We start from the raw sequence: 144,179 nt of genomic DNA on the forward strand, positions 1-144,179 counted from the left end.
CTTAGCATCCTAAATAACAACGGGCTTGGGCTCTTCCTTAAAGTAACTATACAGTGAAATGCCTTTCACTAACTACAAAATGGCACCAGCTCCTAAATTCTTGTGTCCTGCATTTGCTGCGTGCCGCACCTGAACTGTTCTCAGCTACTGCAATGGAAGTAAATAGCGTGATTGCTACAGTAGCCAAGGGCTTTATCAATCATAGGCATCATAAAAAGCCTTCCCCTCTGCCCTCATCCCCCACAGCCAGGAATACACAGGTATGTTGCACAACTCATCTTAAAGCATGCTGATAATTTGCACTTTTGTCTGTCAGAATTAGACCCTATTAAAGATTACTCGTGCCCCAGAAAGTGCCACCTTCCCTTTCCCCAACCCCACCCCCTGAGGAGAATTAACATCCCATTTTCACTTATCAGTGCCGTGATGCTAATCCTGACATTGCTGCTGGTCCTATGAAAGCTGGTCAGACTTCCCAGTCTTTGGGAAGAGTAAGTAAAAGCACTCTTCTAAGTCAGATGAGGTTCTTCCTTCTCATCTCACTTTTAATTAAAATTGCTCCCATCTTTTTTTTGTGAGGGCTGTGAATCCAGTTGGGGATCTGGTGAGTTGATCTCTGACAATATCAAATGTTGTCAGAACTCTTAATCAAAGGCAGCCCATGAAAGCACCCCGGGGAGTACTTTATTCTCTGTGTTTAAAAGGACATGAAAGTACAATAGTTCTCTTTATATGGGTACAAAGGAGCCAATTGATCTTGTCAGTTTAATAAATAATACAATTGCTTCCACCAGACACTGTTAATAGACTCTTGTCTGGACTAATGTTGTACAGAATTGTACAAGTACAGAAATGCTATCTACCTCCATCTACCCTGGATTAACCACCTTCCTCTTTATCTCCTAGAGGCAAAGCTTCCAGCGGTAGTCCCTGAAGGGCATCCATTCCTCTGATCTTCATCTTTTTCTTTATTTTAATGTGTGTTCTTGGAAAAGACAAACTAATTTCCTGATGCATCTGTTGTCTGGCTGGTTCCTAGCATTTTTACAGATTTAAAGAAGCTCGAGAATGTAAAGCAGGCAGCGGGTTTGGGGTGTTTCTTTTGTTTATTTTTTTATCATTTACTGTCTATGTGGTTTCAAGATGCAAAGATGCAAAATTTGTATTGTGCTTTTCAAACATTACAAAGGCACAGGGAAGTTCGGATGCAGCTTCTTCCCTGGACCACTATGAATGCAAGGACCAGACATCAGCAACATTGATATAAGGCTTTAGTTTAAGAAACCCACAGCTCAGGGGTTTGAGATGCCTCTGATTTGGTGCCAACATAACCAGATCAGGCCCTTCTGTGGATTCCCTCACTCAGCTTTTTAAGTGGGATCTGAGTTTTTGCCTTATCAGCACTGCTTTTCAGGTGAGCATTAGATGGGATACAGACACATCAGTGTTCACTGAGGAAGTGCTGTAACATTAGCACAGGAAGATTTAAAAATTTTTATTATCTTGGCTTTGGTTTGTTCTCCTTTTACTTTTTTCTTGCTATAACACAAAGTGGTTCTGAGTTTTGCAGCTGAGGTATGTGGTAAACAGGCAGGAAGAGAACATATTTGTCATTGGGAATTGGTTTCTAGGGTTCTGAGGACCACAATGTTATGCTTTGAAAACAGTTAATTTTACAGCAGTTACGGATTTTACTTTTTTGCATCTTTCTATCTATGTATCTACCTAAATGTGTGTTTACATATGTATGGATTTTTATATATATATAAAAACCATAAAAATATAGGTATGGTTTCTCTGCATATATATGTACAGGCATATGTATAAATCTGGTTTGTGCTGTCATAGTCCCCACAGGTTCTTCCTCAGATGATGAGAGGTTGGACATACCTCTCTAAGTGCTGCTGAGCTCTCCAGCTCTGCCTGACAAAGGAGACATTGTGGTGAGTAAAGAGCTGGCTGATCCCCTTCCATGTGTTTGCAAGAAAAATACCTTTGATCCGAATGCTGGAATCAGATATTTAATTGTTAATAGCACTTTGTTTATCTATAGTAACCTGAATGAAAAATGCAATGACCAATGAGTAAAAAGACCTGTTGTTGACAAATTATTTAGATTCCCTATACCTTGTTTTTATGTGCTGTAAAAGGTAGGAAGTAACAGTGCCAGAACTGAAAGGGGCATTTGCAGGATAAATGCATAATTTATATTGAGCGGCTCAGGTATTTCAGGTACTGGGATAATACATTGATTTTTTATCTATAGCAGAGACCTATTCTGGCTCAATGATGAGGCCCTAAAGCATCCGAAATCAACAGACTTGGGATTCTTTTAGATTGCTGGGGAAAGCAATTTCTGATCAAGTCTGTGCTTACATATATATTGCTTTCGAATTGTTGTTGCATTGCTGACAAATACTCACACTGCTGCCCTTCTACTTGAAGATGAAAAATGCTTTTTATTTTAAATTCAAAAAGTAAATGAAATCCAGACTCCTTAACTGGTTTTAGATATAATTTCAGAAATAAAAATGAGTCCTTTAAATAATAAATTGCTAGTGCGGGAAATCAGTTTTCTTCACTCCTCCTTCCCTCCTGCATCCATTTTGAATTGAGAGTAGTGTGTTTGAAGGGTGAGACCCCAAAAAGCTTCTAAAGTCACAATTGGCATTTGAAAGGCTGCTCTGTGCTCTTCGAGTGCTATTGATGCTTTGAGTTGAGGCATGAAAGACCTAGAACTCTGATCTCTGGTTTTGGCAAGTCAAGTCATTCAATTCAATTTCACAACTGTGCAGCTGTGAAGCTTTACCATTTTTGATGTTTGAAAAGGTAGAGATTATTTCTGTTCTCTGTGATTTGTGAGCAATCATTGCTTCTGTTAGAAAACCCAGGAAGAAACCTGTCTGTCTGATGTGCACGGACTGTTACTGATACCTGTGCTAAGACCTGAGTAGATATTAGATATCTGGCTGCATCTCTGAGATCAAAACCTCCTCTGATGCTCTGCTGCCCTTTGAACAGCACTTAATTGGCCATGATACCATATTTTAGGACCTGGGACTGAGCTTTGCCTCCTCAGGTCACTGAGTGAATCCAGTTTAGGTCTGTAGGAAACCAGACAATGTTCTCAGCCCCCTTTCCAGGGGAGAGAGGGCTGCATTGCTATGCTCACTGCTTTGGTTCTCTTACCTGCAGAGAGTTGTTGTGGAGATGTGAGTTTGCAGTACCTGCTCGCTCTTATGGGCGCTTTCTGTAGGTTGACAGAAGCACTTAGGTTGGACTGTTTGGTGGGGACACCCCAGGTGTCCTCTGCAGAGATTTCAGGCGTGTCTGGCCAGCCTTTATCTTACGAGGCTTATGCCAAACTCTTCAAACACAATTTCCTGGGGAGGAGAGAATAGCTTACAAGTGATGGGTACTGCCTGGGCGTGACGATGGGGTCCAGGGTGGATTGACTAAGGTAGCCTTGGCGGCTGCTCCTCACCCACCTCCTCCTGCAGTGGAAGGGAACAATTACTTAGCAGCCTTTTTCCAACAAGCCTTGTGCTGGTACTGTCGTGGAAGCCCCAGTTGCGCTGATAAAGAGGCACAGACTGGTCACTGGCACAGCCTCTGCTGGCACTGGTGCCAACCAGGCTAGGATTGGCTCCAGTCTGGAGCCTAATTGCCTCCCAAATTTAGCCCTGAGCTCAGTGTTCAGTCTCTTGCTAACGCAGAGGACTCGCCTCCTGTCCAGCTTGGTTGATAAGCAGGAGTGATGTGTGGCTGGCAGTCCACCCCAGCGGCTGAGTGCAGTGCCCTTCATTTCCAGCACTGTAAAACTAACCCAGTCATTGTTATTTGGGGTCTTCTCCCCTGGGGAATTTTGGGACACATTATTTTCATTAGAAATAGAGACCATTTGACTTAACTGCCTGCCGAAATGTATGGGGAATTGGAGGGCTGGGATGTGAATGCAGGCTTTCTTCTGCAGTCGGAGCAGGCTATTCTGGAGACTGTTCCCCCTCTACTAACAGATACAGCATTACAGGTATGTCTGTGTTGGGCTGCCATGCAGCACACATCTCACTGCAATGACAGCAAAGCTGAACTCTTTGCTTCACCAAGAGAGACGTGCAGACTTTGCTCATGGGAGAAGGCAAAGCATTGGCACTGATTGTTTCCTCTCTCTAGAAGAGGAAAAGTACCTCACATCGTAGAGATGGGCACACCAGCTATTCTGTGCAGGAAAAAGTGTATCTGCAAGCTAACTGCTTGGTGGACTGCCTGCTTCTAACCAAAGTACTGTGTTGCGCGTTCTTACTGAGTGGTTCTTTGTGACTCATGACAAGGATGCTGTGCTGAGGGTATTTATTGACTCTAAGGTGCAAAAAACTGCTTAGGTCGTTCATAGATAGATCTGAGCTACAGGTCTTTTCTGTGATGATTTCACAGCTTGAACAGATGTTGGATGGATGTGTGGCAGGGAAGCAGGATTGTCGAAGAAACCTGAACTGACAGTGGATATCAGGACATTGACACTACTCTGCACACAACAGTTGTGAGGAGAAAGAGGAGGAGGAAGGTGGAATATGGGTAGACGGAAGGAAGAAAGCAAAGTCACGGTGCGGGATGTCACTTTGGAGTGGAGGATTCTGCTAAGGCTTGATTCAGCGGGATGCCGGACACCTGCTGTTTGCAGCCAAGTCTAAAGATACTAAAGATATCAGTGCCTTGGAAAATTAAATTCTTTGATTCCAATCGCTTTAGCTAGCAAGCATGTTGTTTTATCTAATGCTTGTCTCTGTCTGTTTTAGGCTCTGGTGCCTGCTGAGAAAAGGTATGCATAATGAAATGATTAAATCATGCGTTTTCGAATAATCAAAGTCATGCTGTTTCAGCTATGCAGAAATCCTGTTCCTCTTATGAGACAGCTGGCCAGATTCAGAATTTCTTTAGGATTTTATATTCTTCGAAGGACTCCAAATAAAGAAAGAGCCTGGTTAAGTCCAGTTCTGCTCTCCTGCAAGCCTAGGGCCAGATATGATCACATTCATATTCTTCCTGTGTCACTGCAGACAGAAAATAACTTTGCAGTCTGATTTTGTGCTCTAAAGAAAATCATTCACACTGTGACAGCACTTCAAAATATTTCAATCCTTATTCTGTATATGCTGCTGGCTGTGACTGCAGTGCAGAAAAAAAATGCTTCACTGAATCAGTAGTTATGGGAAGGGGTAAAGTTTCCAAATCACTCCTTTCCATCTTGATTTTGTAACTGATCTCTTGTACCTGCTGTACCTCCAGTTTGAGACATTTAGCCTGTAACTCTGCACTACTCCAGGCTTTGGCATCCCTGACACGCTTAATTGCACAACACTGCTTAAATATTTTTCATGGTAAAATCAGATGGTACTACATATGCTGCTATATAGAGAAGCATCTCCTGACTGTGAGAAATCTCCCTAGGGAAATGTACCCTGGAGGAGGCAGTGAAGGGAATGAATCAGAAACACTTTTGTCGTCAGAGTCCAGAGACTCCTACCTATCCACCAAGGTAAGGTTTCTTCTTAAAAAGATGCTATCAAAGCTGATTGACCTAAAATGAAATCTTGTGTGCTTTTTTGACTGATGGGCATGTATATATTCCCATGTTCTGCTGTTTGGGGTCACTCTTAGGAGCATGTGAGAAACCAGCTGAAAACAAACAGGAAGAATTTATCAAAGAGGACTCTGACCTCCCAAGGTCATGGCAGTGACAGTGAACTGATGGAGTTTAATAGGCTTATTTTAATGAAGGGACTGTATTTACAGCGGAGGTGGCACAGCGGATGCAAGAGAGCTGCACCATGAGACACTCTGCTAGATTGATTTTTGTAGATCCTAAACAGAGCCTCAGGGAGAAGAGCAGCAAACAAGTCCCTCTCTCCCTCTTAGTGCCACATTCAGAAAACTGAGTAACGATTGCAGTCTATCAAAGAAGACAGGGAAATTTAATTGAATAGCAAAATATCAGATCTATATTTAAAACAGAGGAATTATCTTTCTGGGCCAAGCAGAAGAGTGTAATTTTGACAAAAGGAGTTATAAGAACTCATATCTGCCTTGCCATAATGGAAACTCTCACCACCAGTCTCATTTTTATTATAGAAACGTTGCTCCAAGAGGCTTCAGATCTATTTGTGTGTTTCTCCATCTCAAAACTGAAACATTTCAGACCAAATGACATTTGCAAGTTCAGAGAGCCACAATTTTTTATGCAGTGAAAGGGCTGGAGTGCCTATGGCTGCACTGCTGAGATGCCACCCTTGTCCTGCAGATCAAATGTGGAAAACAATGTGGCGATAAGACAGATGGCATTATTCCAGCAGAAAGCATTAATCAGGGACACTGAAAATGGTAAACCTGAGTAGCTATAAGCAGACAGCAGATGGAGATGGAAGAAAAGGAAATAATAAAACTCTTCAATAAGACAGAGACAGCTTAGATGACTGTTTTCATTTGCATTCATCTTATAAACTGGATCTGCTAGTTTTACTCTAGATATGGATTTCTCAGATGACAATGTTAAAAAAAAAAGAAAAAAGCAACAAAAAAACCCCAAATAAAAACCCCCAGCTTAGCAGCAGTGCAGAACAAACACAGCATTCAAAAAGCAAAACGCAACTTCTTCTTTCCAGATGAGCAAAGTTGGATGGTTATGCTGGTTGCCTTCAGCTTTAAAATTCTGTGGCAGAGCAGAGCTCGATGCCATTCTCTTTTGCTCTGCCAGGTGTGGCTCTTTGAGACAGGACGTGATGATGCTGTGGAAAAATCCACCTTGACAGAAGAGCTTGACAGCTATTCACAGACCTCTCATGTGGAGCATAAACCTTTTCCCAACTATGAGTTAATGTCATCAGTGCTGACATTAGACATCTTCCTTGCAGAGTTCTACCTCATTCTCTTGACTGCTTTACCTCTTACTTGAACCTAACGCTATAACCAACAGCCAAGAGGGAGAGAAAGACTGTGTGGGGTTTAGAGTCTTCAATGCAATCTATTTGAAAAATGTCTATTACTAAAAGGTTTAAAGCCTTTAGCAGTCAAGAGCAGAACGACTTTGTGTAAATAACAAATTATACCAGTCCATATTGATTTTTCTTCTTTGAACAATTCCCAGATCAAATGTGCTCTTTCAAGTCAAAAGGTGATATATCTAGCTGCAGCCATTTCAATCTCTGAAAAGCTAAAACCCAAGTTTTTCTTTCTCTGCTCCATCATTGATGTAAACGAAAGCATTACATCGAAGACACACCTTACCATTTTGTTTCTGATCCATAAAGCTTACTTTTTAAATAAGGAAAAACCTTCCCAACTTCAGAAACCGGACATAACTATGAAGAGCAAATGCACATTAAAGGCATACTTGTGCGCGGCATTTATCTTTCCAAGCATCCGAAGTGCTCTGATGCATCGTGCCCCCTGCTCCCACTCTGACCTACAGGGGACAGAGTGCATGGAGTCTGTATTCTTTTCACCAAATTGCTCTGCTAGAATCAGACAGTAGCAGACTTACGCATACAGCATTGATGAGAAACGCAGACCACAGTGCAGCAAGAGATAAATCCACCCAAGCCCTTGGGATTAGATGAGCCCACTGTCAAATTGGTACCTCCGTTCTTTATGCACTGTTGGGCACTGAGATTTAATTCCCTTTCCTCCTCCTCAAGGCCTGCTGAGGAGACTCTGTCCCACTGCAAACTTGCAGTAGCGTTGCCTCAAGTAACATTGTGCTGCCAAGACAATGGATTTTGGGAAACTAATTAATTTGACATTTATTCATGAGTGCACTCTGCGTGGATTCTTAACATATTTTTCACTTACAATGACAACAAAATTGGCATTTCAAAATACAAAAAAGATATCAAATACCAAAGGGCCATCCTATCGAAGGAGAGGAAATCAAGTTGGTTTGACTCCAGAAATCAAAACTGAATACTTTGAATATTTCTTTCTGTACAACTGATATAATATATTTTTTTTATTTTTTTAGAAAAACACCCTCATACTTCAATGTCCAGCAGACCGCACCCCCTCAAACAATTCAATATCTTGACGTTGACTTTCCTTCTTGGACTTCCCTGAGGAAACAAACTTATCAACAAAGGGGTGATGGTGATCAGACCTGGACTAACAAAGCTCTAGTAAGGTGCAACATGTTGTCTTAAGCTGTGTCAGAGCCCAGCCTACTTTTTTTACCTGCCATTAGCTTCAAGCCCCTGTACTGAAGCAGTGGCATAGAGCTCTGTGATTCCCAGGCTGCCGTTAACAGCAGGTTTGTTGATCAGCTGCAAATGTCCAAGATCCCAGAGTAGAGTCACCCAGAAAAACTTCAATAGGAAGGAAATTCATTTTGAGCAATTCCTCTGTAAGAAGTACAGCTTAACAGCACTGTGTGCTTTTCTTGTGTGTGGCACAGGCCCTTCTGTGCCCCCAGGGTTCCTTCCAGTCATCTTCTGTTCCAGATCTCCCAGCCTTTCTGCATCTGCATCTCTCCTTTGATCTCCCTCCTTCTCAGTAGGCACCGGGAGGTTTGCATCCATTTTTTTTTCCTCAATTTTTGTCAATATGAGAGTTGCCCTTGTTACCAGGTTAGAGCTGAATACCAGACGTCCTGTGTCTGCAGGAAAAAGGGAGTTGCGTGGTTATTTCCTCTGTCTCCATTAAGTGAGTTGTGCCCTTCATATTTAAACAGAGCACTTGATCTTTCTTAGGCAACTTATCTCTCTCATTCTTTTCCCTTATAATCTCCCACAGCAAGGTCCCAAAATTACCTAATAAACATGGATGTTATGACATCCTCCCACAGTAACTCTAAATACCTTACAGGAAACATCAACTAATAAACGATATAATTACTGCAAAGATGAAAACCACCTCTCCTGCAAACATACAGTGAGTTGCTCTTCATCTTGTTACACAAATTATTTTTTTCTTGGGTGCTTTTTTTTGTCTTGCTTTGCTTTTCAAGCCCTTCTCTTGCCTTGTGATCATGTGCAAGAAATGTATATCTCCAGGCATAGAAATATAAAGTGCAGTCATCCTGAGCTGCCACAGGAATGCAGGTCCACCCAGTTAATTTTTTCCTATTGTAATGTGCGGAGTGGCCCCACAGACACACTCATAGACACACCTTTTCTTTTTTTGTACTGCTAATTATTTTAAGCTACTCTCCAGGTTGGTGGCATAGCTTATTACAGGGGAAAATTGGCAGTTTCTCTCCTTCTGTGGTGACTAGTAAGTTATGTGAAAAGCTTTTTGGCTTGATTTGTTCTGACTTCTGCCACGTCTTGCTGATCTATCTATTATGCTCAAAAATAAGGCAAATTAAACCCAGCAGTTAAACCAGCCAGACAGAAGGGCATGCACCCCTACCAAAAAGGTATTTTTGAAACAAAAAGACATACTTTAAGCCAGTAAACGGTATCTTTTTGCTTTGAACTAAGGACAGCACTGTACAATTATCGTTGACGCTGTTGTCACGGGCGCATCGTGTTACCACTCCGCTCTGCTTTGTTGTTACATTCAGTCAAAGCAGTGGAACACAAAGGAGAAGGCTGCTCTGTCAAGAGCTCCAAGGATGGGATCGCTGAATGCTGTATTTTAATAATCTGCCTTGTTCGCATGAGCTGAGCCAGCCGCAGCCAAAGCAGGGAGCGGTTGTTGGCCAACCAAAACACAGCTGTTGTAGCTCATTTTGAAGTCTACCAGCCTTTCTACTGTCCCTTTTCAGAGATTAAGCTTAAATTTCTGTGAGCAAGGCTTATGTCACCTTATTCAAGAACAGTTTCACTGACAGCTTTGAGTTTTTTCCTCTTTGCCTCATCTTTGTGGTTTTGGAAGGCAAACAGCTTTAATAGAAATGTACCCAAGCGAAAAGCAAAACTGTATAAAACCTGTGTGGCTCTGCCGCACGGCCAGCAGGCAGCTCCCAGCCATGCAAGCGGCCAGGGAATTCGCAAGCTTTTGGAGAGAAATGCAAGCTGATATTGTGGTATGTTATCGAAGCCAGGTAAACTCAACCATTGGGTGTGATTGGAGCCAAGCGGCACATGCTCAGAACAAAAGCTGTGTTTTAATCTGACTTTTATTTCCAGCTTTTTAGCTTTCTCTGAAACTCAAGTGACATTAAAGTGTAGGAGAGGGGGCAGTTGTTTAATCTGTATGGATCAAAATTTCATAAAATACTGAATGGCAGCAAAACGAAGACGCTGAGTCGCACCAACCTGCCTGCCTGCCTCTTTCTGAGGTCTCATCTGCCTTATGCAAAAGCCAAATCAGTGTTATAAGTAACTCCTCTCCACTGCCAAGAAATTCATTTCATTGGTTTATCCAGAAGGGCTTTGGTACCACAGACAGTCTCTGGTGTGTGGGTTACGTTTCAGGCCTGCTTTTAGCAAACAGCTGATCCAAGAGAAGCTGAATGACTGTCTTCAGGTCTGTGATTATTGCAAAAGCCTAGATTTGAGCTTTTTTTACTGCCTGTGTGTCACAGCACTTTTCTAGTGACCACTGGTTGCTGCTTTAGTTGAATAAGTTTCCCAGATTAACCAGGAAAAGAAGAAGCCCTCCACCCTTGGTTCTTTTTCATTTTATAATTATCTGCTGTTTCTCTAGAGCTGCTCTTTTATCCTTATGTTTTGCTCTTGCCTGGATGTGCCCAGTGCCTCGCAATTAAAAGGAAGCGGCTCTATACAGTTCACAATCTAAGATCACATGCTGCAAACCCTTGCTCATTAGAGCAATCCCACCGGAGCGAATAAGGCTGTTTCACATCAGATCTGCTTGCTTAGTGAAGTTCAGTAGGCTCTGACCTTCAGTAACGTATTTTAAAACATCAGCAAAATATTCTCTGACTCACTGCTAATAGTATAATTGCTAATGGGATGAAACTCTAAAAAATAGGTCCAAATATGTTTATGTAACAATCAGAAAACTTTCATTCCCAAAGGCAAGGAACAGTTATACTTTCAACATCACTTATGTTTTGGCCTGGAGGTGTCCTATGTGCTGTGCCAAAAAGTAATAATTAAAGGGACATGGTCAACATAAACCTAAATTTATTGAAACTCCTTATTTGTGCTACTTGGCAACGCACTAGGGGGTTCAAAGTGAAAAGTTTTTTTAAAATAAGTTTGTTTTGCACCACTTAGGCTCTTTGTTCTTTTCACAGTGCTCCGTTTTAGTATAGAAATCTGGGGGTTTTTTTCCTGGTTTCACTTCTAGTTTGTGTTCGATTACTCAGTGTTTCTCTGCTGTATGTGTTCTGAATTTAAAAGACATCTGCTTCACTTCAGCTGTATCCCCCACTGTCAGTCTTTGCTTCCTCCTGCTATATGCATGCTAAAATATTGTTGGCATGAATATGCAAGTAAAATAAATGCAAAGCCAGCATCAGAGATAATTGCTGATCCTTTTAAAATGTCCAATCCTCTCATGAGGTCTTTGATGCTGAGGCTGTTAAGCAAAGCAGACTAAGATTTGAATGCTCTCTTTTCAAGCAACAAGAGCAAGCATCTGCAATTACTTTATGAAAACAACCACTGGTGAGAATTACAAATCAATACATGCAATGTGCTTGGTATATTTTATTTTAATGAAAACCTGATTCACGCTGCATTTGGAGTTTCTCAGCTGCCTTGTTAGATCCCTGGCATCAAGGCGTGGTGACAAAGGAGTGTGCCACCTCCTCCACGGCTGGGATCACGTGGCAGATGCTGTAAGTGACCCTGGAAATTTTGCTGGTTTATTTTTTTGGTCTTTTCCCTGAATGGGTGGTGTTGCAAGTAAATCACTAGAAATCAAAACTGACTTGGTAGCCAAGCGTTTGAGAGTAAAATTGCAAGAGATCTGCATTTAAACTGAAAGAAGAAAAGTATAAAAATGCCTAATGCTGAGTCCACAGGCAGACGTGACCCTCTCGCCGGTGCCAGACCGGGCCAGACAGAGGTTGAGCTGTGTTAGCATGCAGACTGTACCAAGCAGACATGCCTCGTCCAGATGTTGGCACCCTTCCATGCTGAGAGAACCTTTGATGGAGAATGGGGGAGTTGACTCCAACCCCTGTATTTGTGTGTGGAGGGCTGTGACCCGCAGTGTCGGGCGCAGTGCCACACTCACGCAGCCTGATGGCTCCTAGCCTGGAGCTGGCTTGCGTCTGGCCAGCTACAAACTCAGCTGGAAGAATTTATATCCATCTGCACCCATGGCCGGTTACTGCGTAGGGTGCAGTTTGAGGTTAGAGCTAAAACAATCCTTTTTCTAGGAACAATGCCCTGGGCAAGGCCTGTCTGATCCAGAAGATTTGATGTTCTAAAGAAAATCAAGAAACACAAAACTTAACCTTCTTTACTTCAAAGCCATGCCCTTTCCTCACTTATAGGGGTTATAACAAAAAGATCTTGCGATCTTACATGGTCCATCACAGCCTGAAGGCAGTGTGATAGCCTGCTCGCTTAGTGAATCCTTCAGAGCAGGGGAGGAAGAGCCAAAAAGCAAAATGCTAAGAGAAACTGTAGGGTCAGCTTGAATAATGGATATACTTGAGAAAACCATGGCCCGCTCGTAAGGATTGCTCAAGCTGAAATGGAGGATCTACACACCAAACTGGTTTCTCCCAGGGAGCCGTCCCTTTCTCTGCAGTGGCAGAAGGAAGCAGATTGCCAAAATAAGGTCACTGCACACTTCCTAAGGTTCAAAAGAGCATCGTGAAATAAATAATAGAAATATTTACATTGTTTAAATATTCAGTAGGGTCAAAAGCCAACAGAAAGTGCTCTGCAAGAGCCAGGCTGGTCCACCTGACGTGGCTGGCAGTCATCAGCAGGCTTTGTAATCAGCAGATTAATGACCTCCAGAGAAATGTCTCCATGCTGACAATTTACTTCTGACTGATTTCAGCTATACATCTTCTGACGCAGTTCCTCTTCGCTTGGTGTGAACCACCAGCCAGCGTGCATCAGACAGGATGCTGAGAGCAACTCGCTATCATCATGGCACTGATGAGCAGGCAGCTGGGAGAGGCTCCCGGCCGAGTGGCACTGCTGGAGGGGTAAATGCTCCTTTTCCCAAGGGCTGGGTGCTTTTCTAGAACTGTGTTGCTCCTCTTTGGATGTTTTTTCTTTTAATCTCTTTCAGCCTTGGTTTGCAATTCTTCAGGGCAACTAGTTTGCTGATTTTTTTTTCTTCCAGGACTCGGTAATTGCTTGGCTTCTTTCCAGATGATTCCCCCCATGCACAAAGAGAGAAGTGTGCTTTTCAGTATTAGAGCTTTTATATATATCCCTTTCCTTAAATTAGATGAAGAGGGGTTTGTCTGCACTGCGTTTTGGAGAGGTGATGGGAGAAGACTGCAATGCCCAGGTTCAAGGATGGATTCAGATAAAATTACAGGCACGCGCAGGGGATGTTTTTGGAAGTATGTGGTGCCTTTGTAGATCTGAGCAGACTTGGCAGCTTAGTGTGGCATCAGTACAGCTGCTGGGGGCTCAGTCCTTCCAGCCGCACACAGGCGCTCTGCGGGAAAGGCTCCCGCTGTTTGGAGGCAGCTGGGGGGGATCCGAGAGCACACTCTGCACTTGGCTGTTCTCTAAAGAGCAGCATAACCTCTCTGCACATAGAGGTTTTCTTTGTGCTAGAAATGGCATTGTTCCCTATGTCAGTCAGCAACGTCCTGAGCAGGTTTGGACATAAATACCCTGATATCATAGCCTGAGCTTGAGCTGCACCGCACCCGTATTCCTGCTGCAGTGGGCATCCTTGCGAAAGCACAGCTTTTGGGGTTAGAGCATTCCTGGCTGGGGGGGAAAGCTCGGTGCATCTCTGCAAAAATGTTCCTGCTCTCATGGTGAAGGTATGCTCCCCAGGAAGAATGCCTCATTTTCCTGAAATTCAGCCAGGTTTTCTGCAACGTTTCATTTCTAGTGTCAAAATGCATATCCAAGCAGGCTGGACTGTGCGCAAAGAGAGAGAACAAAACCACTGTGAGGGCTTGTTTGGATTGAATTGTAGGTGTGCACAAGGGAGAACCTGCTAAAATGATAACAACCTAGGGTATGTACCCATGCTCATATTTTGCCGTACTGATAATGTAATATTTCTCGGGGCAAGTTAAAGCAAAGTGACAGTTTTACCCTTTACTCTGGAAGTGAACTTAAAGTGAACTTACACTCCAAGATATGTAAGTGAAAGAAGAACTTGAACAGAACAAAAAAATTGAATTAGTATTCAAAGGTATCTTGCAGTAGATAAGTTGGCAGGAGTCTAGCTGATTTAACATTAACACACAGAAAGCATAAAAGGCTGTAAGTTAACCAGGAGATATCATTAATTTACATCTCCTTTTACCTATGGAAAATTATTTTCCTTGCATTCTCCTATTTTCTGACCTCTTTGAATATAATCAAATGTAACTCAGCTTTTCCATGCAGTGAAACCTTTTAATCCTGCCTGCATGTGAAACACTTCAGACCAAAGTGTGGCACTTCATTGTAAATTAAATTAACTCTTCTGTATACTCCTGAACTACGAGAGACCCTTGATAACTAAAAGAAATCTGCAAATAAAGAGAATTTAGTAGATGGCTGAATGTTTTCCATTCACCTCAGAGACACGGAGATCAGTGTTACCCCCACACGCCTGTGTCAGTACCTGTGTAGGTTCAGCCAGATGCCTGATTTGACTTCTCTGTAATGCTCTTTCTCTCCTTTTCCTTCAGAGCAAAACCTGCCATGTCTGAAAACATCCTGGAGACAGTGACTGCAGCTTGCCTGGCTGCTCCCGGCAGTCCCACATCTCTTCCCATCCTCACCCTTTCCCGGCAATTTTGCAGGTCAGTGAAATAGCCAGAAACCCCTGCAGCTCCATGACACTCACGCGGGACAGGTGTTCCATACAAGCCAAGAGCAGGTTGCTTTTGATGGCAGCGTGCAAGCTTGCAGCACAGGGGTTTCCCCGTGGGTTTCGTTTCGGAGGGATCCTCTGTCACAACATTGGATGCTTTCTGGAGCATGGGTTTGAAATCGGCTTCCTGCAACCTGTGACTGCTGCTGCCCTAACAGGACGAAGAGCAGATGGGGGTCACCTGTCAACACCAGCACCCTCAAAAAAGTGATATCTGCTGATCTTCAGAGACTGACCTGCGCTGCACCACTAGCCTTAAAGAGGTGAGAAAGGGAGACTGGCTTCATAATAAACCTGCATGTCCCACAGAGAAAGTTCTCTAAAGGGAGATTAAGAGGGACCATAGATTAATTTTTTGGACTGAGCTGCTAGGAATCAAGTTACCTCGATCCTCTGTTTTGCTCTGCCACTGACTGGTTCTTCCACCACAGGCGAGTCATTTCACCTTGATACAATGATACAGTGAGAACATGCCTCCACCAGAAAAGCCTCTCATGCCTTTCTGGTAATGGCTCTGTTTACTTTCTGCTTTGCCTGTGTTCAGTGGTTGTAGAGTTATGGCTTTCATATTTGGAAGAGGTTAAAGTGGAAATCCATGTTACAAGAACCAAAAGTAGAGGTACCCAACAGAGGGTATAAAATAGTAATGAATGTGTAATTGATTAAGAGTGAGTTAAATAGAAAGGAACCTGTGATAGGGCACAGAGCTCCATGTTCTCCCCTCATCAGCACACAGAAGCTTTTATGGGACTCCTAACAAAGCCTTCAAGATTCATTGAACGCTTGGCTGCCATAAAGAGCCATAAATGCGTTGTGTTCCCCACTTGTCTGGCAACACAGTCTCTTCTGAATCAAGTATTTTTACAGTGGCATCATCAAAACCCTTTTTGGGCTCACCGTGGAGCACTGAGTACTCCCATTCCGAAGCAGCAGCATGCAGGGAAACTGCTGACACCCCTGGGCCAGTGGGCTTTCCTCCTGCCTGTGCTGGCTTTGGCTTTTGCTGCATGTGTGAGCACATCTCTGCCTTCACAGCTACCTCCCTTTTGGTTTTACATAAGGGCTCATGCAACATGGTAAATTGGGAACAGAGCTGGTCAGTGAGTGTGGCTTTGGGAAACTGCTGTTACTTTAATGAGATGCTTGGAGGGACTCTCTTTTGCACATCTTTTTTATGTGCTTGAATACAAATCTGGTCCCAAAGAGTAACACCCTGCAAACATCCAACCCAGAGAGTCTTCAGGGTTCTCCATGTTTGAAGTTACTTTGACAATTCACCTGTCTTGCTTAGGTAATAGCTATAATCTTTTCATAGTATCAAGTTGAAGAATTTAAATTCAAACCCCAGGATGTTATTATTCTACTCTCTTTTTACACAACTGTCAATCCAACTTGTAGGCTGGTGCACCCACTATGTGCTCTTTCTGCGCACCACTGCTTTCCATCATCTCTTTCTCTAACCATAGTCCCCTACACAACTCTGCCTAAATATTCATACAAACTATATCCACGTCTTCATCCTAAAGTTTCTATTGCAGAGAAGTCACATTACCTGTCTACTGACCCAGCAGCGTTCCCTGATGTTTCCACTCCTGGCCCCTGTGTTGGAATGGGTAATAAAAATGCTGCTCATTTCATCTTTATTATGCTTTTCAAAAAGGCTTGGAAAATTAGATGCTGTCTATCTAAGGGGGGCCTCAAAATTCATAGGCTCAGTTAACTGCATGGATTAGAAACCACCTGGAGGGCTTTTTTTTGATCTGTGAAAATTTAAATTCAGCAACCAGTGTTTCCTCTGCAAGAGAGGGTGAAATTACCACTTCTCGACTCCAAGGAAAAAGCTGTTTCCCCTGACTTCCTTACAATGTTTTAGGTGTTAGTGATTAACAGCATTAGCCTTTATTTCTGTCTTTGTCACCACAATACCAGATTTTGTGCATATGATAAGCGATGCAGGTACACCATCTATGGTTAAAATAGATTAGCAATTCTGCGACAATAATTCAATTCATCTGCTTATAGTTTTGCCAAATTGCAACTATTTGGGTTGAAACTTCCCAACCAAAGTGCGTCTGCTTCATGCTGATTTGCTTTAAATTTCAGCAAAAACATTTGAGCTAATCTATGACCAAGACTAAGGAGATGTATTATTGAATGTTGTTCTTACTACTAAGTGGGTTATGTTAGAGGTGTTTCTTCTTTTTGTAAAAGATATTCTACAACCCACATGCATTGGACTTGAAATGTCACGTCTTGGATGTGCTTTCTGGTGGTAGCCTGGGTTGTCCTGACAGCTCGTATGAAACAAATGGAAAATTCACAGCCTGCTTCATTGCCTCGTGTTATGGCCTGTCTCCAGGATAACTTGTTTTCCCTGCTCCTGTTCTCTCTCCCACCACTCAAGCCAAGTAGATCGCTGCTGTCCTCTCTCTCCCTCTCTTCACCAAACCCAAGTGGGGCCTCAGTTCGTCTTTCTTCCGATGTGGCAGGCTGAATCCTTGCAATTCTGTCCTTGGCTCATGAACTGGGGGATAGTGATAAGAGAGTATTTCATGTGGGCAGATGTACCTTTTTGACCTCCCTGAAGTTGGCAAATGGATTGGTTTTTGTTGATTATAGGAGTCTGGACAATCACATTTTGGACATTTCCCAGCTGTTAGAGCCCCTCTGGAGACAGTCATCAGAGTCACTGAGAGGTGACATTGCCTTTTCCACTTTCTCAGTATCTTCCTGGCTGCAAGGCTCATGCTCGTTTCAGAATACCGTTCTGGCACCTGTCTACCCAGGTGAGTGGGGGCATCCTGGGAACTGAGATAATTCAGTTGCTTATTTGGTACCAAGTCCTGCATTGTCAGAAATAGCACCTTCTACATCTGGAGAGTAGAAGACACTGATCTCCTTGGAAATGCCCATTCTAATTGGGTTTTTTCAGGTTTCTTTAGACTGATGTTTGATTTTGCAGCCAATATTCTTTGAAGGGAGGTGGGTGGAACGGCTTTTTGGACAAGGAGAAAAACAGATCTCTGAAGCTATGCAAGGAAAGATTTCCCCCCTGTTTTGCACTTAATATGATTTCGAATTGGCAAGAAAGGCTTGGTACAGAAGAACAGAGGTATTCACATCTGTCACTGCAGCTAAAGGGGAGCTCTCTCTGAGCGCAGTCCAGAAAATAAGATGCATTTGCTTTCATTGCCATTCGATCTTTCACCAAAGTACTGTTTTTAAAGCATTTGGTTCCCCAGCAGGATTTCCCACTCTGGTTTCCATGAGATTAATAGTTTCAAGAGCTGGAGTGGATGGAAAGATTTGTTGGCTACATCCAGTCCATATAGAAATAATATTACTCTGTGTGGTCAAAACTGATATTTTTTGTACTGCCGTGTGTTTCTGTACAGTTTAATATTTCACTCAGCTGTTGCATATTCTTACTTTAGTCAACCATTATTTAACACATTAAGGAAGCACTTGAAGTGGTTTCATGATGTTATTGATTGATAACTTTTCCTTTATAGTCTTCTCATAGTTATTTATTAAGTTTCACTGTCACATTCACAAATGTCAACACGCAGTTGCAGATCAGACTTCTCTGAACTCAGGACAGGCACCTGAGACACTGCATTCAAAACAAGGAGATTTTGCTTTGTGTCATTCATTGCCATTCCTAGCCTAGGTCACAAAGGGTGAGATTTATGATTAGGTTTCTCTCTACTGTGCATTTTTCCTGACTGATTGCAGAAGATATTTCAGAGATTTCAGCTGTGAATGGTTTTCTTTTCTTGGCTTCTACACAGTCCAATTAAGATTTCATTTGAAAATGTTAACTAGGAAAGGATATTCTTTCTTCAGCTAAAGCTGTAGCAACCCCACAACTATAAATTCCTGTATAGACAAACAGTGGCTCATGAGATCCATGGAATCACGCCCACTTTCTCAAGCACTGGAAATCTTGAGAGGAGGTCCAGGAAAGGCAGCATTAGCCTCGACTGCATGCTTGGCTTGCTTAGCACCATGGGTCTCTGTTGGGCTCTGCAGGAATAGTTTGGCTGGCTACAAACCAACTATCAGAGGAAATATAGCTAGGAGAGGAGAATAGGAGAGGACAGTAAAGCCATAGACACTGCACTGTAGTGTGGATGAGAGTTAAATGTCAGAATAATACGGCTTTATTACATTTTTTCCCCAATTCCTATACTTTTCCTTGCATGGAGCCAGAGTTTCTATTCGGGGCCAGCTACTTTTCTAGATAATGTATAATCATGATTCCTTCTCATTGATTATCTTACTGCTCACTTATGGTTGCTTTGCCAGGCAGCACAAAGCTTTTCCACACGGTCTGTGTGGACCATTAAAAAGTGACATGAGCTTTGTGCTTTCCGCCCAGGGAATCTGATCCCCCTTCAGCGCGGGACTGATGCACAGCAGCAGCCACCGGGTCTCACCAGCTTGGTGGTGCAAAGGGGAGCTCTGAACGGGGAGCCTCAGCCTGCACACATCATGGAAGCTTGGATGCAGTAGTGTAGTGATTTATATTTCCTTCAGAGCATATCCTTCTCTGCCACCTCTGCAATTTAAACAGCAGGTTTTTATTTCCTCACTAGTTATTAGGTATTCCTAGTCTTGATTTGGTGAAACCAGGAGGTTGGGAGGTGGCTTTACTCCCTCATCCCACATTTGGGAGATACCTCTGAAGGACTGGAGGACTGCAGTATGGAATTGTTGGGCAGGGGCATTTCAGGGCATAAGCCACAGAGAAGCTGACTGAAGCATTTGTTCAAGCTTCTCCGCTCTGTTAGCTCCAGAATGCCAAACAGAAGTAAAACAGAGCAAGCTTCAGTGCAGTTCTCATTGCTTCAGGTTTTAAACACCATAACATACACTTGAACTATTTTGTACTGTCCAGCTGGGTTTTTCTGAACATACTTCCATTAAAAGAAGTAATCATCTTTTGTTTAAATTAATTTCTGAAACCTGAAAACCAATTTGGTTTTAAAACTTCCCAGTTCACTGAATTGAACCTTTGCGCAGCGGCAAGCTCAGTTTCTGCTGTAACCTGCTGCTGCTGCTTTTAGCTGCAGCTTTGACCACAGAAAAAACAGCCAGGGGAAAAAAAAAAAAAACCCTACTATTTGCTTAATTTTTTTTTAGGTTTGTGGGTTTTTTTTTTTTTCAGTGACACTGGCTGCACTGTTAGCTTGAAAAAAGGTTTGAGGAAGGCATCTGACACCGCTTTCTCCCTCAGCTGAGAGAGGCATTTGAATTCACTGTGGCTTTGCTGAAATCACAGTATTGCTGAGAACATCTGTAGAGAAGAATTAGCTTTATGTCTCCTCCCCCCCATCACTGACAGAGAAGGTCAGGCTCATGGGTGTTTCTATGGATTTTTTTAGCTATACTGAAAAGGGTAGAACCTGTCTCATTGTAACCAGCTGGAAATACAGCAACTGCTTGGAAAGTACAGGAGTTAGCTACCATCAATATATAGATTTGATAACAGTCAGACTGCTTAACAGTTTCAGCAGTGCTAACATTACAAACCAAGTAGTCTGAGAGGAAGTCTGGCCATGCCCTGAGCAGTGCAGAGCATCAGTAACTCAGCCAATCAGACTATTTGTGCTTAAATGGGACATCACCCCGTAGGTCATACTGGTACCTGCTCCAGGGTCATTCGTGCTAGGGAGACAGGCATATTCTAACTGGACTACAACTAAAAGCACTTGGAAATGAAAACTGGGAAACACAGTCTTGAGTTTCTGGGCACACACACCACAGAAACTCATGAATCATCACTCCATGGTTAACATCTGCAAGAGGAGGCTACGGCATTACCTGCAAACCTTTGATCTAAGTTGTCTGGGCTGCAGTCTGCATGGCAACTTGGGCTGTTTCTCCTGAATTAATTGCGGTAGTAATAAGAGCTCCAGCTGCAAATCCAATACTCTGTCCCCTTCTGTCTACGATGAGCTGGGCAAACACTGGACCAGAGTCCTAGTTTGAAAGATTTCTTTATAAAAGAGAGGAGCCAGCCAGCTGGGCTTTGTCTGTAGTGGCTCAGAGACTTGGAATGTGTTTTCACCATTCCATAATAAGCTGATTTGGTAACTTTCCAGGACTAAACTTCTTGCAAAAGACACCTCTGGATAGAGTTTCTGGAGGAGGCAGACACCATGCCTCCTCAATATGCCTCCTAGACGTTGTGGGTAGGTGGCTGTCTCATTTTAGCAGTGCTGGTGTTTACTAATGCAGACGTAATTCAATTAGGGCACCCAGAGGATTGGAGAAAAGCCTTTATTATTTTTAGTCTAAATAAAAATAGTATCTCAGGCTTTCTAGAATAGTGAAAACATAGTGTCAGGGATGATTGCTGGACGGGGAATATTTGTATGCCTTTTCAGCCAAGGTTTCCAAGAAATAGAAGCTATTTAGATTGCATTTGACCAGCCCTGTCATGTCTAGGCATATGTAATTAGTTCTCTATGCTTAAATTTGCAGTAAAAAACCTGGGTTTGACTTTGTGGCAGTACATGCAGGGTACAGCCTCACAAATATTATTCAAATGATGATGATTATTTTAATCATAGCCCCTTCAATAAACAAGATACTCAGACTCTGTTTTCAGTCACAGGGAGCATTTCAGCAGTACCAAGGGGATTTAGGAACCTAAAGACTTATCTAAACATGGTCAGTGAAGTCACTACCTAAGTCACAGAGGTTTCTTTGAAAACATTGCTGTGTACTGCTGTCTTCTTTCGTTCTCCTCTTCCTCAGAGCCAGGCTGCTTCGTCATAGGGAGTTTCAGTAATGTCAGTATAGCTGGATGGTCTGTTTACGCTGTTAGAATATGGGGTGCTGAGGGGAGTAGGGACAGACTACCCCAAGGTTCCCTGATGCAAAACAGACAAGAATATACAGCGCCTCTGTCCCTGCTTTTAACACGAGGATTTAAGGAGAAAGGGAAGCTTCTCAGCATACTCATTCTGTGGTCAAGGAGACTTTTATAGCACTGCTCTGACCACTGATGGCAATTTATGCTGTTATATACAGTATGCTGGGGTTTTTTTCCCCTTCCCTTTGTATTTGGAGCCACTTCAGATGGATGTGTGCATAATAGCAGCAAAGTGAACACCTCAGGGAAGAGAGTTCTCTCTAGCACGCAATGCCCTGCCAGGTTCAGAATCTGCTTCATTTGGCCATGAGCACTTCTCCCCACAATACACCCCCTCACTCTCCTCTCAGGGACCAATTTGCCTTTCTTAGATCTAGAGAGTTGGAGAAGGAAACACCTGGGATCACAATCTTGTGCTCATTGCTGCTATGGTAAGAAAGGGGACTTTCCAGATGAGGTACCCGAACTGGGGTCTCTCTCTCGTACTATATCTCTTGGCTGCTGGCTGGTTGGGTATAGAAGGTCATAAGAGCAGATCATTTGGTGCTGGCATCCTGGTCATGAACAAGTCAATGTAAATAGATCAAAGTCCAGGAAATAAGACTTCTCACAGAAATTTCTGAGCAGTCTTTGCTACCTGCTCTGCTCCTAAGGTACGAGGCTTGTCTATTGAGTTACATGCTTCCAAGCAAATAAAGCCCAGTTGAGGATAATCTGGTTTATACCTTTTGTGAAGGTATAAAAGCACGCCATTAACAAATTTCTTTCTATCAAATGTACGTATTGACTTCCTGGACATAGTCCCTCAGCCAGGATAAAAATGAGTACAGTCTCTGAGCAAATGCTTACAGCAGCTGAAGAGCTGACCTTTTCATTACAGGCTTCAAACTAACAGTTCTGGGCTTGCAAATATGTCAGCAAAGGCTCTGCCTGTATGGGCAAACATTCCCTTCCTCTGAGTTTCACCTGCTTCAGCCAAATGGTTTAAAGAGCACTGTGGTCAAATATCCCTGAAATATAGAGATAGCTCCTGATGGCATCTCCAGGCCCTGGTTTCCCCATTTAGGAATCTTTTGAATGCAAACTGTGCCCAGGCTCCAAGGAGAGAATTTCTTCTTCTGACATGTTGGAACTGTGGTAGGAGGGTCAGCATGTGATGTGGGTCTTATGCTCATCCCACCTGCCCCTTCTGAGGCTGTCCAATGGCACCACATAGCCAGAGAGGGTCTAGTGCAACTCTCTGCAGCAGCTCTCTGCAGAGACAACTCTAATCCTGACACTGAGCTAAGCCGGACCCTAACCCTAAGCTTAACCCTTAACTGTAAAGGCTCCCCACAGAGAGTTGTCCCTGTAGAAAGTTGTCCCTGTGGAAATTTGGTCATACAGAGTTGTCCCTTCACACCCTAGAGAGGGATGTCCCAGTCCTGGTGTGGATCTAGCCATCACGAGAAAGGCCTTGATTTCTTTGAGGAAGACTGCTCGTGACTTGTTTTTAATCCCAAAGTCAGGCAGTAGGGCAGAGCTCGTAATCCCCCAGGGATTTAAATAGTGTTGTGCTGCCCTGTGAAGTGATGCATCAAGGCACAGGATGTAGTTATGCTTTTTCATCTGTTCAAAAAATTACAGCCTTGGGCCCTTGAGAGCCCATCCTGCCCTAAGGGATTTAAATATATGAGTATTTATATTTTTTTTTCCCCGCAGCAAGATTTGGTGTTATTTGTTGGGATTTGCAGCACAAGGTAAGAATGAGGAAGGAGACAGTTTTGCTAAATAGCGAATATTCAGTGGCCAGTAATCCAAAGGAATCTGCAAGAGAAGTCAGTTTGTGTCCTATGAAAAGTCTGGCAATATACCTGCTGTGAGTTAGGTGTTTGTGAGCCAGGTAAATCCCTGTGGGTGCTATTTCAAGAGTTTTTTACCCTTCCCTTCAGAGCGCTCATGATGTTGCAGACACAGTTCTTCTTTGGAGGAGGCAACATCTAAAGGAATGAGAGTGAGAAATTCCTGCCTCCAGAGGGAAACACTTTTTTTTTTTTTCTTGCAAGACCTATTAGCCCTTGAAATGCTCAGGCCCCTCTTTCCCAGCCACCATAATCAGACTGTAATAAAAGAGCACCAAGTATATGAGTCCCTGCTCTGTACAAAACCTTGCTCATCAGAGATCACAGTAGAAAAATTACTTTTCTCCATCTCCTCCCTCTGAATTGTGTTTCCTTGCAATGCAGGAGAATCTATGTATTGAGTCGTCTGCTGTGTGCTGACATATGATGGGCAGGACCAAAGTGGTAGCTTGCTCCAGGGCTTTGCAGGGTTCCCTTGAGCAGAAAAGTCATTAGCTGGTTCCCACCTCAGCTGTGGAACAACATTACAGCATCTCCTTCTCTTTGTATGACCCCACATGTAGCTGTTACAGGGGTGGCAGATGCTGCTGACCAGTTGCGACTGATGCTTTGGGCAGCAAGGAGAGAGGCTGCGGCTTTCTGCTGTGAATGTGCAAGAGACAGCAGAGCACGCAGCACACACCAGCTGCAGGAGTCTCACACTCCTAGTGGGAGGCTTGACAGGTTTGCTGCCTTTGCTGTCGGAAGCAACTGCCACTCCCAAAGCTGTGCTAAGATCAAGGGCAATTGGCTTTCCAGTGTGTATCTGTAAATCACATCCCTTCCTCATGCGAGCCTCTAAATCAGACATCAGCAGAGAACAAGCTCACAGCTGGTAACAGGATATAAGCTAATGAGACATAAATGCCTGGTACAAAAGGCAAGCGTATTCCCTAGTTGCCACTGCTGAATAAAATGGTTGATGGGAGTTTCCATCATACCAACAGCATTTCCAGTAGATGCAGGCATTACAGGAAGAGAGTAGTCCTCAGAGCCTGTAATTTGGTTTGCTCTCATCACCACTGGTGCTTTTAAAAGAAAACAGCTTCTGCTTGCTTTTTTTTTTTAATTTTTATTATTATTTTTTAAATTGTGCCCGAAAGAAAGTTGAAGGATGATCTCTTGGAATTTATTTTGACAGAGGCCAGCGTTAGATGATGAGAAGTGAGAGCCCAGTTTATAGTTTCTTTGTCTCTGGGAAGATTTCCCAGGAGATAATTGCAAAAGAATCTCTGGCAAGTGATTAGCGTATTGTTTGGGAACAGAAAGGTCGGCAAGCTATGGAATTAGCCAGGTTGCAATATTAACTACTCAGGACCAGATGCTATTTTAACTCTCCTAACCCTCAGAATCTTTTTTTTTCTGACAAGGCATGTGAAGCTGCTTAACTTTAGGCAGTGTATGCTGTCATACCCAGTGAATCAGTGGGACTCCCCAGGGTGTGGAGTGTCTTTGGGATCAGCTGCTTATTCCCTGTCCTGTTCCCCTGAAACCAAGGAGATTTCTCAAGGCATTAGTGCTACATTATATGAACAAGTGGCAAAATCTAGTCATGGATTTAAGAGACCCACCAAGTGTCTTGTTTTATTATATGTACTTCTAACTCTCCAGTTACCTCTCCAGAGATAGGTCATGTAAATTCTACCTTTTATCCAACCTGTTTCTCTTGTATACTGGGCCTGCAAAATAGTTACTTCAGCACTAAATGGAGAAAAGTCCACCCCAGCGTGATTCTCTGGTGCTTTGAACTACAGGTGGTGTAAATCTGTGCAAAGTGGGCATGAACACTAGTGTTTTGATGAGACAATATTTGAAAACCCACATTCTGCATGTGAAAAAGGACTATAGGAGATGGTGGGAAATCCATGCAAACAGATATTCCATCTTGGTGATATTGGCAGAATTTATCTTCCCTGATTGGTGCAAAAATGTGACAGAACATGGTTCCCTGCTTGTCGTTCAGGGAAAAAATGTATTGGCTCCCAGTTATGACAAGGATGGTCAATAATGACAAGGTGGTGGGAAAACCTTTTGAGGGTTTGTAGAGCTGGAGGGGGTTGCTTGGCAGGGTCACAAAGTGTCCATCTCTGGGAAAGTTTCAGAACAATTGCATCTAGGTGTGCTCAAGCAGGGGATGAGCTGGGGCTCTGCAAGGTCCCCCTCAGCTGATACATTACAGTGATGCCACACAATTTAAAAACAAAGCATTAAGTCTTAGGACACATTGGTAGTCGTAGACATCCTGGAGGCAGGGTGATGTCTAATGCCGTGCTTAGAAATCAGAGAGGAGATTACCCACAGTCATTTCTGTAAGTAGCCCCCCAGATGTTTGTTTCTGAAGAAAGGCTGTACTGCATTACTGTAATTCCATACATATCTGCCTAAGCCTTTGTTAGCTTGGTAAAACCTGTGGGCTCTGGCAGCAAACACGGTGTGCACTGGGGCCCGGCCACCAGCAGATGGAAGTGTCACCAGCATGTGGCCAAGGTAAACTATTTCCGCAGCATTCAGGCTCTAGAATTAAATAACTGGGTGCAAAAGCAAAATATCCCCTAGAAAGGCTCCTTTTCACAGTAGCTGGAAAACCACGACTGTGGGATGCACTCAACAGATTCCTCAGTTTCCACCTAAAACTAGCTGATGCTTTATTTTCATTCAACATGGTCATTGGACCAAAGCTTGGGGTTAATCTCACGCAGTGGCTCCAAGGTCCTGGGAAACAGCAAGGCATTTGTGAGAAACCTGCTGGGAAGACAGTAACGAGCACCGCTAATGAGCAGGGAGGGAATCGAGCATGCACTGCACCAAAGGCACAGCATCTTTCTGCTGACAAAAAGCATTCCCACTTCACCTATGAGTCAGATGCAGTTCTAGGCCTCAGCAGTAACAAATAAATTTCCTCCACAAAGTGTTATTAGTACCTTTTGACCACTATTCTTGGTTATCAAAATAGTCTTTACACTCATAAAGCTCCAGCCATGGTCTGAACGCCACCGCGCAATGCACTGTGCAGTCAGGGAACAGAGTGACCCTTCCACTGGGAGTTCACAGCCTGGCAGGGAAGGAGCCTGTCTCTACTGAATACTCATTTCTTAGTTCTTTCAATTAACCCGGCAAAAGCGGTTGGCTACGAGAACAAGGCTCAGTGGTCACCCACAGAAAACTGCCACGCTCACTTCCTATGTGCTGCTTCATGCCTCAGTTATTCTCCAGTCACTAGCGGGGCTTCGGGAGGGAGACACTGGCTTCTTCAGTGCAGACTGAATCTGATAATTACCTCAGGAATAGGCTTGGGATAATAATTTGATACTCTGAGAGCTTAGGCTTAGCTCTCTGCCCTTCTATGCTTCTGGGGTGACCGCTCAGATAAGCACCAGCCACTGTTGTCTGCCTCACGGGCTGGGGTTGCTTTTTCTTTTCTGTATGGTGGGGCTTCAGGGGAAGGGGGATGGTACAAGTCATCAGCATGTGGGACCAGAGAGGTTTCTTAGGCACACAGAAACAGGCAGCAGCAAAACCCCGACCTCAGAACAGCTGGTGTACTTGCCACCCAACAGGTCTTGCCATAACGTACCTTTTTCCCCCTTGAAAATGTGGTTTTCCTTCTAAAAGGGGGGTTTTAGCATCGGCGCTGATCATATTTGCAGCTGAGTCCCAGGAGTATTCCTAATGTATCTTCATGATGTGCTTCCTCTTACCTCACCTAGCCCTGCAGATCACAGCACGTTCACCTCAGACTGTTGGAGGACCAGCCTTGCATATCTGATGTGATCACAGATGGCCTCAGCCCTGCCCTCCGGGTATGAAATACAGACAGCAGTCAGCAGGACTCAACAGGTCAGTGTCTGAGTTTCACATGGGATGTTTTATTATATTTTCTTTTAAACAGATGCTCAACTATGGGTGAAGTTTTGTCACTTGGCACCGTTCTTTTTCTTCTGCTGAATCTGGGGAAGTTGAGTTAAAGGAATGATTATTTCCCTTCCTCTGAGAGCCTTTGTCCAGATTTTCTGATGCTTCAATATTGGGAAATGCAAGTAGTAAAAACTCACCTACTGTCTGAGTGCACCCTCCAGCCCCTGAAAAGCTACTTACTGGAAGGGGCTCCCGCTGCACAGGTTGGATATTACTTCAGTCTTTGAACCTCGCTCTGTTCCCTTGAGATGTGTAAGGGCAGCAGTGCCAGATGTCTCTTTTGCTGTAGCAGACACCCAGAGAACTGCTCTGGTCTCCTCTAATGCTGACAAAATCCCTATGTCTTTACTCTCCTTTGAGGCTGTTGAACCTGATTCTGAAGCCTCTTCAGAAAAAAAAATAATTAAAGGGAGGTCTTAATTTTTAGTGTGTCCCCATTATAAGAGAAATGCCTGTAAGCAGATACCAAAACATACTCACCCAGAACACTCCCTCCTCCCCTCCTGGACTCAGCCATCCCCTTTTTCCCTGGGGTCTCTCAGCCCATCTGTGCAAGTGAGGCAGATCCTAGCTCTTTGCACTCTTGCCAAGGGGGCCAACATTGCTTACATCACTTGCAACAAAGAGTGACCTGCATCTGCAGGGCCATTCCCAGGCAGCAGCCGTCAACTCTCCCCTTGCGCCGTCCGTCTTACTCCCCAGTGGCAGGGGGTACAGTCCCTCCCTGCAGATATCAGACCGGCACAGGGCTCAGGAGCTGAGGCTGTCTGCCCAGCACAGTACTGCAGACACTGGCGTGTCCTTGCAAAGAGGTATAGCCATGTCAGGGTCTCAGTTCTTGTCTCATATCTGTTGCTCCCCTCTAGACCATCTGACAGCGACTTTAAAGACCTGTAATTTCAATGTCATTGCTCAACTTGACCTGCAAGATGCTGCTCAGGTTCTTATTTCATTCCAGCTTCCTTCATTGCAATGAATTCCTCCTCCCGCTTTACTCTGCCCTAAATGAGGGCAGAATGAAGCCCAGCATATGCACACACACAGGCTTTCTTTGCCACTCTCAGTGGCTCCTCCTTGTCCTCTTTTTCTTAAAGCTAAGTGTTTTGGGATGAAGAGAGAAGCAGTGATTGACTGTTGTCAGTGGGGAACCAGCTCTCAGCCTGGCTTTCTCATTCCGCAAGTGGGCTTTGAGTAGATCTTATGTGTTTTACAGAGATGGGTCAACAGCATCACCGCTGTTTCAAAACTGGGGCAACAGAAGTTGAGAGCTTGTTTTGCCTGCAGCTCGCTTGCCTGGAGGTTAGAGGATGCCGTAAGAGAGCTTGGCACTCTTGCTTTCCAAAAACAGGCTTACATTAGTAGAAAATTACATTTTGCTTCTCTAAGGCTTGTAATGACAGGACTATGGGCAATGGGTATAAACTGGAGAGGGGCAGATTTAGACTAGACATAAGGAGGAATTTCTTCACCATGAGGGTGGTGAGGCACTGGCACGGGTTGCCCAGGGAGATTGTGGCTGCCCCATCCCTGGAGGGGTTCAAGGCCAGGTTGGATGGCCTTTGGACAGCCTGATCCAGTGGGATGTCCCTGCCCATCGCAGGTGGGGTGGAACTAGATGATCTTTAAGGTCCCTTCCAACACAAACTATTCCGTGATTCTGTGATAGAATTAGAAGCATTACTGCTTTCAGCTAAAGTCTGCAGGGCAGGAGTTAGCCAGAAAACTTAAAACAAAAAAAAAAGGGAACGGAAGGGAAGGGAAGGGAAGGGAAGGGAAGGGAAGGGAAGGGAAGGGAAGGGAAGGGAAGGGAAGGGAAGGGAAGGGAAGGGAAGGGAAGGGAAGGGAAGGGAAGGGAAGGGAAGGGAAGGGAAGGGAAGGGAAGGGAAGGGAAGGGAAGGGAAGGGAAGGGAAGGGAAGGGGAAAGAGAAGAGAGAAGGATTGGAAGGGGAAAGAGAAGAGAGAAGGATTGGAAGGGGAAAGAGAAGAGAGAAGGAAGGGAAGGGGAAAGAGAAGAGAAGAGAAGAGAAGAGAAGAGAAGAGAAGAGAAGAGAAGAGAAGAGAAGAGAAGAGAAGAGAAGAGAAGAGAAGAGAAGAGATCTATTTTAAGACCACGAAACTTTACGATGCTGAGCAAATACCGACCGCGCTGAGAAAAGTCATCGGCACCCTCCGCGCCAGCCCCTCTCTCCTCCCCCGCAGGAGTTCCCGGGCTCGCGGCGGGGCAGGAGGATCCCCAGCCCGGGGGCGCCGGGGGGGGCCGGGCTGCCGCTCGCGGTCACTTCCTGCCGGCGGGGCGACACGGCCCCGGCCGCGGGGCGAGGATGCGGCGGAGCCGGGGGCCGCGGCTGGCGCTGGCCGCCTGCCTCGCCTCCCTCCTGCTGGGCGTCTTCTACTTCCAGAGCGGCCTCAACACAGGTGGGTCCCCTTCGCCGCTCCCCCGAGGGCTGCGCCGCGCGGGGGTCGTCCCGCCCGGGACCATTGAACTTGGCTCTGGTGTTTGCTGACCGAGCGCCGCCGCTGCACCGTGAAATTCACGTTTCATTGTGCTCTTTAAATCCGGCTGCGGTCCCGAGCTGGGAAAGGAGGGTGAGAAATCCTCTGCGGCCCCTGCGGAGCTGGGATGGGGTCGGAGAAAAGCAGAGGGGCTGCTCTGCTCCACAAATGCCCGTTTCTCACCCACCGTCGCTGAAATGCCTGGAGAATCCCGAGGGGTTCCGGGCGGCCCGGGGGACTCGTGCAGTGGGTGAATTATCTCCCTCGCTGGGAAACAGTTCGAAATGAAAATACAAAGAGTTTTGTCCTGTTTTGTTGTTTCTTTCCCTGACTGCTTTCTGCTCTTTTAGGGGAATTGGCTTCTCTTTCCTAAGAGTCGTTCTCGGGTGATCCCTGTAAGTTTTAACAATGTACTGATGTTTTCTGATTACAGCGGCGATCCATCAATGGGGCCTTAAAAGTTACGCCTTAAAATTTAGAAGACTGATTTGACTGAAATGTTAGTGGAATTTTATCAGCGGGGACTAAAATGAAATGCAATTTCTCCTTTTATAGGGGCTATTCCATCACTTTAATGTCTTTTTTCCCTGAAAATACAGAAAGGCTTAACTGGTAGGCTGACTAAGATTGAAAAGGAGTTAAGTTTCAGCAAGCGTTTGTTATTTCTAGAAGAGCGTATGAAGTTTATCCAATGTATTCAGTAATCCCTGAAGACCACAATCAGTATTGTATTCCTTGGGAACTATTTTTTTTTAAAGAAATGGTATATACATCTTATTTTAATATTGGAACTGTTCTTTCAAAAGCGCGGCACTGAATTGGCTGTAATCTCCAGGGCTTCTAACAGAGAGAGGATTGCTTTTTACATTGGATTCGCTTTCTAGTATTTGACTGGAAAATGTGGCTCTTTTCAGGACTCTGATTTTCAGAAGGACACTTCTGCGTGTCTGAGTCAGCAGAACTTTTTGTGCTTGCTTGACTTTAATCCCTTGCATGATCTCAACACAGTTTCACGCAGAGTTCCCATCAGGTCAGAGCAAACCAGGTGACCGTAGTGCTGATGGCATCTCCTGAGGAGTTTTGCAGCACTTGGGGTCTTGAACACTCCCTTGAGAGGCACCGGCCAGCTGAGGCTTTGGGAAATGCAACACCCTTAATAGGCTGCAAATCTGTTTCCTTCATATGCGGCCAGTGTGATTTCTGCAAGGTCCTGTAGATGGGTGGAGGTCTGGGGTAGGGATCTGCTGGTGGAACCAGTGGTGTCTCACTCAGAGGACGCCCATTCGCAAGGGTGGTGGACACCCTGTGCAGATTTGTTACAGTTCACAAAAAGAGGTGGATTAAAGGGATATTCATGTTCCCTAAATTCTGGTTATTTTCTAGCCACCTAGTTGATTCCCTGGGTCCAACCTGCATTTTTGTGCCACTTCTTTCCTTCTTTATTTTTCAGTTTACAGTTTTTTTCTTTCCTGTTTAGCTCTGTGAAAAACTCACACTAGCAGAGGAAAGGTCATTACCATATGCAGAAAACAAGCAAGCTAAAAATTGCTTCTTTTTTTTTTATCCCAAGGGAAAGCAAACTGAGGCCAATTACTTGAATTTTAGAAGTTACAAGTTGCAAAAATAAGTAAACAATTTGCAGACAAAGATGTCATCTTTAAAGTGATGGTTGCCTGGAGGTTATTTGGACTTCTAGTTGTCTGGTGTCATTTGGTTTCTATATGATAATGAAGAAAAATGCTAGAAAAAGCAGCAGTGCTATGATTTTCCCCAGGAGCAGTCAGATCTTTTCTCCATCTTTAGCAGGATTCAGCAGGTTGCCTTTCCTGGGCCACTGACAGTGCATTATGTGCAACACATCAAATTAATTCTTGCTAACAGCGCATAGAAATTGAACCATTCTGTGACAGGGACAAGGAATCCGATGTGGAAAGAAAGAAGGTGTAACAAGAAACCTTTAAGTTTGAGAGTGCTAAGGGCACACTCGTCGCGGGAAGCAGGAATTAACTCCTCCGTTCGCATTTCCCACTTCTAACTCCATAGGGGCAGTTGTGTGCTGGAGCGGTTTCCTCCATGGCTGTGCTGAAATAAGGTTTTCTTGTTCTTCCCTAGGAACACCCACACACCAGCATGTGCTGAAATAACTCTGCTTCTAAATGCCACTGAGTTGGTTATTTTGGTGCTGGTCTGAATTTGTTTCTGCTGAAATCCGTGGCAGAATTCCCTGTTGTACCTCCTGGAGGCAGAAGTGGTCTCGGATATGTTTGCCAACCTCACTGTCTCTCAGGAAAGGTGGGACAAGTCTCAGTGGTCCCCAGGGAGAGCATCCACATGTGGGTTTGTGTGCCTGAGCATGAGCTGACTTCATATCCCTGGTGGTTTTGTTGGCTTTCCTTGCCGCTGGCTGTACCAGTGAGCAGGCACAGGGGCTGAAGTCGCTGTTCTTGCCTGGCCGTGGGGTTCGGCCGCACCCGTGGACTGTCTCCTGCTCACTTCAAGTTGGTAATGAGCTTTCTGTCCTGTTGGCCTTCAGCTGTCTCACTCCAGGCTCACAGACACATGGCCAAGGGCAGAATGTCTGCATTGCAGGAAGGTGCTAAAGTGGTGCTGAGCACACTGTCAGGTGGAGTTTACAAAGACTACCTGAGTGGGTAACTTACGAGGTTTGGCTGGAGCAGTCATGTTCCAGCATCTCCAGCCCTCCTGCATCTGGACTGGTGATGTGGGCAGGTGTGCTCAGCTCCTGGGCAGAACTGGGAATGGCATGGTCCATCGGGGGGGCTTGGCTATACTGATGTCAACCCACAGCCATCCAGGAGACACTGCCTGGACTCGGCATGTTTGTCATCCATCTTCTGAGCTTATCTTCCTCTGCTCTTTCTTCCAGGAATGCCACCTCGTTAGTAGTGGCTATGCTGACTTCTGCACACTGTACATTTTCTGTATAGAGAAGGTGGGAATAAGCAGTGGGTCTCTCGGACCGTTGTTTCATCTAACTCCAGTCATAGTGTGTCTAAACCGGCACAGTGGTAAATGCTGGAGGCTGCTGATCCTTGCCTGCATCACAGCTTTGGTCACTGCTGTTCTTAGGGGAACTGCACTGATTTTAGCAAGAACGGAGGAGCTGAGGATGACAATGCTAGTACAGATGTGGAGTAGAGAGAAGGGAGAGCATCTGAAGGAGGCAGAGAGAGGTGAGTGGCAGGAGGTAAGGTCCTGTGTTCATCTATGCCTGTGGTTTCTGCAGACTTTAATTAAAAGTTCTGTGAGGTCACTCCAATTAGTAGGTCTTTTAGGGAAACCATGAGTAGGCAAATTGTACTGACATCTAGAGAGCTGGCAGTTTTCAGGCTGCTAGTGAGGGACCAGAGGGACGTGTGCACAAACTTGCAGTCTCTTGAGCGGTTAATAAGCCACTCTTCTGTCCCACAAAATCTTGTTTCCTAATGAGTGGTGAGTGGGTACTATACAAAGCATTTTACATAACCTTCCTCCTCCCAAGGCTTCCATCTCTGAACATGTTTTTTGAGAAAAAGTCCCCTTGCAGTCCAGCAGACAATCCCAGAAGTGTCTGGAGGAAGAGGCACCTTTGGGAGCCTGAGGCCAGGAGGGAGGCTGAGATCATTTAGTCTGATCCTTAGAGACTCTTGAGTAAAAGCCAAACTATACTGTTCTTGCCCCATCCTTCCTGTATCAAGTCCAGTGGCTTGTGTGTGCTGGAGGTGACTGGGAGGGGACAAAGGCAGACCTTGCAGAGACAGCCAGCAGGACAGAGAATGCTCTGCTTCCTGTTGTTTCTGGTTTATTCCAGCATTGAATCACCTTCTCCAATAAGAAAACAGAACAAAACCTCAGTCTCAAAATGCTGCTTTATTTCTGCTCCAATTCTGTCTGACTGTAGCATCCAGATGTTGCTTCTTAACATCTTTTTAGCGGTGCTTACTTAATGCTGGCTTCTGCACTCCCCATGCTCTTTCATGACCTGCTATCAGCATGAGTTGTTGGACTTCCACAGGGCTTTTTAGGTTAGTCGTTCTCAGCCTTCAATCTGACTCTTTCACGGTGAGAAACACCAAAACTCTTAGTAGCACCAAGATTGTGTTACTGGTCCAGAAAAGTTTGTGAGCAGGGAAGGAGCAAGATCCCTCTCTCCATCCTTATCTGCTTCTGCATCAATCAGTTGGATCTCCTCTGGGCACTGATAGAGCAAAGCCTCTTCCAGCCACTCCTGGAGTGGAGATACTACTTCACCAGCCTAAGGGAGGAGGATTGGGGTGTTAAAGGAGGATGGGCAGCAATGCCAGAAGCCACACCAGTACACGCAGTACATATCACAGGCAGGAAACTGCCTCGTCGTTTTGGTGTGGCTAACAGCCCTCTGATATGCCAAGGTGGATTGGGAAGATACTCGCTGCCACCACTCTCTGCCAACTTCAGGGTAGTTTCTGTTGCCCAGCCCAGCATCTGTCAGTGCCAACAGGTCCTGGAGAAGCTCTTTATTCTGATCATTGCAAATTTGGCTTTTCAAGTTGTCTGAGCTGCACATCCAAAGTTGCTCTTGTGAGCTCTTGGTTAACTCCATGCTTGTGCGTAAAGATTTGCCCCCTCGGGGGGGGCAAATTATTAGACCTCAATTCCTTCCTAATGTTTAAAGGTATTTTCAGGCTGAAATTCAGGTGCTGCCTTGGGATGTGAATGCGGTTCGTACAGCAAAGGCTTTCTGAGACTGGGTCGTGTCTGCAGCTGGCTGACACATGTCCTCAGCATTCCAGATAACGAAGGGTACGCTGCCTCTGCCCTGCATAATGCTGCAAGTACAGACAAGGATGTGAAATCTAAGACACCCTCTGAGATGCTGTTGGTTTTTCTGTTTTGTTTTCTTTGCCTTTGTCATGGGGCAGTTTTTTCTGGCTCAGATTCCCGGTCTCAGCATTGTGAAGCCCAGGAGGCAACTGCTGCCCTTCAAGGATTCCAGCACGCAAAAGAAGTACTCAAAGAACAGTGACATTTGTCAACAAAGGTGTTGGGCAACTTGGGCTGGAAATCCCTAAATCTGCCATGTTTGAAGAAGATGTGAAATGCTGTAGCCATGGCCTCTCATTGTATTTTCTACCATGGTCCAGTGCTGAGAGCAGGGCTGTAATGAAGCCCATCTGCTCCTAAGGGCCAAGCTTTTAATGAGGAATGCTTCCTCTAGTGCTTTTTGGCTTTCTACTGTTTCCTGAGAATCTCTGATACATGCAGGAGGTTTGGAAGGGGGAAGGAGGGAGCTTAGTATGCCAGGAGTTAGCTCCATGCCTGCAGGAGAGCTTTGTGTCTGGGTGGCTCTGCCTGGTGGATCCAGACTTAGTTTCCCCCACATCCCTCTGGCATCCCAACCCAGCTGTTTCTCTCTGGTAGCACATTGCACCTGCACTTTCTGCTTTGTCCCCACTCCCCAAACCCCAACACTCCTATTTATCCTGCAAAAAGAACTCCACAAAAATGCCTTCTGGGTGCAGTAAGACTTTTGCCTGTGTTAGTGCGGGAAGGGCTTTCTGGCGATTATCGATAAGGTGAGATGAGCACTCATGCGGTGGCCAGGGCACTCCTGGGGTGCCGGGGTTTATATAGCATGCTGGATTTTCTTTCTTGGTCTTTGCTTCCTGCAAGCATCCGAATGGAGAGCACGACAAACCCTCCATCTTAGTCCCAGTGCAAACACAGCTGTCTTTCCCAGTACTTGCTGTCAGAAGCCAAGAAACTACAAAGGCATTAGGTGCTTAACTCCCATTACTCCCCCTGGAGCTGGGTACCCAAAGAAGAGCTTAACTCCCCAAATACCTCAGTGAGGCCAAGGGTGAGATGTTTCACATTGAGGCTTTGAGGCACAGCTGGGCAAATGCCCAAAACTTTCCTTGTTAAAGGCAGTTAAAGACTATAGTGGTCTGAGAGGGAGAGACCATCTCAGTGAGTAGCTCTGGTGGCCTGGAAGGCCTGGGATGAACATCGCATTGCTTAGGTCCTCCCTTTCTGCGCGGCTTGCACTGATGCTGAGAACAGAGATAAATGGAGCTACCCTAAGAGCTGGGTGTATTTTTTTCCCCATAATAAAATCATCCATGAGTGGAGGGAAAGCCTGCTGTCAGAGGAGAGTTAAACCCCATATTCCCAGCCTCCACTGTCCAGTTCACACCAGTTCTCCCATACCTGAACCTGCATTTGCGGAGCTTGCATTGCTGTGAACCAGGACACTGTCTCTGTCTCCTGTCTCAATCTGCAGCTTTGGGACAGGCCTATATTCAACTACAAGCCCTCTATGATTCTTCACTGTTTCACTTGCGTCTTTTAATTTTTCCCTTCCTCAAACCCAACTGCTTCCTTTTTAGTAAAGCCCTTCTAGCAGGGCTGGATGGTGGGACATAACTGCTAAATGCACCCTACACACACTACTGTCCTGTGCAGCTGTCCCCATTCCCTGATGCTCATCTCCATCCAAGGTGCCGGGATCCTTGCTTCGTTGCTGGATGTCAAGGTTTATTCTGACCAGAATTTCTCCGCTGCAGCTTGAACTCGCTCTGTTCTCCATTTCCCAGTTGGCTGTGGCTTCCACTGGGAAGCTAAAATCAGTCTAAGTCAAAACCCTGCATGGGCAAAGGTGGGAAGAAAGAGTTGCTCCATATCCCCGGGAGCTGCATGACCAGTGCTCAGCTGAACTCCTCTTTCTGTTTGTCCTTCACAGGAAATCACCTTGTACAGAAGGTAGCACCAGGATGAGTGGTTTGATTTTGTTTCTCTTATAGTTGTAGTGAGCTAGAGAGCAAAGCTGATGCTTTGTTTATTGTGTTGGAAGGGGAGCGTGGTGCTCTGAGGGAGCACGCGACATGCATGAGAACAGGGAAAGGAAGGGGAGCCAAAGGACACAGTGTGAGAAGTGGCTTTGTGCAACTTGAGTCCTGTGTAGAAGTGATGTCCAAGATTCCCCAGTGCCGACTGCACTGCAAGCCTCATCCTGTCAGCCAGTGCAGTGTGCTGGCTGTTCAGCAAACGGGGGCTGCAATGGCACTAGTCAGGCACTGAGACAACTACAGACATAGCAGGAGGCAGCACAGTTGGTTCCACCAGTGCATGTTGCCCTCTCCATGGAGCCATGCAAGCCGAGGAGACTTTGTAGCCTGATGAACTTGCAGCAGCTAATATCCTTGACTGCGACCTCACCATTTAAGAGCCTCCAGATTTCTGTTATCCTCTCGCTGCAGTGAATCTGACAGAGTACCGTATTGTCCTGAAGTGCACTTTCAAGGGATGCTGTTAAACCTACAGTCTGAGCCCCTCAGACAGGACAGCGATTGCAGAAAGCAAACACACCACACTGCGTGTTGCACACACACTCCCCTGCAGTTGGCAAATACATCTCAGTGTCAGCCCCAGCTATGGCTGTGACTCGCCCAGGGCAGCTGCCTAAAACATTGCCTTTTGGTATGAAAAGTTTGTGAATGGCTGTGGAAGAGCATTGCGTGGGATCCGGACCCCAGTCATGCCATCGGAGATCTGTCTTGAAGCTGGTGTTGTCCTGCTGACCCACCCAGCCTGGCAGAACCTGTGGATGTGGACACATCTTTATGCTGGCTCACTGGTGGACAGGTTAGTGTGAGGGAAGCTGAAGTCTTCCTGAGCATTCCTTCTGAATGCTCTTGAGCAGGTTTTGTTTTTTCCAGGCCCTTTGCAGCAGCCCTTACAGGACTAGCTAGAATGAATATGCTTTCTGAAGATCCCTGCCTAGTAACCCTTTCTAGCTCCCACCTTTTGAAGGCTCAGAGGCAAAGATCTGTTGAAGCCTGAATTTTGTTTTCTGTATAGATCTTCCTTGTCTTGGAGAAAGAATTTGAAATCTGTTGAACTTGTGCAAATTCATTCCCTTTACCTTGCTTGGATGACAGCTGAGCAGGTTTAGCTTTGGAGCGTAGAGGTGTCCAGCTTTGAGCCAGCCACTGGGGAATTCCTGCAGCCTGGCAGAGGAATAAGCTGTCTTTCAGTTCCACTGTCTCTTCAATGCCTCAAGCGACAGATCAGCAAGTTCCTGGCCTTGGTAGGTGCTGGAACCTTTACCCATGGAATGTTTGCATGGAGGGCATGTACCATTGAATGGTTTGACCTGCACAGCAGAGCACAGGGCATGTTGTGACCATGGGTACCTTCCCATGCCGTGTCACCTCTGTGGTATGGAGAGATGCTGAGGCTACAAGTCCTGGCTTCTTGTCACAACTGTGTTCACAGATTATTCTTCAGTTTGTAAATGCCACTTGATTAATAGCCCTCCATCTCCTGACTGCTCTCCCAACCCTTCCAGAAGGCGCAGTGACAGCGGGTTTGAGCTGTCCCCTAGAGTGGTCTCTCTGAGATCACTGCTCTGCCTGTGGATTTGCAACTTCACTGCTAATGTGAAACTTGATCTAAGCCTGCTCTCTGCCCAGATGTTGCTTCACTTCTCTGTGCTATTAATTACTGACCTTGCAGGAAGACCAGTAATGTTGACATGAGGTTCAAAGGTGATGTTTGGAGCTGCTGGGTGTGGGTGTCTCTGGGGCTGCCTCCCCTGTTCCACAGGGCTTCCTTCAAGGCACAGACTTGGGAAATTAGCACAGACTAGTTGGAGGTCAGAAGCTCTTCAGCAATTCCCCATCCCCATTCTTACTATAATACCCTGTAAGCAGGCACCTCTGGGGAGTGTCTCTGCATGGTCGTGTTTCTCCATGGCGCGGGGAAGGCGACAAGTTCAGTCCTGCACACATCTGCAGGGCCAGGCCGTTCCTTTTGGCAAGAGTGCAGGGGTAGCATATCCACAGTTGGGTCTTTTCCAAGTTTACTTCTGGCAGTATTAGAGAGATTAATTTCCCCTTAGCAGGCACAGGCACAGACAGTGAGGTTGAAACAACACTGATGACGCTGGTAGAGTTCTTCAGTTGCCCATGGATGGCTGCTGCTGTGTGGGTGTAGACGCAAGACTCCTGATTCCCTTCTTGAGGTCCCCATTAGACCTTGCTCATACCCTGTTGAAACGAAAGATAAGTCTTCAGAGTGTGTGCGAACAGCCATTTTCGGGGCTTAACCAGCAAGAGGGGTACAAATCCACCAACTACTCGGACAAGTTTCTACCAGCGATGCTGCATTTGTTGTGTATCCGTACTGCAGAGACACTGGAGATGTTTGCATCCTCTGTTAAAAATGCTGGCTGGGGTGACTGGGCTCTTCAGTGGCCTCATGTGATGCCCACTACTAAATGCAGCAACAGTGGTCACAAGGAGCTATGCAATGAGAAGTTATGTTCTGGAATTGGTTCTCCCTGGCCTCCAGCAGGCTGTAACTAGCTCCCGTCCTCCTCTGCAAACTCATGCATCTCTTCAATGCTTTGTAAAGCTTCTTGCTCTGTGACAGTGAGTTTCGCAGGTTAATGACCTGCTGTCATGTAAACAGTTAGGGGACAGCCTCGGCTGCCTCCATGGAGAGCAGAGGGGTGGGAGCTGGGAAGCAAAGCTGGGGAAGGAGTGGCTGTGTGTGAGGTGGTGGATTGGGAAGGGTTTGCTGAGTGTGCACTTCTTCCAAGATCTGCTTGTTGAGACTTTCATCAATTCCAGATGCATGGAACTGACAAGATGGCTTGAAACATATTCAGCAGGCAAATCCTCGAGCCATATGACATTAGAGGGACTTCATTTTTTCTCATGTGTGTGTAGGTAGCCTATGTGCAGAGTGTGCAAACGGCATCTGCCTGAACCAGACCTGATTGCAGGCAGGTTTTGAGCAAGTCCAACATGGTCCCCAGGCATCCTGGCCTGCTGTGGCCTCAGCAGCTGAGCAGAAGGCAGCAGGCTGGTGCAGATGGGCTCTTGGCTTGGTAGATCCATGCTCCTCTCTGAGTCTGAGAGCTTTCTGTGGCTGTGGCTTGCCTGAGCCTGCCCTGGAGATGGGAGCCTGCAGGGATATAGACACCACTGCAGTATGCAGGTGTGCAGGGGAGAAATGGGTCTCTGGTGCAGCCTTGACAGTTGAAAATCAGCCCCTGTGCTTCCCAGCAGGGATCTCTGCCTTGGCAGTGCCAGCACAAGCCCTTCTGCTGCAATTCCTGTCGATCAGCAGACTGGAAAGGAGGGGTTTATTGACAGGGAGTGGAAATGCTGGCAGTTCAGGCTTACATTATACATGCAGGCAGCCAGCCGGGGCCAGGAGAGCAACAGACGTAATGGGGAAGAGAAATTGCTCTTGGAAAGCTTCTAGCTTGGCTTGTAGGAGGAATTAACCATTTAAAACCAGAAGATTGTATGGTAGTTATGCACAGGTATTTTATTTGCTCACATAGGCCATATTCCTGCTGGATATCGATAATTTTCTATTTCCTATAAAGATCTCAGTTGCAGTCATTGTGACAGCAGACAACTAGACACATTGCCCCAGAGAAATGCATCCCTCAGATGCCTGTGATCCTTTTGCTAAACCTTTCTGACGTCTTCCTCATGCTGGTACTAGGTGACCAGAGCCTCCTACCACCCAGGGAACATGTAGATTTAAGTGGAACCACTGAATGGGACAGAGAGTCCAGACCAGCTGCCGTTGGCTCTGGTCCTGCTCTGCTCTGATCCCCAGAGATGATGCTGTAGTATTTGACAGGTTGCTTAAAACTGCTGGATTCTTTTTTGCCTTCTCTGTATGATTTATTGTGAACTAATCCTATAGGTGTAACCCTTTTCCTTTACTTGTTTAGTTTCCCTGGTTGATCCTTGACTCAAGTTGATTAAATTGGAATAAGAAAGCCTTCACTGAAAAACAGACCCTGAGCCATCCTCATCTCTGGGGAGGAAGGAGCCACACAGACAAGGGCCAGCTGTGCCCACGCAGTGCCGAGTATGGATAGTGACACTGTGATGGTCTAAGAGGTGCGATGGGTGAGAAATGAAAAAAAAATTATGTTCAGACACATAAAGGCGAAGAAAGCTTTTTGAGAAAGCAGGAGTCAAGAGAGGAAAGAGTTTTCATGAGACTTTATAGAAAACTAAGGGCTTTCATATGTAATTTCATATGTAATTTTAATATCTGCCTAATGGCAGTGGTAATAACTTAGTCCTAAGTAAACCTCCCATGATCTTGAATATCAAGAATAATGCTCCAGTGGTTTTAAAGCATCTACAGCAGCCAGATCTCTGAATCATAGTTGCTTCTGGAACTGCCAGTCCCTGTACGGGCTTGGGTATGGCCAGTGCTCCCTAAACAGGAGACATCTAGCTGAAACCTGGGCAGACCAGGGATTTCAGGTTTCAGGAGTCTTTTCCAGGCAATTGTTAAAGGCTAGTCAGTCTCCCGTTAGGAGGGAAGGCGGGGGGTAAGGCAAAAAAAAAAATCTAGGAAGGCAATTATTCTCCTGCCCAGTGTGTGTGACACGCAATAGAAATTTGCAATGGGTGTGGATATTCAGACCAAGTCTCCCCTCAGGAGTTTAGTATTCTTTTTGTAGCAGCTTAAAAAAATACATACATCTGACAACACCCCCTCAAATCTCCCAACCACCTTTGAGGCTGCTGTCTGAGCAAACAAAATACTGCAAGCATATGGAAAATGTAGTTGGTTGCAAACACATTCATGTGAAAGCATCTCTTAGCTCCCATGTTAACTGCAGAGTGTTGAGTTTGCACTGCAAATCTGAAGCTCTGTGGACTGGTTTTGTCATCCAGGCATGAGAAGCAAAACATACACTCGAGCCCATTGTCTCTTGACACACAAGTTCTCCAGCAGCCTGCTGGGAAGTGCCCCTCCAAAGGGCACTGGCAGGGGGCTGTATGCAGGGTCACGCTAGCTTTGCTGTGCCCGGGACCACTTGCACACCTTGGATGGTGAGGAGTCAGCACCAGTTCCTGTTAAATCTGTAAGAGGATTCATAGAAGCAGACAATTTAAATTACATTGTCAGCAGCACTTGCCCTGGGTTTTGTTTTTTTTTTGAGTGCTTTCAGCAGAAACCCTTCTCTTTTAGTGATTTGGAGAAAAACTCAAATAGCTCTGAACACTGGACCACTGCCCTCGTCCCTTCCCATGGCCCGTGTGGCATTGAATGGGGCACACAGGCTGTGGTGCGGCAGTGGTTGGTCTCACCCAGCATTGTGTCTCCAGCCATGGTCTGTGCCAAAGGCACAGCAGAACCCAAAATGTGGAAATGAAGAAGCTGCTTATAGGAGGGGTATTTTCTGAATCCTTTCAGTGGAAGTTGGGAGTGATCGTGTGATATTGGTCTTATTGTCACATTTCTGAGCCAGCTTTGTGTGTCACCTGTCAGAAAGCCCCGTTCAGGTGTGTTTCTTAGTCAGATCTTGGTCAGGACTTATTTGAGCTAGAAGAGAAGATATTGTCAGTGACAATGGGGACAGTCATCAGGAGATTGCAGTTTGGAAGGGGGTCAGGTCATCTGCAAGGCTGCTGTCTTTGTCTCACCAGCCTTTCAGGAGACGGCTGCCGTTGTTCCTTGGCACAGTGGCGTTGCCTGCCCTACAAAGGTTACCACAGCGTTTAGGAGACTGGGCTGAGGCATTTTCCTATGAAAGTCAATGTGTCTGTGTTGAGCTGGATCCAAATGGAGAAACTTGAAATTTGGTGGCACTTAATGCTGGTGGCACTTTATGCTGGAAGCTGAATGAATGCCCCAAAAACTGCTGTCTGCGGTTTTATTGCATTCAGCATAAGTCATCAAACATGGAAATGTTTATGGGTAGGTGACAGTCATGAACAAGGGGCTTTGCAGCTTCGTACCAAGGAAGCAGGGAGCATCCATCTGCCTTTCACCAGCAGACTGGAAAATGCGTAAGTACATTTAATACACTTAGGGCTCCTGGACTGTCCTTACACTTGTCTGCCCTCATGTTTCTGTGTGTGAGGGTCCTGTGCTGGGAGCAATTATACACTTTGTGGATAGTATAAGTGCCCAAATATCAGACAGACAGGTGATGCAGCTCTGCTGCTGCTCTGTCCCCTGATGCTGGATGCCAGAGGCATTCCTGTTCTGTGAGCCCCAGGCAAAGCAAGTGACTGCATACAGACGTCAGGGATCTCATGCACAGGTGAAGGCAGGTGTGCTTGGATTTCTGGTCCTGCTTCAGTTCCCTGAGGCCATGCATTTCCACCCCCAGATATTCATCACAACCACTGCTGCTTCTGGCAGGCTCATCCATTCCCTGTCTGGCTGAGAGCAGGATGTGTTCTCACCCCTCTCTGTGCACAGAGAATAGCTTAGGACCATCATCCACACCCTAAATTAACATGTTCTGAAGGCATCACACCTCGTTATCCCTCTCTTGCCCGTGGACCACTGCCTTCCAGCCAGCAGGGCACATCCCAAGAAGAGTGATTGATTTTTTCCTTTTGAAGACAGTGCAGTCTGTTGAATTATCCCATGTAAAACAGTGATTCATTGTCCCCTCTTCAGAGTGTGTTTCTTGGCTACAGTGAGACTGTCATTAGTGCCAGGGAGCCTGGCTGCCGTTACCATCCAGTTGCGCCACACAGCCCTGTGGCTTTGGAGAAGCTGCAAGGTGGTGATTGCTGCAGACAAAGGTATTCCGTTTCAGGGGGTAACACCTTCTTTATTCTTCCCAGAGGAAGTCGTCTTGGACATCTTACTCATGCACACCTTGTGGTGGTGAGGTCATTGGGATTCCCAATGCATTCAGATCTCTGTGTGTGTAGGAGCTGTGTGGTTTGGGGCTGGAAATGCTGCAAAAGGGTTTGTCCCAGGGCATAGTAACTGTGGAGTGCGTGCATTTGGTGGAAGGAGGTTTGAAAATGCTCCTTGCCCTCTTGTCTAGGAGGTTCATACAGCTAAGCCACCTCAGAAGTAGGAAACGTCACCTCAGGTGACTGCCTGTCGTACCTCTTCTGAGGAATGTGGCTAGGAAGGAGGTACTAGGGGTGCTTCATCAGCAGACACATGGACTGAAAATGGGTGCTGGGGACGAGGTGCCCCATCACCCTTCAATAACCATCCGTGGCTGCTTGGAGCTGGCCTTAAGTAGCTTCCTAGTTATATGGGGAGTCATGTGAAGAGAAGGAGGAGCTTTCCAGGAAAGGAAGGTCTATGTGATAGGAGCTGGTAGGGTCCCTCCATTGGCTCCGCAGGAATGAAGCATGTTTTAGCCAGGTACTGGAGAAGAGGAAGAAGTGGGCCATTGTGCAGCCTTCACCCCTCCTCTGCCCTCTTCCCTTATCTTGCCCTGAAATAGTACTTTATCATGGCAGCTAAAATATCACTTCTAGGTGAACCAGGTGCCTGTGGTACTACAAAACCACCTTCTCCCATATGCAAACTTGTGTGGGTTCATCCATCCGAGCTGATGGGAGAGAAGATTTACTATTTGCTGCTGCAGCTCATCATGCCTGTTGTACGTGGGCTATTCTCTGTGTAAACCTCTTCACGTGCACGTCCCATCTCGCCCTGCTCAGGCTTGCCTCTGAGCTGATTTTATTTGTGGTTTTTCCCTTAGCTTTGTGGGTAGTCTCCTTGCCACGCATCTCTGTTTAGCCCTCTGCAGTTTCTAAGTGCTGGGAGGTGAGGGGAGGCGAGGGGGGGTTAATTATTTGGTTTGGCTGTTTCAAAAGGGCTATGGGGGATGGTAGAAAATGTGTAGCAGTGGAATAAAAAAAAGCCTGAGCTAAGCTTTCAAGCATCCCCATGCTGCTGGGACTGGGTTCTGTCTGATCTAGCCAAGTTCAAGTCACTTGCTTCGTTTAGTTTCTGCTGAATGAAACATCTTTAAGTCAGGACCATATGAACCATCAAATGGAGTATTCTCCCTTCTCATGGGGAGCAGTCCTGGCAGGCTGGGCTGCTGGTAATCAGGTATCTCTGGGCATGATCCTCTACTTGGCTGATTTAGCAAGGCCTCTGAAAATAGACTCCACACCACCTCTGCCTCAGCAGAGAGAGATGCAGCCATCCAGCCTTTACTGAGGCTTGGCCTGCAGGGCAGAGGGTGGGCTGTCAGGAACAGGCTGGGTTATATATTAACAGCTTGTTGTCACCAAGGGGAATATCAGAAGTGGACAGTGATAGGTCTGCCTGTGACCATGCTGCATGGGGGTCACTCGCTGCTCGCCTGCTAATAGGAACGAATGATCAGCTGTGTCTGTTCTGAGCCTCCACAAGAGGATGTTGTCACAAGGCAGAACAGATTGAACAAGCCATAACTGGGCAGAAAAACCCCATGCATAGAGAAGTAAATCTGGGAAGGGCCACAGGGGCATTTCCCAAGCTACAGAGGATGTGGGTCTGGAACAAGAAATGTATGTTTGTATTGTAAATATTAGAGCTACAGAGTTAATGCCAGCCTCCCATCACTCCTCATGCTCGCCATTTACTGGCATAGCCCCAGGATGAACAAAAGAGGTCAAATACAGCGTTCACTCCAAAGGAATCTGTTAACCACCACGTGAAAGCTGTGTGAGGTGAGCTTAGCTGGGGCTATGTCTGGTTGATTCCTGAGCTTTCCACTTTTCTGTAATGCAACTGCTTGGGGAGCAGTGCTGAGCATGGGAGAGGCTTGGGGAAAGTCAGGAAACATCTCTTCTGGTTGTTCTGCATAAGGCTGGTTACTTTTTGCCATTGTTTGTGCCTGTCTAAATATTACTGTTCACCTTGAAATGCTCCATCTCCTCAAGGTGCTTAGTCCCATGTCTGCTCTGCCTCTAAGTGTACCTGCAAGAATGGGGCATGGATGCTGCCCACCATCTCTGAGCATGTCCAAGGGGCTCAATGTCCTCTTGCTGGAGCGTAAACAAAGTGTAGAGATACCCATCAGTTGTCAGAGGGGACACACCTCAGCTCTGGAAATGTAGGAAAAAACTTGGTTTGCTGCCTGGTGATAGAGCTTCTTCCAAATCCACTCAGAGCCGGTGGCTCCCGCAGGCCCTCAGCAGAGGTCCAGAGGGTGCCAGGCAAGTGTGAAATGCCTCAGGCATCCTTCCCCTGGTTTTCTCGCCCGCTCCCTGCATGCTCAGAAAAGTTACACTGCAGAACAAGCACTTAGTTGAGGTCTTTATATGCATATGTTCTGTTCTTGTTTCACTTTTGTGAATGGCACCTGTCATGTCCTGCAGATTCAGGGATTGATGTTCTTAGCTGTGACTCTTGGCTCTCCCCTAGCAAGAGGTATGACCACCTTTGCACTGCCACTCTCTTCCAACTTCAGCCAAGTCTCTGGTGTTTGTCATCCACCGTAGAATTCCCTTACTATGGCCTCGAGTCCTGTGCCTCACATCCAAAGTACTTGGGATGTTCCCTTTTTCCTTGTGAGCTGTGGGAATAAACATTTCCCCAGTAGTATTGCAAGACAGTGATAAGCCGGGTCACGTCTAACCCCTTGGAGGCAGCTGCTGGTGTGACCCAGCAGTGTGACCGGGGACAAGGGCTGCTGTCTGTTTACTATCTTTAAGAACAGCAAATCAAGCAGGCGCTGCTGGCTGAGCAGACAGCAAGGTGCTGTGGGGCCCATCTTGCTGCGCTCTTGCATTGTCATCACTCTCTCCTTACATGGTCTCACACAGCAGATGTGTTGTCCCTTTTCCTCCTCAAATTCCCACTGCATGTGAGGGATCTTCAGCCGTGGCAGAGAAGACGCTCAAGCAGCCTTGAGTTTTTTGGGGCAATCTAGCAAGCCACCAAGCTGGTTGTGAGTGTAAACACCTGGATAAATCGCAGCTAGTTACAACTCCTCTTTCTCATTTCACTTGCAGCTCCCTGGTGGAGGTGGTTTAGTCTGGACTCACCAAGCTGAAGGATGCATTTAAGCAAATCAAGCACGTGTCTCTCTTCGATTTATTTTCCTTTCTTCTCTAGCCTTATAATTCAGCCTCTGCCATCTATATCCCTGGCTTTTTAGATGCAGTAAAAATGAGCCATCACAGGAATCTAAGTAGATTGGATTGCCTCTTTGCTGAAGCCAGAAATTTATATTCCCAAATCAAAACCAGAAAGAATAAAAATAGGAATAGGTTTTGGTTTTAATTCCAAGAGGTACTCCCTTAGCTGTAAAGATGCGTGAACACCAGAATCAGCACACTTTTTCACAGCTGAATGCAGCATGCAAGAAAGCAAACGGTCACTTATTTGGTCATTTTCTCCATCTAAGAGAGGTCACTACCTTCAGCAGTGTTAAGTCAGTGAATCTGAAGTTTACTGTAGGATTTTGGTGTTTAGGTTATCACATCACCTTTGTTTTAAAAAGTATCTATCTCAAAAAAAACCCAGACCTAGCAACCTTTGTGCTTAGGTAGAAATGAAGAAAATGTGTTCTCAACTAGTAAAAGCATAAAAGCCAGAGCTTCCTGGACTTAAACTAGTTTCTTGAGACTGACTCTGTTTGACCCAATAGCTCTGATCCTCCCAACCAGGGCTGCTCTTCATGCGAACCACTGGCCTCTGCGCAGGAATTCAACTGCTGCTTCCCTGTGGGATTTCTTGACTTCTGTGCCCTGGACCCATCCTCACATAGTCAGTGTCCAGCTGCCATCCAGGCTGCGTATCCCAAGCTTTGCTATCAAACTGAATGGGAAAACTGAGCTCAGACTGCAGGAACTGTCTGGATTTATCACTGCTGCTGTCAAACTGTTTTATTTTTTTTTCCCCCTCTCTCTGGCTTTTTTTTTTTTTTCCCTCTTGGATTTTAAAATTGAAAATTGGACAGATTTAGCAAGCCAGTGGCTGCAGCTAAGGTTTGGCTTTGAATAACACAGTCTCAATACTTCTTTTAAATTAGATGGCAAGATCCTTCTCGATGTCTCTTGGGTGCAGTTATTTTAATAGCAAGGAGCCTTCATGAAGCAGGGCTGTGTTTCTGCAGTCAGGGACGAGTGAGCTATCACTGCTATGACTGACGCATTCACTCATCACCCGTGACAGGTGCTGGAGAGGAGTCAGCAAAGTCAGGAGAAGTTCATTGCTGTGCCCACAAAGAGATTCAGGTCCTAATTTCTGGCCCTTCCAGTACTGACTCAAAGCAAGTGCTGACCCCTTTACACTATAGAGCTCCAGTTGCTGTTTCCTGTTTTGATAAAAAGGGGTAAAATTGTTCTTATTCGTTTCCCACTGTAAACTCTTCTTTCTCCTATGAATGCAGTTCAGTGGCACGTGCCAGGCAGTCAATTAGTGTCACTGATACCTTTTCCTATGTTCAGACCCAGAATCCATCACAAACATGATGGATTCACCCTGCACCTCCCCGAAGTTTAGAGCTTTTCTTCTGGTCTGAGAGAGAGCATCACCTTCCAAGAGGGGCTGCCCTCAGTCTTCCTACAGCACAAACAGGCACCTATCCCACTCACCCGTTAGGAGTCACAGGCTGTAATTAACACTCAGACTGATCATTTTGGGTGGCCAGGCACCACAATTATTTTTCCTCTTTTTCTAGGTTTTGTGCAGACACAACAGGAAGCGATGCTGGGGCTGTGAGACAGCAATGGGGAGACAGTGCTGGGGTCAGGAGTAGCTCCTTGGGGTCTCTGGGATGCATCTCTTCGCTTCCCTTGACTGGAGAGCATTGAATTTCCGGGTTTGAGTCCTCTCTAGTGTTTCACATTGGAGGTTATGCATGGAGTTTTTGTCTCCTTGTGAGTCCAGTCCAGTCTGGAAAATGCCTGAAAGCTCCTTTCTCCAGCCCAAAAGGAGTTGGGATTCCTCCTGCAGTACCTCAGCCAGACTCCCACTGATTTGGGGGTTTCTCAGCCTTTGGCACCTTAGCAAGTGGACGTGAAGACATCCTGTACGTGAAACACCTCTTGTCCTTCTGTGCTGGCCTGTTCCTATGGGACAATCACATCCTGGCTCAGCTCATACACACATCCAGCCCTTGCAGCTTCCCATGGGACAGCAAGTCCTGGGTTCACCTGGTTGCTTCATAGCTCTTCTCGGCAGCTCCAGATCTGCCTTGGTCCCAGAAGAGCAGAGCTGTCAGTGCTGTAGGTGAAGGTCACTCCTGCCATGGCTAATGGTATTCATGTTTTTTTTGCTGCTATGACAGACATCTCACCTGATATGCTTCAGGACTTCATTTGTGGTTTTTTTACGACTGTCACACTGGAAGCTGATAGCCAGAACTAATGCATCCAGGACCTTCTGCCACTTACAGCAGCAAAGTAGCAGGAATTGCTCAATTCCAACATTGTGAAATTAAATTCTATTGCATTTCCACTGCCCTGGTCCAGGATAAAGCTTTAGTTTCCTTTCGGTGTTTCAGCCTCTCTCTTCCATGGCAGCGTTTCTTAATGCTTTGTCTGTCATCTGTATCTTTCTATTTTTATTTCTTTCTATTTTGATGTCAATTAATTCCTGAAGTAAAGCCAGTCTTAGAGATATTTTCCAGTTGCTTGTGTCCCTTGCAGTTCACCTTTTAAACTCATCTTCTCTGTTTGAAGTACTTATTTCCTGTGGTATGTCGTGTCTCATGCATTATGTATATCTAGGTGAAGATCTACCACATGTACTTGATCTACAGAGACAGCTAATTTTATTCACAGATGAGGTTGCGTGAGTATAAGTTGTGCTTAGTGAAAGCCACGTTGATTTTATTCCTCTACCCAGTTGCACCTACAGCTTTTAATTGTTTTCTTTCCTTCAGACTGTTTTTGAAAGCCTTGGTAATGCTGATGTCAGCCTAGCAGGCTTGACGCTGCCTGAATCCTGTCTCCTAGCCAAACTCTTCAACTCAGGCGCTGGATTTGCTGTTGCGGTTGCAGAGAACCTCCCTCCGTAATTAAGAGTCTCTGCAGCCAAACCAGCAAATTCTTTCACTGGTGCTTCCAGAAGTCTGGAATGGGCATGATCCAGTTTTTCCCTCAAGACACACATGTCTGGCTGTCTTCGCAATCAGCTAGTACACCTAACTATTCGCAGCTTTAAAATCTATTCCGTTTTCCAAAGAGAGCTGGCAGGTCACTGAAAGCCCAGATCCTGCTGCGGTATTGATGTCACACTGCTGCAAGAGAATAGCTTCGGTTTTGATGGGATAGCACTAAAATCTGGGCTGTGGTTGGAAAGGAGGGAGGGAGCGTGTTGCCTTTTTAAGCTGCAAAGGAAACACTGAAAGCACAGGAGGCTCCAAAATGTGCCTGAGCTCCGTTTCAGGCTCATCTCATTCAGTGATTTCTGGTCAACGTTACTGCCGTAGCATGGGGTTTTCAGTTCCTTCCTCTGCATCACTCCTCTTCCCTTGCCTCATACTTCGAAGATACAAAAGACAAATGTGATATTTCGTTCTATCTCAGTGAAAACCATTTTAGATTGGATCATGGACATACACTGTCTCAATACTTGTTATCCAAATGTTGATCCAGCGGTTGCCAAGGGCTGAAGTTTTCTCCTCATTAGAAACTTGATATTCCTTGGCTAAGTGACATCCCTGCTGTCGGATGCAATTGTGGCAATGCCAAATTTCCAAGGATTACCATTGCATGTGGTGGAATCTGGGAGCCTCAGTAACAAGCAATAAAGCCAGGAGGAAAGTCAGGATGCAAAGATCTTGGCAGCTCCCCAATGATGGAAGATCCTGCTGTACTCAGTGCCGTGGTGCCAAAATGCAGCATGAACCATTAATTTACTCTGATGATACTCTGTCCTGAACACTGTCATGCATCTCAGTATTCACTGCCTTTCCCAAACTTCTTGGAATCCAAGGAGCATCCCAGGGCTGGGTAAGCCAAAGAGTGGTACAGGGGATGGGGAAATTGCCTCATTCTCAGGATGAACAGGTGGAAGAAGGAGGATATGTAAACGCCATTGTCTATCTGCCCCTTTCCTCCCTCCTCCTCCTCACAGTCCAGGCTGCATCTCATATCTGATGGAAAAATCAGGCACAAATCAAGACTCGAGCCTTTCACCAGCTCCCTCTGCACATTTGATTTTTCTCTCCAGCTGTGCAGCTCAGCCAGCTGTGCAGCCCTGTGAGCTTGACCTTCGAAGGTGGGCCATTGCCTGTTTGGGGTAGGCAGTGCAGACGAGGACGGGATGGGTACAGCAATTAGGAGACAGGATGGGGAGAGACCCCAGGATGGGAGCACGCTGTGGGGTTGCATGATGGGATGGCTGGAATGGAGCAGCTGGAGAAGAGGGGTTTGTGTTCAAAGGACAGCTGAACTGTGTTCATAGAGCTGCGCAATGAGGATCTGGTGATGGGAGCAGGACTACAAGGGGATTGCATCAGCAGAGATGTTGGAGGTGCTGGGACTGATGGATGGTGAATGGGGCATGGCCACTGCTTGGGTCATGGAGTAAAGTGGTCTGAGGGAGGTTGGACTGGATTAAATCACTACCTACAGCCTCCCGCTGGTTCAGACAGGACGCAACAGCCCTGACGTGTCTGCTGCTGTGACAGCCAGTGTTGCTCTGCCTGGTGATCCCAGATGTTTTGGAGATGCTTTGGGCACAGGCAGCCAGGATTTGTCTCCTCTGAGCACAACCTACCAGCTGCAGGCATTTTCAGCTGTGCTGACCTGTAGAGGACAGGCACTTTGATCCCACCAGTATGTGTATTGGTTACTGCCCTCTGCACGCACCACTGCTGGCTTGGTGCTGTGCTGAGCTGTGTGTGGTTGCAGCTGATGCATCTTCCCCTCTGCTGCAGGATTTAACACTGTCTTCAAAAGCCATTGTCATGGCCCAGAGAGGAGTTCATTTGCTTTTCTGCTTGGGACGTTGTGTGTAGTGCGAGCAGACAGTTTCTGAGGGGGGAGATTTCCTGTAGCTGGAGCCTTGCAACGCCCTGCCGTCGGGCCAGAGGCTTGCTCTGAAGGGTTTGGCGAGCACCCTGGGCTGGGGATGGTGTCATTGCTTTGGAGAGCAAAGCTGTCAGTATGTGGTGAACGTGGAGCGCTGGTGTATCCTCCTGCCAGCTCAGCACTCCCAGGCTCCTCCAGCCGCACGGGAGCAGCCTGGCAGCTTCTTTTCCTCTTTATTTTCTTCCCCTTTTTTTTCTTTCTGGAATTCTGTACAGTGTGAGCGTAGCAGGGCTCCGAGGGGGCTTACTGCTATCCGGAGAAGACGCCTTGTTCTCTGCCAGATCTTGCTCTGGTGAAAGACTGGAGGAAATCCATTTTCCAGCATTTCTGCTGGGACTGTTAGCAAGAGAGAGGCAAAGCGCAGCAGTTCCTGGCCAGGGTTGATCCCCTGCCTCAGCAGCTCCGAAAGGCGCAGCTCCAAGTCGTCAAAGCGTGGATCCAACCTGCCTGACCTCTATTCACTCTCCACTTTATTGCAGATTCGCTTTTTCTTCACCTTAAAGAACCTCCTACCAAGCCAGCCTGTTCCTCCCGGGCTGTGACCTGACCCTGCACAAGACGCTGAAGCCTTTGCCTGGGACGGCATTTCCATGCACCCCTGTGGAGTGCTGGCATGAGTAATTTGCATTTCTAGAAGCTTCAGGGCAGCCTGAACCACCTGGGGTTTGCTTATGTCCCTCATAAGAAAGGTTCTGTTTGATGCACGTGTTAATCTCAAAAACAAACATCTCCACATTGCTTTTACTAAATATAGGAGAAGCATGGGGTGCTTACAGACAGTCCACAGCGGGGTCATGCTCTCAACTCAAACAGGAGTTTATCAGCCGTAGCAGGACAGGGACTCGAGTTTAATGCTCCCTGCTTGCAGATTCAAGCTGCAGTGAGTCAAGTTTTCAAGGTCGATCTCATTCCCTGTCATTTGCAGAGGGCTGAGCCTGAAATGTGAAACGGGGCTCCTCTGGGATGAGCATCTCAGCCTAGTACTGTGTAACACTGGCTCTTCTGCTTATCTCTCGTTAGCACAGATGCCGTTTCACCCTCCTGTGGGGTAACTGATACAGGAAATTGAGGAAGAACCATACCTTCTCATTGAGTCACATCTTGATCAATCTAGTGCTGCAGGAAGTCTAATTTCCAACGAATGCACAAGCAAACATGCACTGCTGATGAAATCTTGTGAGGTCAGACGGCAGTCACTTCCCCCTAATTACATCTCTAAGAATGAATAATGTTTAGCTTAGACCCTCGTGACTTTGTGCTTTTGAGCAGTTTTCATTTAAGCAAAATATAAGCACATGAAAATGAAGATGAGATTTGGATTTTTTCCTTCTGGTTTTTTTGGTTTAAAAGATGCCGTCTGGGGTTTGTATAACAAGTTTGGTTTTGTTTGGTGATGGTCAGTGAACGAAAAGATCCAGACCCCTAAACTTTTATGCAAAAAGCCTCTGTGTTAGAAACCTGCACATCGCCAGAAATAGTCCCTCTGAGATTTTAGAAGGTTCTTGTAGGACCAGGAATCTGGAAGACTGGAAGAAGCTCTCAAGCCATGATCATCTAACAATGTGTCCTATCATCCCCTTCCAAAAAAAATCCTCTTTAATTTTAAAACTCACAGTGCGGTTTCTTCTATGGAAGCCAACACCAGGGCTGTAAAACCTGATGGTTAGAAAACCTTTCCGTATGAGAATTGTTGTGGCATCCTCTGCCAATGGAGAGCATCAGATACAAGAAGCAGAGGCAGGGAGAGAGGTGGGACAGCTGCTCAGCAGTGTTACTGCAAGCAAGAGCCTTCTCCCTTGTCATGGCTGGCTCTGTGCATTAGGTTTAGGATATCCACGTGGTTCTGCCCACGCTGTGCTGGAAACAAGTCTCTGGGGCTGAGGGGATGGCAGCTGAAGTGGATGCTTTGTAGCATAGGAAGTAGTTGCATCCCTACATAATTTCTAAGCATGAGAACTTGAGCATCTGTCATCAACTGGGTGTCCAGCACCGCATTTGTGGCATGCCAGATAAGACCTCAGGTTTGGTGCTGCAGCACCAATCATCCAGCGTCAAACCAGCCAATCTGCATGGCAGAGAAGGGCTGACAACTGCTTGGGTGGGTGTCTTTAGCTTCAAAAGCCCAGGAAGATGTTTAGACGGGAAAGAAAAAAAAGGAAAAAAAATAGTGAGTAAGAACTTAAAATGACTTATCACAATCAGACAAAGTGTCTGACCAGTTTGTCTATTACTGACCAGGTCTCTGAGCCTGGAAATGCAAACTCTGAGCCCACTGGGGATCAGCATAGAACTGTTGGTGTTGGATTTGTCCCTTATCTCTTCCAACCACAGATGCTGTCTCACCCCACAGCGATGCTGGTTGGAGTCCTGTCACCTCCTGGGTCATTCCCCTAGTAATACAGCCTGCACACACTGGCATTTCCCAAATGCACATGGATCAAAGTATTCACAGTTGCTTTTGAAATTTTGACAAGCCACTGTCTTTTCTTTGGTTAAAGGTTTGATCAGGACCTTTTGAACTCTAACTGTAGGTTTTGTTAAAACATAAGGGTGGGGGACAAGAATTGCTTGAGCATCTTCTCCCAGAGCCAAACAGATTTGTCTCTTCTTGAGGGACGTTGCCTCATCCCAACTTGGTCATCTCCAGAGCAGGTGACACAAACAGCACACACCCAACGTTTCTGATTTTTCTCACTCCTTTTCTAGCCACAGAAGATGGGGTTATGAGATCCACCTGGCAAGGGAAGGCCGGTCGCAGCCCACTCCAAGCCCTGTATGAGAGTGACCAGGTAAGGGGACAGTCTGGGCAGGCAAACGCTCCCCTTCAGGTGGGTTCAGTGGGACCCTCCCCGCACAAGGCTTTGCTACAGACAAAGCCATGGGCACTGCTTGAGGCAGGGAGCGCTCACCCTCGCCTACCTCCAGTGCATGCGGCCCAACCAGCATCAGTGATGTGGCATCAGAGAAAGGTGTCCCACTTGCCTTTAGCAGCTGAGAGGCCCTGGGGGGGGTGTGAGCGAAGCTGCAAAAGGTGTGTTTGTTTCCTTGTACTGTGTCTTCTCATGGGCGAGCAGTTCGCCCCCGCCACCCCCCCCCCCCCCCCCCCCCCCCCCCCGTGCAGTCACACTTGTCTTTGCAGAGAGATTCTCGCCCACAACTTCCCTGTAGGAAACCACCTTCCAATTGGTGCAAGAGGCTGGGCCATGGTCACGCGACCCAGCTGCCAAATGTGCCCTGCATTTCGCCACATCCACAAGGCAGTCATCTTCTGCAGCTTCCAAGAAGCAGAGGGCAGAGCTGGTGGTCCTTGCTACCATCCCCACTACCTCTCCACTGCCTGTCGGCAGTGCTCACTGCAGCGAGAACCAGATCTCCTTTCCCTATATGACACTCTGTGTTACTGTCTAGGTTGACGCTTTAATGTCTATAAGCAGTGAAATTACACTTGCTCTGGGAAAAATGGCAGATGTGAACTTCCTTGACCACAATGCCAACAAACCATAAGGCTGCTGGCATGTAGTGGTGTTATTTCCTTAAAAGTGCTACATAATTTCTCTGGCTTTTAAAGAAAAGGAAATGAAGGGAGCAATTTTGCTCTGAAGTAACTGCAAGACAAGCACTTATTCCAGTGGGTGGCTGTTGAACAGTAGTCACATTTATTTGTTGCCATGCCTGCAGACAGTGTCTGTCTGTCTGTCTCTCTGCTGTAATAGTTTTGAATTATGCAAGTGCAGGGAAAAACACCTGAAAAACCCACATTTTTAAAATGCCTCTTTATTTTTTTAAGCACTTGCAAAAAAGTGTTTCCAATTTAAAAAGGTGATCAGGAGTCTCCAAACAAAACCCAGCAAGAGAAATTCCTACTGAAAGGTTTGGCTCTGTCGCAAGGAGGTGAGGATGTCTCTTCAGCTATGATTATCACCTCTATGGGTGCTGTATCTTCTTCACAATGTCAAAAATCATCTCTTGGAGGCAGTTAGTGTCTGTTGACCTGCATTTCCTCCATCTGAGCATTTTCCCTTGTCATCTCTCTCTTGGAAGGAGCAGGGACTGTACACTTTCTCCTGTCTCATCTCAGGTTACTGTCCCTACAGGGTCATGGAGAAAGTGGTCACTAAGTTGACCTGGACAAGGTTATTGATTTTGTGGAAATGAGATCCAAAGTAGTCTGAGTGTGGTTCATCCCTTGCCTGAGGAGCTTTTTGCCCAAATGTTTGTGCCTCTCTGAAGGTGACAGGTCTACTGGATCATCTAAGGGATAGGCAGTTTGTCTCAGGGTCCCAACTCCTGGCAAGAGCTTTACAAAGCCCCATCTCCACAACACTGCTTCTCTCAGGCTCTAACGCCTCCCAAAGCCCCGTATGGACCCCCAGAGGAGAGGTGAGGATGTACCTGAAGCTTGGCAAACGGTCTTCTTTGGCATGCACAAGTGATGACAGCTGTCAGCAACAAGGATGCAGGGACCAAGCAGGTGGCCTGCCCCTGCCCTTCATCTTGAGGTTGCCACATCTCTGCAGGTGGCAGAGACATTTGCCCTGGCACCCTATGATGCCAGCAGGACTGTCTACAAAATGCCATATAGGAAGCCACCGTTGTCTTGCGACATGAGAGTCATTGCTTTGCATTAAAGCAACAGCTCTGTGTTGTCAGAGCCACCCCGGGTTAGCAAACCGGCGGTGAAGCCGTTAGCAGTCGTGGCCTGGATGAGGCTGTTGGAGATTCCCAGCAGTGACATCCAGGCTGAATGCAAAACCTCTCAAACCTCATGAGTGAAATGGGAAGGGAGTGGGCAGGAGGAGGAGGGGTACTTCCCCTTCTGAGTTCCTGGAAATAATTTCTTTCCCAAGATGTTTTAATGACATCTGGGGATTTCTGATAAAAGCCATGACAGGAAAGGTCGTGTCCCCATATGTGGGAATTTCAGCTGGGGTAGGTGTTGGGGGACTCTGGGCTCCAGGGAAGCTAATTCAGAAGCTGCCAGGCCTTAATACAAAGATCGAAAGGGATAAAGAAAGGGCCATATATGGACTCCTTGTCCCTGTGGACAAAGGAGACTGTGCCCAGAACTGAGACATATGGTTGATGTGTGTAGAGAAAGTTTTATCAGGAGAAGAAACCCAAAGCCCCCAGAAAAGCCCACCCCACCACCTCCAGTAGCACCTTGCTCCTCTCCATCATACCCTGCCACCCCACCTTGCCTTCAGCTCCCTCACTGCTCCTCAGCATTAAAGACCATTTTCCTCGGCCCATGCCATTTTCTTCATACGTGCCCACACCCACGTGCCACACTTCTGCTTCTTGCCCTGCAGTGCTTGCAGCGAGCCTGTGGGTGTAGGTGTCAGTGTGACACCAGTGGAGCCCCGTTGCACCCCAGAGGTGTGTGGAGCCCTGCACCAGCAAAGGGAGCCTCTTGGCTGTTTGCCCCATGACTGGTGTAAGGGAGAGCTTTAGCCCATTTAGGTTGGAGGTGCCATTACAAATGTTTGGTTGTTGACCCTCTCTGTGCCACGTTTCCATCCACCCCCTTGACTTGTCTTCTGAACCAGCTCCTCAACATGTTTTATTCTGTCTTTTGCCCCCAACATGTCTGAGGATTAAATGTACCAAAGAAAGCTGAGTTCAAAGTCAATGCTGGCCCCAGAAATCTCACATGGGTGACTGCCAAACTCAGGAAAGGGGAGGGAATGGAGACAGTTGTGGGCCAGGTGTGTGTGTAGTCCATGATCAGCTTGGGCAAGCTAGTGACCATCTCTTTTTCTTTTCTCTCCCCAGTTTGAGCAGTCATCACTGCAGGCAGTTCACCAGCAGAGACGGGAGCTGTTGAGCAACATCTGCAACCGTTACACCCGCAAGCGACGTCTCCTGCGGTCTGATGACTTGCGGCACTTGGTGGTGGATGACACTCATGGGCTACTCTACTGCTATGTGCCCAAAGTGGCCTGCACTAACTGGAAGCGGGTGATGATGGTCCTGACAGGGCAAGGCAAGTACCGGGACCCACTGGAAATCCCTGCCAATGAGGCCCATGTCTCATCCAACCTGCGCACACTCTCCGAGTACAGCGTCCCCGAGATCAACCACCGCCTGCGCAGCTACCTCAAGTTTATCTTCGTGCGGGAGCCCTTCGAACGCCTGGTCTCGGCGTACCGCAACAAGTTCACCCGCAGCTACAACACGGCCTTCCACAAGCGCTACGGGACCAAGATCATCCGGCGGCACCGGCAGGAGCCCAGTGACAGAGCATTGGAGCGTGGGGACGATGTGCGTTTTGAGGAGTTTGTCTACTACCTGCTGGATCCACGGACACAGCGGGAGGAGCCCTTCAACGAGCACTGGGAGCGGGTGCACTCCCTCTGCCACCCCTGCATCGTCCACTACGACGTGGTGGGCAAGTATGAGACCTTGGCCGAAGATGCCAACTATATCCTCCAGCTGGTTGGGGCTGACACGAGCGTCAAGTTCCCATCTTCATCCAAGACCAGTAGGACGACAGATGATATGACAGCCCAGTTCTTCCAGGACATTAGCCCCTTCTACCAAAGGAGACTCTTTAATTTATACAAAATGGACTACTTGCTTTTCAATTACTCCATCCCCTCGTACCTCCGCATCCGATGAGGTAGGGGCTGGGAGGAGAGGCAAAGGAGAGCTGGGTAACTCTCCATCTTGCCACAATTCCTCTCCTCCCACCCTGTGCTCATCTCTTGATTGATCTTTCCCTGTGCCCTTCCCATTACAGTGTGCTCCACATCCTGATGCCTCGTTAATGCATGGTTTGGATGGAGGACTTCTCTCAAAACACTGAGGCTGGAGCTTTTCCTTCCCTTTCCCTCCCACCCTTCAACATCTACGGGGGATGGTGTTGGGACCGGACAGTGCTGGGTGGGAGGGTTTGCCTTGGCTGGGGACTTTCTTTTAACTAAGAGACTTCTCTGTAGATCTAAGTCTTGGGAAGGCTCCTTTTTTTGGGCAGGATCCCTTAAGGTCTTTCTCCTCCTTACTGGGCTGTTTGGGGGCAGACATGGCGTCTCAGGGCGGGGCATGGTGCGGTGTGTCAGAGACTTGCATAGAACCAGAAATAAAGCAATAATTTAATGTCAATTTTTCCTTATGTTTAAAATTGCTGTCACCTTTTCTTTTTGCCTTGTTCTCCTCTGTACTCCCCCAGCTTCCCACACCATCCCCCCCTTGCTGGGGAAGGCAGTGGTGTTTTAGTATGACCATGCATTTTTCCATGACAAAGCCTGGAATGCTTTTTTTTTGTTTCTCGTCTTCCATGTGCTCTTGTTTGGGATGCAAAATATGCCAAAGAGAGAGGGGAGCAGGTTTGCAGCAGGTCTGAGCTGACGGAGACACAGTGCTTTCTCCTGAACTACAACATCAGAGCGCTCAGTGCCCATGTCTGCATGTCTCTGGATTTCTGGTCAGATCCAGTGAATCCAGGCTCCACACCTCCTGTTTTTTAAGAGCAGGTGATAGCTGTTTTGCAAAGCTATATGTACAGCACAGGTGCAGGTGTCTGCTGAGATAAATCACATTGTCCACAGTGTCCTGCCCATGGCCTCGCTGGACTGGTGGGACCCAGCTGGCCGTGCTGGCTTCTCATCCCTTGTCACCGTGTGCTGCTCCCAGGCACGGCTGCTGCCTCCCACATGGGGTGGCCGTATGGCACTAGGGGAGGGAGAAAGGTGCTGAGGCAGGTCTGAGTTATAAAGTGCTTCAGGGAGCACTGATGGGATGTGGGAGATCGCTGTGGTAACAAAAAGTGATGCTGCACTGGGAAGGCTGGAGAAGAACAGTGTGTCTGTGTGTGTGTCTGTGTGGATGCAATTGTTGAGTGTATGAGAGAAAATTGAGAATAAAAATGGGGACAGAGACACCTAGAGGATATTTTTCCTTTGCCTGGCTGGCTTTGGACACTTCATTCCTTGAAGAAGAAATGGGGAGAAGGAGGTGAAACACAAAAGAAAATGACAAACGCAGTTCTAAGATTTTAAATGAAAAACAATTCAAGGAGCTGTGTTTCTGTCTTTTCTCTTTTCTGTTTGGCTTTGGTTTTCTCGCTGCCTTTGTAAATAAACACGCCAGTAATAGAATTTGCTGTAGAGTGTATCTGCTGGCTTGGATGTGAGCACTTACTTATTAGGACAATACAATGGAAGGTTCTATAAACCCCAGTGCTCTCAGACTCTTTTAAAAAATAATTTTTTCATTTAACAACTTTCAGCTGTTGTATCTTAACCTTTTTGCTCTCTGCCTCTGATCAGCACCTATGATGTGCTGACGCTACCTCCTTGGTTGCTGCATTTGGACACTGGGTTTAGCAAAGCAATGAAAAAGAGAAAAGTAAATAAAATTGCTAGTGATCCTGGCATTATGACTTACATTCCAAATCTGAACTCCCAGCACAAAACCAGATTATGTGATGCAACAAATTTCATCTGCAGTGTTCAGGCTTGGAGTGCATTCCTCTTGCTTTCTCAGGAGTCTCGTGTTCCCTGCTTAGCACTCCCTCTGCGTGGAAAAAAAAGATTGTTCAAGTCACCACAAGATCTTTCATTGCTTTTGGTCATGAATCATAATTTGGTGTCAGAGTCAGCGTCACAAAGGGATGGATTTTTTTGGATGGATTTCTTTTTCTTTCTTTTTCCTAAATATTGTTCCCTGCAGGTGGTTCTGAAGAGCTGGTGGCACAGTGAGTGGCAAGGACGCAGACCCTCTCCCCTTTGTGCTCTCTGGGTGTGTTCAAGCAATACATGGCTGGTTCGGAGCCTCTTTGGAGTGAAAGCGAGGGAGCAGCACACACTGGACTTTGTCTTTTAGCCAGCTGGTTTCTAAACTCCCTGGCAAGTGATGGTGGCAATTTGGAGGTGGTCTCAGTTGCCATAGCTATTTGGTCGGTGGCCTGTCCCCATCCCCATCACACCTTACCCAGTGCCCCAAACAACAGCAAAGCCACACGACTACGGGGCGAATGCAGCCCTCCAGCCCCAGCCATGGTCTCCTAAGGGCTGTGTTCTGCTGGGAGCTGGTCTGTATCCGGGCATCTTTTGGGTCACGTAGGACCTTTGGAAACACTCACCTTTGAGCTTTGGCTGAAAAAAAAACCAAAAACCCAAACCCAACCACCAGCCACAATCCAACCCATTTAGGTCATATCCTTGGCTTTCCCCCTACCTAAATAATTCTTTCCAAAAACATGTCCGTGCAAACAGAAAATAGCCACTTTGTGTGTTTGAAGCAACTGCCTTCAGCCTGGGCTGGAGCTTTCCGAGGCTGGAAAGGCTTTGCCTGTGCCAAAGCCCAGCAGCAGCCCCAGCAGCCCCAAAAAACGCTACAAGGCTGGAGCAAAACGGAGTTATGAGGACACCGTGTGACTGGTGATTCCAACTACAGGCATTTTAATTTCTTGAGGGTGCTGGGAACATTTTCTCTGAGAGGCTACTGGTTGGGGTTTGGGTTATTTGAGGTTCTTTTTTAGCTGATTCACTGCATCCGTTTTTCTTGCCAGGTGAGAAAACATCAAGGTAATCTAGGCCAACTCTGAAGTGTAATTGGATTTGGTTTTCTCCTCTACATGGGACTGGGAATGTAGTAGTGTCTGATATGCAACAAGGGATTGAAAAGCAAGGAGATTCCTGGGGATTGCTCCCAAGGAGGATGGAGCAATCTTATCCCCTTGGCCTTTCCCAAGCATCCTGCTGAGCAGGGAGTGTTTCCAAGAGGAAGATGTTGACCTGGTGATGAAGGACATGAATGCACTGCTAGGATCCCAAATGGAACCAAAACACAGCCCTGTTTCTTAGTGGTATTGGGGCTTTGGTGGAGCTGCCCTGCGGGGCCACGCACCATGTACTGTGCTGCATTTTGGCCAAGGTTCAATGACAAGTGGAGGTGAAGACTCTTCTTGAGCAGCCCTGTGACCAACAAGGTGAGAACAAGACCAACCATCCCACCAGGAATGAGCACAGCTGCTGTGACCTGGTGAAAGAGCAAAGGGATAATCCCAACAATTTACCTGGAATGTATTTTGTGCTATGGAGCCCCATCTCCATTGCCCCATATGAAGCTGTTGAGTTTCTTCTTCCAGTAGAACAAAAAAAAATCCAACTTGGTATTTCCGCAGGGAAATGAACCTGCAGGGCTGGTGCCCAGAGGTAAGTGTGGTCATCAACTGAGCTCCCACACCCCTGGCATGCCAGGAGCAGCTGGGCGGGGGGGACAAGGAGGGGACCTCCCGCAGCAAAGCCAAGGATGCTGGTGGCTGCCAAAGGAGACGGGTGAGAGCACTGGGGTGTTCCCACTGCACCAAGTGCACCGATCGATCCTACCAAACGGAGCAGAGGCACCCAAGCAAGCGTGGCTGCAATTAGATGCCTACCCCATAACCGAGCAACTCATCTGCTGGGGTGCACGGACCAGGCAGCACCTTTCTCTGCACGGGCTGGAGTCCTCGGTGCCACTTCAGCAGCAATGGGTTGGGGCTGGAGGACCACAGTGCCTGAGGGAGAGCCACCCCAGGCAGCGCTGCCAAGGTCACCCTGGGTCAGCAACAGGAACCCAAAGACAGAAAAATCCAAGTAAAAAACGACAATCGCATACAGCTCAGCTTCAAGGAACGAATAACCTTGCAAACTCTATTTAAACCCTCCTTGCCTATTAGAAATAAATCATTAAAGAAACAAACTATGGCTGTTTCCACATGAAGTAGCATTCAGACTTCTGAGCTGCAGAGTGTCTGTGTCGTGCAGCCAATATCGGGCAAGTACACCATGGGTGCACTCAGTGAGGGGTTTAGGGGCCGGCTCCTGCCCTGCCAGCCCCAGCCGAACTGCAGACCATGTCCCCCAGCCCCTTGGAGGCTGCTGGTATCATGGGGGTCCCATCCTGTTCTCAGGTTCCGAGGCTTGAGGAAAAGAGTGAGTGAGATTGGCCCTGGGGTTCAGTGCAAGGCGTGGGAACTGCCATGGAGCTATCGGAACAGCAGGGGGGCAAAAAGCAAATAGGAACTCATTTTATATGAGCATGTGTGCACACATATACAGTGTAAATAACGATTATATTCTCATGTATGAAATAAGTATTGCAAGTAATTGAAATATTTATAGGTAATAATGTATGTATTATGTGTGATATATGTGTATAATTCATATATTGCAAGAATAATTAAACAGCATTTTTATTATATTTATTTTACTATATTTTCATATCATATGTTTAATAGAGTGATTATATTTGTATATGATTGATTGCAGTAGTTAATAGCCATCTGGTCTATGTAGGTCTGCATATGCATGGGTGTGTACATCATCGTATTTATATAAACACATGCACACATCACCATTCAAGAGGCAGTACCTTCTCTTCCTGCAACACTGAGCCTTGCCACAGTCCAATGTGGCTTAGCAGCTAATAGTAACCTGTCCCCTTCCTCTAAATGCCACTAGCAGCCTTCGGAGCGTAGTGTGCCTGTGCTGTGAGTATTTCATGCTATGAAGCCACCAGCCCCATCTCTGGTTGCCCATGTGAAACTGTTGACTTTCTCCTTCCAGCAGAGCAAAACCAAGTTTCAGCAATAGGGATGTTTCCTTCCAGAGCTTGCTGTGCACCACAGATTGGGTTGTTTAGCATTCGGAGGATTAAATAGACCTTTGTTGAAAAGGGGGAAAAAAAATGTGCCTTCAAGTATGTCTTGGAAGCAGTGTTGCACATGAAGGAGGCTTTTCAGACTTGCTTGTGTTTGCTGGCTGGCGCTTCACTTGTCCCTGCTAAGAATGTTGCATCTTGCACAAAGTAGAGTTTCTGGAAAAGTACTGTATTAGGACAGAGGCAGTGAGTAGAAGCTGGATGGGGAGGAAAATAAATACTCTAACTATCCCTGAAGACAAAGCCCTGCTCTCACCTCCATGGCTGGTGACAGCCCCTTCTTTGATTGCAAAGAGAAACCCTTCTCCAATTAGGAATGAAGGAGCCTCTGACTGACCTTCCTCCCTGATGCAGCTGGGATCTGCCGGAGGTCCCAGCAGCCACCCAACATGCAGCTCCTCAACACATGGGCCCCATGGTGGTGCAGGGCAGGCGCCCACCCTCTCCCAGCCTCCCATGTCCTTCCTTGATGCCATCCCATAGCACTGATGTGAACCTGAGATTTCATTTATTTGGGGACAACTAGTGGCTGACCTCAAGAGCGAGTCTAAACCTTGCTGCTAATACAGTATGAAGGAAAACCAAGGAAGATTAACCCCCCTAAATTTTACATCTTCTCACTGCATCCTCCTACAGCCTGGATCAGCTGGCTGGTGGCTGCACAGGGCTTGGAGGAGTCTCATTCTTCTGCCGACAATCTGTATTTGCTCTACTTCCCCCAAGAAATTAGAATGAGGTAAAGATGGAAGGCCTTTGACTAGAATCTTGTAGCATTTGATGGGTTTCTCAGTCCAGGTCAAGCACTGAGCAATGAGCAGGTCAGCAGCCAAGAACTAAAGAGGAGCACCAACAGAGCTCTCTTCTGCCACCTCCTCTTTTTTATGAGGAAGTTGCTTATCTGGGAGCTGTGAGGAATAAATACAAATAAAAGTCACTATCAGCTCAAACAGAGGAGCTGGCACCTGTGGCAGGATGGCTACAAACCAGTGAAAAGCTGGGCACAGTAACGACACCGACACAGCAGCAGAAGCCAGGCCCCTTGCTGGTATGGAGTTTCCTGCTGGGTTAGATTAAAGATAGAAATCACGGTGAAATGTCCGCACCCCATCTGGGCTCTGCTACCCACAGAAGTTTGCTCTGAAGCTATGTGAATTTTGTGAAGGAAAAGGGAGGAAAGAAGCCCCTTCCCCAAATCTCCTCCCCAACAAAATCACTCCAATGCAACACGACAGGGAGCATAAAACCACACAGAGCTTGGCTGTGATGTGCTGAAAGCGCTTGAAAGCTGAGGATCCTGCAGGCATTTAAGCACCAAATCTCTGCTTTTAAGGGGAGGGCAGGGGGACAACGGCTCGGTGCCACTGAGGCAGCTGGTGCCAGGGGGAGGGAGCAGCTCTGCCCGCTCACTGGAAGGGCTGTGGGCACTTTCTTGGAGGAGCAGGTTCAGATGGAGATGAAACACTGATCCAAGCTATGCTGCAGGGTTACATGTAACCTTTGTAAGCAAAGGCCCTTTCTTATTTGCACAGGGAAAGAAAGAAAAGGAAGAAAGAGTAAACAGGCTGAACAGCCAAATAATTAGCCTTTCACTGCCCTTAAAAAAAAAAGAAAAGGAAAAAAAATCCCCTTTTATTGAAACCATTTCCTTTTGTTATATCATTTCTCTTGAGACTGGAAGCAATTTCAGTCTTAAGCGTGTTCCCTGCACTAAGTGCATGGGCATGAGGCTGACGCTTGGCTGTCCACCAAGGGGTACCCTTTATAATCTACCCACGTTAGCCCCCCACCTCCTGCAAGGGGGGAACCCCCAGCCCAGCAAGGTGCAGCATAGGTCACTCTGACCCAGCTGAGCCCCACAAGTAGGACACAGATGGCATCCATTACGTGTTCCCATCCGTGTCCTCTGTCAACAGTGACAACCAGAACAAGCCAAGCTCTGCCCAGAAATCCCCTGATGAAGGCATGCACCAGTGCCAGGGCTTTGTTGGAATCATATGGCTGAGGAGCAGCTGTCTGTTGGGCACTGGGAATTCATACTGGAGGACAGCGACTGTGGTCCCTGGCAGTCTGCACCAGCTATCAGCTTCAGTCTCGGGCTTTTGAGGGACTGGAGGGGAACAAGGGCAAATCCGTGCTATTAATAGAAGGAGTTCAACACGTCTGGGACCCTGCAGAGCGCTGCATTGTCCTCAGCAGCTTGGCTTTGAGGACCACCCTTGCCTTAGGACTAAGCTTACCTGATTTACGTCAGCAGCAAAAGCATCAGGGTCTGGAGAGGACCTCTCCAAGGCACTGGGAACATGCAGCAAGAGGAGAAAAGGTGGTGTTGAGGCAGAAGGAGTTATTTGCCAGGACTGCTAAAGTCAGTGCCAAACTGGAGCTAATAAAGGTTTACAAAATAAAATGCTAAGCTCAAGTTATTAAAATACTTACGTACGTATCTCCTAATGCAGCCACCTCAAACTGGGACCAGCAATCAGACGCTTTGCTTTCCCCACGAGCCCCCACAGCTGCTGCTGCTGCAATTATCACACGTGGGTGCTTGGGGTCAACAGCAGCGCAGCCGAGCGGAGCTAACAGCACACAGGCTGCAGCGAGAGATAAAGCAGCGAGGCCCAAGACGGGGGAAAGCATGTGCCTCGCATGCTGAAATCTCCCCCACCATGAAGCTGGTGTGCACAACACCCTCCAGCTCAGCCAGCATGGGGGAATTTATCCATCATAACAAAAAAGGAAGAGGAGGCTTGGAGAGGGGGAAAGAAACAGCTTGTATTTTTTTCTGGGAGTGCTTTTCTTCATGAGTGTCAGCTCAGAGCTTTTGGTATTAGGAACCTTCAGCCTCGTGTTGATTTCATGCAGGGACCTTAGCTTTGCAGCCGTTCTGGTAGACTGGAACAGCACCAGGAGCAAAGAAACACCCAAGGCCAGTAGGCACCCAACACATCTCCAATATAAGTGTTTACCAGGCATCTGTCTGCCAGCAGTCTGGGGACCTGACCTCTCCCTTTCCCTCCTCCAACACATACAAATGCAGATAATTATTAAAGTCAAGGCCCAGTGGCATTTTTCAGAAGTTTAATCCACATCCTCAACTCCTGACTCTTGGGCACCTTATTATCTGGCAGATCCTACTGCTTCTTCGATTTCACTGAGAATTTGCTGCTTTCAGCCCCACAAGCCTCCCTGACATGTTCCTGGTAGGATGAGATAGCCACCCTGATTGCAAGGACCTAAGGAGTCATTTGCCGAATCCTTACCCAGCCCAACATGGTCTTTATGTGCGTACACAGATTCTGGACTCATCATTAAGCAACTGTTAGTGAGTGGATGGCAGCTGTGGGAGAGGGAATGGCTTTAATTCTAACATGAAGCATGTGGGTTGCAAAAGGCTGCTCTTGGCTTGGATTTTCCTGAAACTCTATTAAAATTATGTTGTCCAGCCCTTAAAGGATGAGAAAGAAGCAAGCAAGAAGTTCTACCTGACAAGTTTGAACTAGAAACAGGTAGAGCCATGGCAAGAAGAAACAAGCCCCAAACCCACAGCATTACCTTTTTTTTAACCACTTTATTTGTGTGTGTGTTTCTATAAACATTTTAACTACTGGACGTTTCATAAACCGTAAAAACAAACCCTCCTACCCCCAAAATGCAATCAATCCAGCTTGTCGGTCAGACAACAATGACGTTGCCAGGGCAGGTAGGTGGTATCCCTAGATAACCTTCCAGTTGGCGCAAGCCAGCGATGAGCTCACTGCATCAGATCCTGAGCATCTGAGAGATGAAAAGGAGACAAGTTGAAAGACCTAGTCGCTCTCCTCCTCCGAGGACATGACGGGAGAGAAAAGTGGGGCGAATAAAGAATTGCCCTTGATGGGAAATGGAGAGGTTGCAACATCCACTTGCGGGATTGGATGCAGTGACTTCATCAGGCTTTGGAGCAGCGTCTCAGGCTGTCTTGGTGCTAGGGGCTTAAACAGATCAAAATCCTCATTCATTACAAATGGCCCAAATGCTCCCTAATACCTTGTTTGCTGGGCGCAGCTGTGAGCAGTGGGTACTGCTTAAAACCAGCTTGCTCGCTTGCAAGGGCACAAGTTTGTGGGTGCTGATTCGTCGGGGTGGGCAAGCCCAGCTGTAAGGCACAACGGGGAGGAGGGATGAGTTGATGGGGGCGGCAGGGGAGTCCCAATCCAGCCAGGTGACCCAGAGCTCATTGCCAAGTACCCTGTTGTCCCAGAGGAAAGCACCGTGTCGCACAAGTGATGTGGAGCAGCTTATGGTCTCTCAGTTCCCCAGGTTCATGTCTGCACCATGGACAAACCAAACTAGGCGGAAACAGATGGCAAGGAACCCGGTGCCCAGGAGATCTCCCAAGGCAGTGAGGTAGGGGATGGAGAAATTATCTGGATCCAGTGCCTTCCTCCACATCAGGCGCACAATTAGGTCAGCCACGTAGAGCAGGATCCCCACCTGAGGAGAGGCAAGACAGGCCCTGACGTGAGGCAGCAAGAAGGTAACGCACCGTCTCCCTCAGCTCACAGACAAAATGCCATGGCCACGCCAAGGCACCAGATCTAACAGGGATCACCGAGAGTTAACACCTTCCCCAGAGAACCGAAACAGCGAGATGGAGCTGCACTAGGGTAGGTATGGCTGGCTCTTGCCATTGGGCGCTGCGCTGCCTGGCAGCACCCGTGATGCCACAGCCCCATGCTGACAGCCACAACGGTGGGGACTATGCTTGAACTGCTCATCAGCATCACAGGGCCCCATATGGGAGTCTGGCCACACCAAAAGATTCTCCCAAAGGTACAGTTCCCACTTCCTGTGCCATGAATGAGAGCGCTCCACCAGAAACTGGGCTGCTGTGAACATGTAGGCAACTCCAAAGGGCAAGTTTAGCCAGATTTTTAATTCTTCATCCTTCTTTTCACCATGAGAAATTCAAATTGCATCTACTTTGTTTTTCCCCAAAGTCTCAGTGTATAACTGGAGTTTGAGGCAGTTTTTACATCAAAGTTATCCCAAGCAGCACTGATATGTTAAAAAAAGAAAATAATTTCTTTTTTTTTATCTCAACAGTTTTAAAATCTTTGTTGTGATTTCTTTTAATTCCTATTTCATTCCTGATTCTGATAAACAGATGGAGGGAAAAAAATACTTTGGTTAAAGATTAAAGACTGTCTAGTTAATTGAATTAAGAAGGGAGAGAGAATTTGCACCCCACATCTGGTGGTCCCTCCATGGGAGACTGCAGCACAACAGGAACCAAAGCCAGAGGCAGCATTTCTAAAGGTGAAAACTGCAAGCTGGGTGAGGGAAGAGAGGAGAGGAGAGTTGGGGGAAGCAAATTAATCAACAGAATCACAGCAACTAAAGCTGGATGGAAACTCTAGAGTTTTATATAGACCATTCTTCTGCCTCAATACGCGATCAAATGTGCCCACATCTTTCCTGATGGTCATTTGTTTAACCTGTGCTAAACAACCCTCAAAGATGGAGACACCAGACTTTAAGAAATCGTTCCCATGGCTCTTTTCTTTTTTTCTGTTCTTTTTTTTCCCAAGGTCTAACATAAATCTGCTTTTTTCCATTTGAAACCCATGATTTCATGTTTCATCCCTAGTGACCACAGAGAAAATGTTATTCTGTCCCTCCCTACAGAAGCTGGGTAGCTTAAAGGCTGTTAACCAGATTTTCTCAAGCCTCTCCTCTCTGGACTCACTAACCCCAGTCCATTCAATCATTCCTCCGAGGTCATGTTTTCTGGCCTCTGATCTTTCTCTTTGGGCTTCCTACAGCTGACCTGAACTTTTCCCTCTCATTTTTTCTGTCTGTCTTTATGGAGGGAAAGAAAGAACCAGGCTGAACATATTCTCCTCTACTGGCTTCCATGGGAATTTTTCAGGGTCAATGGCGTTGCTGGGATTCTGCTCTTTACATTGTCATTTATTCTGCGTATTTTCATGCTTGGCTCTGGTTGAGGAGTTACCTCGATGCATAAAGAGAAGAATAAATATTTTCCTTTACAACTCTGGCTGTGCTGCTGGGCTTAGGGTTGTGCAAAGGTCGAGAGAAAACAATTGTTTACACATGCAAGGAATTCACCCACAGACACAAGGCTGCTTGTAAGGCAAAGCAAGAAATCAGCTACCTCACCCTGCAAAGTAATGAATCACATTTAAAAGGGCAAGTAAAGTCAGAGCCTCTGTGAGTTCAAGCAAGAGCCGTATGCATTTCTGAGTGAGTTTACGAGGCAGGCGAACCAACAAATGGAACAGGCAGAATAAACTGGATGAACTACCCAGTGCCTACCCAGAACTTCTACTTTTGAAGGTGAACTTCTCAGGCTTGGGTTTTCACTTCACTTTTGACCCTTATGGCCTTGCCCAGAGGAATCCTTAGGTCTTCACTATGATGTGCGAAACCAGTTTTTCCAAAACAAGCATGGAAACCTGCTGGCTGGGGTTCTCACTTTCCCTTTACTGGGATGACCAGTGGCAGTCTGAAAATTGTTGAGGCTTAGAGACTCAAGAAGTGAACAGGGCAAAACAAAGTACCACCAACAGCAAGAAAGACCTCCTTGCTGAGTGCGTTTCTGCACATCTACTGCAGCTCAGCGGATGATGATAACTTGTTCCTCTTCTAATGTCTAATCTCTTGCTCACCCTTAAGGACAGCCGTGCTCACATGGGAAACCAGACCCCGGCAATTTGGGTGAAGTATTACTGGACGCACACAACCTACACGATGCTTGGTAGGAAGCACACCTGAAATGACTGGAAATGTGAGCTGCTGTTGGAAGTTTTACCGTAGCTCCTGTTAAACCTGGAAACTGCTTCGTTTTCACAGTATCTGAGAGGTTATTTTGGATGAGAGTTTGAGGTTTACCTGCAGCAAAGCAGCAGTCAGATAGAACATCACAAAGGTGAACGACAGAGATGTGTGGCCTCCCTGCAGCAGATGGATGGTGTAGAGGAACACGAGGTGCCCTGGGATAACCAGGAGGAACAGGACTCGGGCTGACTTGGAATTCACCTCTGCAGAGGACACAGACAGAAATGGCAATGACAGCAGCTTCAGACAGTGGGAGGACAAGACGCAGTGACATATTTTAATGCATAGACTTGGGACTGTCCCCTCCCACCAACCACATTGCTAATGCCTTTTCTAGATCACGCAGCAATGTGGAGCATCTGCAGTATCAGCCTAGCAGCTTTGTCTAGCACTGAAACTGTGTGCCAAATACATGTTCCGCACTGTTCCACTCCACTTTGTCCAAACACTCATATCGGCTGCTCTCTGCCTCCCACTGATTCTGCTCTGCCTTGCTGCAACAGACTCCCCAGTTCTTAGTTCGTTTTAGTAGTAACTCCCAACCTAGCAGGGAAAATCAAGAGGAATCTGCAATGTAAAAACACAACAGACTCAAATCTAGTTTTGCTGATGCTTAGCTTTATCCATTGCTGAAGATGGAAGAATTGCTGATTTTCAACAAGGTTATTCACCCCTCTCTCCACAGGTGATGACTCCAGGCTGACCATGGTTAAAATCACTTTCTATTAGATCAAATCTGAGATTTTTTTTCAATTACTTTCTTCAGTGCTCTCTGAAGGCCAGTTGCTTTGAATGCCAGTGAGCAACTACACCACAAGCTTTCTTTCAAGCTGCCCACTACAAAGATGTTTCCTTTCCAATCCGAATACCTTCCCTGAAAGGGGACAAGGGAGTTCTGCCTTTGAAACCCACCTAGTCCTCCGCCAACCAGGCTTGATAAAGGAGCTATCTGTGATGACAGGCCTTGAGACACGGACACCTAGGGTTCAAGGTCTACCTGATGAGAAGAATGTGGTGCATGGGTTGGGCCAATTCTGCCTCATCTTGTATGGCAAAACTCCAGGCATGCTCCAGAAGTGCAGGAACGTGGAAATACGGCTGGCCTGGATAGCGACCAGATTCCCTCCAACACCTATGAGGACAAAACACAGTAAACTGTAAACCGCCTTCACTGCAGCAGGAACCACCAGTCTAAAACTAGCTTAAGGTGAGTCAATCTGCATTCACTTACAAGCTCATTGAGATCAGCAGTGAGAAAGAGAAAACCTGATACCACATGTCATGATGACACTGTGCTATTCACTTGGCAGAAAGGCTCTTAAAAATCAGGAAGGCTCCAGTGATTGTCTCCCTCTGACTGATTTATTGGAAATGTTTTCCCTTGCTTCCCAGCACTGGCTGTAAATGCCACGTGGCCCCTGAAGATGATGCAATGGCACCTAGTTTGACGCAGTCTGTAAGCAACACCTGGAGAGAGCAGTGCAAGCAATGGCAGATGCTGCTTACAGCCACTTCTTGGATATGTTCACCCAGAGAGCCATTACTGTTTAAAAGACAACAAACATCACAGAGAGTGATTATGTGTCTGTCTGAAGGCATCTAACACGTGTTAAAAGAAAAGGAGTCATATAAGAATGAATCAGAGCCCAAATACATTAGGTAATTAAAGACAACTAATTCCTTACAGACTGATTAATTCTAGGAAACATGAAAAAGCAGCTATGTTTTCCAGCAGAAAACTACCCTGAGTATTTGCAGGGTAGAAATGCCACAGAAAAGAAAACAGTGAGGCAGATCCTACAGGCTTCTTGTGTTTTCCCTTCCTTGAAAGGAAATGCTTTATCATTAAATGTGAGATTGCCAGAGTGGAATCAAAGTGAAAATACTAGTTCAACGTAGTTCACGATGGGAGCTTTCTGAATCGTCCACTCCCATGCTTTGCAGGACTCCACTGCACATGCAAAGTGAAGAGCTCCTGTGCACAGACAGGGAGCACTGCATAACTCTGCCACCAGCTCTGCCAAACCTGTTGCCTGCGCCTACAGGCTGACGTCTATGTCAATCACTGTTCAACCAAATTGCTGCTGACATCCTGTCCTAATCAGGTTCTTTGGCTAACTATGCTGGAAAAGGTTTGTCAGCGAGGTGGCTGTCTTTATGCAGATCCAGTAAGGTGACAGATGGGTGTCACCCACTGACACTGCAAGAGGACATCATGCTTTGAAGGTGGCATGAGGCCAAGCCTGTCCTAGGAACATGGGTTTCCCCTGGAATGGCCCTGTCCTGCAAAAACATTCAATAGCAGAAAATTAACCCAGTGGCTCCTCAGCAATGGCAGGATCCCCAGCAGTTTGTACTGATATGCTGTGTACAAAAGTACTGTGAGGCTTCAACTCACACAAAAGATGTTGAGAGAGATGTGTGTATATATATATATATGTATATATATATATATATTAAAAATCCCTACATATAATGCATATCTGTAATCTTTTTTTGTGTGCATACATATATGTATATGTATACATAACCTTAATATGCTAATCTTTATCAACAATCTGAATAGGGGATGATTACACAGGTCAAATTGCTGAGTGGAGAGAGACGGGGAAAATGGATTTATTGTGACATCCTCAGTACGTCTGATGTTATGCAAGTAAAGGTGTCAACATAGTTTTCAGAGAAAACTATCAGATGCTGATAACTTTTCCCGCAGCTCTGCCAGTAGTTTTCAGCCCTGCCTGCTATTTTGCTCCAGAGACACTTCAAGATATGAGTAAGTAGGGATGTAATGGGAACCGGCAGCTTCACTTCCACTCATGACGGGAATAGGGTCTTGAACACAGACTTCTGTGCAAGGGCAACAGTGGATACCACAACCCTTGGGAAGGAGGGGAAGGTACAAATAAAAGCATGCATATAACCCCCGTCTGTCCAACCTACCATTAATCACAGGTGTGAAAACTGCCATGCCTTCAAAGTTTGGGTCAGTAACGGTTTTGTCCAAGATGAGCCCTCCGATGCTGTTAAAAAAGGAAAGGCCATGAGGGTGGATCGATCTCTTTTCCCAGGGCAAATCCTATGCTTGTGAAAATAGCACACTGAGATGAGTTTCTGCTTCTTCCCCATTGCCAGGGCTGGACTATTGCCCATTCATTCCTTCTACAGCTCAGTTTTCACCAGTAGACATCCTTACAGCTTTTGTTAATTGGATTGTGAGGTCAGGAAGACCTCCTTGCCCACCCTTGAGCAAAATTTAGTAGCCGGGGAAGCTTTATCATCCTCCCCAAAAGTTTTACTACACTTACATACTAGTCTTAGAAGTTTTTTCAATTGTCTCCCAGATCTCAGTTGGGTCTGAAAGACGTAGCACAGGGGGAATGGCTCTACTTTCACATGTCTTCAGCCTTTACAGATGGATAAAAATGAGGTTGAAGTCTGACTATTCATGATGGTCATCATCCCCCTTTCTGGTTTCCTGGCTTTCACCTCCATGGTGCACGGGTATGCGAGTGAGACTTAAAATGATGATTTGCTTTTTCCAGTCTTTTGTGATCTCCTTATCTGCTATCTCACAGCCTGTTGGAAGGCCACCAATGGATGAGAAGCACTGGAAAAATGCCCTTCTGCTGTCCCTTCCATTTTACCTTCTGATGGCTTTCCAAATGAGTATGGGGTGTCTCTGCAGCATGTATATACACGAGGGCTCAGCAACAGTTCCTCAGTTTACCTGCTGATGCTCATTGCAACAATGACCGGCTGCCATCCAGATTTCAGGACTTCGGCAAGGGAAGGACTTTGTTTGGCGATAGCAACCCAGAGAGGAATCATGACAATGAAGACGGCACAGATCAGAGGAGAAAGGTATTTTATATCTGGTAAGGAAAAGAAATCTTGAATTAAACGCCCATGGCTTCACAGGATGGCAAAACCATATTCCATTAAGTCTGGAAGGAAGGCAGCAGGGCTTTTGCTCAGGCTGAGTTACATTAGCAGAAAAATCACATGAACCAAGACACTCCTCACACAACTACCTCACTCCACCACAGAAATCCATAATTAACCCCTGAAACTCATTGCTAGAGTATGTTATTTGAAAATCAGCAGGATTTAAAGCAAGTTTTATTTGAAGATGAGCAAGTCTCCAATTCCATCTGCAACTAAGCAAGACAAAAAGTTACAAAATTTCTGGCTTCAGGGTAGAAATCAAACAGCAAGGCAAGGGGGAAACTCCTGTGTGCGAGCTGTATCACACTTAACATAGACACCTCAAGTCTTCGCCTAAAACAAGAGGCAATAAGTACTTTCAGTGGCAAGCTAGCAGAATTGCTGAGCAGCTGGTCTGCTCTGTAGGAACAAATGCTCTTTTGCATGTATAAGCCAGTTAAGATCCAGGGTTTCTTTCATGCTAGCTTACATGTGTTCCATTAGGTGCTTTTTCCTTTTGGTAAGGGCATAAACTTCAAGTGACCTTTAGAAGCAAAGGAATTAAAAAATAACTACATGTGCTGCACTAGAAGAAAATAAACATGACTCAGAAGCAGGAGAATCACCTTCAAGCAATGGGGATGATGCCAACCCTTTTGATATAAAAATGCTTCTTCAACAAAGCTCTCCATCTGGTCTCTGTGTTGGGGCCAAAGCCAGTGGGTTGCAAAGCAGGTAATCTGGGAGACGAAGCAGGCTCAAAGTGTGCATTTTTCAAAATGACAGTGCCAGGGCCTCAGGCTACTTGGAATGAATCAAGGGTTCTTATAAAATGAGGTGCACTCTTTACGTGAGGCTTTAGTCAGCACTGAAATGCAATCAATGTAAATATCCGCTCTTGTCTCAGTGCACTTTACCACCTGGAGTCACTTAGGATGAAAGGGTTGTATGACAGATGGATGGTTGGATGCTGTACTGGATCTTCTATCTCCACTCCTTGTTGGTTTGAGCAATTAATTCCTTCTTAAACATGTGCACTGGAGTCTATCAAACCTTATGAAAAGTCATGGACAGAAGTGATTTGTGTGCCTTTCCCTACAATGTGTGTGCTTCCTCGCTCCTTCCCTTGCTGGCATATGGAACGAGTTATGCAAATAGAACAGCTGCCTCACTGCTTCTGCTCCGTCTGAAGCAATAGTTTGGGATTCAAATGGTATTGAGTTTGCTGGATCTTTCTATTTTCCTATTTCCATTATAGGTTAGACTCACAGTAAATCAGCTTAGCACTTTACAAGAAACAGGCAAGCATATATCACCCAGTGAAAACATACTTTGAGCTTTTCGGTGTCAACAGGTGCCCAAGTCTTTGCCAACCCACAGCACAGCTAACCACAACTCCTACTCAGTGTCCTGTGGGCATAAAACAATGAAGCACTGCCTCCCTCCAAGATGACAATACCTTCTTCATCCACAACCTTCCACATGAGGAGATATAAGAATATTTCATACATGCCAAACGCCTGAAATAGCTTTGTGAGAAAGGACCTGCTATTACCCATGCACAGAAAGTAGTCACGCTTGGCTAGTGACAGATGCGGGAACAAAGTGACTGTCATGCATGTTAACCTTCTGTTCCAAAGCTATGGAGTAGGCATTGGTCATTTCTTTGACAAATCCTAGTTGTGTTTCTTAGGCTCTGCCTGGAAAAAGCCTCTTTGTCATTTTTCTATTCCAATGGCATGATAGCCTCCGTTCTGAGACACATCAGAAATGGGTAAGAACCCTGCAATAATTTCACAAGGATACATCATTCCCTTGCTGAGCTGCAAATCCCTGCTGAAGAGCGTACCTATGTATTTGAAGAGTGTACTGCTGATTCCCGCCAGCAGCGAAAGGGTTATCAAGTCTCCAAGGCTTGCCGCTATGGGTGTGGCGACATTGTCTGGATTGATCCCAACTTTCCTTGCTCCAATGATCACGCCAATCATCACCAGACCTAGAAAAGACACAGAGCAGGCATCAGAAAACCAATCCTGCTGCATTTCACTGCAGAGCTGCTGTTCTGGTTCCCAGAGGGACGCGGGGTCTGGGAAAAGCAAGAGGCAGATTGCCTGCAGTGGTACCATGCAGCTGGAGACTGGACATCCCCAGGAATTTGTCCTCTTGCATCCACCAACCTGAAGGGCATGACTCTGCCCTTCTGAACTGCACCAAAGGCCCAGAGGCACACAGGCAGATTCCAGGGATCAAAGGAAATACCAGCAGGCAGCCCAAATGTAGAAGCTCCCCTCCTGAGCAAGTTAATCTTTTCTGCCCTGAAGCAGGACCAGGCACGAAGCATACTCATAGATAAGCACGCAGCAGGCACACGGCAGCCTCCCGGTGCCATCCCCTGCTCTGGATTCCACAGCACAGAGATATTTTCCATATTAGACCAAAATTTCTCAGAGTTTGAACCACCAAGGAGCAATGAGCTTCCTCACAGTAGTCTGAATTAGCCTTTCAGCCTGACTGTCAGACTGACCCCTCACATCCCAGAGTCTTTTGGGAAGCTTTAATTTGCACTGGGTGGATGCTGAAGGTGTGAGCAGCTCCAGTCGAGGGGTTATCGAGGTGGCCATCACCTCTCTTCCCCCGTGCTTTGAGCTGCACCTGGAAAATTCAGCTGATTTTTAGAATTATTAGAAAGGACAGAGGAAAGAACTTTTGCTTTCCCAGTTAAGTTAATAAGCGTAAACCCCAAATTCTGATGCACTTGTGGGAACCCGGGGGGCCATGTGGAAGAGTCACCTAGAATAAACCCTGCCTTGCCGACCTCCACTGCTCTGTGACTGGTAAGGACAGCCTTGGGACAAGACAACATCTATTCAAAGTCCTTCTGCGGCTGACAGGATGCACCAAAGAAAGCTTGAGAAACGGTGGTTCCTTCCAGCTCACAACCTCTCTGTCCCTGTTCGCACAGGCCCACCAAAGCTGAGCGTGCACAGAAGCATCAGCTCTCCCCATGGAATGCCATGTGGACTCTTCCCTGTTACAACATCCTTCATACAGAAACACATCCTCACAAATGTCATTTTCCACAAAAACCCTCCTGGACACCCACAGTCCCCTCCCCACAGTACAGTTCATGCTGCTTCCCTCCCTGGTTGTAAAAATAGCAGCTTCCCATCACGCACACCCACACACTGGCCGCCTGTAGCCATGTCCAGGGAATAAACTAATGCTAGCTGAAAGCCCGTATCGGTACCACAGCAAAGCCTCTCTGTATCACACCGAGCAGCGAAATTGAAGGGAGGAGTTTAATGAAAGCTGGACTGCTGTTTTTCTCTTTTAACAACTGCCTCATCCCATGTTTTTCATCAAAGGCATCTACAATCACCCTTTGACTCCAGCTTCAGGATACGCGTTTGCTCAAACATGTCCCTTTCATTTAGAAAACAGCTGTACCCAGCTCTGTCAGCTCCCTCTATTCGGGGTGTCATGCTGCCCTCGTATGGCAGACCTACAAACTGATCATCTTCAGGTGACAAAGCAGCTCCTACCGGTCCACCCCATCCCGTTTCCCTTGCAAGGGGAATAGCCAGGGGAGCAGACTGCCCGACTCAGAACTCGCAGCAGGCAAACCACAGTCCTCTGCAGGGTAGTAGCTGATCTGAGTACATCTCGAGCACAGGCTGGAGTGGTCTGCTAGTGGATCCTCAATATCCCGCTCTGCGCACGGCATCTGTTCACTCTCCCCAAGAAAGGGCCAGCGTAGATGACTAACGTGTCACCCAGGACATACAGAGAAAGAGGGCACGCACAGGCGCACCTATGCACAGCATGTGGCATTTTTCACATGTCAGGGGAAGCGGAACATTTTGATGAACCCAGCGAACAACAGATGCCGGGAGAAGAGAAGCAAAAGCAGGATGCGGAGGAGGTAAAAGCAGCAGACACAGGACTGATTCCTCCTGCATCCCTCCTCCTTATGCCAGACCAAAGGGATGTCAGCTGGGCCTCCCTAGCAGAAGGTACAGGTTTTTCTGCACCTGAGTGTTGTATGTTTGATCTGAGGAACCAAAACGACTCACCAAGAGAAAGTGCAGCTATGAAGGCTGTGGTGACACTGCTGGCACACAGCACAGCAGCCTGGCTCAGCTCCACGGAGCCCTTGGAGATGGCTCCCAGGATCACAGCAGCAACGGCAGCCAGAAGACCCACCACAGTGGCCTGGACCTGGGGGCCAAAAGACAGCTGGTGAGCAATCATCCAGATCTGCTTCTAGGCAGTCCTGGCTCCATGAGACTGCAGCATTTTCACACATCTAGGAGGGCAAAGCTTCACAGAGATGCCTATTGTTCATGTATTTAAGCAGCATCCCTCTAAGGCTCCACTAGATTAAAATTAAAATCCTGATAAAGTTTGAAGAAAAACTCTAGAGGCCTGCAAAGGGCAGATAACATTTTGGTAAAAGACATTGAGTCCATCAGCAAAGGAATAGCTCTGGTCAACACAAATACAGGCTCCCCATCAACACAGCACTCCTAGCAAGCTGAAAGCTGTGGAAGCAGATAAGGGAAAGCACACAGACACATGTTGCAAGCCCTGTGGCCTTGCCATATGCAACCTCTAGGCTGGTTGCTGGGTTTTAACAAGCAGAAAGAGCTACATGAGGTACATTTCTCCCATCTCTCCCCTCCTGCCCAAGGCTGATTCCCAAACACTGCCAGTAAATGACAGACTTTATCTAGGGGCTGTTGTGAAACCTCTGCAAAAGCAGGGTTTTTTTCATTATTTCACTTAGTCCACAAAGGCAATGAATATCTAGATGTGTTTTGCAGCTAAATGACAAGCTCTGGGGCTACACAGGACTTTATTGGAGGTCAAGTCCTGGGCTCTGCTTGGCTCGGTTGACAATACCTGCCCTAAATCAACAGCTCAGGATCCAGCATTGCTGGTAACATATGCCTTTGAGCTGCAGCATAGCAAGAGGAAAGGGCCTTTCTCCTCTCCCAGCTGAAGTGACTCACCTGGATAAGGGCTAAATTGCAGGTGGCCATTTTCCATTGCTTCTGGGCATCATCCATCTGTCCGGTGTTAGCCTAGGAACCAAGAGAGAAACCTTGAAAACTGATTCCTGTGGCACAGGTGGCTGCTGAAGGCAGTTTCACCCGGTCCCTGTGAGAAAGGGGTTGTTAAAGCCAGAAAGAAGTTAGCGCAGGTTGGCATCTCCCAGCCTTCCCCACACTTCCTTCTTTACACATCTCCATCACATTCCAGCCCAGTGTCCCAGGCACATTAGGTGCACACACGGAGGTGCAGAGGCATTGCAGGGCAGACAGCTAAAAATTAAGTTGGCACATCCACCACATCCCAAAAGCTGAAAATATTAAACCATTTCTCCCCATTTGTTCAAGTTCCAATTTCTCCCAAGACACGCAATACAAACAGCCCAAAGTAAACAGAACTGCTTAGGGAGATAGAAGAGATCAAATTCAGAGTAGCAAAAGCTACTGCAAGTCTCAAGAAGCCTTGGTTTGCTCCCACCCAGGGTAGCATTGCTGGGAAGCTCTGGATCTCTCAAGGATCAACAACCACACAAAAGCAATCCAATACTGAAGCTGACAGCTGTGGAGCCCTGGCTTTGTCTCCTTCATGTGTCACAAGGCCCCAAATATTAGCAACTGGCCACCCAGGGATTAATTCACCTTCAAAGCACAGATGGAAATTCTGTGTTCCAGTTACAAAATGAGGGCAAAACTTGTTTTAACACTCACACACCACCAGTTTCTACTTAGCAGAAAAGGGCATGTCTCATACATGCAGTGTGATTATATAAAGAGCAGAATCACCTGATGTCCCCAGATAATCCCCCCCCATCCCCACACACAACACCACCACCTTAACACTCACAGCAGTAGAGAGCCTGGATGCCAGCGTCATCTCAAGATTACCCTTCAGGCCAACCAAGGCAGGAACCAGGATAAAAACTTCTGTAATTGTCCGAAACACATCCCAGTGCTGGAAGAAAACAAAGGACAACAACCTCAGTTTGTGATGGTGACCAGTCCAACGCTATTGCTTCAAAGAGGAGTGGGTTCCCATCTCGCCACCTGCTCTACGGGTGTCCACTATGAACATGGGAGCGGACACTGCCCTGGGCTTGTTGCATTTTGGGAGCAAAGAAAGGAATTTTTAGCTTGTAATATTTTCTCTGATCTCATGCACAGCAAAGCACAGGGAAGGAACTTTCTTCCTCGGGGAAGCAGAAGAGTTTGGAAAGCCACAAATTAAAACGTGCCTTTAGCATTAGCCAAGAACAATGTGAAAAACAATTAGGGTTCACAAGCCAAATGAAATACAGCATGCTCTCCATCCTTTGTACTGACATTAGATACAGGAACACCTGTTGCTACCCAGACTCATAAGAACAAACACAAAGATCTGGAAATGATCTAATAACAAAAGTTGCATCTGTCTTTTTTTTTTACCAAACTTCTAACAAAGCATCTGAGAGTGGCAGTGGGAGGGAAGGGGATTTTTGTATCTCTTCTCCACAGGCAGTTCCTTATTCTTCTTGTTACCAAGTACGCTTTAAGCACAGCTGGAAAAGGATTTTGAATTAAGATATCCCGTAAGCCCAAACTGCTGGGCTAGTATCTTTATTCTTTTATTCTTTTATAGCTGAACTATACAATGCTGTTGAATCAGCTGCAGCACTAGAAATTATCTGACACCTTAAGAAACTCTGTTGATTAACACATCTTCTCTAATTTATCTATCATACAGTGCCTTGGAACATAATTCATTCACCCCCTGTACATTCAAGGTTGTTGGCAAAGTCCCACTGTATCCAGAGAGGCTCACATCAGGATGAAATCACAAAACAGAGCAACCCATTGTGAAGTAAAACCAACTAGCCCAACATCTAAGAGCAGAACACAAAAAAAAAACCCCAGCAGTCTCTATGAGTCAGACCAAAAGTCTCTTTAACTTATCCTTATCTCCACCAGTAGTCCAATTCAGATATATAAACCAAGAATCTACAAGTACGACAAGTAGACTTGTATTTTCCAGCTTGCAACTACCTGTCACAGGGCACTGGGCCGTTATGTGTATGTTTCTGCACACTTACAACTGTTCAAAGGATTTTTCTTTCAGGTATTCATTCAATCTCCCCCCTCAAACCTATGTTCCACGCTGTGGCAAAAAAACCTCCATGCTTCAGCTATATGCCATGCGAAGGATTAACTTGTTCATTAATGCTAACTTGTTACTGTCAAGTATTGTACAACAATCCTGAATTGTGGCACTAGAGGACAAAACGAATAACAGATCCCTGCCCATCTTCTCCACATCCATCGGAATTCTATGAACCTGAGAATCCAGGAGGTTGGACAGACTCAGGAAATGTTGACACATTCAGTAGTCAGCCTGGTGGGAAATATATACAGCGTGTGATGGCTTGGTGTTTTGCTCTGGTTGTGCCATGGGAAGCTGTGGCAAGCCGGCGGCGTGGCTGTCTGCTGGGAAGACCTCACAGCTTCCCATTGAGTCAGGATGAATGAAAGTGGGGCTGTGTCAGCCTTGAGCACGCAGTGCAAGACATCCCTCAGAGGCGCAGACAACAGGCAAAACGTTATTAGCAATTTTAAAAGGCAAATTTCCTGGCAGTGGTGACCTGGAAACACGCATGTTTCAAGATGTTAAAGTTATTGTCAAGTAAATAACACAACGCGAGAATAGTCACCTTATTTGACACACTACAATTTTGTTTGAATTTGTTAACATGGAACTTAAATACCTGAGAAAAGCTAGGGGTGGACATCTCTTTTAAAGATTCAAATCCCTCCCTCTCCTCTCTCTTTAATTAAGAATAAAGATCCAAACACATCTTTGACACCTTCAAAAGAAAGAGGAGAAAAAATAGACTTCATAGTCACAACGTAGAAAAACCCAATCATTTAAAATACAAAGGCGTGCAGACGTTCACATTTAAGACCTTGAATATTTTGCACATAAAAAGACATAGAAATAAAAAGCAACATAAAACCTCAACTGTCTGTATTTTCTCTGCAAGTCACCTTTGGGAAATATGACTTCGTTATCTCAACATAAGCTCCAATCTTTGTGTTCACGATTAATCTTGCAGGTCTCAAGCCATCGCAACAGACATTACAGAATGTGCGGTATGATTTTTGTAGACTCAGCCTTACATAAAATTACACTGAAAGCCTTTTAACAATTAATAAAGAATGACACAACTGTACTAATAAAAAACCCCTGACTTCATTGCCTCCATTTGAGTCTCATTAGTGACTCACCAAGAGCCTGAGGACAGATTCGTAATGATTTATACCACAGTAGCCAGGACTCTGTTGTGTTAGAGACTGCAGAAATACAAAATAAACAGGTGATCCCTATGCCATCACCGTGCAGAACTGTCAGCTGCACGAGCAGGTGAGTGTAGCAGGTTAGAGCTGTGCAGGCAAGAAGCTGCCTGAATGAAGACAGCTGGATTAAGTCTAGGAAGCATCTCTGTCCTTCAAGACTAAAACCACCTAGAAGGAACAGAAACATTCCCTGCAGCATTGCAAACCCCCACATGGACACTGAGCCAGGTAGAGACTCTTTGAGCCACTTCATGCCCCCATGATGGAGTTACAGCCCTAAAGCTCAACTCTGGAGAAACTTGGTTACCCCGTGAACCACTGCAGCTGGTCTCCATGCCAACTGGATCTGCTCATTAAGTCCCAGAGAGGAAGAGAGGCTATGATGTACCTAGACAGCTTCCTCACACGCAGTCTAGCCCCACTATCTCTCTCTATACTGTCTTCACAATCCCAACCATGTCCTGTCACCTCTCCAGGACATCCATCTTCCCATGACAGCAGCTAAGAAACCTCTAGTTTTCCCACTGCCCTGAACAAGTCAATAGAAAGATCAAAAGATCCTGGGCTATAAAACACAAGCCAATCCAAAACCCTTCTCAATGCTAATAATCTCAGGGGCTTTTCTCAGCAAAGGACAAGGTTATCTCATGTCTGTGCCTTTTATTTAGACTGTGTCCCACTGCAGTGGTGTGGAGGGGGAGAACGAAACGGAAGCTTTCCTCCTGAATTCTCTAGTTTGAAATATCATCCAGCTTCAATCTGATTCTTCACCTTACTGTGAAAGAGTAGGGCAGACACTGGCAGGGCTCTGCAAGGTCTCCAGCAATGCCAGCCAGCCCAGAATCCAGATCAACCAGCTGGACAAGGATCACTGAGCAAAGGTGGAAACATCCAGCTGGAAAAGATCTATGCCATGCTACCAGTCTTGCACAGAGACCACAACCAAGAAAAGAGAATGGCAAATGGCTCTTTCTTTGAGCATCCTTTATTACAGTTTGAGAGATTCAGGTTTGAGCCTTGGAGGCAACTGGGCTAGAAAAATCTCTTGTGTTGATTTTTATTTTTTTTAACAGTAACAGTTCTTGGTTTCATCCTAAGGCAGATCAGAAACTGCCAAAATCCTTTGAAGTTTGATAGGACACAAGCAAGCAATTTCCACTGTTTTTTCTCCTCTTTACAACAACATCAGCCCTGCAAACAAGAGAGCCAGCTGGACTCCCAGCACAGAACTCCACTATTTCAAGATATTTTGTACATAGCAAAACAAGGGCTCCACTAAACACACATGTACGCTCTAGATACCACGCTTGAGCCTGCTCACATATCTCTCTGTCAGATGCAGATATGCAGTTTCCTAAGAATGTTTTGCCATGACTGCAAACAGGCTGAAGTGCTCCTCAGTCAGACCATCCCCTGAAAAATGGGAAAACCCCAGACTCCTGAACTAGAAAAAACTATAGTTTCAATAGCATGAGCCCTCATGATTGCTAATATAAAACTTACAGTTTTTGTCCTTAAGCGAAGAAACTTAGTCTCAGGTTTTAGTTGGACAGGATAGTGAGTTTCTAGCTCTCACACTTGCAGGAAGAAAAGCTGCAAATCAGCAGCTTCAAGACAAAAAGGCACAGAAGAATAATCCAAACCTTTAAAGGCTAAGATCTCTGGGTTTTCCCAGCTACCGTTTTTGTTTTTAAACAGAGAGTTGTTGATATCATGGCAGCTTACCTCACTAACACCTCTCTGTGCCAGCTGTGACTCTCAGTGCACTAGCTCCTTCCTCTGGGAGACAAACCCACTGACTGATGGCTTCTATTTCAACACAGCTGGAAACACCTTCTCCAAAATTTACACTTCCTATTACTGTGCTTCACGCATGATCCCTTTTCTAAGAGTCTAGTGAACAAATACACAAAAGTAGATTGCACTCTGGTATTAAAAGGATACGTGCAACGTAGGTGTACATGGCATGCTATTTTTTATCAGTTTGGATACAGTTACATCGCTGAACAGAGTCCAGTTCTTAGGAAACACATCCAACCTCTTTTAGACAAAGACCTATTCACCTGCCAAGGGTATCAAGTGGAAATGTACTATGTCTTGATCCTTCTTTGAGGTATCTGGCCAAAGATAACTGCTTACTGCTAACATAACATCTTGGGTAGTTTGAGAACTTCTGTAATGCTGCAAGACAGGTCTGTGCCTAAGCATGGCACAAAGTGGAGATGACAAACATAGCACAGCAACAGTGTGTGCCACTCTAGTTAACCCTTCTTTGATATTCCTCATATTCCCTTTGTTCAACTTCGCTGTCTTCTTTGTTTCTTCCAACGCATGAAAAAACAGCAAGGTATTGTCTTTCCAAACACTCAAGTACCCATATTTAGCTCCCACTGTGGTAGTAATGCCAGTGAATCCAATGTACTTCAGTGAGCTCAGAGTGCAGGACATATCCTTGGGAAACTCTGCCAGCCTTTTGATTTGTAAATCCACTGGCATGAGATGCACAAACTAGATCAAATTTTACATTTCTATTTGTGCCACTGGTACAAAGGAAAGACAGATGGGATAGATTCTGGTTGTGGGCAAAACGGTGCAAACCCAGCAGCACTGCTTGGAAGTCAATGGAAGTTAATCCAAATTTACACCCACCTCAGAATCCGTCCAAGAAGCACTCAGTTTGTAGGCAATGCTAATCTTTTCATGCTGGCATGCCTCTCATTGCAGTATCTAAATGCCTTCTAGACCAAAGATTACATTAGGTTGTTCGCAAAGAACTGAAAGCATAAACTTGCCTCTGAGTGAGACAGGTAGTTAATAACAACCCTGACCTAGATCTTCTTATCAGCGATTCTTGAAGGAAAGAAATAATATCACGCAATAGGGAAATATGCCACAGTCAGATCACAGTTGCTTCATAGCAATCATCACCGAAGTGTTTAGCTACAGTAAAGGGAGCACCCAGTCTAACACACCGAGGGCACTGTCAGGCAGCCTGTCTGAAAGGCACTATCCCACTTTACAAGGAGCCCATGTACCCATCTAAAGAAGATGGATAATGTTCCTCTAGAACAGGAAAAGAGACTACAGCATCTCTCCAGCTGCTAGGACCACACACATTAAAACCAAAACCCCACAAACACTCAAGGTCAGTGAAGCAGCCCACCCTCTCACTAACAAGTCACCCTGACTACATGTACCTACTTGAACAACATCCATCAAGAGGCCAGCAGCCACCATGCCCAAACCAGCCAGAAGGAATGGCATGAAAATCTGGGAGGCAATGGAGAACGAAGTCTCTGGGAGAAATCCACTGGCTGACCTGGTCAACTTGCAGGTGAAACCTCTCAGCTTCTTGCCATGGAAGCACAGTTCCAATTGTAACTGAGTGACCACCATGGTCAAACACCATTACCCCATGCTCAGCAGGGCAAATGGGGGGAGATTAGGACATCACACAGATCCTCCCGGTAGCCCTCTCCAAAGTCAAAAGAAACGTGTTTCCTCAAACTACAGCAATGATGCCAAATTGCTTTAGCTTCTTCTCCTCCAAGGAGCACGTCCAGAGGGTTGCAGCAAGGGTATCCTCCAAAATTGATTCAGGTGGGTTGATCCCAGGTGGCAGCAAACTTGATGGACACTACTTCTCCAAGTTATATCCAGGAGGGAATTAAAAAAGAGAAAAGAAAATTGCGGAGATGTCTGTGGACGAATAGAAATGAGCCCACACCCCATTCAGCTCCCACCACTTCAGTAAAAACCAGTAAGACCTGCTCAGACTACAGCACTGAAAGAGTGACAGGTCATGCAAGAATCCCTCGGTGTGCTCAAACGCACTAGTGTCCTTTCTCCTCAGGTTACATTTCTTGTCAGACTGCGGCTCGCCTTTGATACGATGGTTTAATAAGTAAGCCTGCTGCAAACCGGCCCCAGTTCTCTCACTCCCACCATAAGCAATGCCGAACTTTTCTCACTGTCCCAAGGCTGAGGAGGTGGGGAGTTAACAACCAGGATCCATTCCGCTCTCCCTCAAGGTGAAGAAAGGTCAAGGAAAACATGAGTCCACATCTCTCACAGCTGACAATATCACGCAGGTCTCATCCGCAGGCAAGTGACGCAGCTAAGCCAGCTGGTGAGAGAAGATCCGCCCTTCTAGACCCCTGCCCCTCTTGTGCCCTCCATGGGCTCCACAGGATGTAACGATCTCGATCTATGCTAGCTATACCTCTGAATGACTGGCTTTCAGGGGAAAAAAAAACATCCAGAGAACCAGCCAATAAGCTTCAAAAGCGAACACCCTTATCTGCTGTCATCACTTCAACTTTCTGCTAGTTTGCAAAGGCCAAGATAAGAGTCATAGCCAGAGCTTATTTAAGGTAGCTCCATAATCTCACTGCACTGCTGGCAAGGGAGAGAAAGGGTGAACGTTTCCATGGCATGCTGGGAGCTGGTCTCCTTTCCCATCCTAAAGCAAAACACTCTGTTTCTGCATACCCTCAGGAGGATACTGCCTTTGAGAGAGGGGGGTCTTACCTCAGAATATCCATAGTCATACAGCTGACATAAACTCAAGAACCAGGGCTGCATCATGGCCACATACAGCCATGAAGAATTTGTATCCTTCTCAATGAAGACTGAAGTGTATTCTTCCACTCAAAGTTGGGCATGCGGGTACAGGAGTCAGAGTATTCTGTTAGAGCTCCTTTCTGATAATTAATTTGGGCACACTAATTGGATCAGTGAAGTAAAAAGCTTTAAAAGCACAATTTTGGGTGCAAGGGCATAGAATTGGTTAAGTACATTGGCAACTGAGCTTTTTCAGTCTTCAACCACAGGTTCAAATCTAGCCATTCCCAGCGAAGACAAATGACTGAAAGCAAGCGTACATTGGCAGACACAGCGACACAGGTTTCTCAGTCCAGCTCCAAATCAGTGTATAAATTACACTCCCTTACCAGCACTTTTTTATACTAATCAACCCCTTCCCTGACACTTTGTGAAGAGAGATGTAAAGATTAATGACATGTGGACTCTGTCCTTGTGAGCTTGGAGCTAAATCCATTGGCAGAGTCAGACAGAACAAGTTAAACAGGGAACTGAGGAAGCTCTCGGTTATTTGGATGGTGTGTTTCTTTTGGACTGAATTCATGCAAACCAAAGCATGATGCCTAATGGGCTGAGATGGAAAAGCAGATCTCTCTCTGCAAGCATAGGAGGGTAGAAAATAAGCCTGAGTACATACGAGAGACTCTGCCCTTTGCTGTTTTCTAGGTTAATATTTTGGTACAACCCCTGAAGCCTTCTCCACTCCTGGCTGGCTTGGTGCGTTCATATGTCTCTTGCACCTAACAATGGTCCACTCAGCTGAAACCCAACAAAGGAGTACTAATCTAACTGGAAAAAAATGCCCACAACAGCTGGAAGAGGGAGGTTAATAAAAATCATGTAATAACCACACGACTCAATTAGTTTATACCAGCCAGGAACTGAGAAGTGACAGCATGAAGGCCCACTTCTGGTTAGAAACTCACAGAGGCTTCAAGGAAATAAAGGACAATTTATGACGACTACCATAGATTTTCAAAGGTCTGATAATGTGCATACCTAGTCCCGTATGTCACTGTATCTGCCAGCTGGACTGCTGACAGGCAGAAATCTTAACGTAAAGGAAATATTAATGAGCCTGAATGACTCAAATGCCATTAAAAAAAACCACAGCAACAACACATCCTGTACTAAAGCATCAGTCTGGCAGGGTTTATGAGTTTATCACGCTTCATGTCTCTCTGTTTCTAAGCAAGCACCATAAAAAGCCTTCAACCGATGAATCATTATGCAGAGAAGGCAATTGATTCAGGTGACCTGCGTGTGTACACTGGGTCATTTTATTATGCATTTAAGGAGCCTCTGATAAATATCTGCACCATATTTGTCACCAAGGAGATACATCACATTTTCCTGACAAAGAAATACACCATATTTGTCTGCAAAGGGATACATCGCATTTTCCTGACAAAGAAATATACCATATCTGTCTGCAAATACATCAAGGTTTAAGAAGAAAGACGGTGGTTGTTAACAGCATTAAGAAGACTGTAACTGGTTCAGAAAACTCCCACCTGATGGCTGCACTGCTCATCACAGCAAAAAGAGGGAGGTACACTGCTGCCCTTTGCTGCACACAAATACACTGTACCCCTATGCTTGCAAAGTAGCCAACAGGTAGCATTGCCCTGGAGGAGCCAAAGAAGCAGCAGGCAGCCCCTGACCCTGACCTAGGGCCTCCATCCACTGCCACTGTACAAAAAGAACAGGAAAACGATAAGTGCCAAAGAGCACAGTTTTAGTCGTATCCAATCATCCCAATAATGGGATATTAATGGATGCTCTTATAACTAGGCAGCGCTAGCAACAGACAGCACTACTCTGACACCTTAGACTCACGGGAGAACGATGCTTTTCAGGGACCGTATGTCCTGTTGTTAGAGCAATATAACTCCTGATCTGTGAGCTCTCTGACAGATCAGGCTGTGCATTTTTGTTTCTTACCTTGCTCCTCTCTTCTCTATGTTCAAAAAGGGTAGAAAAGAGAGATTAGGTAGAGACTGAGAAAAGAAGACGGAGAGTGCCTGGGGCCCAAAGCCTCACAGCATCTCCAGTTGCCCCACAGAAGGCCAGGACTGGCTCAGAAAGGAAAGGCGGTTCCTAGCAGGAGTGAGTCCTGGGTGAGATGCACTTAAGTGGTCCATGATCATGCATGAAAAGTCACTGGGCTAATTGCCAAAAGCCTGCTTTTCCTATGAGATGTTGCATGGTTTGATTGCCCAGGCTCTAAGCACTAACACAAGGGTTCTTTGTGAGCTCTTTATTTGCATAAAACAGAAACCAGATTTTTATGGTTTTGGAGGATTATGAGGTTTGCTTCACATTCTGTTTATATTAGTGCCAGTCCTTCCTAGAAAAAAGTTATACTCTAAGTGAAGAACACTGAAAGAAAAACACATCATAAACCCATCTGCAATCTATTTCACACTTTAATATCTCACAATAGAAGGTAGCATGCATTTAATATCAGAGATTCATAGGAAAGGACATGTCCGAACAGTCTGAGAAACAAAAATGAAAGTGGCTGCTCAAAGCTCAAGGCTGTCAGAATTACGTATATGGAGACAAAAAGGAATTTGCCGCTGTGTTCTGAATTTACCTTGGTGTTTTCTGCCCTGACTAGACATTCTGCTGGGTATTGAGTACATGCTGAGGTCAGTTAAGCATACTGTGTCATTCTTAAGACTTTACAGCTCTTCTAGCTTAGGGAGATTAGCCCAGGGCTAATAGCAAAAGAACACAGCTCCACATTTGTGAAAGTTGTCAAGGCAGGCACGGTAGTTTCAGAGTCACTGTATGAGACAGGTCAGGGCAGTCTGACCCAATAATTAGTCAAATAACAAGGGTTAACGAAGAGGCATGGAGCAGTGAGAGTCACCTGGAGCGTAAAGGCATAGCGATTTGTCTTCTGGAAATGAATTGCAGCTTTAAACCCTCTAACGTTAGGTTCTCACCACTGTTTTAAAGCTCCGTATTGCTACTCCATAGGAGGAAAGGTCTGGTGCTGACCATCAGAGAATCTGAATTCTGACTGGAAGAAGAATCAAGGATTTGAGTCACTTCCTACAATGCCTTAGAAAAGGATGTGGTATGCGGGCTGGGCTGGTCGCATGAAGTGTTAGCAGTTCTGGACTGGCTGGCTCCTTGTATAGCAAAGCAAGGGATGCAGGACTTCCCTGAGCTACATCCAGGAGTGCTGCAGCTCTATCTACTGCAGGGAAGCACTATGCCACCAAGGCCCTTGGGACTGCACCTCCACCACCCTCTTCCCAGGACCAAGGTGAGATCTTTGCAGAGGACTGTGCTGCCTACATAAATGCCTCAGATCCTTCATGTGCTCTTTAGTACCGTACTGCCTTTTATCTCCAGAGGAGAAATGGGGCCAGAAAACTATCACACGTTGTCTCCTGAGAGCTGCACAGAAGTACATGACAACTGAAGGACATGTTGGCGAGTGAAACTGCTGCAAATCTTCCTTTACTTTGCTATCCCCAGAGCAAATTCTCTGCCTCTGAAGCAGTCTCCCACCTATCCCGTTCCAGGTACAACAGTTCCTTTACCTTACCTGAACATAATCCAAAACCATGCCTGCCAAGACCATGCCAAGCCCAGCTAGAAGGTATGGCAGGAGCACTTGTAGGCAAATTGCGATGGCTGACTCCTCCTGTGACTTTGCCATGGCTGCTTTCTCCTCAGCCAACAGCTTCTGCTGTGCAGACAGAGAGACATCCTCTGCCTCCTGGCTGCCAAGTCGGCTCTCTCTGTGTTTACCCTTGCTCTTTGCTTTGTGCCTGGATCGCTCTCCATTCCTAGTCCTGCCCTCTTTTTTCCTCTGCCGAACTTCCTCACCTTTCATGGTAGCTCTCTTGATCACAAAGTATTTCTGAAAAACAAAGTCAGAAGCAACGAGATAACTAAAGGAGGCATCAGATGCGTCAGAGACAGGAAACCCACTGGTATTTTGTCTACTCCGCTAACCTGAAGGCAAACCAACACCTAATCCCAAAACCTTAGATGCTCTGCTGAGTCAAATAATACCACTTAGTTTACCTTCAACTTTGCATAGCGTCAAATCAATCTTTTTCTGTGACTGCACCTCTTTTCCCAGGCCTATGTTGGTGCTGGAGTGCTTGCTGTGCATCCTGGGTCACACCCTGGGAATGCCTAGAAGGATGCAGAGGGTGCTGCACACAGACTGAATTCTGGACCCACCAGCTCTCACACCGGGTGCCAAGAAAACTGAGGAGTCCAGCAGAATCTACCTCTTTTTTTAGGATGTGACCCTTAGCTATGAAATGGGAGCAGTTCACATCCGGGCACCCTGCAGTCCAGGAAAGGATGCAATCGCACCTAGCGGTACGGCTAGCTGGGCACCACTCCTAGATAACGGGATCTAATCTAACCTGGATGCCTTTTCTTCCTTTTGTGTCTCAGTTGACACACACGGACTGTGTGTCTCACCCAGGTACAAGGGAGCTGCCATGACCCCGTGTAAGCAAAAATAAAGATGAAAAATTATTACCAGCCACCCTCTTCCTGCCATTGCATCTCATTTACTGATATAAATGTCATTCACCCCACCTGCTCCAAATCTTTCCCCATCAGCTCCTGCCAGCCCCTATCCAGGTTACCCCCCGGCAGATGTTCTCTGATGCTCTCATGTGCGGGACGAGCCCCTGAGCCACAGGAAGGACCATTCCACTCCTCGCCCAACATCTGGGAGCAAAGGAAACAGCCGGGAGGCCCCAATCACGGAAGGGATGAAGGAAGGATGGGCAAAACAAAAAGTCCCCCTTTGCGAGAGGAAGAAACCCAGCCCCGCTCCCCCCCTCCTGCGCTTACCGGCACGATGCGAAGGCGGGAGGCGCCCGCACATCTGGGGCGCGGCGGCACCGCTGGGACCCGCCCCGCGCGGGGCCGCGGGTTCGAGCCCGGCCCCCGGCAGCTCGGGCCCGGCCCCCCGCTCCCGGCCGCGGGGGCGGTGCGGCGCCGTGAGTGGCAGCTGCGGGGCCGGCCCCGGCGCCTCGGTGCGCGCCCGAGAGCCGCTGTGCAGCCCGGGAGCGGCTGCGGGCCCCGCTGCTCTGCTGGCAGGGTGATTGCACCCCTTTTGTAGGCGGCTGCAGGGGGATGCGGCGCTGGAGCCTCCGGGAAGGAGGCGCTCGGAGTAAGCCGGGTGCCCCGCTGGGATCGTAGAATTGTAGGTCGGAAAAGACCTTTGAGATGGATCGAGCCCAACCGTACCTGTCCACTACTAAACCCTATCCCTAAGCGCTTCATCTGCCCGTCTTTGAAACACCTCCAGGGACGGGGACTCAGCCGCCTCCCTGGGCAGCCGTCTCAGTGCCCCAGAACCCTTTCCGTGAAAAAGTTTTTCCGAATGTCCAATCTGAACCTCTCCTGGTGCAACTTAAGGCCGTTCCCTCTAACATCTTGCAGGGATGTGCCCAAGCCTCTGAGCATCCCGCTGCCCCAAGACCCCATCATGGGAAGGGTGACAGCTCTCGGCACAGGCAGAGCACGCAGGAGGCTGCAACCAAGAGCTGAGCAAAGAGATTTCCTCTGTGGTTTCTCTTATTTCCTTATTATTTTGGCATCTGCAAGAGCTCTCGCTGCAAGCTTCCTGTGCAATAGCCGCCTCCACCACAATCACACCAAAACTTTCATTTGATTTTTTTTCCCCCCTCCCGTACCGAAATCAGCACGTTCACAACGTGATTACAGCATCCATCACGTTTAAGCACATAAATCCCAGTAAGCACTGAAGTAACTGTACACACGCAGGTCTCCGGAATCATGCAGCTCAAATTTCCAGAACAATTGAGGGCATTAAATCATACCTCAGTACCAGAGCAATCTTATATCCTGCTGAAGTCTCTCAGATGTCATGCTACGCTAAAGGGCTCTTACTGATAAAATGGTGCCTCTGGGCCTGTGAGCTCTGGCTCGGAGCAGGGCACGCCAGAGGGAGGTGAAGGTTTTCCTAAGTGACAGTAACGAAACCTTGCAGCTGCTGCATGTTCAGGGTACGCGTTCGCTGCTGAATGTCACTGCTGTAATGGTGAGGCTTAAATTTCAGCTCACTTGGTGTAATTTTATGTCTCTACTTTGCAACTGATGCTTCCCTGAGGGTGCTCAGGAGACAGGTTTTCCTGTGAGAAATAAGAAGGGATGAGACACGGATTAAAAAAAAATAGCAACCTCGCCAAGACATTTTTAGACCTGTTAAATGTATTCTGCTATCACTTTACCACTGAGCTTCAAAGAAAAATATCTACAGAGCAAGCGGAAAGTCTCCTGGGGAACTTGATTGACAAGGGCATTTTGGTAGCGGTTCCAGCTCAGGAGTGCTGCTGTTATACAAGGGATCTCCCAACTGGGTCCAACCATCAGCCACGAAAGGATCTCCCAGTACCCTGCCAGGCTTCATTCTGCATGCAGAAGGAGACATAACCATCTAGCTCACATATTCCATGTCCCCAGGCACCCGGCTGAAACCCCTGGTGTATCACCGGTGGGTACATATTTGAGAAGGCTGCCTTTCAGCAGCAGCACAAAGCTCACTTTCTAGGAAGTGCAGCAACGGTGTTTAGATAGGTCCTGGCTTTGACGTAAGAGAATGGTGGCTGGACCTTGATTGCAAACAGAGCGCCTCTGACTCTTTAGATAGGGTAGTACAGCTGTTTACCGCAGCCTGGGAAGTGCTTGTTGGCACTAAGCAACTTCATGTTAACGTGTTTTCTCCCCCAACCAAGCCATAATTCACATGTGCTGCTTTTCTCTGCTCTCCCACAGATGTGCAGGTGGTACCAGCAGTTACACGGGTGTTTGAGGACACATTGCACTCACTGCTGTTTCTCTCCACAGCACTTTTAGAGACTGTTTCCTCCAGTAGGAAGATAAGAATAAGTTTGTCATTCCCTTCCTTTCCTCCATGTTGCTTTGCTCCTGGGCTTTCTTTCCAACATCTATTCCTTCAGCCAAGCAGACGGGAATTTTACAGCTTTTTCACAGTATTCTGTCAAGAAATATTATTTGTTTTTGTCTTCACAGGGGTTCATGGTATAAAATGGCATTTCTGTGGTGACTAGGGACTACCGGGGATATTCCTCAAATATAAATCTTGATTCATTACTTCAGTTAGCCCTGGTGACAGGCTTGGTTTGACTGCTGGGCCATGCCATGCTTCCGTGTCACCCATGGGGCTGTATTGAGGCTGCTGAGAACCACTCCCTGGGCTGCAGTCCCATTATGGGATGTGTCTCTGGGCACCCAATGGCTGCAGTGCAGGGATGCACTAAGAAATATACAATCCCTACCCTTTCTCCCCCTGTGAGACAGTGATTGCTAGTGTGCCTTAAAAGTATTATTTGGAGGTCTGTGTGTAGACAGAAACAGGCAGTGCAAAACTGATATATGGTGGAAATGTACTGCCTTATAAATCTGGGGTCAGCAGGAACTTCCTGGAGTTGGGCAAGAGGGAGAATGAGACATCTCTCATTCTTTTGGTTTTTTTTTTTTTTCCTTTATGTACTGTTTGAAGGAAAGTGGGGTTTATTCTCTGTTAGCCTTCAGGCCCAATAATTTCCAGATAGCTGAGTTAATTCTGTCCTAGTCTCCACCTCCTTCTCTTTCTGTATCATAGATCTTGAAAGCACGGAGGCTTTGTGTGCACCAGTGGTGCTCAAAGAAATTAGAAGTTCCATCTCCTATCTGCTTTCACCCTTGCCACAGGCACTCGTGACTCCGTTACTATTGGCTCTGGGACAGTTTTTAAGCCAGGTTATAATCACAGACATTCACTCAGGTTTCACATATGGAAATAACCCACTATAGGAGAGCAAAAGCAGTATGAAGGTCTGCTTTTTGTAGTGATTTGCAGCACAACAGGCCTTTGTCGAACTACTCTGCAGAGGAATAAACCCAGCCTAAATCACCATGCTTCCCTGGCACTCGTAGGGGCTGATGAGAACTATTTGCACAGGTTCTCCCACAGAGTCCCTAGGACAAGATATTTACATTGCATGAGGACTTTCTGCTCCCCATCTGCCATTAGATGGCAGCAATTGAATGTGGAATGACTGCATACAGCTCTGCAAACCCTATTTATCTCCTGGCTTGTGCAGGGTTTTCAAGCTTTTCACTTCTAGGTCAATGGTTCAAATCTGGCCCAGGTCAGGAGGGGCCAGAAATCTTTATAATCTGACAGCTGCTCAGCGTCCTGTGTGAAAGCAGTTTGCGGGTTTCCATTTCTGATCTCGTGGACACATGCCCATCTCATCAGTGGCACCAATTGGCAACCCCGCTTGACACACCAACATAGAGTCAGAAGATGCTCCAAAAAGAGCGAATTCTCCTCCCTGTACTCCAGATGATTCAACAAAGGGGAGTACTCATCTCTGTGCCTGCCCTCGGTAATGAAGCCAGAAGAATGTGTTGGCCCCACTTTCCTGTAAGTGAATAACTGCCCAAAATGATCTCATTCCGGACAGGAGGGTGACTGTCGGGGTCTTTCAGCAGATAAAATTAATTTGTTATTAATTTGGGATATGATATTCAGATAGGCTAGTGATGGTGAAACAAAATCCTGTCAAACATGTTGTAACACATATGTTATTTACAGCCTCTATAACTGCAGGGAAAAACTCCATCCAGAACTGCCTTACAAGGTGACCTAATTTGGAAAAGAAAACAGATACAGAATTTTCTCACATTAGGAGATACTTCACTGTGACTCCTTCCCTTACAAATTTAAAACCCTATGAGGGACTGCAGCAACTGATACTCTCCAGAGAAACCCGTGAGATAAGAAATGAGCCTAGCAAGCATGTGATTGTGATATAGTTCAAGCCTCTGTGTGTATCACTCAGCTTGTTCCGTTGAGATTTGAGGAGCATGTCACTACATAAATCCCTTTGGGCAGCTGGGCACGCCTCCAATGCACAAATTTCCCTTGCTGCTAATGAATCAGCCTCTTTTGCTAACTTACCTCCAGAGCTCGTTTACTTGGAAACCAAGAGAGCTTAGGGAACACGGTTCTCTCCGTGCATAACAATGACCTATTTTAGATACTCCTCTTGATGCAGTCACGGAGAAGGGGCAGCAAGAGAGAGTCCTGCTATCCAAGAGGCATTTCCTGGAATCGGTCCTAAGCAATGCCAGGCCATTTCCATTTTGAGACCTGACATTTCATGGTGCCAATGCCGTCACACAACAGAAAATGCCGGTGTGAGCCAGGGATGGGATCCAGCTGCCACATTCTAAGGATGTGCACCCAGGCCCTCTGCATACGTGGTTATTACTCTCACAAACAGAAACTGATAACACAGAATGGGAATGCTTCGCCACACTCCTGGAGAAAGATGGCAAATGAGACACGTTTTCCACTTCTGGACATGTTTACATTGTTGGGCTTTCTCAAGTATCATGAGCAATACAGTAAGGGAAACACAGACATACAGTAAATAATCTGCCCTACCTCACCAAGAGCTCTCCAGCATTGAATTAGTGGTGTAGCTCTGTACAACACTGAAGAAGAGAGCATCTGGTACCCCAACAGGGAAGGCTTGAAAACAGGAAATGTTTCATGTGCCATTTAATCTCTGAGACGTGGGCTACTGCCTGAGCCTGGGAAGAAACCAAACACTATGTGGTTTGCCTGCAGTTAGTGTCCTGAGGCAAAGGGAGAGAAAAAACAACACACTAATGCATTCATTTTGTATTATATTCAACCCAAATCCCGGACCTCACCAGCCCAAGTACAAGGCTGAGATCCCAAATCAGAACCCTGTGGTTTCAGCCTGTCTGTCGTAGATACCTCGCAAGGCTGGAAAGGTCCTTGTACAGTGTGACTCGAAGGACACAGTACATCTTTAGATTAACTCCTAGTTGAACTGCAGAATTTCTGTTAGAAAAGTACCTGACCCACAAAAAACCAGCCAGTGATGGAGAAGAGTCAGCCACAAGGGTTAAGAACTCATACAGTATGGTTTATGAGGCTGAATTTGACCAGTTTCAGCTTCCAGCCCCTAAATGCAGTTACATCTTTCCAATCTTGTTTCCAAACTGCCCTTTCCCTTCTTGTGGTTCTCCTCAGGTCCCTCACCTTTAGACATACAGATCAGCTTCCATTCACTCATGTGGCTGTCCTCATAACTCACCACAATCTACTAACATCTTTCCAAAGAGTGTGCTACTGAATGGGTGCCAATATTTGGCAGTAGTGCTGAATCCAGAGAGAATCAAACCTATCTGCACCAGCAGAGGAATTTTCTGTCAATCCAGTGACCATTTTAGCCCTTCTAGACCTCTAAAGACTGGCGTATTGGCCCATGGGTTTTCAGAACTAAAATGTTGGGTGGTTACACATACAATAGGAGATAGTGGCGTATTACGGTGTCACTGTCATCCATTCAATAGATCACTGCCTGTAAGCTGCCAACCCAACTGCATACTGGGTTAATTTGAAGAGACCTGTTTTTCTGAAATAAATGTTCCCTGCTGTTGATTACCCAGTTATTTTCATGTATGAGTCACCTCTAAGCTCTTCCGTTATTTTGACTAACAGTACTTTATCAGCTCTCTTAAATGGTGACACATAGCACAGCCTTTTTCTCATTCTCCTGGAGCACGGCTGTTCTTTGCTGCCCTGCAGGGTCTGTTTCTCACCATCACTGACAGCTAAGGCTACTGAGTAAGAGCGAGGGAAAAAAAATAATCAGAGTTTTCCTAGCTACCAAGAAGTAGCTATTAAGTCTGCTTCATCTCCCAAATTTACTAATGGTAACACCAGATATGCTCCATTCAGATAATGTAACTTTTAGTATTAAAAGGGAAGTCATCTTCCTGGCTCCCGAAAATTCAATAGGGTATCATGATGAATGATTATTCTTAGTCATCTCAGCATGCTTAATTTAGCGTAACTGCACCTATGCCAAGAAGCAAGATGGCTGTATTTATGCTATGCACTGAAATTAATTCCCTGTAGTGCACATCAGAACATGAGGTAAAAGCTGGCAGCACTCGGTCTTTCTCTGGTTCTCAGTTTGTAGTGACCCCTTCAAGATAACTTGCAGAACTGTTCAAGAATACATTATGTCCCGGTAAAGGACACAGCCTGTGACTGGTAGCTCTCATCTCTCTTTTTTTAGGTGCTTTGAGTATGATGGAGATGGAAGTATTAGTTCTCTTTAAGTAAGGCTGTGATCCTTTTGCTGGATGTCTTTTTTGTATCTGTTAAAATAAAACATCTTTCAAAAACACTCAGTTTTGCAGAAAATTGGATAGCACTGAATATATTGAAATCCATATCATTGCCTCAAGGAAAAGGAACAAAGCTCGCATCCAGCATCCTTTCCCCACAGATAAATGCCTCTTACTTAAGAGAAATTAAATCTAGATGGTTATTCCTTAGGGCACAGCTGTGCTGAAGTGATTTTATTAAGTGATTCACAATGATCATTTTGAAACGTCTTTCTGGTTTGTGAGAATATTTCCTCAGGCAACTGTTTCATTCTTGCCTTCTGCCAATCTGTATTAGAAATATTTGCATTTGATTTCTTAGCTGTTTGCTGCTGCAAATAGCAGCAAACATTCCTGAACGCTTCCCGGAAAAGCTGAATCTTTCTGGAAGAAAGGATCAGGGAAGTACAATACCAAACAAGGTATGTCACCAAAGTGATTTGGGCAGGTCTAAATAGCAGTGAAAATTATTAAGGGAAGAAGAAACTCCTTCACTTCCAAGTTACCAATTATAGGTGTTTCCAGAGCAGTAACGGCTAGGAGTCATTAGAAGCTAAGGATTGCTTGGTGGCATCTTGGAATGAGTTGTTGGTTTCAGTCCAGTTCCTGCTTGAGAGCTGTCCCAAAGATCACAATGAGAAATGACCTCAAGCTTGGCCCAAGCCTACACGTCCTAGCAGAAAACTCAGGGCTTAAAATGACCGTGAAGACTGAGCACAGACATGTTAGTTGCCAAAAAAGAGGCTTTTAAAGCCATAGACTTTCAGGGGCACCTTCTTGAAGTCACTCTCTAACAAGATAGTTGCAGTTTGTATTTCCCATGACTGGAAACTCACTGGACACATCCCATACAGCCAATGCAGTAGCTGCAACACCCATGTGTGGACAACAGCTGGACACAGGCAACCACTTCGCTCACAACTGCTTCTGGAGCTGACCTGCCATGCAATGCAACGTCTCTGGAATCGGTCGTCTGCACCATAGCACAAAACACTATGACAGCAGGGCCGTCAAACACAGGTGCAGATTGAAGGTATAAAGCTCATTATGCAGATGATATCCCAGCTCCAGTCTGGGTAAATAACATTCTTCAAATCTGCAACACCATTGCTTCTTCAAAGGTATGCAGTGCCTGATATCTCTACCCTGTTGTGAACTACTGTGCCACAAAGTGAAAACATGCTGCTGTAACATTCAGTTCCGTACATACATTCCAGGAGCAAGGGACACTATTTCTGTGTATTTCCTTCTACACGTACCAGCTGAGCTTGTTTTGAACCCGACTTTCTATTTGTGAGAGACTTGGGGATGTTTGGCTGAAAAATATACATCAATCTCCCTTTACAATTCGGGTTGCCTTCCCTTTGTGGTTCATTTAAGGACACTGAGACAACAAGGAGTTCTATCTAACTTACACAAAACCACAGACACATCAGCAGAAGACTCCAAGCAGAAAAAAACCAAGTCTTTGTTTAGATTCTGTAACCCCTGTATTGTACAACCTTCCATTATTCCCTGATCTCTTTTTGTCCAGTCCCTTCTCACTACTAATGAGGAACATCTTTCCAGGCTCAGACTCTAACTTGGAGTGCCTATATACACCACTATGTAAGGAGATCTTATCCTGACAGGGCAAAACCAGATACTCCCTCAAAGTAGCTAAGAACTCTTACAACATGCAAGTATGAATACGTAGCATTACAACACCAGAGACCAATATAATTCTATGAGATCTTGTTCTTTTCCTTTGCAGTCCAGACAAGAGGGAAAGGCTGTATGCTTTTGCTTACATGTCACCACTCCCTTAGTGCCTGGAAAAGCTCGGTTCCTGAATGCAAGAATGCACGTGTTGGTTTTGGAAGTGTGGGGCAAAAGCCTGCCCATGGGCATACAGCCCACGTGCTGCCTCTAAGTCTCATACCAATGCCGAGAGCAGCCATCACATGCCTTGGCTTTTCAGGAATCTGTACCCTCAGTATTACCCAACCATCTCTGTGCCTCTGGCCATAAGCAGAACTATTGCTTCCCTCTATCAGCAGTGAGTGGTTTATATTGGATTAAAAGCCCTTCTTATTCAGAAACAATGAGAAGTCATATCACATGATATACGTGAAATAGCTATTTAAACTGTTTACCAAAATCTTTAATATGACCCTGAAGGACATTGGCACTCCTGCGTATTTCAGAGACATCACAGGCCAGCTGTTGAAAAAGAAGGCTTGAAGGAGGCAGGGCAAGGCTTACAGTTACACGTGCTGCTAGTTTGAGCAGCAGTCTAGTTTCCCCTGTCTCAGTCTTTTCATTTGTGCTATCCGGATTTTTACAGTTAACAATGGAGCATGGCCTGTTGTAAAGCTTTCTTAAACGCTTTGGTGAATAAAGCAGCAGACACAAGAGAGGTTGCATTTATGGATTTTTATTCCATTAGCAATTAGCTTCTGCTACAAATAGGACCCAGAACAGCTTTGATAACTTAAGGTGAGATCTATTTATGTATCTGTGTGCTAAGCAAAAAAACCACCAGAGTCCTTGAAATGACGGACAAACAGATTTCTCTGTTTGAAGATCCTTGCTAATAATGAGAATAAATCTGCTGAGCCCCTTGCATTTAATACTGCCCTGTGCCACCAGAGAGAGACACTGGTGAATGGACCCTGTTCTCCACTGCCTGGAAACTGAGCTGGCAGCAAAGCGATTCAGAGTAATAAGAACCATAATAGGTATGCGGGCCCCGAGCTTTCCATATTTGTGACTGTGTTTGGAGCCTGCAGCAGCAATGTTAGTAGTACATTACATCTTGTGATCTGCTCTGTAATAATAAGCCTGAACAGACGGTGACATTAAGACTGGGGGAAAATGTTTTGCAGCATGCAATCCAGGATGAAGGTAATAATTTAATGAGCTTTTGAAGAATTTACACCCTCCCAGACAACTCTGGCTGTGAATGAGCATTAAAACAACTTCCTTCCCATTTATAATACCAGGGGAACTATCACTAACTGAACAAATACCAGGCCAGAAGGAAAAAAAAAAAAGAACATACCAGACAGAGTCTTATGCAGGTGCAAAATAGGTCTATCTGAAGTTCTCCTTACTTTTCAAAATGCTATATAATCAAATATATTTCATTAGCTTGAGCTGGCAGAGCCTTTCAAAATTCCGTTGCAGCTTTTCCAAGCAAACTGCCTTATAAAGAAGGTAAACTCTTCAAACTTACTTGTGGAAACAGAACATCTCCTAAAACGTCTCTTTAACAGCACTGACAGTCACTATCTTGTCACTGCCAAAATCTAGCTATGTCTGCAGATGCACTCACTGTAAGCCTCTCCTCTCTTGCCTGCTTGAACAATTTTTGGGAAATTTTGCTTTATTTTGTTGTCCTTTAGTAAACTAGTTTAATTATCTATGTTGAAATGCTAACAAGCATCCAGAGAGACATGGGAAATTTGACTTTAGCTTAGAAAGACCTTTCAAATTACAGAGAAAATGCAACGTTAGGCCAGCATGCCTCCGATAATGGAGATCTTTAAAGGCATAAACATCTACGCACAGAAAACAGAGGATGGATGAGATGGCTTTCAGAGTTCCCTTTCCGGTCCACAGTTTGCTAACTAGCTGTGATAAATACGGACTAGTTACTTCCTGAAAGTAAAAAACTATCAACGCTTGGAGGTACATCCATGGGTATTTCATAAACTGCATTTCACTGCATTTCTCATTCTCAGACACTTGATTGAGTTGCTGTGGTTTACTGAGCTACCGCACATCAGCAGAGCTACATAAATCTTGGCCTTTCACAGATAAGAGGGAAAAATGTGAGCTATAAGCACTGTTAACTCAGTGTAACTTGACTAATGTCTAAAGCCCCTGACGGTGTATTTCAAAATTGAAACAGGCTAGATCAAATCCCTTAAACATTAGGAAGGTAAGAGCCAGGAGGCAATTGATCCAATCCATCTCAAACACTTCTCTTTAGATGGGACTCAGTTAAAGTGTTTATTTTTCTCTGCTGACTTCAGAAGGAATCTACCTTAGACACTGAATTTTAAAGGGTATTAATCAGACAATATGACTCTTAGAAAAACTCTTCAGCACTAAACAAAGCCTAGCATCACTGCCCATTTCTCTGCTCAAACACGAGGAAGGATTTTTTTACCACAGACTACAGTGAAATCAACAGCCAAATGGCTTCTGGGTTCAGCAGAGCTTCTGTCTGTGGACCAAGATTGGTTTCTTCTCATCTGATATATAACTATTTTGGCCCAACTACTTATATCTCGGCACCACAGCTATGCAGGGAAGTTTGTATTTTGCAGCAACACTGGGAGAGCTGCTCAACAGAAGTTTGTCTATTATTTGCCCACATTAAAACCTTAATCCTGAAGGTCTGCATGGTAAGTGACTGAGTTCATGTGTCCATTGCACATGCCAATGGATTCTATGCAAGAAGACACTGAAAGCTGAGTGTTAAGCATTCATTTCCTCATGTTCACACTGTTAAATCCAAAGATCCTTTTAGAGCCAGGAAAAAGTAAAGCACACAATGAGATATACCGATACAGCTCGGTAGAGTTTGCTAGAGTAGAATAAAGAACATTTACCCTTCTTTGTCCCCTAGCTGTTTTGATTGCCAATATGTGCTGGACATCCAGCTCTGTCCCAAGCATGAGAAAGTTTTCTGTCTATCTCAGCCTGCTGATAGTCCATACTCTCCAGAAGTAGTACAGACATTTGCTTAACACACTATTTTTTGTTTGTGTTCTACTTCTCCTTTACCACAGACAGTAATTCTTAATCTCAGAATTCATCAGAAGTCAAAGATATTAGAAATGGTGTAAAAAAGTTGGAAAGGGGAGGACTAACGCAGTTCTGTGCCGCAGAGCAAGCTGGATGTCAGAACCTAGAGGAGTGGTCACAGCGAGCATCTCCATGCCACAACACGATGCAGCTCAGCAGCTAGTGCACAAAGTGCCTCTGGGCAGCAGCTGCTCTGCAGCTGGTGCAGGGCTGGCTCTTGGATCCTTATGCTCCCAACCACACAGCTGCTGAGAGTGTGTTTTGACAGCGTGTGCAGCTGACAGACACACTGTTTGGCCACAGTACAGGTGCAAAAAGAACAGAGGTGATTTCAAGAAGCAGCCCTTTCTATTTTCCCCTCCAACCTCTGTATATTGACATGAAGAAGAAAAGCATCACCTTAATACAATACTCTTCTTGGGAACCAGAAAGTGGCACAGAAGGGTAACTGAACCTGAACCCTTTAAAGGTCAGGCGTACTCCTCATAAATGATCTACCAGGAAAGCCAGGCTTCTGAACAGCCTGTGAGAGGGAGGAGTGCTTTGCAGAAGATACAGGGGTATTGTGGGAGCTTATGCTCAGGTTCTTTTAAGTCTAAAGCTTCTGATCCAGGGGATCAAACTAGATGCATAGAGAAATATACAGTGAGTGTTTCAGATTACAAGAGATGCCTGTAGACAATGCTTGCTTTCCTTCTGGCCTCAGGCAGGCAAAGTTTGCCCAACACACACCACTACCCTTATTAAGGAGCTGATCTTGCTACGTGCTGGAGAGCTTCAGCTTTCACACTCATCAGTGACTTGAGGACATTCAGTGTTTTGCAGGAACAGATTCCCAGGCAGGGTCAAGCTCTGCAGCATTTTATGTCCAGTCCACCATTTACTTTCAAACATTTGCTTGAAAAAGAATCAAGCTCACTCGAGGGCAAAACACACTCAGGTCTTTTTCTAATCAGTGCTGAGAGCTACGCTCTGCATTTACTCTTCAATGCAGTCCTGTGGATCACCTACCAGACCGCAGACTGGACTGGAGCAAACTCAAAATGCACTCTCTGCAGTTCAAGACCAACAGCAGGCTTTTCTACTTGTAAACCAGGAACCTCCTTTGGGTAACTTGAAATAGGCTTCTTAATGTCTGCTGAATCTAGCTTAATCCATCTCCTTTCCTTCCTATAACAGGCAGTTTACACTGATTTCTTGAGCTATAGACAACTCATAACCATCTCTTCTCTGAAACTCTGCTGTTGTTTTCTGGTTTGAACTTCTCCTCCCAAAAGGGTGTGCAGTATAAAATGATAATATTATAGTTGATCTCTGAGCACTCTGGCTGGGAGCAGAGGGATGTCATTGCTTCATGGCAATTACTATAATCAGAGAGACTTCCCATCACTCGTGGCAATTTTAATTAAGACCCTTCTAAAAGATATCCTCACGGGTCCCATACAAATAGAGGACTTGCTCCAGGATTTTTTTGGATATGATTCTCTGGCCTATGTTATGCAGGTCATAGGATTTGGTCATGATGGTCCCTTCTGGCCTTAACATCTAATAATCTATGAATCATCTCATTTAGTCCTGTGATCTGGTCTCCATTATGTCACTAGCTCTTTTCTAAACAAAGCGAGAGGCCCATTTTCTTTTGCAGAACGAAAGGAACAGAAAATCAAGGAAAGGAGACCATGAAATACTGAAGTGCCAGTCACAAGTACAACTCATTATCCAAAGACAACTGGTTATTTTTTTTCGAGTAGAGGATGAAATGAATTTATTCAGCTCAGGTGTCAGTTTGTAGTTAATGTAGCCTCCTGAATAGCTGTGACCTTGCAGCAATGTGGGATTGATCTGCCTAAATGATGGACTTAGAGGAAACCTGCTGCATACATCAAGGCCTGCAGCAGTGGTTTATAGTAAGACACGTCAAACAGGTCATGTGAAACTGTGACAAATCACAAGGAATGGGAGCTGAGAGGCGCTCAAACTCACTGGATACAGAATCTCTGTGGTCACTGCCCCACTATGCAAAGCATGTCTTCCCTTACATTTCCTCAGGGACATGAAAATCCATATTTGAAACTGGAGTCACGCACAGGCGCTCCTGTCTAACACCTTTTCTTCTGGGATCTTGCCTCAACCAGCAAATACTAAGAAACAAAGCTTCACTATACTACTTTAAGGTAGGTCATAATGAGCCAGAACTTAAAAGGGAGTGAAAAAATTCACTCTGGAAGCCTTATTAGCTAATGTTTTCACACACAAAATTATTCAGGACCCTGAAGTAAAAACAGAAAGCGGAGCTAGTTCTGAGCATGTTCCTGGGCTGCACAACTTTAGTGAGCCTAAGATAAAATCCAAGCTAATGATAAAAGGAAATATATTTTCCTTTCTGACTGCCCCCACTTCAGAGTTTCCACCTGGCAGACATTTTCAATGCGCTGCCAGAGGATTGTTACATCTGCTGGCTATGCATTTCGCTCCACAAACCGGTTCTTCCCCAGGTGTCTTTCATGCAGGGCCTTCCATGCCAAATGACAATCCGCTGCCTTCGTGCAAGATAGCGGTGATGGTGGTGGTTCAGAAAGAACAAGCTTAGAAGCAGCAGGTTAGAAGGTAAAAAAGCAGGGAGAGCTTCAAGACTGGAGGGAACTCATTTGAATCCCTGCCACCAAACTCCAAATGTTTCTAGTGATGAGGGGAGGGGAGGCAGAGAAAAAAAAAGGTAAATATTCTGCATGCCAGGTCTACAGTCAATGCAAGTCAGCACAGCTCTGCTGCCTTTGGGCTGGAGACACACACAGACCCCTGCCCGTTCCATGGAGAACGCCCTACAGAATACAGACCCACAGACGCAGGACACCTATCCCAAATGCAGAGTAAAAAAGATCCCAGCCACAGAAAATCAATGTTCATCTTCAGCGTTGCAATGTAAGTTTGCACCAGCTTTATGTATACTTGCTAATGGAAGTTTAATGTAAAGAAAAATCGCAAGAAAGGGAATTTCAGAAACAAAAAAATCAAGCCGAGTTACAGCCAGCTTCTCAATTCCCTCAGCACTCCTTACTTCGGCAACTTTCCAATTAGTGTCAATGAAAGTTTTGCCTGAGTAGCAACGGAGCAAAACTAGACTCAGAATACCAGGATTCGACCCAGAACCTTTAATATACAGAAATACACAGACCCACACACAAACACACACATAGAGGGTAAACCTCAGGAGTGATAATGAGCTTTAATTTTTTCATCAGCCACAAAAATGCCAACTACGCTCCCAGTACATTCCACAATAGTGCAATATTTATATTTGATCTCTGCAGTGGTTTCACGCTGCGTGTTACATAAGCCAGTTAATTCCTGAAACAGTAATGGAAACAGAGGGCACTTGCTGTGGTTTATTTTTTGCATCAGGCATTCTTAGGCAGATACTCATGGGAAACAATATGACTGGGGAACGGCATTAAACTTCCTCTGTGCAAACACCAGGAAGGCCGTGAACAAGCAGTACAGGACTTTTGTTCTTTTTTTGGAACTGTTGCAAGATTTATTGGCTCATCTTGCCCACTTTGCATACCTAGAAGGTCTCATGCATTATGAGAGCACATTTGCCAACGGAACAAATTTGGCCCTGATGCCCAGAAAATAGTGGTCTCTGCAACGAGCTCCCCCTCCTATCCAAAGCAGGAAGCTACCAAAGCTTTTGTTCTGCTCCTTCTACCTGCGTGACTGGGATTCAAACAAACCTCAGGTGAAATCACCCTTCCCACAAGTCCCATTATTTCCCTGGGGTCGCATTTGGAAAATCACTGTCCTATAGAGAATGAACCCAAAGATGGGTTGACTTCTTCGGTGAGCCCTAGACCTTGAAATACATTACCAGGCAGAGTAAAATGAGAGTTTAATGTCATTAAAGATGACTGACCAGTTAATACTGACACCAGTATTAACAATACAATATAGCTATTCAATAACATATTGCTGCACAGCTTTTGAAGGTCTATCCACTAACCTATTCCAGTTTTGTAAGCGTAAGACTCTAAAAATAAAAACAAACGCTTAAGATCCAGAGTGGAAATGCAGAACAAACTTGTTTTCAGGTCTGGTTTCTGACCCTTTACAGACATTAATCCATTACACATAAGGAATCCTCCATTTTTCCTTGGGCTCCACTCAAGCCTGGAGCGAAAATCTCCCGTGCCTTATCTGAGCAAGCCACTCTGTGCACCAGGCACTGAATATCCTGAATCCCATTGGCAGCGCTAAGGAGCCAGAAGCATCCAGCATTTCACAGGTTGGACCTTAAGCTTATGATTACACAAAATGACATCACTCCCTGTGTCTCACTCCACTTGCACGCTGCTGAGAGCCTGGCAGAGGGTCTGGCATCTAGGGGAAATCATGTTCTGCAGTCGGCAAGTTCTAGCCAACGCTGCCCAGGTAGACTGCTAACATCTGATTCTGCCACAACAGGGTCCATAGAAAAGCTGTGAAGGAAGAGCTTGGAATATGCCCTTCTGTGTTCTAGCAAGCGCTAGAAGCAATCTTTTCAGGTTTTACTGGCAGGGATGACAGCAATTGGGCTTTAAATCTGCCTCTTCTCTATAACCTTTGGTAAGCTGTTTTTCTTGATCCATAATTGCTTACAAACTCGTATGGAACATAACAGTTGGAGTGTTAGCATGTCTTTTGCTTCCAGCAAACATGTGCGATTATTTTTTGCATCCTTGCTGGAAAGAACAGAGCAGACTGTACTCCAGGACTTTGACACCTTAGGACATATGATCAACATTCGCATGTGCTGCCCTCAGACTTATGCCAGCCTGTTAGCAGAGCAGGAATAGTAAAGGCAGTGAGAGATGAGCTGCATTTCCACAACCCTTCAGCTGTCAAGAGGAGCAGCGACTGACAGCAATAAGCTGCATGGGGGACACAGGCCAAACCAGAAATAATCCACCATGTGCCACAGTTCCCAGATTCCGCAGGATCTTTTCTGAGGAATCTGATGTCAGGCGTTGAGCGTGTCAGTACGACTTGCACTTTGGTAATTTTCCATCTCTAGCTGCTGTTTCTGATATTACACACAGAGTTACCACTGACACGTATCACTTTATGAACAGCTGGAGGAGCAGCAGCCAACCTTCCTCTGTACACTGAAAGTTTTGCTCAGCCAAAATCCACAAGACACCATATCGCTCTGCAAGTCTGGGAATACATCACACAGGGAAGGATAGCAGCTCCGCTAGGGTCTTACTGCTTTAGTGTGTGTTGGCATCAGGCTGTGCATGCAGTGATATGCAGTGATGCTCCTTGTTTACTTCCAGATAGATCTGAAGTTACAGTAAAGCTTCCATAGCCCCACAGGCCCCCACTGCTGGTTACATGACATAGTCAGTGCATGAGGACTTGTACTTATGAGGTAGCTGTGGCTTCAGAATCAAACAACTGTCTTGAGAAGTATCAAGGCGTTATTAAGGGGAGTCAAGATAGCAGAGAGACAGATTCATAGTTCCTTGATCCAAGTGCAACGTCTGGGCCATTTCTGAGGGGACAGTAGCTCAGAGTATTCAATATCTAGTTCGACCAGTAAAAGAGCCCTTAGAAGCTTTAGCACAAGAGGACAAGGATGCTACACAAAACTCCTCCCTATTTCGCCTGCTACAACAGTCTACAGAGTCATACAAGATGGGGTGCCCACTATTGCAACCTTCCCCTCCATCACATCAGCATTACATTTAGCTCTCAATGTAGTCACGTACTTGTACAACATACAGCTTTGCAGGGACGTCCAAATACCTCTCAAAGAGTTTAAGTCTATCTTAAGGAAGTCCAAAGGACATGGACAACCATCGGACTAGCCATGTTCAATTGCACAGACACCAGTCTTGTGTGGACACAGACCCAACCTCTCCTCTCCCCCTACCTGCCACCAGTTCCCCTACAAGGTGCCAAATTCTGCTGGCAGACCACTTTGTTAAAGGCTTTGGAAGCCACCAAAGGTCAAAACCCACACAGGTTCCTCCATCAGTGAGCAGCAGAGAGAACATTTCTTTTCTCCCCAAAACCTGGCCATAGCTCTTGTCTTGCTTATTCACTCCAAGGTAGATGTCAAATTCCTGCAGATCTTCCATGGCATTACACTCTTCTGCCAGCCAGTTCTGACAAGACATAGAAAGGGAGAAGGAACCCAGAGCATGCTCCTGCCCTGGAGACACTAGTAAACAAAATAATTCCACAGAAAGTGAAGTCTGGATCACCCTTGGTGCACACACATTTCACCGTGACTCCTCCACTCACACTTCATTGCCATTTCGATCTATTCACAATCATGTTAGACATTTAAACTATGATAGTTATGAGGTGAAAAGGACCCATAATACAGAGGCAGTGAAAGGACTCATGATACTGAGGCAGTTAAAAATTAACTAAATTTGTACAGTTAAAATTATTTTGGAAAGCAGAATGCCCTCAGGAAATAATAGTATTAGCAACTAGCCAGTTTCATCTCAGTTTTGTTTGCTGTATGGCTACAGCTACAGCGCCACAAGCATTAAAAGGTGTGGAAAGACGCAACTCTCAGAAGTAAAGCACTCAAGGTCAGCTGAGTAGCCCCCAAACAATATGTTGAACAAGAAAAAGTACTCAAGAAATGCCATCAGGCTGAAAAAAACATAGTCACATTTCCCAGCCACATGTCCCAGCTGAACTTTCTGTTCCCTTCTGTTATTTAATACCAGCTTTTCCCAAGCGATCTGAGTGCTCACTAGACTGCCCAGAAGCCACACAGCCCTCCTGTTATAAATTCAACACCTCCTGAGCTACTGGCTTTCATACCATTAAAAGGGTCTTACGAGTATATTTTAGGTACTAAGCAATCATTTGCAGCATTCAATGCAACAAGTTCATTGCTTCTCCAGTTCTCACCTTTATTCAAGGAACTTTGGTTTTTATTTTAAAAAACCTCTTCTCCTATTTCAGATCATTTTCCTTCCCTTGCCCGCTCCCTCATTGATGTTTAATATTCTTCCACAAACTCATGCTGCCCTCCTCTGTTGTTCATCTCCTTTTCCAAGTGAATTTACCCTCCTTTCCCCACCAACAAGACTTTCTTTTCTCTCTTCTCATTCAGTTGTTGTAATTGAATTCCTGTAGCCAACTAGAGTCAATGCACAGATTCCTGCACAGGGCTCTCCTCAAATCACAGTCCTCTCCCTGCCCAAGTGTGCTCCCTGTTCACACAAAGAGAATTAGGTCATCCCATTCCAAGTGTGCACAACAAATGCTACAGCAACAGATGTTACAGCAACACAGAACTGCAGGCTCTTCAGTGATCCAGTTTAGCATGACCCAGTTTTGAGTCGCTATCTATATCACTAGTGTTCTGAAAAGCAGGGGCTTGATTTAAAAAAAGAAAAATCCCCCATGTATACAAAGCATAGTTTTATGACCGAAGTCCTCATACAGCCAAAGAAAAGAGCAAAAAGGCGTTTGACCAAAATAATACGCACAGTTGCAACTGGCAGCATTGATTCTAAGCCATAATGCTAACATATGCCACCTGAGGATTAGGCAGTGGTTCAGCACACATCATGATATGACAAAACCCACGCTTACTCAAGACTGGGCTATGCAAGCCACATTACCATATCTTGCAACTAGCTCGTAGAACTCGGTCCCACCATTGACGATGACTTGCTGAAGTCATTGCTGCTGAATCAAAATTGTATGTTGAAGCCTGAACTAAAGCAGTGCAAATTAACGTGGACTAACCCTGGATGCTACATTGCTTAGTCAGCAGAAGCAGGTTTCTGCAATGTAGAACAGCATCCCATGTTTGAGAGAGAGCACTTCCATCAATGCCTCTTCTGCTAATAAGAACGAAGATGACAGTGCAACCACGACCACTGTTAGAGGTTATTTGGCTTTTTTTTTTTTTTTTTTTGATGCAGTTCTCACACTTACAAGCACAGGAACTTCAGTTTTCACTGAGCCCGACAAGAGAAGAAAGCTGCTTCTCTCCCTGCCTCATTCCCTGCTCTCCAGCATTGCCATATGATGCAAGAGCTGGACAGTTCAGCCCTCCGTATCTTCAGCTGTACCACAAGCCAGGAATGGTCACAGCAACATAACCTTTTAGTAAAAGTAAATAATAACAAGCTATTCTATGTAGACTCGTTCTTGGAAACAATCCCTTCACTTCTTAATTAGGAAACTCAAAACCCTCTGAAGTCAATAGCATAACTTATTGTCACTGATTCCCAGCACTGGCAAAGGACCTGAGGTTCGTATTTCTAATCAAGTCCACCAGCAACATTTGGGTTTTGGGTGACTCACTGAGACCCAGCAGGGAATCTCAGAGGTGAATACAGGCATGGAGATCCCATAGCATCAGCATCCTTCTTTTTAAAGTAATGCCATCTAACTTGCTCCCACCCAAACCTCTCCCCCTTTAAATAAATCCTTTTAACAATCTAATTCCAGCTCCAACTCCTTTCTCCACCTCCTATGAGGCCCTCTTGAAAGTCTTGGACTCACCCACATTAGGGATTAGACTGTACATGGCTGTCCTAGCACAGAACAGTGAAAACATCATGTAATTTCCATTTTTCTCCCGGTTGAGCTCTTTCAAAGCCCCACACTACTTATGGTTTCCACGCCACATATTCTTGTGTCCGTTGCCATGGTGCAGCCACTGGTTTGTCATTAATATTGTGGGTAACTTCAGATCCTTGACCTCAGGGCTTTCAGAGCTTTTCATGGTGTATTTTCCTCTTGATTGAATTGCTCTGCATTCCCAAGCACAGCTAAAACAAAAATAAAACACTGCTGCTTTTGAATGGGGAAAATTCACTTTACAAAGACAGGCTAGCAAAGGCTGAAAACCCATTGAAGAACAGCAGATTAAAAGGAAAACAGCCATTCTCTGTAGACGTAGTGACTGTGGCATGGATTTAAATTTACCTACAGCATCTGAGTCAAGCTATGGTCCCCAGGGTCCATGCATGAACTCAATACCTGTCCCAGTTCTGACTCTAATAATATGCTGCCCCACTGCCAGAGGACCTCAAATCATTCTATACGTTCTCATCGATGAGGTTCCACAACAGTTTTGAGAAGTGCAGAGTTATTTGTTTCCAGATTGCACATGGGAAGACTGAGGAACAGAAGCAGTAAACTAAATGACAGAAGCAGCTCATGTATTCCCATGCATTTGCCCTACCTTGATTTGTGTTCTTGCCTTAGTGGGCTACAGGGGTATTTGCACATCTAAGGGCACCTGACTCCCACAGCAGGCTTGTGCAAATGCTTTTGTGTCTATGATTTTTGCCCAGTGGGATTATTACCTAGACAGCAATTGGTAAATCAAATGCTACCTGTCATTCCCTATATTCAAACCTTGAATTTACTGAGAGGAGAACTTAACCTTAAATATTTTGTAATGCTAGTGATAATTCTCATTTCAGAAAGCAGTCTATTTCTAAAGTCCATCAGAAATCAGTAAACTCACATCTATTAGACTGAGGCTGTGCTTAACAGAAGCATAATTTATTTTTTCAGTCTGAAGAAAACAGCCACTAGCATGGAAAATGGGATGTTTGTCATATCAACAGCCAAGTGCCAAAGCTAAACCACCCTTCAAGTTAAAAGATTTTTAAAACTGTATACACTTAAAAATGTTGCTTTCACACAAGCTCTTTCTGTGAAATGAGCTCCCAGAAACACGGATTTGCATTAAAAAGGCCTAAGGCAGCGTATTTCTGAAAACCCAAGTCTCCTGCCCAAACTAGTGGTAGTTTATTTGGTGAGGGCCCCTTCAGTATGTAAAAACCCAAGGGAACAGCAGCATTACCATTTCCCTTTTTTCTTTAAGGTATTCTTTATTTAAAGGGAAAAATGCATCTATTATTACCTATTTTGAGAAGATGCTTCAGAAGCTGAAACCAAAACACCTGAATCTATATGCAATACAATACTGCACACATTAGGCAGGCAGTTTTATGCACTTAGAAATGCCTACTAACAGTCCTGATGATGGCAATAACCACTGGATTATATCTGAATCAACACAAACATCTGCCTGGAAAAATAAAGAGCAGCAAATGTACAGACACAATGTCTGAAGGCTTTTCTGCAAATGCTGGGACAGCAAAAAACAAGCAAAAGAGAGGAGGAAAAGTACCATAAAGGTACAACCATCCCTCTCAGATTGGGGGCCTGGTTGAGTTCGCGTTGCCAGTGAAACAATTTTAAGACTGCTCTCACTTCAAGTCTCTTTCTTCTGGTACCCTTACAGAGCCAAGAAAGTCCTTTCCTGAGGACAGCGTAGCCATATCACAAGGTGTTTAGGGACAAAACTCTCTCCCTGCCACGGACAAGTCGTCTTGCCAGAGGCTGGGAGTAAAGCCAATCCCACAACTTCTTCCCAGCAGAATAAGGACTCCCTTTACGATTTGCTCAGTCAAGAGGACACTCCAGCTGGCTTCCGTCCCTTGAGAGGGTTTCGCTTCTGTGTATTTGCCTTGCCAGGCCAGCTATATCAGGGCGGTTCTTTTACTATTGCAGTGAGGGCAAGTGTGCTGTGAGATGCCCCAGGCAGCCCGTTTGAAAGCCTCTCATTGGGAAGGCTGGTCACATTCCACTTTAGACAAAAACGCTGCTTGACAAACAGCTTTGTTCCTCAGATACCCAGCTGGAATAAGGAGTGCAGAAAAAAAAAACACAAAAAAAAAGCCATGAATTCCCACGTGACTGGCAGAAGGGCAGCACCTGATATTTATTTTTTTAAAAAAGCCTTTATAAAAAATGTATATAATGGATTTATAGAATGTATTTAATGGATTTATTATATTTTCTATACAGTAGAAATAAAGGGAAATGCCAGATATCCCTTCCGGGGTTAATTCCTCTGAGACGCTGGACATTGCCACCTTCTTAGAAATAAGGTAGTTAAAACACCAAGATCATAATGTGGTTTTCTTCATATTTCTTCATATTCATAATGTATATTTCTTCATATTCTATCATTTCTTCATAATGTATTTTCTTCATATTATCAGCCTCAAACTCACATTCAAGATACTCGCTTTGGTTCAGGTACCAGTCTTCTGCTTTCTAATATCAGAGGTGGAGTTGTTCAGGTTGTTTTTGTTTGGTTTTTTAAATCTATTTACAAACAAAATAATGCTGCAAGTGGGATCTCAGTCTATATATTGCAGAAAGTCACATCTGTTCCAATGCAGTGAACCACATAGGATTATAATCTAATAAGCTCTGCTGTAAATTAGACTCAAAGCATCTGGACTATGCTTAAGAGGAGCAAAATGCAGGATACCTACAGAAACTGAGCTCCTGGCCTTTTCAAGGCCCCAATCCATCCATTCACTCCAGAGCATAGCCAGTCCTGCCCTTGAAGCACACAGAGGCTTTCCATCGCCAGTGTCAGGGCTGTCGGTCTCCAGAACAGGGACCTGATGTTACACTGAGTCCAACAGAGAACAGACCTAAACACAGACCTTTATTTACTGTGCTGACACACCTCAGCAGCCTCCTCATTCGTCCTTTTCAACAATCTGACCTGATTTTGAGAGGTGAATGCAACTGATAGCATTGCATAGAAAAGTCATTGCAGATGCCTGATAACACCTTCAAAGGAGCTGTTCTATCCAAGGTTTTGTGTGGCTCTTAAACATAAACAAGCAAGAACTTAACATATATTTAATTTCCACATTGTATACATTTTTTGCTACCATCTCTGCTCCAGAGGGGTCAGGATTCAGCATGAACATAGAACTGCACCTCCTTATCACAGAGGAAAGAGATTAATGAGCCTCAGTGCAGATTTTTTCACTTGGAAGCATTTCATTAGGCAAGATTTCTCTCGCATGGAGAACATAATGCTGGAATGGAAATAGCTTAACCCATTTTATAAATTGGCATGAATCAAGGTAAACAGCAGGTGTTGAACAGATTCCAGTCATGGTGTTGCACACTTCACTTACTGTATGATGATATAATTTCATGACTGTTGATTCACTAATTTTGTTATCATCTACAGTAGTCTATCATCTATCAGTGCCTTGAGGTCTCCAACTATTTCTCTACCAAAGTTACAGACTACTTAAATATACATCATCCAATTACCTAACAGTGACTATAAAAATGACACCTGGTAGTTAAACTGCATTCGTGAAAGTCAGGAAATTGGCATTTTGTCCCGGTTCTGTTACTCACTTGCTGTTTGTGGCCAATTCACTGAGGCTGCAGTTTCCTCATATCCACTAATCTGGGGAATCCTGTTTCAGACAATCAAGATCTCCATCTGACATCAAGAGAAAATACAGATACTCAACAAATCAATCCCTCAGTGCCTCCAAGTCATACCTCAAATATGGTTGAGAGTCCTAGAATTCAGCTCTGTAATACTTCTTTAGCCATTTAATCAGATATAACAAGTTTCATGCACCAGCTGATTCCTGCCTGATGTTCCCCCAAAAAGATGCCTGAAGCACATGCAGTGCAGTGCAGATCCCTCTTTCCTGATCCACCATCCCATGCGTTAAATTTGTCATGATAGCCACCCAGCTGTGTTTCTTACGTGGAGTCAAGGGGAGAGGTCATAGCTTTGCACGCTTGGGGTTAGGCTACTTACAAGCCCTGATGCCAGAGGAGCCCCCAAAAAACACACCCAGGTGCATTCGTATAGTGAAGAATCTCACAACGTACTGCTTCATGCAATGGGGGGTGAAAGAAAAACTCTGCAAAACAAGGACTACCTCACCCAGACTCTGACAGATCTAATAAATACACAAAGATTTTTAGTTCCTTTATGGAAAAGGGCTGCACAGCACTCCGTACTGTTCTCTAACACAGCACAGCAAGACCCAATATTTTTACAGGTTGATTTTAACCTTGTAGTCTGGTTATAAAGATACATTGTTCCACCGAAAACTGTATGTGCTCTGGACAGCAAATTTAAAAGCAAAAGTTTGTGCTGAAACTAGAACGAGATGAATCCTTCATACAGTGGCACCTACCTATGATATAATGTTTAAGTACAATAACTGAAACCAGCCAAATTTTGCAAAAGCTTTTGTGTGGATCTGATGTGCTCTATAAATCTTCTCTCCCATCTCAAAGTGCTGTCTCCAGAAAGGAACATTTTTTTTTTTCCCCTTCCCTCAAATGTGTTTTATGGTTTTATTCTAATTTTACAACACAATCTGTGACAGCTGGTCACACGGTGTGTCTGGGTTGAATAAAGACCAGAGACCTCTTGCCAAGCCTCTACGCAATGTGCTGAGCTTAATGAAATGTGTCAGCTCCACTGTGAATTGTGCATTCATGGAACTGAATGAATCTGAGTTTTCAAGGAAAGCTTAAGGGATACATTACTGCACACAGCAAACCCCAACGGGGTAGAGAGAGGAGAGGAATCCCAAAGAAACACTCACCAGCTCTACTAATAGCAAAATAGATCCTTATAGCTGGAATGCAGTCAACCTGTTTGAGTAATAACTTAAAACTATCAACCACTGCTGAGGTCTCAAGGGAGAACAAGCACAGCTCGGCGGCTGAGTTAAAGTGCTAGGTGCCAGCGGTCTAGGTTATAGCACAGCTCTGTCGCATACACCCAGCACAGTCCCAAGCAAGTGTCATCATTTTGGGACCTCTCTCTCCTACCTACGTAATAGGAACAAAAGTGCTTCCTCTGGCTCACTTTGTTTATCTATTGAAGTTATCCGTCCAGGAGGACACTGACCACTCCTGAACACACAACAGTGCCTACCTGGTACTTGAAGCTCTTATCATCTTTGGGAGAGGATAGGCGTCCATGAGAGCCCTGCATGTGGTGAACAGAACATTGCAAGGTACACAAAGCAAAGTGCATAATGTAAACTGGATTGTCCTTACTTTTTTCTCCCTCTAATGCTGCAGAAGAAAGACGTATCCTGGTGAACATAAGAAATGCTGATTTTAACAGAAAAAGAAGTCTTCAAGAGGTTTAAGATTTTCCTGAATAGTGTCAGTCTGTGAAAGTCATGATCCCATTGCATTTCTCCTACTTGTAGTTTCTCACTAGAAGTCAGTCTATAAATAAATTAATGCTTTGATTCTCCATTGGAAACAAAAGGAAACACCAGTGCACAGCATCCTTGTAAATCACATGGTGTACGCTCTGGGAATTTTTCAGACATAAGAGATTCACAAGGGGAATGGGTAAATTGTTACTCTAACTGCTGTGAAGGAGTTGGTGTTTTACTTTTCCTCAGTGCTTTCAGTTACCTGTCAGCTGAACTACTCCAAATTCAGACCTACACGTGTCATCCATGAGCACCTTGCTTATAAAGCAGGGAAAGGTGTAACAAGGCACCCGATGTCCATATGGCTGAGGCCCACTGCAGTTTGCTGTCAAAGTCAGCCTCACATTTCTGGATCAACAAGAAGCCACCTGACCTTGTCATGCGAGTTTAACCAGGAAAAAAGCAAACACAATACTTGTACAAACATTGTAAACCAGAAGTAGAGATGCCAAAACATGGATGTCCTTTGGGGTAGAGTTAAAAGTCAAAGACAGAGCTCCCAGAGATGTGAACATTGCTTTCAATATTTTCTACTGTCACCAGCCGCTTTTACCTCGAAAGTGCTTTCCTAAGGAATTAAGCCTTAAAATGTCCTTTTGGATAAGAAAAGGCTATTACTCTGTTTTACATTAAGGGAAACGGAAGGTTAAATGACTCCTGCAAAACTTACACCTGTGTTGGGATCAGAAATAAAACCCCAGCTATCTTTGCTCCACTCCTTGGCTTTAGCCCAAGACATATTTTTCCACCTCCTAACACAAGCCCTGCAGAAATGTGCTCAAGAAGAGAATCTTTCCCTGCAACCAAGAGCCTCCGGGTGGTAAGGCAGCTCTGAGCTGTGCCAACCTGCCACGTGTGTTAGCAATAAAAAATGAAAGTCGCAGCCATTCGAGAAGCTGGCTTTCAAATATGGCCCAGTGCCTGCCACCCTGTCTGCAGCCACCTTCTTTTTGTACCTGAACTAACCGCACCACCCTCCTTGTCCCTGAACTCTCCTTCTCCTTCCACATCTGTTGCCTGCAAATCTTCCTGTCACCAACTCCATTTTTAAATGCCAAGACCTGGACTGCACCCATGTTCCTTCAGGCCACAACCACTGCTGCCCATGGAGAAGAGCAAACTCCCCTTCTCTCATGGACCCTCCCCAGCTGCCCAAGACACCAGCCCCATCTGATGCAGTGTGTAATTTCCTACCTTCTCATCCTATGGGGAAGGCAAGACAAGGGCTAGACTCACCCCAATCACAGCAGACATGTAGCTTTGTAGATTCAACTACATCAGGAATGTGAGACCCCATGTGTTATAGGACAGCATCTAATGCAGTTTTAGTGAGATCCAGGCCAGGACCCATAGCCCCCTGATTTCACCAATAAATTTTTGATGCAAGGCAAGCTTTGCCTGCAATATCTTATCTACACCCCATTGATTCTGGAATCCAGTTCAAAATAATCCTTTTATATTTTCTGCTCCTCTCTCTCTCATTGCTCCCTCTATTCACCGTTCACCCCTGTCATGACAAATGCACTGCTGGTGCAAGACCACTTCATTGTCGGAAAAACAACAGGATCTTCCTCTCATCTTCTGCTAATGAGTTTGTGAATATTCAAACATACATTTTGTATTTCTAACCAAAGCTTCGTTACCAGCCTCTATTCTCTGTCATCCTGCCCATGATTCTGGAGATGGTTTGGGGGCAAGATTTATTATAGGCCGTTGCAGCATGCTCTTTGTTGAGCCTAATGAATGCAGGTTTTATCCAAGAGGAGGGATTAATTTAAGTGTCCTGTATTTCAGCTACAGCAACTTCTAATCCATGTGTTTGTAGACAAGCCAACCTGTTCGATTCTAATGTCCTGTACAAGAAATACATTTTTCAAACAAATTCTCAGCAGGATAATTTTGTTCAGCATCTCTGGCTAGAAGGGGCCAAGTGAGGTGATGGAGTTCTGAATCTTACACGTCTCGCTCTGGAAGTGCCCTTAATGATGGTCATGTTCCGAGTCTGTAGAAGTGGTTTTAATTACTAAAGGGAAAAAACGAAGTCAAAGCTAAGCCAGCTGCCAGGGCTTCCAGAGAACTGACTACATTCACAAATCTTGTAATCTTTTTACATTCATTATGAGAATACTTCAAAAAAAAAAAAAAAAAAAGAAGGGGCAATCAAATCTTGGCCAACAAATTAAATGCTTATTCAAAGATTAATTCGCATCATCTGTACTCCATTAGATGTTCTCTTTTGCCAGGGAATATAATGCAATATTTTCAGGGGGAATAGTTGCTGCTGTTGCCAAGAGCTTGCAATTTACTGGCTCTTGCAGCATTGACATGGGAGTCACTGGGCTATGGGCACAGCTAGAGCAGATAGTGTAGCAATATACAGTATGAAACATATGGAGCAAATCTACTTCATTCTGGCGTTTAAAGGTACTGATTATGACTCTGAGATGCAGCCAAGTGACAAGGGGGAAGCAAACCCATCCGTCGTTGTATCATGAAGGGAATAATTTGTTGTGCTGGGTTTGATTTTTCCCCCCAATTATCAATACATGGAGATTTCATTTGAAAATCAGAAGACACAGCTGAGAAAAGTGTGACTTAAATTCAATGCATCTAACCTGAAAGATTGTAACGGGGTAACTTTTCCAAGAATAAATGTGTAGTACTACTAAAGGCAGCTTCCACAGAATAACAATAAAAGAAACAACTTCCCTAATCAATTTGTGATCCCTTTCAGAATACACAGTGAGTGCCAGAATGCAGTTCTACTATTCTGCCGATTTCTGCGTTTCCTACACACCAAGGTTGTACCTTTTGTTTCCCAGCACCAAAGGCCAGGACTGTGGCGCCTACCTTTGAGGTCTTTATGGGTAGATGTTAGATGTGTGCACGTACAAGGGTGAGATTCATGAAAGCCACCATGCTCAGAGCAGAACTGCCTACAGTAGTTCATAGGAAACCATAACTACTTAAGCTTTGCCCCTAGTGAGCTGTTAATAGTGGACTTAAATAGCTACAAAGACAACTGAACAATTCAAAGGTGTTTACATCTTTTACTGGATTTAGCTCCTGATCCCATTTCTGTGTAAGCACTTCTAGAGACACCACTGCAATAAATATCCCAAAATAGTCATTAATTATGCAAGACTTAATTTTTTTTTCATTGTTCTTTTTGTTTTGTATTGAGAGTTCCTCACACAGTAACCGCAAAAAACCAAGAGGCAAGTCTTCTGTGTAAAATGTGGTGGCATCTAGATGACAAAGATAGTACTGCAAAAGCAAGCACAGGGCACATCTGGGAGAACAGGCAGATAATTCCAGATACTAACTTGATCTCGAGATTTCAGCTGATGAGATGTAGGCTGACTGATATGCTGCACCCCAGATTCAGGTCTTGCTAGTGGAACTCATGGCCCTTTCCATGTGTTCTACAGTATCCGTGTTGTTGAAAGACATGAATTTACAGATGTCACAGGGTTTGCGTGCAGTTATATTATTTTCCATCCTGCAGTATTTACAATAAACAAATCACCATGAAATCTAGGTGCCGCACTCCCACGTAATATACGCCCCTAAGTTGCTTTGTCTGAGGACCAAATGAAAACCAAACGGGTCTCCTTCTGTTGACTTCCTTGGGTACTGGAAACAACTCTGCTTGCATTTGGCTCCCTGTGGAAGCCAGATGCTATGAAGTGGGCATTTTAAATGGTTGAATGGCAGAATTAAGTAACTTAAACAATTTTGCATAAAGTTTTACTGCTAAATAGATGGAGAATTAATCTTTAGTCCTCACTACAATGCATATTGCCTGTTTCTACCACTAACCTCTCAGAAATAAAGGGGGAAAATGCAACTGATGTGTTTAATAAGCTGATGTTATTCTTATTCTTATGATGATGCCCAATAAAAATTAAGTTTCTGTTTTCCTGAGCGCTTTCCTTCAGGAAACATCAGCCAAACATAACCCAGCAAAACTGAACGCTGTGTTTGCATTGGCTTCTGGTATGTACAACATTCCCAGAACAAGGGCAGAACAAAATACTGGGACCTAGGCACACTGTCTGGCTTGAAAGCTGGGCACTGTCTAAAACTAGTTCACAGGTATTGGAAGCCAAACCTATATTCTGGGCTTTGCCAGATCTGGTGCTTTTCCTTCACTTTCCCAAGTCCATGGTAGTCACATCAATATAAGTATTTGAGAGAAGTTTGAACACATATAGAGTGTTATGCAAATATCCTCTCCTGTTCTGCTGCAATATGTGTATTGAAATATCTTCTTGCAAAACCTTTATACATTTCAAAGTGTTTTGATTAATTACCAAAAGTCAATAATTTTGTTGTCTTACTCTACATTAGTATAACCAGTTAGCAGTGTGTAGTTGTCAAGCAGCATCAGAAATAGGGTATCATGCCAGTTTTGTGAAAAACAATTTGGACATGATGCTCTCTGGTTTTGGCCCATATATAGTAAACAAGAGGACATCCTTATTTCTTCATATGTGCCTATACTATAAATAACTCCAACCTAAATTGTGTGGGTTTATTTTCTGCATTAAAAATTCCAGAACATGATTCATCATCTTATCACTACATTTTTACACCAGCACAACTCCCACCATCGATGGAGTCACACCAAACCAGTGTGCTAAACCAGCTTTTAGGCAACACTGTTTTTACTAAGTCCCCCCTCTAAGCAACTTCTACTTTCACTAAGATGACAAGACTGAACTACTAATTTGTAGTTTTTTGGAGACCTCTTTGATGTTTATTTGTGAAACTCTCACAATGCCGGTCTGGATTCCTGGAGATTATACTAAACCCCCTCAGAAACCCAAGCAAACCACAAAAAGGGCATGGGTGCTAGCATTTCTCCCTACACCAAGACCTTCTGCTCTAAATGCAAACTGAAAATGAGGATGGGTTTAAGAACTCTGTCCCCAACCAGCTTTCTCAAGGGACAAGAAAACTTTAAGATTTGATCTTCAGATAAATAAATTCAGCCTGGTTTACAGTCATACCTGTTGTTAAAACAACCCATTCCTACAAATACAGGAGCTGTTAAAATAAGGGCATGCTCACTGAGCCCATGTTATATGAGCATAACATGCTAACACCTCTTTTTACCCCTGTCTTAATCAGAATAGCAAATAGCTAAGGATATGATAGCAAAATTAATGCAATAGCACATCCTGCCTTTTCCAAGGGACTCAGCAATTTCTTTCCCCAATCAGTCACTGCTCTATGGCCTACCATTAAAGTCCCTCCTCCTCCAAGATGTTGTCTGAAGACCATTTAATTACTCTACACTGTCCTTACAGAGGCTGAGACTTACAGATCCCTGAAAGCCATGGGAGCTTGCACACTTCAAAAAATCAAAATCATGTCAGAGTTTGAGGATCTTCCTCAGTTCTTTCTGAGCATATGTCCCAACATCTCTGTCATTACCATGCTAGACCAGAAAACTACTTCACAGAACTCCCCAGTGTTGTGATATCAGACTACTTTTTACCATGTGTCACTTTTAAATGCAGATATATTTTCATTATCACAATACTGATCTGAAACATGCCAGGTCTTTCGAAGGAAAATCTAGTGTCAGAGAAAAAGAGAGGGGGGAAAAAAACCCTCCTTCCTCTAATGGGTTACCTGATAAGCAAACAGCTTTCTGTACCTGCCCAGAATCCTGGCACACTGGAAGCTGCATTAAGGGGGAGAAGCAGATGCCGAGACCTGCACGCAAAATGCAGTCTATCACGTGGCAATGCTGTTTATTATTCACATTCCACTCCTGTACTGTTGGTAACACGCACTGACACAGAAGGTGCATTTATCAGCACGTTTCTTTTCCTACGCAGGCGGCCATCATCAGAGAGCTTTGGCAACAGCCGAAGCACTGAACAAGAAAAAACTAACAGTAACTCTGGGCTCCATAGTTTTCTCTTAAGCAGCTTTGACAGGACTTGTTGAGCAGGCAAGAAAGCCCGGAAACTTTTAAGATGAAAGCAGAAATACAGGCATAACAGTCAAACTTCATTTGAGTTAACACCTCTTGACAATTGTGACCAGAAATAGTTTTTCCAGAGAAATGCAGGCAGGAGACTAAATATATAACCGAAAGACACGGCTCCTGGACTGCAATCCCAGCTCTGCCACTGCCTTGTTAGGTGATTTCATTAGGGGTATTTAACCCCTGGTTACAGCATCTTCCCTGCTGCCAAATGAACAAAAGGATATTGAACTTCCTGTGTGAGGCTAAGGTGAGTATGTTCTACCATACATTTCCAAGATAAGCACTGTATTAAGTAAAATATTCAATATGCGACCTGTTCCTGCCTCCATTTTTCTAGTGGTGGCAACTCCGCTATTCATTTCAAATGAGGAGCTTCATTTTCGCTTTTCCGCAGATGCACAAACTATATTATACCTCATAGGAAGCTGCTTCTAATAGACATCTCAAAATCTACCCCATTCTTTATCTAAATATTTAGCTAAAACCAACTCTGCCACAAAAACAGTCTAAAACATGACAATGATGAGGCAAGTTCATAAGCTGAAACCTTCTTGCATTACCCCAAAATTGCCTATGACTGTGGTAGACTGTGGCACTGTGGTAGAAACATGAAAAAGAGATGTCTGATCTAACACTGCTCCACGTTTGCATGAGCCAGTGTGTTCCCATGTTCCCGTACATGAGAACATGGACAAAGAAGCCCGAGTCCAAGTAAGCTGAGAGCAGGTTTGAAACAAACCAGAAGCAAAAGTTTTCCACACAACACAAACTATGCAGCTCATGACCACATGATAGGAGTACAAAATGGGATTAAACACATTCACGGAGTCACAGTCTATTAAATCTCCAAATCAGGATTCAGCTAACCTGCCAGTCAGTGTTGTATCAGGGGACAGACCGCTCAACACATGGATTGCTTCCTGATCTCTTCCTTTCAGCCTTCGTTACCAGTCATCAGAGAGGATGTCAGGCTAGATAAACCTTTGCTTTCATCCAGTAGCATATCCTTTAGGGTTTTAGGTAAATTAGTAAGACCTGCTTTTCACCAAGAGCTTATTACCTCTGTGACAATTTCATGCTATATTCCTTGTAGCTGTGTAGCAGCCTTCACGGAGCTGGGCACTGCAGCACATTGTCTTGCCGCATCCCTGTGTTTCTCATCCCCACTTACTTGCTGATATATTTTATTTAGCATGCATATAATAGGGAGTGGGACACTTGTTTGCTCCCGTGTTTACTAAATGGTCAATATGACTATGTATAAATATTAGGCACAGGAGATACCAAGGTAAACTGTCAGAAAACCCCTCTGGAAGGAACACATACAGTCCCGACCTCCAGCCCCCTCAATCCATCACACAAGGTTAGTTGATATGATAAGCACCGTAAATAGAAATGACTTGTTCCGAGTAATAGCTGTTAAACCAATAAACAGCCAAAACTTCGGAGAAAATCCACTATTTTTCCTCATATATCAAACAAGACTCTGTATCTTACCCCCCCCTTTTTAAACAAGTTCAGTTTGTGGAGGTTGAAGAAAAACAAGACGTCCTTTCAAATCCCTTCTCTGGATCAAACCTCATTAGGTTTTGATGTCAATGGTGCATAGAAGGCTGACCGCTGCCAGCAGAAGTATTTGGCAGCCGGACTGTTACATAATACAATCCTGTCTTTCACAGAAGAAAGATCTCTGTGCTACTAAATGTGCTAAAATTTAACCCACTGCTTTGCTCCATCCAGCCAAAACAACTCCGTACATTTTCCATAGTACTAAATGATGGTTGTAAAGGTAGTCAAGCTTCTGCTTGCAAAATAAAATACCCAGAAATACTAAAACCACATATAAGTATTTATTTAAGGAAATACACATTTCCCTTTCCCCATCTTTGACTGAAATCTACTCTGAGAAGGGAGATGTTTGTCCCTAAAAGCAAGAGGATTATTTAAAAAAACCTCATACATCTATTAGAAAAAATGTACTAATGAAAAGAAAAGTAGCGTGTTACTCTCAAAGTGTGTCGCTGCTTCATGGAAATGTTTGGATTCAGAACTCTGGAAACATAAAATGTTCTCCAAGGCTGTTTACAGTAAGCTTGAGTTTTCAGCTCCCATGAGTAGGAAGAAAGTATCTAACAACTTTTTTTTTTTTTTCCAGAATGGCTTTTTAGCTGTGCCTGCATACACTATGATGCTAAAATACCCCAATATTAGCTTTCAGCGGTGTGAATCAGGGGCGCTTTTGGTCCCATTTGTATTTTCCGCCAACAAACTGATATGGCAATTTACAGTGCCAGATACCGACAGGTGATATTCCCACTGAACCCAAGTTTTAAAAAATAAATTATCTTCTCTGAGCCCCAGTATGAAACAGCCCATCTAATTTCACGGAGTCGTCTCTGGACCAGCTCCAATATCTTGTGTTCAGCAAACGAATACTCTCCAGCAATGGCGATACTAGCAAATCTGGGAAAGAGAAATCCCAGTTACGGGACTGAAACTGCAAGAAAGGATTTTCCCTGTGGGGAATCAAATGTAAAGAGCCCAGGAGGCCCAGCTCTATCCAGTCACTTTATAGTCACCACTATACATTGCCCCTTGGGCCTCTCAGAGTTGGAGAAATTCTTTGATGATAAAAATCCATAATCAAGCATAGAGTTAATGGGAACTGTGAGGTAAAGCAGAGGAAAGCAATGTGTACTTGTCCCCACGCTGAAGATATCAAGCGTGGTGTGACCAGCTGTCTCTCTACTCCAATTCCTCTACACAGCATGGACACAGGTAGCTGCAGACATAGCACGTGCAAGAGCTGATTGCATCGCCTGTCCTGCATTCCTGCAATAGTGAAGGCTAATTCTGAGAGAGGGAAGATATTCACTGAGGCAGCTAAGAAAATTGCTTTCCCTATGCGTTCCTGACAGGAAAGTCAGTAGAGGACAGTGATATATATAGTCTGAATTTTCCTCTGAAGGAGACACTCCATCCACTGAGAACAGAAGGCTGGAAAGACCAGGGACCTCCAAGTCCTAGGGCTCAGGCTCCCCTCTAAGAACGTACCAGCTCAAATGCCCCAGCTTGACAAACAGGGCAAGCGAAGTGCCATCTCCCAGTGGACAGTGGCCGAGTTGGCCTGTGTCCCTACAGTGTTCCCATTTGGAGATGGCATTACCGTAGTGTCCAGCAAAAACCTCTTCATCGTGACCTGAAGATCTTCTCTTGGTCCTTCTCCAACCCGCCCCCGAGGCCATTAGATTTTCAACTGAACTTTGTTTCATGAGTGGCTATTTTATCGTACTCAAGGAAAAACACAAGAGGAGAGAAAGTCGGTGGGAAGAGTTACTTAGCTTCAGTAAAACTTAAGTTTACTTAAGAATGTAGCTTTTGTTTCCCTGAATCAGGAATTAATTAGCTCTTTGTTTAGTTGTTGTGTATCACGCTTTGCTGGGCAGATAGTGGCCTAGAGCAAGTACTACATAAACAAACACTTGTTAATAGAGAGTTGGAGCATGACAGCAAATCTGGCAATACAAACCAGCTAAAAAGAGAGACAGACCAGTCCCAAGCTGGTGAATGGGTATTACGCACACATCCAAGACCCTTAATACTCCCCTTTCACATACCATGATCCCCACCGCCAAGGTCCCAAATAAGAGATCCAACTGGGAGCACGTTCACATGCCAATGCAGCCTCCTGCAAACGGAGGGTTTGGGCAGAGGGCATCCCTCTTGGTTCCAGGAACCGAGCAGCCCCTGTAAGCCCCAAACCTGGCCCTCTCTCCTGCCTGCCCAATCCCTCGGAGGGATGATACAGCAAAAACCTGGCTCCCAGCAACTTCTTGTTACAGCCAGAGAGCTCAGAGGTTTCTCTTGGCTCACTGGCTGACTTGTGTAACCAGGGTGAGGTGGTGTGGGGAGCACGAAGGACGAGACTGATCTGCAGTGCTAGTGGGAATGGTGGGGAGCTTAGCTGTGTTTTACTGGGTGTGAAAAACATAATTAACAGTTTGGAGTCAGTATGGCTGTGCGTGGACAAGGGCTGGGTAATACAAAAACAGCGACTATACTGAGGGAGGCAGGGATCACATCTGTGGGCAAGGACATAAGGAAATCTTGAACCAACAACATTTGTGCAGCTTCGCTTCCTCTTCCTACTTTACGCAATAGCAGCATGGTGTTCCCTCATCTTCAAAGTTTTGTGTTGTTTTTACGTCCATCTTCTTGCACAGGTCCCCACTGGGCCATTATAGGTATCTTGAATAATCATAATTTCAATGCCATCTGCATGTAATTTCCTTATAATCACAGGTAGGAGTCAAATTGCTTATATCTTTTTAATGCGTAGGCATTTAAGTAGATTGATAGGCATAGGTAGCAGTTAGACAAAGGACACCAGGCTCTCATGACACGTCCATCTTCTAGAAACGATAATGCCTGCCAGAATTTGCCCCGTTCCTGCTAAACCTGAAATTGTTATTGTCTCTTTATTATTACAACATCAGTTCGTGCTTGCTCTTTGTAACAACAGGTTCTCAATAGTAGTTTTATGATAGTCTTTTGATGCAAGTAATCTGGCAGAACCATAACTGCATGTTATTCGTGTCTGAGTATTATTAAACTTCCACCAGCAAACAGAGTAAGTCTTTATGATTATGCATCTAAAAGCAGATCTATTTCAACCTCACATTATATTTTCTTATGCAGACATTACAGTCTACATGTATCACTCCGGGTTAAACATGCTGAAGAGTATTCAAAAGCCTTTGGTGTCGAAATGACTTAAAATCACTGGATGAACTATTTTAAATCTCATCAAAATTTAATTTCTCTCACCTTCCCCCCCTCCCCTTTTTTCCCCCCCTCCTAATATCACATTACATGCTGTTGTAGCCTGCAGATGTGTTGGGCCTGAGCTTTAAGGCATGCCAAGTAAAACTTTGATCTACTTATGAACATCAATGACCACACAACAAGGTTTTTCACGTGTAAATCATTGTTTGCTGGCTGAACTTATCAACATCTAAAACCTTTGGGCTACCAACTTAGTCCTCACTTTGCCACAAAGCAAAAAGTATGGCTTTGGACTTCATTTAAAAACCACATGACACCTTTGGTGCTCACACTGTATTTTGGTGTCCTTGCCCTTGCTTGCAATCACACAAGGGGTTAACCTCAAGATGTTAATTTAATCTCTCTGACTTCCTTACGTCTTGGTTGAACAATTCAACCTAGAGATGTGTCAGCTGAGCCATATGAAGGTACAATATAAGCAGACCGTGCTGTTACTATTGTTACTACAACATATTTGTCTTCCAGGTTAACAAGTAGATAACAATGACTAGACTTTTTTTTTAACTGCTTTCCCTTCATCTCATCCAAGTACTTCAGAAGCACTTTAATTAACCACTGCATCCTTGAATTTGGACTCCTTTTCTAGAAATGTCCCCTTATAATTATTACATATGCTGTTCTTCTTTGCACATAACATGTTAATCTGTGTCCACATCAAATAAGGATAAATTCATATCCCAGGAAGTCTACCTTTGGCTTTAGCAGTTCCCTCAGAAGTAATGAACAAGGCTTTCAGCTGGTCCACCAGCTATGAGTTACTGGCACCTCAAGGCAAGGAGACTCTCTCAAAACCATTCTCCTCCTGTTTTTTTTTTCCTTAGATGTCACTGTCTAGATTTGAGAAAAAAAAAACCAACACACCAAAATGAACCTCAGCATTCAGGGCTTCAGGTTAGAGGCAGATTTGAACTGCATAGAAGCAGACGATTCTACATAAATCTTAGGTGAAAAGACTAGTAAAACATTCAGCTTGGCCAATGAATCAGGGATCAAAGTGAGAACTTTAGAGCTTAAGTCATTTGTCACTATAACTCAAGCCAGAAATCTTTGTTTCTTTGAGTTGGGCCGGTAAAAGTCAGTCTCCAGAGACCGAACAGAGACCTCTATCCTGTGTGCTCAGCAGATGACACATGCTCCCTTGTGCCCAGCAGTGCAGACTGAAGCAGTGCCAGGACTTGGACCATCTGCCCACATACAGAATCCCCTGCTCCACCCTCAGAGAGAAAAAGATGTCTCATTAAATCATGAGTGCTAAAAACAAACTCCAAATTAAATAAAAAAATTACCAGGTTGGGACATTTTGTGCTTTAATACCACCTAAGTGGTAACTTTTTTAAAAAAAAAATACAACTTCGTTTGGCAAAACAGCCCATTTCCCAACAAGGAACAGGCACTCTGGGTTACTTCAGAGAGGATATAAACAAGCCAAGTTTTCCACATTTGCAAATTAGCTACTGCACACGTACATGTAACATTTGCAGAACAATTTCCCAACACATACATTTGTACTAAGAGTCTTAATGTCCCTGTGGTGCAAGAGTGATTTATATGTGAGGCATGTGTGACAGATTCACGCTTCCCATCCAAAGAGGCTGTGTTATATGCTTTGTATCAATTCTCAGTGTTGGGTTTTTTTCATTTTCTCTATTAAAAAATAAGAGAGAATTAATCAGAGAATTCAGAAATTCAATTTGCTAGCCTATCAGATTTTTCATACTGATTTAAATAAACCAAATCAAGATTATTAAGGACTAAGATCAAGAATAACTACTGCATTAAAGAACATTTAATCTGGAGTGACAAACAGAACAGCCTTGTGTCTTGACTCTTTTCTTTGAGTACAAGCTGTACAGGAGCAGGGTTCAAGAAATGAGCACAAACAGAGAATTGTCTTCCTGAAAACATATTGAGCACCAATTTTTTTTGCACAACAGCTAGATATTTACAGCTTTGGAGTGACAAAGACACTACATTATCCCTGGCCCTTACATGGGACAGGCACGGCTGGGAAAAAGGAAGGCAGAAGGACATGGCACCATTACACATCTTGTTCAAAGTCCAAAGACTGTCTCAATCCCTCTGCAAACTTCTGCTTGGGAATGTTAACACCAGAGCTCACTTACATGGCACATTCAAAATCAACCCAAACTCATGCACATCCAAGCGTTGCGTGTTCTCACCAAGGGGTGGTCAGATTTAAACACTCCCGACTTCTGGGAAGGTTGTGATGAAAAACAATATGGCTTGGGTCCACTTCTCGCTGCAGCCAAGTGCCCAGTCCTGATCTCATTAAAAACAATGGCAAATCTCCTACACAACAATCCTGCTCAGAACTGGCCAGCTGTCTGTCATTTTTCTCCCTACATAAGCTCTTATTTTTACTATCATACCTGACTAGGCTCTCCAAGCCATGTTTTTTTTCCTACATTGATGTCTCTGGAATGATGTCAGACAGAAGGGTAGGGAAACAAATACAGAAATGTGGTAAATGCCAAAGCTGGACCCAGCAAATGCAAGAAATAAATATAATAAGTAGACACAGTGCCAAGGCTGGATACAGCAGCTGAGGAAAAGGGAAATGTAACATTTTCTTGGCAAGGGCACATGGATTCATCCAGCTGAAAGAGGCACATTCCAGCCCACACCATTGTAAGCAATAATCTATGTCTCCCTCGAGAAAATACAGATGTTTGTAATTTTTTTGATTTTTTTTTTAAGCTGCTCGTATGAAATAACCTTGTTGTCTCAAAAAATTCCTCTAGGACTTGGTATTGCAAATGTTACTTCTGTACAAACTGTAAACTGCTGACTCAAACCAAACACATACAGAATTATATACGAGACAGTTTTGAAATGCATTCTAATAATAAAAGTGTACTTGAACACTGACTGAGGCTAATGAATTAAAAATGCATTCACATGAGAAAAGATGTATTTAAAAATAATAATAAAGGAACTGCAATCACATCGTTTCTTGTACTGCAAAAGTGTCCTTTGCATCATCTATTTCAGAATCTTCTTTGCAAATAAGATCCCCATGAAAACTGAAAAATATTCTAATCCTCTTATTTCAGTTGAGCTGATACTGTAGTAACTTCATTGCCTTTTAATCAGATACTGCTGATTTACAGGAGTGTACGTCACTGAAGAGTACAGTTGTCACATTCTTAAAGAATCTTACTGGGTTTGGCACCACGTCCTTTGCTGGCGAATCCTATGATCTGGGCCAGAGAAATATTTTAACTGAAAAGGCCTTCTCTGCTTTCCACTGTGCATCATTATTTACATCTGCACATGGTACCTGTCAACTGCAGCCTTTCTGATTTTCACATACGCTTGTAGACGTGAACATCTGTGTGCTCTTGAGCACACAGGTGGAAACGTTTCTATGTACAAATACGCTTTAGTACACATTTTTTTGGCCCTCATAATTATTCTCTCTGCATTAACCAGAAGTCTGGTTTGATTGTTCTTTTCCTTCCCCCTCCGCCCCCTTCCTTCTGGGTTAGAAGTGCTATGGCTTTAGTCAGCATCCTGGCCAATAGTCAGCTTTTGGTTTTTTGCGTAGCTCCAGGGAAGACGTTAAATTGGAGAATTTAAAATACCTCTTCACAGAAGGGCCCAAGAGCACAAGAGTCACCACTCAATCTGTCAAGCTCAGAATTGAACCCCAAGGCAGTTGCTAGGGAGAAACATCAAATCTGCAGCTGCTGTAAATCCTCCCAATTTGTTGAACACTGACAATTAACATTAGAAGAGAATCCAGCTCAAAATTTGAAAAATGTTCAGGATGAACCTAAATGTGCTTATTGGAGCAGTTAGAGAGCTTAGAGAAGGGCGAACCTTTGTATCTCTGGAAACGACACCTTCTACAGATCATGAGCATCAATAATAACAACATGTCAGTACCCAACACTGAGAGTATATACCCCACTGAACAACGTGCGCCTCCTCTTCTACCAGTATTGCTAGTGACAACAAATACATTCTAGTCCTTTCTTTGACTGAGCTCTAAATGGGATGGGATGAGATGAGGTGGCAAGGTAGGTTAGCTTGTAGGTGCTTTGGTATAGCATTCCCTTTAAAGTATTCCACATGTAATCCTTTACTTTCAGCAAGTATCTCCTCAGCCATAGTGAGACAGATCAGGAGAATGCAGGTGAGCGGTGAAGCATTTCTCACAGTGCTCTTCTTTATGCTGCTACCTGAAGCACATTTTAAATGTTTCATCTTTTCTTCCAGAACAATTCTTTGGCAAGCCCACAGTTACATCCTTGACATACAGTTCTGTTGTCTACCTGATCACAAATTTAAAATACTTTTCAAAATTTCTCCTTTAAATCTACCTGTGCTTAATTTCACAACGTAAGTCTTTGCATGCATCAGCTATGTCTCTCTCAGACACTGCTTCCTCCTTGCTTTAGTTTTTTCCACTCTCAATTATTCATATTCTAGTCTTCCTCCTAAGCCTTGTAAGAAATTAGAATTGGCCACTTAAAATGCACTATAAAAATAGGACCACTCCTTCCTGGTAAGAGGACACATGGCTTATTATTTTCCAGGCTCTGCTGTGTCAGCAGCTCCAACCAGCAATTATGAAATGAAGCCGCTGCCAAGGTTGGTAAAAGTCACTTTCTTATTAGCCTTTAATTATCTACCAGTAGATCTGGGTCCAGTCTTCAGTGCCATTGCACATATCTGTTATTGGCTGTGGCAACTGGAAAATTTATGATTTCATTTTTAAGGAGGTTTGTGAACAGAAATGGAGAAAGAGTTGGAAAACACAAGGAAAGCAATCAAAAACCTGATGCAAACTTTTTGTATTGCCAGAATCCATCCCTTTCAATTTATTTCACTCTCCAGATCATCCATCATGTTTAACAAACCCACTTTTCATACAAGCTGCATGTGTCCCATTGGTGTAAGACCCCTGAACTGAGAGTGCTTTTGGATGTGAAGCGGTATTACATCTTTCCTTCATCTGTAAAAGTGAACTCTGTGAGGAAGCGATTAGACTGCTTCCCTAACCATACCTCCCAAAATACAACTCAAAATCTGACATAACAGAGATGCCCGTTATCTCTGAAGAAGATAGACTGCAATTTAGCATGGGAGGGATGTGGCCTCTCACACAATAGGTCAATAACTTGTGTGATTCCCTGCCAAAGCATGTTTTGGATAGAAAAAATTTACACAGGCTCAAGGGAAATTATTTACTTGGGAAAAAGATTCATTGTGGGTTACTAATTAGACTCTCCACAGAAGACTCATGAGACGTTCTCGGTGAAAAATAGTTTAATATTGAATGCTTTAGACAGAATATCATGTATGTTTGCCCTGTTCTTGGTCTTCCAGGAGTACTCACTTGGACACCACTAGAGAATCTGCATGACAACAGCCATGGGAGCTCCTTCCTGGTTCCAGTTTCCTTCCAGCCAGGTAGAGCAGTAGTTTTGCAATGGGATAGATGAGATTACCAAGGTATTACCACATAAGAGAAACGCTTCATATTCAGCATGAAATCAGAGCAGCAGTTTCATTTCCCTCTTGCATGCTTACTCGAATGGAGCAGGGAAACCCCATCTCATAAACCAGAATGACAGAACAGGGGCACCTCTGCACTAGCAGGTTGACAGCTTTGTTGGTAGCCTGCGCTGGCTGTACTTTCTTCTGGTTTTCTTTCACTCGGGGCTATCAAACATCTGATTCCTCAAACAGGAAAAGAAAGAAATCTTCACAAGAGGCTGTCAAGAGCACCCTGCTCATTTACATACACACCCTCATTTTCTTTAAGGCCCATTTGTGTCCAGCAGTCCATCTTACCCTGTTTATGGCTTTCTAGTTTCAGATAGTTCACCAGGGGTGAGGAAAAATAAAAGGACTAAACTAAAGTCCTTTGAAGTTGTTTAAAAGCCTTGTAAAGGGACTTTGAACCAAGTCCTTAGCCCACCTTCGATCAGTACTCAACTAAGTGATGCCACGCTAGCAGACCACTGCAGAATTCTCTCCTGTTCCTTCATGGATTTAACATTTTCAGTTCATAACTCGGGCATAAAAGCTAAGCATTAAAAAAAATGACTATTAAAGTACATATTAGAAAGTAGAACTATCATGGCACTAGGTAAATTAGTATATGTTGCTTCAAAGGTCAATGCAAAGTACCGAAAACTCTCTGAATAACTTGGATAATTCACATAAAGCTACGGTTTCTCAGTGAGAACTCAGACATTTAAAAAACAGGCTTGCTGTCTGTTACAAGTAACTAGTGACTGTTAGGACCATTTTTATTTTGTATTTTTCCTTCGGCAATGGATTCAAAACACACAGTTTTAAACCAGATCCAAACAATTCCCAAATTCAGGGAGCTTGGATCTAAGATTTGTGTTCAATTCAATCACCTCTTTTTCATTGCCTTATATTTTGGTGTATTTTTAAGCCTTACCAGGACTAGAATAACTATTTCCAGGATCCAATTCAAAAGGGAGCCCTCAAGCTGCTAAGAAAGGGGTTTGCCATTAAATTACCTCCTCATCTTCCACTATTGCTGCCGAATGCAATCTGGGCAGCTGTGAGCAGTTTCTTCAGAGTCCTGATTTGTAGTGTTTCAAACTGAACAACATGTAGCTTGTACGCGACTGCTATATCTGAATGCTTGTCAGACACTGTTCTTATTCAAGACTGGTTAGCTATCATAAACTAGCGAGAAATTTTCCTTCCTCAGCATGAGGAAACTTGTTTTTCTTTTCTGAATTCGTTGCGTCAAAAAGCCTGGCCAGCAACTGTAAAAACTTAACTCTCCAAGGACAGTGAAAATCATCTACTTATTACTTTGTAATTATCTGAAAGTTTTGGATGAAAATGCCTGGAGTCCACTATCCACATTTCATCCTGGCTGACAAAGCTGGCAGATGATCCGGCACCAAGAACAGAAGAGTAGGAAACGATTTGGAAACATGCTAAATCTGGAAGACAATCCTTTGAAACCACAAAGGAGCCTCTGATTAAGTGGTCACTCTGAGTATTCATGAGAGTTTTAGGTTAGAGAACAATAAGCCACCTCACGTGGGATTTCTACGTAGAGCTGAACTGAACCAAGGGCAGGCAACTGTCCTCATCCTGTGGGTGCCTTAGCAAGGCTGGATCTGTAAGAGCAACGTGGAATAGGAAAGCCTGATATATAAGAGTTCCACTTTACAGAAAGGAACAGGGTATTTAATCTTACTGTTTTGAATTGCCTCTATTTTATATTCTTGCACCTTCGGATTAAGATGTCAGAACCACTGGCCATCATGCCTAACAGGAGTTCACAGAACTCATGTTCCACAGCAATCTACCATGGATAAAGGAAAAAGGTACAGTAGGTAGGTCTATTGGAGCTGAACCTAAAAGTTGCTTCAAAGCCTTGATTCTACAAAGCCCTTGAACATATCCTGGAGCTCAGAGAGGAGAGACAAAGACTCCTCTTCCTCTTTACTCTTCCTCTCTATGCCGCAGTGTAGAGCAAAATGGAAACTGGGTCAGGTGAAGTATGAGGAGAGGGAACCTTGAGGGGGCAACACCACATTCCCAAGCCCATATCAGTCTTTGTCATATGAAATGGTAGCAGCTATTGTTTTTTCAGCCTCCTTCCAACTCCCAGCGCAGCTGCTGCTACTGCCAGTCACGCAACTCATCTCAGCAAGTTACATGGATGCCCATCACAGCTTGAGACAAGAACTGAGAACAAGCTCACAGCCTTGGGGACTCTTTCTTCCTTGTTCAGCAGACATTTCTCAAGTGGTTTTGTTCTGTTGTTTGTCTTTAATCTAATGTTTCCCACATATCAGCACTCTCGAACAAAGCCATCTCTTTCAACACTCTCCATCCAGGCTCTCTGCCTCTGCAGTGCCCACAGCAATCATGTGACTCAAAGCATATTTTACAGTGATATTTATCTGGCTCTGAATGGGGTTCTACCTCTGCTCTCCATTTCCTCTCTATCTTCCAGACATCTTGTAAAGTGGACCTTCAGTACACTAGTAAGGAGCATTGTTCTGGTGACTGGGGGAGTACGTACAAATTAGAAATTAAACATTCACACATACACATCTGCACACACCGTAACATCTCATCTAAATAAATATTCATACTTTTTTCCCCAAGCATTTTTTTAAATGAATCCAAGTTGTTGCTAAGTTATGAATAAACTGAGAGAAGCTTAGACTCTTGAAAGTCTCAACTGGAAATAATAGTGAAGTTCTGCCCCTAATTTTTTTTTCCCACATCAGACTACTATAGTAAGAACCAGAGCAGGGTTAAAAATGCCATTATTTCCATAGCACTGACAGATCTCTTAATTTTTTTTTTTAGTACAGAAATAAATTAAAAAATCCCTTGCTTCAGAATTTAACTGGCTGGTGTTTCACCATGACAAAGTAAAAACACATTCATGACATGACATTCATTTATCTTCAAACTATTCACATACAGTCAGTGCCACGGAATATGGATCTCATTGAGTAGGGTGAAAAACAACCCAAGTATCTTTTGGACAGAATCATTTTATTACAATTCTGGGTTTTCAGAAGTGACTGAAATCTGATGATTTCCGAGGAAAGGGACATTAAAACATTTCCCTCCAGGGAATTATCTTTTGTTTAGGGACATTCTAGGAAGAGTCTCAACAGATATTTTCTGTTTGCTATAGCTTTTTTGCAGACTTGGTTCTGAATGCCATTAATTCACTGAAGGAACCCCAAAAGAGAACCTATTCCACATGAAAGCAGCAACACACCAGCAGATACGCAGCTCAGAGCCCCATGATGAAACTCCTAATGCTCACGTTGCACCTTCCATATCCACCAAGTTTCACTGCTGTATAGGATGAGATTTTTTCCTCAATGAAGTCAAAACTCGCTTCTTGCTCTATGTTTAATTCCTACTCAACCACACTGACACAGCCACCTCACTGTCACCTTTGGTGACCATACCTATCATAGGAGCTTCCTTCTCTGCACGCTTGCCAGAGGTTGTTCAAGACTACTGAACAGTGCCTCAGACCTATTTTAGACTCCTTCATGTGACCCTCCTAGACAACTTGTCAAACTTTCAGCAACTTGCTGTTAGAGAGGGCCCTGGGAGCTGCTCCATCCACCTTTCTTGAACACCTGAGCACCATAAACCCACAGGCATGGTAGCCATAAGCCCTCCAGCTTTTTGACACACAGGAAGAATAAGTTGTCTCAAAAATCAGGCTTCTCCCTTGACAGAAGCATTTATACTTTCTCCCAGCGGTACAGAGCACTCAGATCAGTAAGTGAAAACAGTGAAACCTCTAATATTCTGGTTTTAATCTTTCACCTCTCACAATCTCCCCCTTGCACCATGAACACCACCTCCAGCCTGCCTTGCTTGCACTCTGAGGGTGTGGGAGCACATGTGTTCCTGGTGATTTTGTGAGTCTATATCAGTCTGTCAGCCCAACTGAGAGCTGGACTCACTGCTGCACTTTCCTTCTCTAGGCTAGGTTATAAAACAGTTCAGTGCTACATTTCTTGCTTTTCAATTTAGGCGAACCGATTTTATCAGTTCTGAAGCTAAGGAGTTTCTCCTTCCCAACTGTTTAACCCAGTTACTGTACACAAGCAATGATGCTGCTCATCTCATTTATTGTTTTACATTTCCTTCCTGATTTCTTTTGACCCTGTAAGTACACAGTAATCAGTTACAAACTCATAGATGCACAATACCTACTTAGAGAGGACAACCCCACCAAAATAAACCCCAAACCAACCAACCAAAAAACTTGATAAAAGAATATATGTACTCTTTGTCACAAACCAAATCATACTATCCTTCCGATTATCATATTTCAAAACGCGTTAGTGAGTTGACCCTAACTCATCATTAGCTGACTTAAGGTCTGCATCTGCTCCTGAAAAACAAGAGCAAGTTTGCAAACACCAGCATATACCAGATTCATGGCTTACCCCAGCCCATATTTTCTTTCGCATGATAGTGGTTTCTCTTTGATTGGGCAGTACAATGAGCTCTCTGTACAGGCAATACATTCGGTATTTCTGGAGATAGCTATGTCTCCAACAATTAGTCAAAAAAAAGAGAGCAACAGCTGAAATCCAGATGACTTGAGTACTTCACTAACAAAGACAGACTATTGGAGGCTAAATGTGACCGATCCTTCCTAGAAAGGGCTACAAACAAATAAGTACAGCACTGCTTAAATGCTTAATTAGGATTCAGATGAGGACTTTTGCACAGATCATAAATCAAACCTTGCCCTGGAAAGGGTTTGTAGAAGAGCAGAGCAGATGTTGAATATCTGCCTAAGTGTTCTGTTATGCTCCTTCATTCCTTTCTGGTTTAATGACTGGACTAAAAATTTGGAATTATCCTGAAGACTGTGCCAACTTCATGAAAGTCCATGAACAGGAAGATGCGGGATAACATTTTACATTTTCCCTTTACTATTGGATGCAGAGACATTTTAGTCTGCAGCTCAAAGCTCTGCTGCACCCTGGGCAGTCCAGATGAGTCCTGCCAATGCACTTTTCCCTGTATTTCCTCCCCCTGACACTGGTATCAGCCCTGAGTGCAGAGTCATATGAGAGGGGTGCATGAACAAAGCTACACATGACGACTTGCATGGGAGAGGCACATGCTTCATGTTTGTGGATGATGTAACAAGAGATTGCAGCCTGGGGCTCCAACCAGGGAGTGTGTAGTAGGCCTCCCTCACTAGTACATTTCTTGGCAGCCTGGGCATAACAAACATAGTTAAAAGAGCTAATAAAGCATCCTTTTTCCCCCTAGGTAAGAGGAGCTTGCAGCTGTGGGACCAAGAGTTCCCAGTCAACACATAACTATGGTGTTTCTTGGAGACCAGTACCTAAATAAAGATGAAGGCCAAGTATATATATATATATATATATATATATGAGAGGTTTTATTAAAAACAAGATTTAACTATACAAACCCAGCACCACAGTGTGAACCTTAAATTTCAGTCTCCCAAATCACAGGTCTCTGATGCAAAATCAATGGGAAATGTCCCTTAGCTCTAGCAATCCCCAGCTCTCCTCCTCAGGCTTCCAGACTCAAGAGGGCATGTTCATCCCATATACTTCAGACTACCCCCTTTACAGTTGCCAGTGAGCAGTGCTGGGAACAGGCACTTGATCAGTCCCTGTGGGCACTGCCTTCAAACATGTACTGAACGTGGAAAACATGAGCTTTTGTTGTGTTCACCAATAAGTAGGTGGGAGGGTTTTTAATTACAAAACCCAAAACAATGTTATGCTGAGGTGGCAAAGTTGTTTGTGCGAATTAGACTTGGTCACCTGTGTACACACGAAAGAAATTGGTTTGCTATCATGTGGTCCCATGACCCCTTTTCTCAGGAGGCCTCTCTGTAGGGAATGGCTATAATCCTGCACCTTTTGGGCACTCAACATTTTTAGAACTTCCCCCACCAAGAGTTTCCTTTGACAGGGAGCCACTCAAGAATCGCAGAAGTGAGCCCATGTCCTTTCTCCCTTGACCACATCAGTCAGAAAGAAAGTTTAAGCATTTGTGCACAGCTGATGTCCTTTTCATAGGGCCCCTTCGTTCCCTGAAAAGTGAAATTTATCTGCTAACAAGCCACAGCCTCTGCTGAGAGGCAGGGTTTATTAGCACAGGCTCAGTCCTGTTGCAACAGGGCAATGCATCATCAAGCCAGCTCAGGATGTGGGCACAGCTCGCTCAACTTCCAGCCAAAGATCTTCTGGATGGAGTGTCCAAATTGCTATATAAAAATTACAGTTCCTCTGGTCTTTGGGGCTGTAAATGCCCCAAAGCAGCGCCTTGAACTAACCAACTCAAAAAGTGAAGAACACACCATTGGTGGCCATCCACAACATATTTGGCTTGAATAACTTCTCTAATGACAAAGGAAGATTTTTAGGGGTAAAGGCTGCCATAGGCTCCAGCACAGCAGTTTGTTATTCAGCTGTCTTCATAGGGGCACCCTCTTGTATCATCTTTATTCCTTGGCCTTGTTCCAGCTCACAACATGCTCACGCCTCTCTGTCCAACAAATTCTGCCCCACAGTATAACCACCTTGTGCCTTGAACAGAGCAGATATCTTACAAGATCTAAAGAGAGAGAAAAATGAACAATCAAAGGCTGTATAACGTACTTATTCAGAAAGCAGCCAGACTTCAGAAAGCAATCATAAGGAGTACATGCCCTTGCTTGAAACACTTTAATGTGTCCCATACATTGGTTAGAAACAGTAAAAGTCACGTATTTTAAGACAGGAGTTTGGAAATCCATCTATAAAGCCACTACAGCATGTGTGATGGGGCTTAATTTTTTTTTGTTGTTGTTGCTTTTTCCAAATAGCCACATATGTGGCTGCAACATTTCTGTGGAGACAAATACATCTTTATTTTAGTTACTGGAGTCCTCTCAAAAACGCGCCTTTAAATCCTCCGGGAATGAGGAGGAGTCACAATGGAAAGACTGATGGATCTGCAACACTACAGCAGCTCACACGGTTCAGTTGCCATAACTGTTCCTTTGTGTCTGCAGCGTTAGCTGTGTGTCACTGAGCCTTGAATACACATTTTGAACTGTCATATCCAATATAGTGGCCCCTGGTGGATAGTTAAAGACAAAGGAGAAAACATGAGCAGCATGGAAATATGATGTGAAAAGCCTCACTTTCTAAACAAGAGAACAGGAGCTCTTGTTGAATGTGGTGTCTGATGCCTGGTGTATTCTGCTAGCCTTGAGGAGATAAAGGATTTAGTAACACAGCCTTTAAGGGTTTCCTTAGTTGTACGCTCTGAATGAAGAGCTGACACTATCTGGAGGCTCTCCTCCCTCCTATTTTTCTATTCTCAAGACCAGAATACTTTCCAGCAGTGCAATTTCCAGCTGACCTATCCTGAGGCCAAATGGAGACAACAGAGAGAGATAAAGGGCCTAGGAAGCTTTGAAGAGAACAATAGCATGATCTTGGGATGAACTAGAACACATGAAATGTAATAATCTTGGGGGGGGGGAAAAAAAGCAGGTCTGCAAACAGAAACCTTTTCCATGGCTTATACAGCAATGAAAATAGAAGGAAAATGCACCTGGCTGTTTTAATTTAAAACCTGCTGGCTATAAACAATGATTTTGAAATAATGTGAGTCAATACTATTTCTCTTAGAATGTGACACAAGATCTAAAAGCCAAATCCTTCTCTGGACAAAGCTGATACCAGTGTGATCAAGAGCAGAATTTGTATGGATTGCATTTGGCACCTAGCGATGCTCACACCTGAGACACAGGGGCAAGAAGAACTAATTCCAGAATGAATGGATTTGACCTGCAAACAGCAATGTGTTGTTCCAAGAGGAAACATGCTTTTATTATCAGTACAGAATGTCTTCATGGTAAATAAATCATTGGTATTGCAACTGAAATATTATTATATTATATATCAAGGGCTCATGCAACTTTTTTAGTTTTCTTTTCTTGTTTAATTCTGATGTTTTTTCCAGCTTGTTATGTACTCCTCCAAGGATCTATGGATTAGCAGCTAGAGGTTAAAAAAAAAAAAGGCAAATCAAAAATATCCTAAGGAGTATTCATACTACACAGCAATCCATCCAAGTCATAATGAAACGCTACTTATAGAACACAAAACCTCTTTAACTAACTACCTTAAGTTGTCTTTCAGTCTCTGTCTTCCAATGCTTTACCCAACATTCAGCCTAACAGAGCACCTGTGATAAAAAGCAACCTTTGCAGCAGGCAGCCAACCCTAAGCCTAGGCTACCCAAGAGAGCAAACATTTTCAAGACTCTGAGAAGTGCTTCCATGACCTCTGGAACAAGCTATACATCGCTTTTTATAGTACTAATTCCTGATTGTGTATCACTTGGTGCCCCTTAAAAGTCATTTATGACATGTTGCTTCTCTGCTGTCTCTCGTATCTTATCAGCCATGCAATTTATCAGACACGTTTTCAGAAGTGTCACGGACTTTCCTTTCTCTTCCCCACAGCTGTTTGGTTTTCTCTGAAGCAAGTAGAAAGACAGCAAATTACTATCTCTCTACCCAGCAGACAAAGCCAAGTCCCTATGTCATATTGCCTCAGAAACCTAGGTTAAAAATACTGTATGGGAGGTTGTATGCAAGTTTTCACAGCATGGGTGATTACAGTTATACTAGAAGTGCAAGAAGGAGAAAAAGATCCTAAAGTACTTTTAAGTTTAGACTGGAAATACTCCTGGAGAGCTCTGAAGTCAGAACGGCTTTTAAGGTTTTGTTGCTTGCACGTGCTTTGCATCACTTCCTATTCAAAGTCTTAATTAAAACAGAGACACGGGTAAGAAAAGGAGATCCCCAGCAGAGATGAAAAATCTGACCTAGATGCCAAAATCCAGCTGTTAAGGCCTCCTGAAAGCAATTGAAATCCAGACTTAAATGAGCAGTGTACTCCTTTTGTCCAGAGACGAATCGGATGACCTGTCTGTGTTCTGCATGCCTTTTCCAAGTCCACCAGATTGTCTCAACTTCATCTACCTGAAGCACGACCCAGTTTACCATTAGTTAGGCGCTGGAAAGATACCAGGGTTATCCTTCCACTGCACTGGTTGTGTTTGTCTAATAGGGTTTAAGGGTTTTATGCACTCTTCTGCTGAGCTTGTATCCATGCTAAGCAACTCAAACTGTCTCTCAGTAACGCCTTAGAGGAGTCCGTGGGCTAGGCAGAGAAGTTGCCTTCAAGAGCTCCCCAAGAACAATGAATTCCCAAACACCACTCCATTCATTCTTATCACAGTGTCCTCGTGAGCCCTTTGTAGTTGACATATCAAAGCTGACTAACAGATTAAATAAAAGGAGCAGAAGCATTCTTTTCATTTATTTGCAGGAGAAACCATATGTTCTGGTATCATCACTGACATATCTGCTTTGCCCAGCTGAGAAGGATTTAGGAAATTTAGAGGATTTCAAAAGTGCCCCAATTGCATCTGCTGTTATTTTGATGACCTACTTCCTATTACCAAGCAAAGATGTAATGTGGGTCAAAACAAAGAGGAACCTGATATGTATCATGAGTAGAGGACGTAGTTCTAGTGTTTTCACTTTTATTTTTTTTATCCAGATTAAGTCTCATGGCTGTTTCTCCTTCATGTGCAACAAAAAGGAGATGATAATTCCCTTCACCCATCCCCAAGCATTTCCACATGCACAAACAGACACTATATGCAAAAAAATGAAAAACAAGTGGGGAAAAATTAATCCAGCCTGTCAGAGGCTGCATGGGCAGCTACAGAACATCTTGAATGCTTAAACATTCTTCTTACATTGGTATGTACTGTATATAATAGACAACTGTTGAAGGAAGTGATCTGTCCACTAAAGAATGAACAAGTAGAACCAGAGTCAGAAGCAAAGGAAATAACAGAAATGTTAAGACATTTATCTTGCATCTGTCTGCACTACCAAAAGGAGAGATTGTTAACCTACGTTAGACATCAGCTGCACGGCAAGGCTGGAAGGACAGAGATTGGGAAAGAATCTCTTCACCAGCTGAAACCAATGTTCCAGGCTACACCATTTCCAATTCACAAACACTTGGAAAAGTTACACAGCATGGATGAGTAGACACAGACCGCCCTCTACTTTGAGAGACATTTAGAGTAAAGCAATAGAAAGGGATGCTTTTAAAGGATGACCCATACTCCCATGATAGTACAACCCTGAAGGTTCATAGATTTCATACACTCACTTCTGATTAGGCTCCAAAGACAGGGAAGCTGGTCTCATTCTCCTATGCTACTTTAGAACAGGTTCTTCATAAGAAAGTTCCTGCAACCATCTCTTCCTCTTAAGGACAAAATGCGATAATGTCTTTTCCACAGCATATTGTGATTCAACTTCACAATCAACTCAGACTAAGGAGCAGGAGAAAGACAGATCCCTAGA

The 144,179-nt window shown here is 44.9% G+C and overlaps 2 protein-coding genes across 12 annotated transcripts; one reads left to right on the top strand and one right to left on the bottom strand.

The window, feature by feature from the left end:
* The first annotated feature begins 11,258 nt into the window (after window positions 1-11,258).
* On the top strand, window positions 11,259-58,925 carry CHST13 (carbohydrate sulfotransferase 13). 6 transcript variants are annotated; one of them, XM_054076238.1, is made up of 8 exons: window positions 11,259-11,740; window positions 12,922-13,072; window positions 14,738-14,851; window positions 15,081-15,185; window positions 17,542-17,708; window positions 27,393-27,522; window positions 54,579-54,661; window positions 57,645-58,921. In XM_054076238.1, exons 7-8 carry the CDS (start codon window positions 54,596-54,598, stop codon window positions 58,488-58,490), a joined length of 912 nt encoding a protein of 303 aa, XP_053932213.1. In that variant the 5' UTR covers window positions 11,259-11,740; window positions 12,922-13,072; window positions 14,738-14,851; window positions 15,081-15,185; window positions 17,542-17,708; window positions 27,393-27,522; window positions 54,579-54,595; the 3' UTR covers window positions 58,491-58,921. The 6 variants fall into 6 exon arrangements, with proteins under 6 accessions (XP_053932213.1, XP_053932214.1, XP_053932215.1 ...); XM_054076239.1 differs by lacking the exon at window positions 17,542-17,708 and having other exon boundaries at window positions 11,677-11,740; XM_054076240.1 differs by lacking the exons at window positions 11,259-11,740; window positions 12,922-13,072; window positions 14,738-14,851; window positions 15,081-15,185; window positions 17,542-17,708 and adding an exon at window positions 27,203-27,242.
* A 5,274-nt stretch (window positions 58,926-64,199) lies between these two features.
* Window positions 64,200-93,252, bottom strand: SLC41A3 (solute carrier family 41 member 3). Of its 6 annotated transcripts, none has more exons than XM_054076235.1 (11): window positions 92,102-92,249; window positions 90,825-91,142; window positions 80,178-80,285; window positions 79,295-79,366; window positions 78,356-78,500; window positions 76,132-76,278; window positions 74,086-74,230; window positions 73,299-73,378; window positions 71,353-71,487; window positions 70,410-70,558; window positions 65,961-67,988 (listed from the first exon to the last, which is right to left on the bottom strand). In XM_054076235.1, exons 2-11 carry the CDS (start codon window positions 91,113-91,115, stop codon window positions 67,803-67,805), a joined length of 1,458 nt encoding a protein of 485 aa, XP_053932210.1. In that variant the 5' UTR covers window positions 91,116-91,142; window positions 92,102-92,249; the 3' UTR covers window positions 65,961-67,802. The 6 variants fall into 6 exon arrangements, with proteins under 6 accessions (XP_053932204.1, XP_053932210.1, XP_053932206.1 ...); XM_054076231.1 differs by having other exon boundaries at window positions 65,966-67,988; window positions 91,109-91,142; window positions 92,102-92,206; XM_054076229.1 differs by lacking the exons at window positions 65,961-67,988; window positions 90,825-91,142; window positions 92,102-92,249 and adding exons at window positions 64,200-65,810; window positions 85,859-86,895.
* Window positions 93,253-144,179: the final 50,927 nt, after the last annotated feature.

The sequence above is a fragment of the Cuculus canorus genome, chromosome 11 (genome assembly GCF_017976375.1).
Source record: "Cuculus canorus isolate bCucCan1 chromosome 11, bCucCan1.pri, whole genome shotgun sequence".
NCBI lineage: Eukaryota > Metazoa > Chordata > Aves > Cuculiformes > Cuculidae > Cuculus > Cuculus canorus.

Coding starts and splice junctions, on each gene's coding strand:
- CHST13 (XM_054076236.1), top strand. CDS start 29,922: ATGCGGCGGAGCCGGGGGCCGCGGCTGGCGCTGGCCGCCTGCCTCGCC. Junction 30,016..54,578: donor CCAGAGCGGCCTCAACACAG/GTGGGTCCCCTT, acceptor CTCCTTTTCTAG/CCACAGAAGATGGGGTTATG. Junction 54,662..57,644: donor CCCTGTATGAGAGTGACCAG/GTAAGGGGACAG, acceptor TTCTCTCCCCAG/TTTGAGCAGTCATCACTGCA.
- SLC41A3 (XM_054076235.1), bottom strand. CDS start 91,115: ATGAAAGGTGAGGAAGTTCGGCAGAGGAAAAAAGAGGGCAGGACTAGG. Junction 76,279..78,355: donor CATAGCTGCACTTTCTCTTG/GTGAGTCGTTTT, acceptor TGTCTTTTCTAG/GTCTGGTGATGATTGGCGTG. Junction 67,989..70,409: donor TGACTGCTGCTTTGCTGCAG/GTAAACCTCAAA, acceptor GCCTCTCCTCAG/GTGGGGATCCTGCTCTACGT.